The 144,179-nt window shown below is 43.5% G+C and overlaps 4 long non-coding RNA genes across 7 annotated transcripts; 1 reads left to right on the forward strand and 3 right to left on the reverse strand.

Moving 5' to 3' along the window:
- Positions 1–42,344: 42,344 nt before the first annotated feature.
- On the reverse strand, positions 42,345–43,322 carry LOC140687558 (uncharacterized). Its single transcript, XR_012061940.1, has 2 exons — positions 43,080–43,322; positions 42,345–42,566 (listed from the first exon to the last, which is right to left on the reverse strand). It is a non-coding gene; the product is annotated as an uncharacterized lncRNA (long non-coding RNA).
- Positions 43,323–43,666: 344 nt separating this feature from the next.
- On the reverse strand, positions 43,667–54,701 carry LOC140687557 (uncharacterized). The gene is made up of 4 exons (XR_012061939.1): positions 54,461–54,701; positions 47,009–47,168; positions 46,508–46,620; positions 43,667–43,848 (listed from the first exon to the last, which is right to left on the reverse strand). It is a non-coding gene; the product is annotated as an uncharacterized lncRNA (long non-coding RNA).
- Positions 54,702–54,757: 56 nt separating this feature from the next.
- LOC140687559 (uncharacterized) lies at positions 54,758–61,236 on the reverse strand. Of its 4 annotated transcripts, none has more exons than XR_012061942.1 (5): positions 61,025–61,236; positions 59,186–59,312; positions 58,768–58,821; positions 56,414–56,523; positions 54,758–55,017 (listed from the first exon to the last, which is right to left on the reverse strand). It is a non-coding gene; the product is annotated as an uncharacterized lncRNA (long non-coding RNA). The 4 variants fall into 4 exon arrangements; XR_012061944.1 differs by lacking the exon at positions 61,025–61,236 and adding an exon at positions 59,673–59,790 and having other exon boundaries at positions 54,780–55,029; XR_012061943.1 differs by lacking the exons at positions 58,768–58,821; positions 59,186–59,312; positions 61,025–61,236 and adding an exon at positions 58,297–58,417.
- A 10,677-nt stretch (positions 61,237–71,913) lies between these two features.
- Positions 71,914–76,340, forward strand: LOC140687656 (uncharacterized). Its single transcript, XR_012062059.1, has 4 exons — positions 71,914–72,088; positions 73,479–73,729; positions 73,877–74,084; positions 76,080–76,340. It is a non-coding gene; the product is annotated as an uncharacterized lncRNA (long non-coding RNA).
- The last annotated feature ends 67,839 nt before the right edge of the window (positions 76,341–144,179 follow it).

The raw sequence follows: 144,179 nt of genomic DNA on the forward strand, positions 1-144,179 counted from the left end.
TAAGAGCTTAAAAATTAAGTATTTTTAAAATAAAAACTGAACAAATTGACTTTCAGCATCATGTGAAACGGAAAATATTCAATATTAAGAAAATATTTGATATTGTTTAGTTTAAGTATGTTCTAATTAATATAGACATCTTTAAAGTCATCAATATTCTGTACAAGACCTTTACTATACCTAGGTTTAATGAAGGTCAAATAAGATCCTGTTATATCTGTTGCAGATTTGTCAAAAAAAAAAAACAGTAATGTGGTGTGGTAAAATTTTAAGTAAATTAAATGCAAATGAGATGAGAGCTTCGAGTAAATATTTAAAATATATTTTTTATATGTATGCTTAAGATAATCTCTAAATGTTTAGTATCTTTAAATTCTAGAGTTGTGCTAAATTAAGTTAAATGACAGGATTTTATTAAATAGCTATGCCATTTTCAGATAAAATAAGATTGAAATATGAATTACTTAACATATAACTTCCTCTTACAGTGAAACTAAAGGTGCTTAGAAATATTAACAAGTGGTTGGTGCCACACTGAAATAGTCTCTATTAGTAAGGGAATGATTTCAGTATCCTAGAAAAGTAATATAAATGTGTAAAGGAAGATATAAGAATGGAATTATATTTTTTTAATGAAAAATAGTGACTTTCTCCTGAAGCTGGTTACTTCTGAATGGAAGAGAAAATAAGGGACTCACTAAAATGAGTACAGAAAGCTGTGGAAGGCTTGTGGAAGAGGAACCCTGAGGAAAGAGTTTTCTATGTGGTCAGAATTGTCTAAGTTTAGAATCAAATTGGGCAACGTAAATGAATCTTAAAAGAAAACTGGTACAAGATTAGATTTGGTTTTCTCTCTGTTAAGAGGAAAAAATTTTCTTAAAATGTTAATCCCCTTTTAGTAACAGATTGTAAAACTTCTTATACCACTTAGCTGATCTGTTCTGCCTTTACATTTGACTTATTTTCTTGTTAATGAATTAGTACTACTTTACAGTGATCTATATGTTTATCTGACCTAGTGTTCTGAAATCTTTCAAAAAGCTCCCCAAATATCAATTTCTAATTGAAGCTTTTTAATCTCCAGTTAAGTTTGGGATGCTACAGGGGGCCCCTGAGACATCCCAAAGAGAGATTTTAAACTACTAAGTTTCATTTGGCATTTTAAATAACATGGTATTGTCAAATGAATCATAGAACTTCTAAGGTTATATTGAATGAGAAAATATTATTAATATAGATATTGTAGAAATTAAATGGACTCCCTAAAATTCTGGTATCTCTGAAATGTTACCAGTGATAATTATGGGTATAGTGAACAGGTTTCTTTATCGATTATAGTGTAACGGTGTTTAACCATGCTTTTAAATCTTTTGTCATTTATAGACAGTTAATTGTTTTCTTCTGATGGTTTTGCAAAATGCTTTCTCTTCAAGGAAATTTACTGATTTCTAATTAATTTCAAACTATAGCACTGAACTAAACTGGGTAAGAAATTTTAAAATTCTAATGAAAACTCTCATTAAAAGAATTAGTTACATGGGACTGAGTAAACTGGTGAATATGGTTATAATTTTTAATATTGTTTGAAATATTACTGGCCTTTAACCTGTTTCCCAGACATAAAGAACCTCTTCTCCTTAAGCTAGTTATGGTTCACAACATTTTGATAAATTATACCTATGTAATGAGACTTGGGACAGTTATCTTTTCTATCTGATCCCTCAAGAGACTAAAAACACCTAGGTCCCCAGTGGCTCTATCAGACAAATTAGGAAGATCATCTCCTAACAGATATAGGACTCTAAAGGTATTTTAAGGATTTTAAAGAGAAAAGAATTTACCTAAATCTGTAATGCAGAAACACATGAAAAGCCTTGACGTGGCTTTCTTGGCCTTAGCAAATCTTATTAACATTCTACACTGAGACTCCGTGTTAAAATTTCCAACACAGCCAATTTAAAAAAGCCTATATGATCAAATAATCAGACTTCACTTCTAAAGAAATTAATCTTCATTTGGCTTTATTTGAGAAAACTGAGGGTAACTTTAGAGAGAAAAAAGATTATATTTTAGTGGATATTAAATTCTAGTTTGGTTAATTGAGGTCCATATTTACTAAGAAACTTCCCAGAACATTCTTTGCTGTTATGTCATATTGCTATACAGTTTAATTGAATTATGAAAAGGATACTCTAGGTTTGTTTCTGAAGCTCAGTAATCTATCCTTGGGTAAAGATCCAATGCCCCATGACCTGCAGCCAGGGGATTATACATACTGGAACAGGCATGCCTTAAAGAACTGTCTCCAACCTGAACGGAAGGACCCTTTTTCAGGTACTCTTAACTAGACCATACACACCAAAGCTGAAGGAAACGGACTTTAATATTCATTTCCTATCAGAAACAGCCCCTGAAGTGCACTGGCCTATAGAGCACTGCTCACCTTAAAACAATGCCCAAATGGAGAAAAAGCTACCAGGCCAGGATGAGAAGAAGATGACATCTGAGCTAGACAGCTGACCCAAGACACCGGACCAGGCCTGTATACCAATTACTTTGATAATTTCTCCAACCTTTGATTATGAGCTACTCCAATTGTAAAGTTTATGATAAATTACCTATGTCTAGTACTTCTGTGTTACCTTGGTGGGTTTCCCTACTCCAAGGCTCTAACTAGATAGCCCTCAGAAACTTTATTCTCAAAAGAAATTTTAGTTCTGTTTAGGCCATTGTTGATCTTACAAGGTGGGAGACTTCACCTGGCCAATTAATACCTGTTCTGACCTTGACCATAAATACGAACTTTCTCATAAGATCAAACTCAATCAGAAACACAAGCAAAATTTTAACCCCAAAATACAACTTCTCGACTATTAAATTCTTACTCGTGACTTTATTAACGCTACTAGCTGTATTACTTATATCCTGTCTATTTTATAACATTGTTGTCTGTTACATTTCCCAATGTGTAACTAGGCCTACAAGATTGATGATGGCTAAACATCTTGAAGAAACATAAAATTTATAACCCTGAATAAAATAAATATAATAGTGTGATTCTAGGTATGGGAATGTGCAATGAAGGGGAAACACTTCCTGGATCATAATAGACTAGTAAGACAGGTGATCCAGAGAACTTTTAGTATCAACAGGGCCTGATAAAAAAACTAACACCTTGAATGGTAACTCAGAAGATTCTTCACCTGAACTAGGAATGAGCCATTCTAGCACCGTGGGACAAAATTGGTCATGAAATGTCTCTCAAAATATTGGTCGAATTTAGGACCAAGGGGGTGCAATGTGAATGAAGATACTACAATGTGAATGAAAATACTGCAACCATGTCAGTAAACAAAGAATGCTGAATCCAAGTCATCAGCAGCTGCTGCCAACCCCCAGTGAGGACATGCCTGCAGCCCGGCCTCTCAGCCACTCACATTGGTGCCCTCTGGGCGGACTCAGAGTAATAAAGGACAGGATACTGGCCCTATATTGCTAGGTGCTGGCCAAAGGAATGAAATCAATGACCCAAATGTTTGCTTCCCACCATACATAGAAAAGCACTAAATACTTGGACTTGAGATATCTGGTTTTCTTTTGATAACAAGCAATATTTTATTGTTCCAATTACCTGGCCTTTGTTTGTAAAGTTTCTATATATCCTAGCTCCTCTCCTACCTCTTGGGAGCAGTCCCTCAGAGTGATCTGAGAGGATGTCATCCCAGCTCGAGACCTCCAGCCAAATAAAACAAAGCCCTTAACATTTAGGCTGAACACTTATTTCATTGAAGTCCCAGAATAGACACAACTCATCAATTCTGAAATGGAACACTCTGAATCAGGAACCAAAAGAGTGTTTTAGTCCAGAAAATCTCCGGGTTCCTCTTTCTTCCTGTCATTATACAATCCCTCCAGAACTCATTATTTTGCTGTCTGCTCCTCTGGCAACCAAGCTCATAGAAGAGTCTACTCAGCAGAGCGCCGTGCTGGGGAGAACCCCCCGCAGCAGCACTGCAGGCCGCCTGCCCTCCCGCACGCTCTGCTGACCCTTGGTGTCCTCCGTGGAGACCAGGCCAACAGAGCTGTTCCCAACAGCTGTAAAGTCGCATACGTTAAATAAATCATTTTATTTTATACCATATGTTACGTATATACCCATTTATGAAAACAGCTTTGCCAGAAGCCCAAATCTTCAACATTAATCTGCAAAGGCAAATCTGGTCCCCAAGTGAAAACAAGACTTAAGACGATGCTAAGTCCTCCAAAGTCCTCTCAAGGACCATCAACCAAACTGCCTGCAGGTCTGCAGCTGCAGGCGGTTACATGTCTACTTTTCAAGCAACGCCTTCCTGCCCTCGGGCGCTACAATATCCCCCTACGCCCTCCCTTCTTAGGGTAAGAGTAGTCGCTGCAGAACCTTGCAGGGCAGCACTGACAGGACTGGACAGAGAGGATCAGAGCTAAACTAAGCCTTCTGATGACACGAGCTTGTCACTCTGTCACTTTACAGATGAAGATATATAGAGAGAGGTGGGGTGATATTACTCAAAGTCACACCGCTAATAAGTGGCAAAGTCTATATCTCTGTTCTTCCCTTCGGCGTGATGCCCCAGCTGGGAAGCCCACAGGGTTCTCTCGTGTCTGCCTGAACAGTCCTTTCCTGTCACTCATAATCCAATACAGGGTCTGACTCTAGCCTGTCTTTTCAGCATCTTTTCCCTACAGTCTCGCAGGAACAAGGAGGTTTGGGCCACTGTATGACTTCCAGCTCCAGAAACCTCAGTGCTTAGGCTGGTCTTGCCTGTGCATCTGGCCCCCTGCTCAGAGGCTCTTCCTCCCCTGCAGGAGGACGTTTCCACTCTCCACAGGGACACCCCCTCAGGGGAGCCCTCTTCTCGCCATCAGCACGGCAGGTGTCCCAGGCCACATCCCGAGATGCCACATTAGGACTGTGGGTGCCCAGGTCTGCTAATCAGACCAGCAGCCTCAGAGCCAGGGATTATGCCCGGGCCACCCTGCAAACCTACTGCACTCCTCACCGCCCCCAGCGAGCAGGTCACCTGGAAGTCACAGCAAGTGCCCCACCCAATCCAGAAGCCTCTTCATTTGCCAGCACAGCTGATGACTGGTTTCCAATATTTGGTCAGTTTTGCACAAAACAGCACATTCAACTGTGAAGCAGGAGGTTTTCGCTTCTGCTCCCCATCCTTAGTGGAAACGTCAAGGGAAACGAAGAGGCCTTTTCTCAACACTTTTCTGATGACACCCTCCCACCCACAATATTCATATGCTCAAGAGCTTTGGATCCACGTGATTTTGTTTCCCTTACGCTAAGTGGCTCAAAACACTGCGGGATTCTTTCTCTTTTGAGGGTATTTGTACTCAGTTTATCGGCTTTAATCAGTTTTTGTCTCTCTCTTCAGTATCCCTAGCAGTTGCCACTTCTTACTCCCTTCAGCAGCCTCCCTCCCAACATCTAGTCTAGGATATCAGCTGTGATGAGGGGCCCGGGGGCAGTCACAGAAGATGCAACTAAGGCACAGAGAGGCTACATAATTTGCCCGAGAAGATCAGCTTCAACCCCCAACAATGTGTGTCACGTCCCTGTGTTTAACTCTTATGCTAAGCAAGATAACTTTTTGTAGATTATGATTATAAACAAATGAGGTATCAAAATACATACAAGGACACACAACAACTCTAAGATGTTCATTAACTCTACTAGTTTGTTTCTATTTATTTCTATTAAAAACAATTAAGAACCTCTGCAGTCAGTATAGCAAAATGTAACTGGGCTTTAAATCCAGAATATAGAGGTGTTAAGTGTGTCATTACTCATACTTGTTTGTATGTTCACAAGACATAATGATTTGAAAGTCCCTCTCCCCTCCCCCTACTCACTACTGGCTCTCACCAGAGCTCCCAGACCACACATCGAACAGCCTTTCACTTTACCCACAGCTGAACTCATCAGTTTTCCCTCAGAACTCTCTCTGCAGCTTTCCCTATTCACAGCAAAGCAGGACCATCATTTACCTTATTAATCCACCCAGAAACCCTGGCCTTACTCCATCCTACATTCACAGACAGCATTCATCCTTTCCTTTTTACCTTCTAAATGTGCCTTCAATCTGTTCGCTTTTACTCACTGACCGTCCCACTGCTCAAGTGGAAGCCACCAATACTGCCCACCTGGACTCACGAGTCTCACAAGTGGCCCCACAGCCACTCACCCCTACTTGAGACAAATGGGATTGTGTCACTCCAGTGCTTTTTGACTCTTTTCAGACTCACTGTTCTTAGAAGAAACACCAAGTTCTTCACCTGGTGAAGGTCTTTGCCATGAAAGTGTCAGCTCAGGGAGGGCAGGACACGCCCTCTTACCTCGGACCCGCCCTCTGACAGTGCATCAGCTTGGGGGGACCTGCTGAGCTACACCAGCCTGTATTCTAAACCTGGTCTTGAGTTCTTAGCAAACTGCTTCACTTATCCATACAAATCAAAGGTAAATTAGAAAGATTTTAGATGTTGATCTAGACTATTGATTGGGATTTTGCACTAGCAACCTGCAAGGACATGTTCTAATGATTCTGTCTTCTTAAAACCACACCCAGGTTAAAGGAGTATTTGTGGAATGTTTTCGGAGTAAAAGGGACTGTACTTTTACAGACATTATGTTTTGTAACATGAACAACCCAGACAGGGTCACAAAAGGAACCGCCTCACAAGTGACAGAAGGCAGGTGAGAGGCATATAACAACAGGTCACAAAGATTGTAAGAGCAAAGTTGTTTCTCCAACCCCCGAAAAAATTCCACGAAGACCCGAAAACTCTGAATTTTGAAAGTAAAATACTATCATATAAAGAAAGATAATAAATAATCCTCTTCATCAGAGTTTCAAGATCTGACTGTGGAATTTTTAGCATGCCATACTGAATCCTAGCACAGAAAAATCAGATGGACTAGTGGTGAGTAAGTTCCAGGAAAACAGCAGTAATTCCTTCACTTGTAAGAGGACACACACTCACTTGTCGAAGGTGATTGTAAACCACATACTGCAGAAATTCACAAGATTCAGGCACCGATTCTAGATGGTGATGACACAGAAGGACGGCTTGGATGTATGCTTCTGAGTCACCGGCATTCTTACACTGCATGGGGAATAGGAGGCCCCCAGTCAAGAGCAGAAATGTTCCTGTCATGTCTCCCAGGCCGCGCCTCGGGGACTCAGTGTCCTGTATCCATCCAGCCCCAGGCAAGGACCCGCAGCGTGGCCCACCCAAGCAGGAGGGGCACTGTGCTTGAGAAATCCCATCCCCGATGGGGGCAAGAGGGGCTGGTGTGGTTGTGTGAACCTATAAATACTCATAGAAATACACCTGCATACATTCAAGTGATACAGTTAACAGTAGCAGGATATTTAACAAAATTTCAATTGTCAGTGTTAATTTTACCATTCCTTTCCGCTTGTCCCCTGCACTCTGAGACAGGCTTAAGCTCTCTCACACCTGCAGCTCTGTGCAATAGTTGTGAAATTATTTTACTTTGCTGCAAGTGTCTTCGCTCCCTGTGTCTCTGTGACTGTCGTCTCTTAACACAGTCAGATGTCTTCCTGGATCTCTCCCTGAGTTCCTTGCTTCTTCTTCTCAGATCCTGAGACAAAGAACAGGTGAAGGCACATGACTAGAAAGGCACTGTGGACTAGACCAAAGTCCTCAGTGACCCCTTAGGGGAGTGCTGCCGACCCCTTACCTTCGATTCTCAAGGTTCTGCCCAGGGTGACATCCAGACAGGAGAGAGTCTTGGGCCCAATTAAAAGCTGTGTGGCTTGGGTGCGGGCAAAGTTGCAGGAGCTGGTTCCGGAGCAGGGCCCCTCCCCACCTCTGCTCCTCTCTCTCCCAAGGCCCCGAAACCAAGCCTCCAGGCTCCCTGATCTTCTGTCCTTCTCTTCTACTCTACTCCAAGCCCTTTTCCTCTTCCTTTATTCCCTGATCATCCCCAGCTGGAGTGATTTTTCCATCACAGTATGTGAAAAAATTTCCTGCACCTGAAAAAGAGGTCTCCAGAAGTCAATGCCCATATGGTGGTTCCTGAAGAGAGCCCCTGTTTAGGGGGACCCTCACCAACAGTCACGGGGCATCAGACATGTTGCAGGCTCGACCACCCCCAACAAGAGTTTGCTGTGACCCCAAGGCACGCACAGCATCCCTGCTCACAAAAATGTAGTTGGCCTACTTATCCGTTATTAAGAAGCAAAAATAAAAAAATTGCTCATGTTTCTTAGTAAAATTATTTATGAGGTGGAAAAAGAAATTGAAATAGAAAAAAACAAATTTGAATCCATGTTAGATATTTTCGTTTGGCTTTAAACCTGTGCCCTGTTTTCTAGGCTCAGACTTGCTAGCTCTGCACCTTTTCTAAAAGAAAGTTGCATTTAGACTGATATATCCAGGAGAGCCTATTCTCCGGGCTCTGATCTTTAAGGATGTTAGCTCTTCCGCACTTATACAGAGATAGCAAGTTGTAAAATAGAGAATAGCCTTTGTGTTTTTTGGAGGTTTTACAGGGGCACCATGTTTTGACCCACATGGACAGCTGCAAGAACAAAGGATTCCAAAGACAGACAATTCATACAGCAAGAAGTTTGCAACAACCAACCACACCCCCACCACTTTTTAGTATACAAGGAGACTGAATTCTGACTTGGAGAAGAGAGTTCTGCAGGATATCAGTATGCCATCTTCTGGGTCTGCCAGCTTTTCAAATAAAGTCACTATTCCTTACTCCAACATCTCATCTCCCGATTTACTGGCCTGTCATGCAGGAAGCAGAACGAGTTTGGGCTTGGTAACAAAATGACTGCATTAGAGGTAGTAAGTCTCCACTGTTTCCTCATTTCCAGTATGTCAAAACCTATCAATTTTATATGCCACCAGAAAACCTCTCTTAGGGAATTGATTCTATGAAAATAAAGTTATTTCTACTCATTCAAAACATTTTTTGTTTTCTATTTTATTTTGTTTTGCTTATTGAAAAGAAAATAAAAGTCAAATCATTTTATTTCACGTATTCCTTATAGCTACATATTGTTACTACTACAAAGATATTTAAATTGCAATAAAAATTGTTCTTATATTCGTATAAAGATATATACACAATCAATGCAGATTAGGAAAGGAGTGGATATTTACTAAAAATCCACTGCACATGCAGTCTTTTACAAGCATATCCTGGAATATATGCTCTATTATCCAGGGGTCCCACACCCCCATTCTCACTGCCGAGTCCCTTAGTAATCAACTACCAAGGCACCAGCATAGAACCACGCGATCACTATTTTATATATAAATGAGTGAATTAGCTCATTGAATTCTAAAACAGAAACCTTACAATAAATACTGAACTCATTTACAGATAAAGAAAATTGGACACAGAAATGTAGTTTCTCCCACAAGTCACAAAGATAACAGGTAAAGGCAAGATTTGAACTCATCTGCCTGATTCTAAATACTAAGGTGGAAATCCCCTTCGACTGTGGAGGTCCAGCACCACAGCCTATCACCCTATCTTTGTTCACTTCTAGCTTTAGACAGCCTGAGACAACACCCCATTCCTATGGAAGTCGAGGGCAAACGATAACAATATGGATTTTATATTCAGCAGTTTCTTAGGTCTCATTTATATAAAGTGTCAGTAGGTCAGCAGAAAACTCTGGGAAATATGAGTGGGTCCAGAGCTTTTTCCTGATAAGAAACTCAATCTATCAGGACAGAGTGACCTTCACATGAGAGGCCCCATGGAAATAAACTAAAGGCAGCTGAGCAATGAAAACTGGCAAGACCATGGAACTCAAGCAAGAAGGATCCCTACCATCCCCTGCCCAGTTGCCTCTTCACCAACGTGGACAAGATGGCAGAAGACCCAGTTTTTTGTCCAAGTTACAACATCATGGATTCTCACCCATAAAAAGTTATGACTCCATAATGTCTTAAGTCCTTTCCAACTCAAATATGATGACACCAATATCTCAGCAGAATGTCTATGTCTCCACTTTCTCTCTTCAATAAGAAGACTACATCTATGGCCATAAAGCAGAAATCCAATTAAAAACACCATGCATGAAGCCTGGTGAAAGTCTGCGTAAGAGACGTTCTCACGCTCAGTGAATGAAAACTCAGAAAAAGTGTTCCTTCTCCCTCTGCAAGTGGGAGGTAGCCTGATTGTGTGAGTGTGTGTGCACGCGTTTTTGTGTGTGTAAATCAAATACAATGTATTCTGGGATGTGTACAGAATTTTTTTATGTTATTGTCATTTCATGAGGATGAGCCAATCTTTAAATTAATTTGAAACTAGTGTTCTGAGACAGTCTCAGGCTCTTTTGTTGGAGGATGGGAAAGGGGAAAGGAAAGGAGGAAAGAAGTAAATGAAGCAAAGGAGTACGAATACTGCTAGGGAAAGGCAAGACGTTAATTTTGTTCCTGCTTTCATCACACACAAATTAGGGACTGGCTTTCCCCTATCTCTTGTCACGCACTGAGTTGCAGAAGAACAGGCGACAGCCCATTTCTCACTGAGATTTTGACTGTACGTGGCATCTTATAGACACAAATTATTTACACTGATCAAACACTCTAGCAGCAGGCCGTAATTCTCCTATTTTGAGAGACAAGTAAACAGGAAATGAAAAAGGGTATATAGCTTGACAAAAGTCTGAGGACCAGTAAACTAAAGAGGACTAATTCAAACTCAGATCTGAATGCAGTCTGATCTTCCCACTCCCAGGGCTGGAAAATCCTTAACACACAGGCTTCCCAGCTCCACTGCATTGTTTCCGGCAGCAAGCATTTCCCATGGCGATGGTCTCCAGTTCTCAGACACAGCGCTCTGTGCAGCCAATAACCTCCATGCGACCTTGATCATCTACCAGCCTCGCCCACCAGGCTTCACCATACAGGCAGGAAAGATGGCTTTCAAGTGCATACAAAGCCACCCCTGGTCTGACCTGGGCTCTTCAGCGGCTTTTCCAGAATAAAGGCAGCCATGAAAGTGCTCACAGTTTGCATATGAACCACACTACCTCTCTCCATCTGTCTCCCCACCTATACTACTTAGCTATGACCATTTTGAGAATCTTGGAAACAAATTTTTAAAAACAGAAAAGAAAGGATTCTGGAACAAGTACTTAATACTTACAATTTTAAATGACAAGTTACAAAGTGAGTATTTACAAACTGAATCTGCCTTCCTTGATGTCAGTTTTAACATTTAAAACATATAGTAGCAAAAAATTCTCACATACAAAATTAACAAAAACATCAACAATAATCTGGAATAAACTCAAAAGCAACGCCCATGTTGTACATGGAGAAATTACAGGACTGTACTGCGAGGTAAAGTAAGAGGTGTGTATGTAGAGACATCAACATATTGCATGGAGGAAAGCAGTTTTGTAAAGATGTATGTTCTCCTAAAGATAATTCAAAACTTACTAAAAAAATCCCATGACATCTCTTATCTGTTTTTTTAACTTGAAAAAAGTATTTTAGAATTCTTCAGGAGTAATAAAGTCATAATACTAGCCAAGAAAATTAAGGATGGAAAAAAGAATCAAAAAAAAATGCACTGTCATATATTAAATAAATTTTTACAATACGTAAGATATAGCACTGGAGTAAGAAAGTAAGATTGACAGAAATAAACCATGAGCACAAAAAGAGACTCTAGTGTACATAAGTATTTTGTACAGGTGGGATTTCAAAGCAAAGAGCAAAGTATGAATTCAATAATTGTCTTGGGCCTGGAACAAACAAATTCTATTTCAGTCATAATGACCACAAGAAAAATTACAGATAGTGATGTAAATATCAGAAAGTACTAATAACAGGAAATACAACACTTTGCTCATATTAATTCAACTTCTCCTCAGTATAACAAGTACTATTATCATCTCCATCTTAGAGATTAAAAAACCTACAGAAGAGATTTATACCATTATAAGAAATTATTTCTAAAAATAATATCAAGGATAAAACCCAAAAAGTAGACATTTACTTTCTTAAGATTATTTTGGGCCACAACAAAGATAAAGCTACTGAACAAAATGAAAGGCAAGAAATGACAAGAAAAAGCTCTGTGATACATTTTGATGAAGACAAGTGGTTAACGTTCATAACATACAAAGAGTTGTCACAAAGCAACAAGAAGCTCCCTCACTTAAATGTATGCAAAGGTCAAAAGGGATAATTCACTTTTTAAAAGTCAGATGGCTAATGAGTGAGAAATGCTCAAAACCTCACTGGTCATCAAGTGCAAACTAAAACAATGAAAAAGCATTTTTGCTCATCATATTGGCAAATATTTTTAAAAGATAATCTAGCTAGTGTCTATTTTGAGAGAACAAATTGTGAGCGATCTTTTTGGAGGACGACATGTCAGTGGATATGTAAACCCTGAAAAACGTGTGTACACACAGACTGAACTCCACTTTTAGCAATCATTTCGTTAAGAATAAAAATCAGTTCAAACAGATGTATTCATCAGAGCATTTACACAGCACTGTTTGCAATGGTGGGAAGAAAAGCTGAAGTGAAATGATATTCAGCGATAGAGAATTGGTTACATAAGTTATTCTACATCTTTTCATTCCCCACAGGAGAAGGAATTTCTAGAGTCACTTGAAAGGAGCCTATGATGTATGTAATTGTCACATCCAGGGACTAAATTAACAGAAACCTTAACTAAAGGAATACTCATACAAGATCACAGGAATGTTTGTACAAGAAGAAGGCCAGTCAAACATCCTTTCTGACAGTGGAAAATGGAGAAAACTTAAGTGTCCACGATCAAGAAAATGATGCGGTAAATCAAGGCGAGCTGTGGGCACTAAGGGGCCGGCGTTTCAGCGTGGTCCAAGGCCTTGTCCACAGTACTCTCCCACGAAAGGTGTCCTTACACAAGAGAGCAAACCTGCACATCAGGAGACCCCTCTATCTGAAAGGACCGGATGAATCTGGAGGGGGTGGACGTCTATGATATACACCTGAGTGAATAAACCGAGCTGCAGAAAACATATAATATGGCCTTATTTTTCAATAAAGCATATATACACACACATATACGTAGATTTCTCATATACTTTTATGTATGTGTGTGTATATATATATGACATAGGCATAAATGTCATGAAATATATACACCATACTGTCAGCAGTTTTTACTCTCAGGAAAAATGAGAAGGAGTGTAGGGGCCTTTCGGTACCACCACAGTACTCTTTTCAATATTTCAGTAAACTATACTTGGAATTTAAAGGTTTATTTAAGTCCGAAGTAAAATGGACGATGCCTCCACAAGACAGAATGCTATACTGGTCATTAAAAATCATGCCAGGGGAGATAGAATATTGTAGAAAAACGTGAAATAAGCCGAATGGAAAATGGAGGTCTCCACACAGTAAAAAGGCACAGAGTGTTCACTGGTTTTTATGACAGAAGTAATACACACTGATGAAAAGAACAGAAAGTAGATGTTAACGTGTTACTTATTATCTCTGAGTAGTGGGATCAGGAAGATCCTTTTGCCCTTTTTTCAGACTTTTATATTAAATACACATTATTTTTCATCTGAAAAAAGCATTTTTATATGTCTAGTAAAACACATTGATAAACATGCACAAGTACTTACCAAAACAAATAACTAGGAGACACCGTAGCAGCGTCACACAATGTAGAACGAGCGATCCTGAATAACACCATGCAGTTATATAAGGACCCACAAAGTGAGAGCACCTGCTGTAACAGGGCGCGGCCCCCTTCTACTTGTCAGTTGTGTCTTCAGGGCTGAGGCAGTTCTGAGCACGGCCAGTGTCAGTGCTGGTGTCTGGATGGATGCCACTGGAGGTGAAGGCACCTGCAAGCCGAGAGGAAGAACAGAAATCATCCTCTGCTTTTTCTGTCTTGTTTCTTTGTTACTTTTAGAGACAGGCATAAATAAGATAAACTGAATCTTCCCTACTGAAATTTCAGTAATGAAACCGTTTTTAAAGTGTTCACAACTTATATTCTGCCTATAACTGTCTTTTCAACAAAGCGTCATATTTATTCAATGTTAATTATCTCAGTTAATTAACTACCTGTTGAAACCTAATAAAGAACATGAAATACACTACTTTAAACACCACGCCTGTAGTGACTACCTTAGCTGTCTTGATAGCAGTGCAGTGAGCCCCCACCATCCCGCGGCCATGAGCTCCTGATGCTGGTAAGAGAGCACGCTGATGCCTCAGATGGAGAGAAACAGTGAAAGCATTTTCTGGAATCTATAGCACTGACAAAACTTAAGTAACAAATCCAAGGCTCCTTTGAGGCTGTCGTTTTCTGTTTCTGGCCAACACCCGTCAAAGAGCGGAAGCACCCCATTCCCAAGCCATGGGACTCATGTGGGAAGCAGTTTTGGAGAAATTTCCAGGTATAGAATGTAACCAACTATACATAGAACTCTGAAAATAAAAGATGCAATACTCTGATTTTGGAAGACACTCAAATATTTCTCCTGAGCCTTAGTAGCTGGATAGGCTGACCTTCTCCTAAACCACTTATTTATTTCACAGACAGTGAGCATCTCCCACAAACCCTGCTTCCTTGTGTCTGCTGTGAGCCTCAGGCACACTCTTGCTGTCGATCTTATAAGTCACAGGGCAGACGCATGTGTCTTAAGCTTGCAAACCTCAAACAGGCTCGCCTCCTAGCCTCACTGTCTGAACTTGGCCTCATTTTCTCACCTGTTTATTTGATATCTGTTCTTCTGTAACCTGCCTGAAATGCATTTTGGAACATGTCAGAAGAATCAGTGGGTAGATAAATGGATAGATTGAGAGGTGAGAGATGGGCAGACAGACAGAGAGACTCCAAGAAAACTGGAAAAAATAAAATTTCCTATGCAAAACCCAATTCTAGTCAGGGAAGGAAACCACCACGGAGAAGTGTGAAGAGGCAGGTAGCTTAGGACTGTTACCTGGATTCCATGAAATGTCACACCAAGAGATGAGAGGGTAGAACTTTAAATAGTAAAAGAAAAAAGCACGCATATTGAAAAATATATCTACAATATGTACTTTCTAAAGAATAGATTCAAATCAACAGGGCCCAATAACACAATCCTTGGGTATTTACAAAAGTGAGAATCCCATCTTCAAACCACAACGCATCCCTTCGGAGCACTGAGAGTCTTCACGGGGCGGTCATAAAGCCGTCACTGCAAAAGCTATGCCATCCTGCACTTACGAGGAATGAGCAGCTGTGCTCGGGCTGCCCACGCGCGTCATTTACGCCCCATAGAACATCTACGGGGGGGGGACGCCTAGCGAGCCCCGTCTCTGCAGGACAGAAAACCAGTCCTGGAGAGGCTAAGCCGACCTACCAGTTCTCCCTCTCACAGGACTGGTCACTCCAGAGCAGGACTCGAACTCGGACCCACATTTGAAACCACGTTACTATCGTGCTTTGTGTGTTCTTTGTGTGTATAATACATTTGTTTCTAGCATGAGAGGATATTTAATAAATGAACGGTTGTCTTGTCTGTCTCATCAGCTCACAATAAATCTTTATACTGTTGAATTGTACTCTTTTCCCCTGGAGAAAGGAACGGAAAGAGCGGGGGTCAGAATGAGGTGGGGCTCCATTCTTTATCTGGTACCTCATCTCATCCAAGTCCCCAACCAGGGAGAAGGAGCCAGTGTTCTCTGCATCTTTTAAACAGAGGGCTCCAGTGATGGTGACTTACTCAATTCCAAAACCAAGGCTAGGGAATGGGCACATGCAGCAACTAGAGCAGTATCAGCTATAGGAAGGTGAAAAGAGCTCATGGGAGGGCTCAGGGGGCAACCTGATTGAATTTCAATCTATAAAACAATAACACACTCTAAAAATACTAGCATACAATGGATTTGCTCTTTCTTGATATCTAGCAAGTTTCCGCAGCCCACATGTAACATTTTCGTGAACCAGTGAAAGGAAGAGTCCACAGACAGGGAAAATCAATGCCACAGGTAGGCTGAAACCCAGGCTGGAGTATAGAAAGAGAAAGGGCATAGTTAAGAAGTGGGGAAAGGCTGGGGAAAAAGAATCATCACAATGACTCTCAAGCATCATCCAACAATCATATAATCATTCATTCAAGAAAGAGTTACTGAGGTCCTATTCTGTGCAAGATTGTACAGCGGGTGAAGCAAGAGCGCAGCGTCCATGGTGGCAGCAAGTTGCGGGGCTGAAATACTCTTCTGATCCCGGTACCTTGCACAGTTATCCTCAGTATGAAGGCAAAGAAAAGAAAAGTAAAATAATACTCTGTAAACTCAAAGCATTGTTAAAAAAAAAACGTTAAAGAAGACCTAAATACCAGGACAGACACCCCACGCACATTCCTCTGTCAAAAGACAGTGCTCTTGGAATGGCAGTTCTCCCCAGAGCGATCCGTATATTCAACGTGGTCTCGATCACAATCCCAGCGGGCTCCTCTGCAGAAACTGACTATCTGCTGCTACAATTCATATGGGAATTCGAGGATCTCAGTAACCAAAACGTACTTGAAAAAGAAGGACAATTTGAAAGGACATGTCATTCTCAATTTCAAACCTTACATCTGTATCTCCAGGTGAGATTAGAGGCCATTGTGAAGTTATTACTGTGTTTATCCTTATTTTCTAAATTCTCTACAATGAATATAACTGTTACAATAAGAAAAATAAAAAGTAAGTTATCCTTTAAAAAACGCACACTGATTCATTCACTGGGAAAAATTTTATCAAGAAAGAGATAAACAAATATGTAGTGAAAACGACTACTTAAAAACAAGAGCGCATTCACATTTTTCATAAATTGAAAACTGAAAAGCACAAACACGTCAAGTTTCTAGGGAGACCAATGCAACATATTAATAGTTATTTTCAGAAATTCTAATTTAACAATGAAAGCTCAGGAAAGGGAAAATCGTGATTGACAGCCAATTGCAAACACATGGAGAGCAAAGGCCTAGAAATCACAGTTCCTGTAACTCTGCTACTAACTCAATAGGAGAGGAAATTCCTCACTGAGGGGAGAATGGAATCCCACGCGTAAGACAGGATACACAGTACAAACTGCAGTAGTATCGGGGGTGATTTTCTTAGAAGAATTCTAAAGTTACAAAATTGCTGAGAAACTATTGAAACACTGACAGAAAGATTAAAACACACAGTCATATATATTATACAGAAACATATGAAGTCTGCGCCCATGTTGCATAGAAATACAAACAAATTTGCTCATTTATGGGCACTGATTACTTTATCCCAGGTAGAATATTTCAACTAAAACAAATAATCAATCTTACACTCCTCTTGTCAAATCTAGTTTATAATTTACTCTGCTATGTAAACATAATGTGTCTAAGATAGATCTAAAATTAGTGAAAAAAAATCTTTCTATGGCTTCTTGAACTATTCTCAAAATTCAAAGCTTAATTTTAAAACAGATCTGAGCAGTAATTCTATATTAACTTTTCCCTCGTGAAATGAACAACACAGTCTGTTGTCAAAATTCTGTCCTTACAATGATTCACGATCACCATATCCTCACAAAACTGCTGGACAGCAAGGCACTATCCAGACACTGTGACCCAACAAATGAAACACAAGGAAGACAGTGACCCTATTCTGCAGGGCTTATAGTCTGTGTCAACATCGGGGTTTCTATTTGATTGGTTTGATTGGGTAGCAAAATAAAATCAATAAAGTACTTTCTTCTTTGAGCATTCTGTAAGTCATGACTGTTTTTAGTGTCATGATCAGGAAAGACTTAAGCATGACTTGGTTAGGTCAACTAGCAACAATCATCACTGGAGAGTGAGTAATAAAGAAGTTAACTGATATCAATGCTTCTCCCTACATGAGACCTAAAATAAACCTACATTGAACTCTGTAAGGACAATGAGGAGATGAGGTCCCCAATGAGAAAAGAAACTAACAAGAAATCAAAAAAGAAAAGACGTTTTCATTAACGATTCCTGGAAAGAGTGGAGCATGGTGGTGAAGAGCTCAGATGCTAGCGAAAAACATGGGGGTCTGAATTCCCACAGCACTGGGTAGCTGTGACACTGATATGTGAGTGAAATTCTCTGCATCTCAGTCTCCGATCCATAGACTGGGGACAACAACAGTACCCTTCTCCTAGAATGGTCCTAAGAACTAAGTTGTTTTATATATACAAGTTTAAATAAAATACCTCAGAAATTAAATATTACCCCAAAAGCACAAGGAAAAATGAAAACAGAGATAAATTGGAGTTCATTAAAATTTAAAACTTTGCTTCAAACGACACCATCCAGAAAGTGAAGAAACAACACTCAGGAGAAAATATTTTCAAATCATTTATCTGATAAGGAATTTGTATCTCAAAAAAAAATATTCCACAGCTCAACAATAAAAAGGCAACTCAATTAAAAAATCAATAAAGGATCTGAAAAGATATTTTTCAAGGAAAATATACAAATGGTCAATAAGTACAATGAAACGATGTTCAATAACATTAGCTCTAAAGGAAATCAAGTCAAAACAACAAGAGAAACCGCTTCACACTCACTGCAATAGGTTATAATCAGAAAAAGAGTAACAAGCTCTAATGAGGACACAGAGGAAGCAGAGCGCGCAGCCCTTGCTGGTGAGGATGTAACACAGCGTGGCCACTTTGGAAAACAGCCTGCACGTCCTCAGAGAGTTGAACATTTGGTTTCTGAATGACCCAGCAATTCTGCTGTCCGGGCACACACGTAAGAGAACTGAAAACAAATGTCCACATAAAAACTCCTACAGGAATATTCATGGCGCCATTACTATTCAGAGCCAAAAAACAGAAACAACCCAAATGTCTATCACGTGATGAATGGGTAAACAGAGGGTTCCAGACATACAGTGCAATATTATTCAGCAATAGGAAAGCATAGAGTACTGACCCAGGCCACAACGTGGACAAACGTTGAAAGCGTTACTCAGTGTGAAAGAAGTCAGTCACAATAGACGGTTCCACTTACATGAAGTGATTCGATTTGCATGAAATGTTCAGCACAGGCAAATCCACAGAGAGAGAAGAGTGGCTCCCTGGGACTTGGGGAGGATGGGGAAGTTGATAATGTCAGCTTATGCGTACCGGTTTTCCTGTTGGGGGGATGAAAATGTTCTAAGATTGCCTGGGATGCACATTTCTGGGCATAGAGTAAAATCTGCCGTACATTTTAATGGGTGAATTGTATTAAAACTGTTAAGAACAAAAGCACCTCGGTCTAGTACCTTCCATAGTAAATGCAAATTGCTAACTTTTATTACAGGAAGAAGAAACAGCCCTCATCATGAAAGCAGGAGATCAGCAAATATCAGTTAACCGAAATTGGACAAGAGCATTTCACTTGAAACTGTTGCTGAGTGTACACGAAATATTCAGACATGACAAGGAAAATCAGTTTGACATCACGAAGAAGCATTCTGCTTCAAATGCAAATCCAGGATTCGGCAAGCCCAGCTGCTACAAATGACCAGAGAAGAAACCTGGTTCTTAAAACTAGCACCAGAGCCAACAAGGAAATGGTGGTGAGGAAAGCAGGCAGCCTAAAATGTGGAACAGTTTGCTGCAAATAATTTCTCCACTGAAAATTCAAAAATAAAATGAAAGTGATGTAATGCTGTGTTGACCTCAGGTGAATGGGCTTCCTCCGGTGCTCGACAGTTCTGTAACCCCAAATGAGAGACTCAGGAGAATCAGCATGACTCCTGGGAGTCCCCGAGTAACTGCCCACCAGCACACTGACCACCATCACATCTGCCAGGGTTGAATTGCAGAGAAGAGACCAACTTCTGAAAGGCGCAGGAAATGTTGACAAGGGAAGAAAAGATTGCGGTCAGTCCTGGGACAGAGGCCCTTTGAGCAGAGGCCAGAAGGCTGCAGGTGAACTGGATTGGCCCTGGGGCAGGAAGGGACCACAGGGGAGCATATCTCGATTATCTCCTCTCTCTCCCTCTGGTAGGAGAGATAAAGCCTGCATCCTTCTCACCTGGAACTGTGGGTTCTGGCTGGCAGAAGTCTTACCGACACGGAATGAATTACTCAAGACTGTGGAAAGAGGAAAGAAAGCAAAAGGGATGAGGGAGCCAACTCCACGAGTCTCTCAAATGCTCCCATATTTATTGTGTATAATCAAAGGAAAAAGTCATTAACAGTTGTGAGATAGTAGGCAGGAACTTGGGGAAAGAAGGGATGAGACAGAGATTGTAGAATCCACCATGAGTACAAAGGCTTAGTTTACTTTTAGGGAAGTCATGGGGTGAGGGGAACAAGATACATTCTTTAGACATGTTCATTACAAAGCAGACCACCAGACCAGCCAGGTCCCTGTTTTGGGGATAATAGACTATCTAACACCACGCAGGCCCGGCGTTTATAGCTGAGGGCCTGGGTCATTTCTGTACAATAAGCAGAGTGCTATCTAAAACCTCAAATATGCAAGCAAGGCATTGTCTCTGCTTGTTATGGTAAGGAGACAGGAGTGAGGATGCACAGGTGCTTGCTTAAAAGCACTTACTAAGCACATTTTTTCTTCTTTAAGTTGACAGGCGGCTGGGGTGTATTACAACTTGTTAACCCAATCATGGGCTCCCACATGGAACCATTACAGAGGACATCCTAGGATGACAAATCCTGGCTCTGGGTCTTTTCCTGCCAGGTTCGGCCACTCCAGCAGGGTCTAGACTCATCCCTGAATAACGATTCCACAGAACCACCTAAACTCTTAACTCCTGGCGCTTGAAACTTAATTTTAGCTCTGCACAACTTTACGTAGAAAAGTTTCAGAAATAAAAGATATAATATTCTTTTTATATCTCATCATAAGACTGATTTTTCTGATTGCTCTAAGCTGCTTCTACTTGGTAAAGCACCTAATTCTGCAGGTGAATTCAGTACTTTCCTTTGGGCATAACTAGACAGTCTGGGCTCTCTGACTTCTATTGGTCAAATATCGATGCACATAATTGATTTCTTTGTTCATCAATTTCAGCCTGGAGTTGAGGGAGTGTCACTATTTTCCTCAGCCCACCCTCTACTCTCTTCTCATCAGCATCTCAGGCCTCCTGAAAACAAAACAAAGCATTTGTTTCCCTTCATATACACTTTCCACAAAGGCAACAGGAATCATCATGCCTAGAGAATGAATTCAGCACAAATGTTAAAACAAAAATCTATAAACCTGAAGCAACTCCATCTCCGAATAATGATACACAATGACATGAAAGTAAGTGTGTCAGATACAAAGCATGCGTGAGTCTGACAACCTCATTTCTATTCTTCAAAGGAAGGAAGGTTTTCATATTTTTTCTTGTCATTCATTGTCATTGTTTCTGATTAAGCCAAAAAATAGTTTATGAAATAATTAAGCACTGCAATAACAGATTTTCGCTGTATCAATTGCAGAAGGCATACAGAGGGGATAGGAAATCCCACCTCTGTAAAAACTGCAAAATTTATTCCCCTGTTAAGAACACGTATACAAAATGCAACAGAGAATTCAAATTCTTGTGGAGAGGACACAAGCCACAGAATCAAAGCAAAGTCATTATTATGACTCAATTCAAAATTCACTGGACAAACATGCTCAATGCATTCAAATAATTTTTAAGGCACACTGCAAACCATTCACTTAATTATCTGCAGGCTAGAGGAAGAATTTCCCTCTTTAACAGACAACATAAATCAATCGGTTGACCCAACTAACGAGGACAAAACATCAGGTTTCAACAGTTCTGATAAATCAGCATGTTCTAAAGATCAAAATCCAGAAATTTTAAACATTCATTCACACCAGAATGAAACAAACACTTAAAAAAAAAAAACAAAGAAACTAAACACATTGATCACGTATCTGGATCAATGAGAAATTCTTATACAGTTGGAAAGAATAACAGGCTATAGCCTTTTACTTGAAAAATAAAACTACTTTTAAAGATAAATGCTAAAACACATTTCATCATTCATGTTGCCTTGAAAACTCTGAGGCACTTGTCTCTGATCAGAAAAGCAATTCTGAGTATTAGTATGTTACAATTCAGTGCCAGTTTGCTTTAGTAGAAAATAGAAAAGCTACTGTTTCTCATCCTGCACAAAGTGTAAAGAACCCCCCTGCCTATATCTCCTCCCATTTTCTAAGCTCATGCTCCCCAACCCTTCTGAATCAAGTATGAGAACCTCTTATTCCCACAAATATACCAAATGACAAAAGAGTATCAATTTATTTGTGTAAATATATACCTACACCTTGAAATGGAGGAGAAAGGTATCAGAAGGCTATATGGAACTTATTTCTACATTCCTGAAATCACACACATAAACGTTCACAGAGACACAGACATATACACACTGAATTACTGGGCACTTCACAAGCTGAGGACTTCCAACTTCTAGAAAATAACTTTGTAGGTAGTTTAAAATACAAAACTGTCAGCTGTTGAAAGACTTGAACATTGCTAAATCATCCAAATATCAATGAGACCCAATTAGCCTTCTCTGTTGAATGTAAGTTCCCATGATGGCAAAGCAGACCCTAAGAAGTAGTGGATCCAAGACTCGTGTTTATCACCAGCTATGATCGTTTTTAAACACGTAAACAGATTCAGAAGGGTATGTCCCTACGACATCTATTCTTATTGAAATAGCATATGTATTCAATTGTCTACGTAGAAAATGGGTCCCATGATGGTGTTTAAGAACTATTTTGTGTATTCAAATATTTATTTTTAAGTGCAAACAAGGAGGGTGGGTATTACTCCGTTATACAGCACGTTTAGCATTCACATATTCCTGACTTCAATCCCCAGTACCTTCATGAAAATAAATAAATACAAGTGCTTATTTAAAAATAAGAATAAATTTATAAAAAAAATTAATGCAGACCAAACACCACTGCAATCTAGGAGCAACAATTATAATGAAAACACGTGTTTCTATCAAATATTGACTATACGCCAATCACAGAGACAACCACAAATCACACCTGACCACCATCACGTGTGATTCTCAGCAACCCTACTAAGTAGACACGGATGAGGAACCCGGCTCTGCGGATGAGGAGACGGAGCTCGGAGGAGCCGGGGACGCTGACCGTCCTGCTCCCCGTGACACCGCGTCAGCCCAGGGCAAGCGCTGACGGACCTGTACTGAGGGGACACCCAGCTGCACGGAACCTTTGGGGACTGGGGAGTCCCACAAAACACTCAAAAGTGTTCAGTGAAAAACCAGCTCAAATATGTTACACTGTGCCCCATCCTCTAAACACGGAACATGACTGAGACCTTTTCGATGCCTCCGTGTCCTTTCTGCCATCATCAATTATTTGCCCTTTCAGCACACCCAGTCATGAACTGGACCCCTTATGAAGTGCACTCAGATGGCAGAGCTTTTAAAGCTGTTTAATGACGTTTGCAAGACTCTTGTCTATTCCTCACACAGGCGGTCATCCAGCACTTCTCACCGGTGCGGATGTACCACCTGAAATCACACCTTTCTGCTTTTTAAAATCCCTTCATGTAATACAGACTTTTAAACAGCAAAGAAGAAGCTCAACCACAGACAGAGGACAGCTTTTCACCAAAAGGACTCGAACAGCCCATCGGACTACCTGGAAGCCCTTTTCTTCTATTAAACTCATTTCCAGGTACTTCATCATTTTCTGATTGGTGGACTCGGCCTCTGACTGGCCTACTCAGAGAGCTCCCATCCTCACATCTGGGGGTGGGAGAGGACCCTGCTGTTGGGAGAAATCAGTGAGGAAGATGGATATCCTCCAGCCATGTCTGCATGGGTAGAAATGCCACAACGTGCTCAGAAGTTATACAGTCAACACACCTGTGCTCCCATGGACTGGTTTCACATTAACCAAACTTATGACACACTAATGCAAGAAAACCAGAAATTTAATTTATTAATGTAACAGGAGATGTGAAACTACAAACCAGACTGAAATATCAGAGTTTAACCATGAGTACAGATTCTCTTCAACGGCCCAATTAAGGACAGGCAGTCACATAGCAACCTTGGACAGAAATAGAGCAGGAAGGGTTTCTAGATTAACTCAATGGACTAAATTTCTGTTATAAGAACAAATCTGCTGCCCAGAAGACAATTAACGCCAATCACGGTGCACACTCCATGGACAGTGGCTGAGACATGACTATGAGCACCTGTATTACTCTCCTTTCCCTGTCCTTTCTGGTCTCACTGATGCACAGCAGTACAGAGATCCAGGGATGCAGATACCTCTAAACACCCAAAGCCCATCCCTGGGAGCCTGGAAACCAGACAGCCAGGGTTTAAATCCCAGCTTTGCCACTTACTAGCTCTGTGACCTTGGCCAACTTTCTTACCCTCTGTGTGTCTCAATTTCCACACTGTAAACCTAGGATAACAATCAAATCTTTCTTGCTCATTTGTTGAGAAGATTGAAGGATTCATTTCTGTAAAACTCTCAGAAAAGAATGTAGCACATTTTTGGTGCCCAACAAATGTCAATTTAATAAGAAAAGGATTTACATGTCTCCCATCTAATCATCTTCTGTGTTTCATGGCTAGTCTTAGTCCCAAAGGAAATCCTTATTTTCCCTCTTATAAACTCTTGGTGAGCACCCTTGTTTTCCAAGCCACCACCTCTTTAAACTGAGGGAGGGGATGCCTCCTCCCCACTCTTCTGGTCCATGGGAGACTGCTTCTCCCTTCACACCCCTGACGCCTGGCCCACGGCTAGCCCTCCTCACACTAACAGATTGAGGTGTGAGTCCTGGGAGACAAGAAGGGCATGAAACCTTTCCTTTCCCTTCAGTGTTGGCCACCCTTAGGAAGCACCCGGGATGCTCAGCTCCATGACAAGACAGTCCTGTGCATTGTGGGTCAGATCCTCTCAAGGGAAGGCTCGCTGTGGCCCAGAGTTACCTGGGACTGCATGAGTCTCTAATTCTGGGACATAGTATCATGATACCCACTCTTCCACAGGCCTGAATTTCATGGAGAATGTGACTTCATCAGTAATAAAGGAGACATTTATCGCCTGCCTGTTCGTCTTTGTCATCTCTCAGTTGGCTGCTGGAGACAATATGTGTATAAGTATTGGGTCCCCTTAGGCCCCAACATATATGAAGTAACAAAAAATTTTGTGGCTTAACATTGGTTCAGCGCAACTGTGTAATGGCCCTGACTCTGCTGATGCTAAATTATGGGTATAGGAACTATGGAACCTCCTCAAATATCTTTCATCATAAAACCAGCTTTTCTTATTTTCCTGTTTCTCAGTAATTGCCAAAGACTATCAAATGATGGCTTCACACCAAACAGCAGTTAAGTTTATGGGTCCTCTTGACATACCCACTGTGCTAAACACTTTACATAATTTCTAATTCTCACAATTGTACAAAGCAGAAATGAGTGTCCCCATCTCACAGACGAGGGAAAAACTCAGAACGAACTGACTCAGGCTCACGTGGCTCAGTGGCAGCGCGTGCACGCAAACCCAAGTCAAAGCACTTCACCCCTTCGTATATGTACTAAATCTCCTACCACCAATTGACACACAGCGGCGGGGTCAATACTTAGGGAACTCAGTACACTTTTCAGCTTTAAGGTGCTCCAGAGGCCGCTTCTAGCTCTTTTATAAAATCCCGGCTCACTGGTTTCTAACACTGCAAGAAAAGTCCGATGTTGCCATTGTTTGCACAGCAAGTCTGAAATGTTCACAGCGAGATGATAGAATAAAACTAAGACATAAGCAGAATAATAGTTCCAGGTAGTCAGGCATAATGGACATTGTGCTATCCTGAAGCACTAAGCAAAGGAATCAAAACAAAATAAGTTTGGTTAAACCTTCTTTTACAAACAGGAATATTAAGACTGTAAGAAGGTGTAACAGCGCCACCTATGGCTAAAAAGACCTTCCAGGTTGCCGCTAAAGTTGCAACACAAAAATTGCCTGTGGATCAGAAACAAGAATCAGATAACTAAAAGCTTATGCAGCACATACTGCACTTCGCTTAGTGAGAGGGAGGGGTATTCAGTATTTAATCTGGTATTGCTAATACTCCTGAATATATACAAAAGACACAGACTCATGGAAACTCATCTTTGAAGTGGAAAGAATCCAGTCCAGCCACTTCATTTTACAGGAGGGGAGACTGAGATCTGGGATCTGTCCTCCTGGCCATCAGCAGCAAAGCTCTCCTAGTCCTCATGTCTTGCACTGTAGCAAAAACCAACAAACCTGTACTAGGCCTATATTCATAAAAGTCACGTCTGTATTTTTCCAACAGTAGGTACTCTAATTATCTTGCAAAATACTTCTCATAGAGCCAGAAAATCATGCAAGTGTATTGAAATTCAAAAACATTTATTTACATATTAAAACAGAATGAGCTATTTTCTATTAAAAAAGCTGACATGTCAAATCAATGTTCAGATATTTTAAAACCTTTTAAGAATGCAGAAAAATAAATCAAAATTTTCTTTAACCACAAAAGAGAGAAGCTTATTCCCTGAAAATGATCAATGTGGATTTTTCTAAACTTAATGCTTCTGGTCAGATTCCTATGAATTTAAACGTCTGAGTGTATAGTTACACGGCAACATGAATACTGAGTTGTAACAATACACATTCTGTGTAAATAATCTTCAAGGTCGTCTGCTTAAGTCAATTTAACTAGTCCCTGTCTCAATAGAATGATACAGATTTCATTAAAACTTCATACTGCACGCACACACACACACACAAAACCCTGAATCCTTGTTACTTTAATCCATATTCATATATATCCATATTGAATATGCATCAGAAACAAGCCACCCTCTTTAGTATTCACAGTTGATCCTTCTAAACTATCTATCATTGTGAAAGCACATTTTTACTAAGCAGCTCATGGATGCTTTGTATACAAGGCGTCTACCTCTCACAGTCAGACACGGTAAACGGCATCACTCAAATTTCACAAATGAGGAAATATACTTAAGCCATGAAAACAACTTACATATTTATCATCAGGAAAGAAAAGAGTAAAGATTTTACTTTCAATATTCACTGACAAAGTTTTCCTCCATACTAAGACTACATAAAGCAAATTCAGTCATTGTAAATTATTCTGTCAATAAGCACCACAAAAGGAAAACAAGCAACATCATTAGCAATGGTTGGACTTTCAAAGCCCAATCCTATTTTGTACTATAATCATTTTTAATGTTTTGTTTTTAGTGCTTACATAGCACTAAAATAAAGAAAACATAGACTATTTAAGTCATTACCTGAGAATGCAACATTTGTGAAAATGTACAATTTTAATTTATGCCACTCTGTCTCACATTCTCACTGGTGTCTCTCCTTTGAAGGCCTCATCAGGCTGAGATTGCCAAAATCGATCATTTATGGACTCACAGGTGTTCGGGAAACCACCCAACGGGAGGCTGATCAGAGGAGCATTTGAGAATGCATTCTGTGCAGCGTGAGTTCCAGCACCGAGCTAGCCACCGCCAGCTGCGTGTGATTTGGGACAAGCTGTCCAGTTCTCAATCCCTCAGCAGCAAAAAAGGAGAGACAATGATACCTACCGTCAAACTCCTGCTTTGAACTAAAACATGAGAAAAACATTTTAGCCTTTGGTAGGTGTCCACTCACAGCAAGCTTGGTCATTATGATGATGAGGATTACTTTTAATAAGTTAAGCTAGACCAAAAATTAGAAATCACCATTAAGGAGAAACATTTTAACTCAATGAGCTTTTCCTTTTGAATGGATTGAAGAACGTTCTATTGATTTTTTTAATAGACCAAATTTTGTCCATTAATTATAGATTTACAGGTTCATGGACAAGTCTCCAGAAAAAGAATTAGAGGCCTCTAACTTCTGAATACTAAGAAAGTAAAGTTTAAAAAAAATTACGGGGGAGAGTGTAACTCAGTTGAGAGAGTATGTGCTCAGCATGCATGAGGCCCTCAGTTCAGTCCACAGTAACTCCATTTAAAAACTTTTTTTTTTAAATGGAGAATTAAAGCAAAAAGATAGAGGACTACAGAATTTTTTAAGAGACTCAACTCAGATTTAAGATGGGGAAAAAATATCCATTTCTCACAGGAAATCTTGAAAACTATGTAAACCGGATCTGAGTTGCCTAGTCTTTTAATATTATTCATGATTTCATATTACCAAGTCTTCAAACTACCTGATAACCCACAGTGGTTATACTGATCATGAAAGCTGCCATCGCAGATCGAGCTCCGGCTCGGACTGCTCTGTTCTGACATCTCTGCCCCTGAGGCCTCACCAGGCTGAGAGCACTAAATTCGGTCATACATGAGCATCTCATGAAAGTCTTCCATTTGTGCTTCTCACTCTCCCCTCACCAGCCCCTCTGAGGGAAGCACTGTTATCATCTTCCCCACCCGCAGATAAGGCCACTGAGACACAGAAACTAAACCTGCTCCAGGTCACATCGGCATTAAAGGACGTCTGTATTTCTGCTGTTTTGCGATTGACAAAGGAATCTGAGATATCAATTCAAGGGAGACTGTTAAATAATCAAGTCTGTCAGGTCTTCACCTCAAAGAGAAGATACTATAAATTCCTGACGTAGGATGAGGCTACCGCCACAAACTGACTCAGCTTGAAATTAATATCCAAGATGAAGCAGCGGATACACGTAAATATTCACGACTGTCAACTCCGCTCACGGGTCTGGGCCCTTCACTGCCTTAACGGGGGTGAAATCCCCACCCGTGTCTGGGAGGGAAGCGTGGCTCTTCCAGCTCTCACCCAGGCTTCACGGGCTGTTTCCCCCAACAGACTGTCCTAAACGATTAAAAAGCTCTCAAGATTTTTACACCAGGCAAAACTGAAAGACATTTCTGCAGATGGAGCACTTTCTGAGGCTTAAACCATCTTTGCCTACACTCAGCAAGGGGGAAAAAAGAAACATGACTCTGCAAAGTCTCTTAGCCTCACCTCTCACAGGAGTAGAATGGCCTCAGCACAAGATGACTCTTCACATTGCAGGATGAGCACAAAATAAAGCCGCCCCAACAACAGGTACTCCCAGACACAGAGCTCAGCTGTCTTCTGCACACTCACGGTTGTGCAGCCCTCACCACCATCTATTTCCAGAACACTTCATCACCCCCAAAAGAACACCCCTGTCACTAGCAGTCACTCCTCAAACCCCCTCCACCCAGCCCCTTGCAACCATCATCTGCTCTCTGCCTCTGCATGAGCCTATTCTGGGCATTTCAGATCACTGAAATCAACAATATGTGGCCGTTTGTGTCTGGTTCCTTTCACTTAACGTGCTTTTATCAAGGCTTGTCCATGTTGAATTGGTATCAGCATGTCTCTTTTTTTTTGAAAACATTAAACTTTATTAGAAGGTGGAAATACTATCAAAAAGAGTAGAGAGGATTATAAGGGGTGGGGTTTCAAAGGGTAAAGGCCAGGTTGAGCAGTCAGGGTGGACTTCCCAGAGCAGTTTGCTTTTTTCATATTCCCCATTATTTATTTTTTCTTTTTTATTCACTCTTATCTCTGAATAATGTTCCACTAAATGGAGATACTACATTTTGTTCATCCATTCAGCAGCTATATATGGACGAGGTCCAGAAGAATGAGTGTAAGTGGTGGCTTGCAGGGATGGCATTTAAGCAAAGGGCAAGATGTGCTTTCAAGAAAAAAAAGCGAACAATCAGAGGCACAACGGTATTCAGCACATTTCTGAGAAAGTGCATGGTTGCTTCAGTAGGACTGCCGTGCAGGGCTGTGGGGGAGAGTGACAGGAGACACAGTGAGGGAGTCACCTAAGAATATTCCCCACTGCAAGAAGCTCAGCCAATTCGCCTAACTCCTCCTGTATTTTAGAGCCATTTTTGCTAGCTTTTCTCTTATTTCAAGTAACAGTACTTAAGTTACACATCTGATCATCTGCATCAGACCACATTACCTCCAAGCCACAGAAAATCATTCACAGACCGGAGCAGCTCCAAGACATAACAGTGATGGACCAGGGAGTCCTTCAGCATCCCAGCCTGCAGGCACAAACCACACATGTTCCCTGGTGATGTCCGGAAAGTAAAATGCATGGAAATATCTCACTGCTGGTGCACGACATCTGCCTCCAATTTGCCCCAAAAATCATGCTGGCAAAGCACTACTCAACCCTCGCACTACCAAAAAAAAAAAAGGGAGGAGGAGGAGGAGGAGGGGGAGGGGGAGGGGAGGGGAGGGGGAGGAGGAGGAGGAGGAGGAGGAGGAGGAGAAAGCTAAGGATGCAAATTTAGGCTCTTCCATTGAAAACCAGCAACCATCACTGCCAGTATCTGAGCTGGAATGATCCTGAATTCAAAAACCACTGAACAGTTACTTTTCAAACATGACAGACATATATGTATTTCAAGTAGATGATATTAGAGTAGGATTTTTCTTTTCGAAATTTCCAGTTGCAACATTAGCACAAGAAAGTTTATGTTTGAGTTTTAAAAAAAATCAATTATCTTCCACTTTCATAATTTGAACCTATTATTGTTTTATAAAGGGAGTTATGCGGCAGATTTTAAAACAAACATTTGGCTTCTGCAAACAAGACCTATATGACTTCAGTATTTCAGAGCAAGCTTTAATGATGCTTTCAAAAGTGGGGTCTGGGGCGCTCACTAACAGCTCTTTAAATACTGACAAAAATGTGCTATTAACTAATGCAAAGGCTCTACCTACACATCAACTTAGAAAACAGAAGAAACTACACGAAAGCCTTAGTTTATCATTTTAAAATATTTCTATTATTTTGAATATTAAATTTCTTAAAGGAGATTTTTTTTTGAGAAAGACAACAGTTGTATTAAATTTCCTCTCACCAAGAAAGCAATCTTAATCAAGAATTAATACCCCTATGGAAATCCAAAAGACAGGACGTTTCTATCTAAGTGAACATGCAGATCTCAAAACAAGCCTAAATCCTATCAGATCTCACTCGAACGAGCTCAGCAATGTCCTGGGCTACTCGGGAACTCAGCCCTTCTGTTCCATATGTTGGCTGAGCTGAGATCATCACACAAGGCAGGGAAGGAGAGAAGAGGAAAGTCCACCTGGCGGCCTCCATCTGTTTTCTTCCAGCCACAAGTTGTCGCTAGAACAACCCCGCTAACAAGCCCTCCCCATAAGGAAATCCGGCATCCACACTGCCCCTGCCATCCCCAAGCAGCCTCGAGGCCCCTCTCCCACTGGTGGCCTCTGAGCCTGAATGAATGGTCTTCTAATGACCCTCCCAGTTGATGGCACCCTCTCCCACTTCCCCGCTACACACACACATACACACACACACAGAGCCAAGGCAGCCTTCCTAAAGCACAAATTTGATTACATCAGCCCCACTTCAAACCATTCAGAGGCTCCCTGGAAGAGTTCTAGCCCCACCCCCGACCCTGCTTGCCCAGCCTCACTTCAGTACCCAGGTCCCCAGTGACCTCAGGGGCCCCGTGACATGCTGCTAATTCCCACTTGCCTCCAGGCTCATTTTGACTGTTTGTCAAGGAAGCCTTCCTTTCCTCCAACCTCCGCACTTTGGGTTAGGTGCCCTGCTGTGTCCCTAGAACATTCTAAACTAAGTCAACTTCTGATACTGCTAAGCTCTCAAGAAGCAAGTACATTTTGCTTACTACTGTGGGTCCACCTCCTCTCCCCTAGACACTCAGTACTGCATGTGTTATGAATAAATGAATGAAGAGGTGGGGCTCAAAGGGACAGGCAGAGCTGCTCTCCTGAGAGTCACTTCCTGCTGACAACCTTCACTGCCTCCTCTGTGTCAGTTCTAGTAAAAACCAAGCTCCTCCAAAGCCCTCCACCCCTAGGCCCTCTCCAGTGTCCTTCCCAGCAGGGGCACCCACCACCCTGGACCACATAGGGCACTCTCCCCGTGTCCACACCCCACAAGCCTCCAGGCCTCTACCCAGGCTGCTCCTGCCACCTGAGTCACCCTCTTGATTCCTTCTCCTGGCTGACCCTTACTCTGTCCTCAGAACTGAATGTAGAGCCAATTTCTTCCAGGAAGTCCTCCCTGATGATGTCCTTTAGCTCTTGGCTGGGCTCCGTCTACAGCAGCACTGCTTGGCGACCAACAGGTATTTGTCCACCTGCTCCTCTTGGAGGCCACATGGGAAAAAGGAGTGAGGTGACAAGAGGGGTGGGAAGAGCAAAAAACAAAATCACAGCCCAAGTCCCAAATTCAAGGAATCTGTCTCAGAAAAAATGAATAAAATGTTTCATACGTGTGTCATTTGACTATGATTTTTGTGGCCCATGGAAATCAAGAGCTTGGTGTTCAAGTCTAAAATCCAAGTTTCATTCAAAGAAATGTATATATTCATATCCAAAGGAAACCAGAGCTGCTTAGCAACAGTTTGCAGTTAAAATCCAAGGGAAATTTGATATAGGCAATCTCCCTCTCTCTTTTCATTTTTATTTATTTTTTTGGTATCATATAGTTTTAGAACTATTTGTATAACTAAGTGATGGCTACAGCCTATGATTCTGCACTGGAGTGTTTGGGGCTAAGGAAGCCCAGATTACATGCACTGTGTAAATGCAATCACACCAACACTCTGACAGGCGACCTAGTGGCTGAGCTGAAGTTCCAAAGCAGACAACCTTACATTGGAAGACAGCTCTCGGTAGAAAGTAAGAAATGCAATGTTCTGTACTCAATTTCATTTGCTTTATGGGCCATTAACAGATAGTATATCTTGTCTAATGGAACCCAAAAATATATTGTCATCTTCGATTTTTTCCATCTGACTGTTTTATGCTAACTTTGGATATCAAACCCTCACTCCATATGGAAAGCTCAGGCTTACACTGCAGTAGGTTACATCCCGCGGAAGAAAGAGGATCAAGGGAGAACTGGAGTGTTTCCCTTCAGAAGCTGCTAAGTCTGGTTTTGCACCTGTACGTCATTTGCAACCACGTCATCATCAAAGGTGTAAGACCTTACATCTGTAGGGCATAAAGCACTGCGGTGCATCCGAACCATCAAAGAACACTGAGCTTTGTGAAACAGTCCTGAGGCACTTAAATCGTACTTTTTCTGAAAGGCTACGAAACTGACCCACTTCACCATTCCAGGCATAACGGGGAGGTACCAGAATTAGTAGAGAGAACATGCCCTTGAAGTCTGACAAGGCCCTGCTTGAATCCTGCTACAGCATTTACTAGCCGCTAAACGGACCAATTCCTTAACCCCTCTGAGAAGGCTTCACAATCTGCAAAAGGGGGCTGCCACCGCCAGCCTGGGAGGCATGGATGTGAATGCAACATCCAAGAAGGGCGGCCGAATGGTACCTGACACGGCTCCTGGCTAGTTTCACTCCGCTAATCTTCTCCCCCTTTAAACTTGCACTGTTCCCCCTGGTAAGGGTGAAGCCCCCGAAACAGACTGCCCGATTCTTCTGTGTATCCCCGGATACATGCCTTACCCTTAGGAGGCCAGAAAAAGAACTATCTCCTCCCCAGTCACTATCAATGTTCTTAAAAGTCTGGGTTTTTTTAACTCTAAGTTGCAGGGAGACGATTCCAGAATTGTTCAACCACCTTTTTCCAGGTTTGCTCCTCTCCCCACGCTCATCCCTTCTCACCTCAAATCTTCTGTCTGATTGCCTTTTGTTCATGGGAAAGAGAGTCCGCTAGGGTGCGGACTCCCTAGGCCTCCCTCCCTTCCCCACAGGAGAGTGTGACTACCATCTCCCCACTCCCCACCCCAACTCCAGCTTCTGAGGAGGATCCCCTCCAGGACCCTGCAGCCTCTGGATCTTCCCAAGATGCGCACACGTGGCCACAACCCTCCCTTCAGATTTCTTCCTGGGTGGCTCTGCTCACCCCCCAGAACCTTAAGGATAAATGCCATTGCTCTGAAAATCATAAACGCCACTGATTGACACACCAAGCTGCATGGTCTGGGCTTTCCTCCAAACCAGGCACAACCCTGCCCCCCCCTCAGCCACAGTTTGCACCTCTTGAGATGAGCTCATCCACTTGCACGGCTGTGAACACCACCTAAGAATGATGACTCCCAACGTGTATCTCTAGTCCGGCTCCTACACCTGAGCCCCAGGCTCACAGACCCAAGTGCCTCTTTGAAGTCCTAACTTGAATGACAAATGGCATCTTAAAAATGCTTTATGTCAAAAAAAAAAAAAGCCTTATGTCCACCATTTACTCTAGACTTCGATTCCTAGCCGGTACCTCCCAGGCTTCCCATTTTAGTAACAGCCCCAGCACCCACCTAGGTGTTTGAGGTCACATTCAATTTCCCTTGTTCCCTCTACCCGGCCCTGCCCTGGAATCAGTCTTGTCATTTCTGTCGCTAAGCCAGTCTCAAGACTGGTTCTGCAGGGACCATGGACGGAAACCCACAAGCTCACAGCAAGGTGCACTGAGTCACAGTCCTCCGAAGGGAGCTCCCTTGAGGGGGAGGCATCTCCTGCCGCCGGTCACCTCAGAAGGCACTGGATTCTCAAAAAGGAGGACCAGGAGAAGGGACTCAACTTTCTCCTGTAGTCTGAGCTTTGAAGGCCCCGAGGTCTGGGGGAGCTCCTAATAAGCTGACACTCCTGTCAGTTAGCAGATGAGGATGGGAGAACCCAGGTAAGGCTGTTCTCGCTCCGACCCCTTGTCTCTCGGGAGCCACGGGAAAGGCCTGTTTCCAGGGCACAGCCCGGCCATCACAGATCCCAGCCTGCATTGCCAACCCGGACAGCCTAGAATCCTACTTGCGGCTCTTACTTCTGTTCTGTTCCCCCCTCCCCCAGAATGTGATGCATTCTTTTAGAAAGTCTGGCCTGTCTCAAGCGAGACCAAGTCAGTGAAGGATGAAGTGTCCACATTTGGACCAGAGCATGAAAGGAGAAAAAAGGTCTCATGGCCAATATGACGGTGGTGGCCAAACACTTCCCCTGGGTGAGTTGAACCAGGGTGGGGGTGAAAATGCAAGGTCCCTTCACGGCTGACGGGGGTGTTGGAGACTCACTACCGCAAAATAACGACATGGCCGTCCGTGGTGGAATCAGTTGCAACAGACACAGATTCAGCTACTTACTGACAAAAAGGGGTAAAATTAAAGGCAGGTGCAGGGAGGCCTGCACGGCTGCTGAGGCAAACCGAGACCCGACTCTGAATGTCCACTGGCTGAAGCAGAGAGGAAGCTACGATCCTCTTTAGCGGTCCCTGTGTCCACCAGATCCAGGTGAGCCAGCTACTAAGGAGAAGGCCATGTTGTCCTGATACTCAGAGAAACCAGCCTCATAAAGGGAACAGAAGAGTGGCATGGATTTTAGACCCGCTCCTGCCCCTCTAAGAATGCAAAGTAAAGTAAATGGCACTGGGAATGTGAATGCAAAAATAAAACCAAAAACCAAAAAAACAAAAAACAAGTGACTGCTTCCTCCAACAGCATCCCCTGCAGCTGCTCAGCCCCGAGCCCACCACTTCCTCACCAGTGACTGCCGGCCAGGCAGCGCCGTGACGCCCATCACACAGCGACAGCCAGGAACCACGTGCCGAGCACGTTTGTGTAAAACACAGAATCAAGCAAGGTGCTGCAGATTTTGACTTTCCAAGTTTAAATACTCTATGAAAAAAATCCCTCAGCGGCCGCCTAAATCAATTCGCATCTCACTTCTTCAAAACAAATAAACAAAATTAGTAAGAGCACATTTGTCACCAAATATAAGGATTAACAAACAGGTTCCTCAAAGCAAGGAATTTAACAGATATCAAACTCCATTGGGCGATGGGCTAACAGAGCAAAAATTCCAAAAAACTAGAAAATAAAAAGATGACTAGGATAATATATGGATCAAGGCAACTATTAAGTTTTAGCTTTTTAAAGCCATGGAGACAGCACAGAGGGCGATCTGGCTATTTCCAATGCAGGGTGTGCACAGCCCACATTTTCAGACCCAACAACATGCTCACAGGGTGGTATAAGAGAAAAAGGAAAATAGAAAAAGGAAAAGAGGAACAGCAAAAATTAGAAACACACGAGAACAAAAATAACTGACAGCATTTACAAGAATTTGCGTGAGTGTGATGAGGACAGGGACGTGGGGACGGTGAGACCCACCCTCAACTCCTGATCCAGGGAAGGCAGGGGCCTGAGGGGAGCGGCGCTGCGGGAGACTCCAACGTGGTCAGCGCCCCAAACCAAAACTTCACCTAGATGCGTTTAGACAGCTTTTGAGATACAAAATGTGGTCACATTACAAGCTGGACAATTTTACTCACTGCCACCAAGAGAAACAGGGGAGATTTAGGCACTGCTCCTGCACCAAAGCATTGTTTTAAAAATTAATGACTGTGGAACAGTAAAAGCAACAATGGAGTAAAAGTGACTGGAAGAGAAAGTGCTTGACCCGAGCTCACTAGCCGCGTTACCTCACTGACGTTCAGATGCTGGCTGAGCCCTTATGGTACCAAAACAGACAGACCCACAAGGAGGTAGGTTTAATGCGCTGCTGTATTTTGATGCCTGGAGCCATGCCTGGTACACGAGGTTCTGGGTAAACAATGGTGACAGTGTCAACCGCTATGGGCTAAGCACACATCCAGCTACTCCGCCAAATCCCAAGGACAGACTTCAAAAGGGAAAAACAAGCTGGCATTCTCTGGAGGGTCTGCAGACTCAGAGCCAAACAGTTGCTGAGCAAAAATGTCACCAGTTCCTCCTATGACAAAAGAGGAGGCACTGGCCTGGGGGCTGGGGCAGGGATCCGGGCTTCCACTGCTCACTCACCAGTCTGCCCAGGGGGAGAAGGTGGTCCCTGCTTACGTTGCACCGATGCACCTACATTGACTAACGCCTGGGGGCTCAGCAGGAGCTGACAGGTGAGGTGAACAGAGCCAGTCTGGGAGTGGCCGGTGCTGGCAGCTGTGCCCTCAACTTTGCCCAGGCCACTAAACTTGCCAGCTCATCTACAAGGAGCAGAAGGGGAGTGCGGGCGCATAGACAACAGGGCCCTGTGAGGACAAGTACAGATCATGGACACGACATGCCTTGCCCCTTCCTTAAGCCACAGAGGCATGTCCGGGGAGGAAGTGAAAATTAATCCAGAGCCCGCCAGGCACCACACGCCGGTGGGACACGGATCCCCTGTGCCTGTCATTCACAGGACTGGTGTGGACTTTCTTTTTATCAATTCTCTGGCATTTTCTCCAACTTACCAACAAACAGAAAGTAAAATCTGACGTTAGAATCAGAGAATCACAGAGCACCTCCTCCACAGCGGGCCCGACAGCACGTGCGATATCCTCCGACCGTCACCTGTGGGACCGCCATGAGCACTCTCCAGACTCAAGGCCAGAGGCCGTAGGCCGGGGGGACACAGCTACCCTCAAACTCCCGAGTAAAGGGGGACCACCCATCGGCAAAGACATCTCACCCTCTTCTGCCCGAGGAACAACTTGAAAGATACACAGGGAAACATCGTAGAGGGTGAGGGGGTAGGCAGCCCAGAAGAGCTCGTCTGCACTTCCAAGGCAGAGTGGGGCCTTTGACCTAATCACAGGGAAAAAGTGAAGACGAATTTTTCCCTGCTCTGTCCCATTCTCCGTGACATCAATTTCCCTGCGTAAGGAGCTCATTCGGAAGCCCCTCGCAGTGTTTCTGATGTCCTAACTTGGCATGGCGGCCGTCAGGCAGGGTAGAGGGCCTGAGCTGTGCTGGTGCTGGTCCTGGGAGGCAGGAGACACCGGCTCCACCCCCAGCTCAACCAAATCCTCATTCTGCGTCTCAGAATTCAGAGTCTCATCTATAAGCAAAGGGATGAAACTGTCCAAGGACAGGCTGTCCAACAGGAATGAAATGAGAGTCATAAATAACGTTTCCCAGTTGCCACGTTTAAAAAGTAAAAAAAAGAGAAAAAAACTAGAAACTGATTTTAAGAACAGATCTTACTTATTCTACTGTATGTAAAATACTATCATTTTGACATGTAATCAATATAGAAAGTAACAAGACAGTTTATATTCTTTTTACTAGACAAGTTTCAGCGTCTGATGTGCATTTGACCTACAGCACATCTCAGCTCAGACCAGCCTCCTCCCCAGCGCTCCTAGCATCAGTGGCTGTGGCTACTCTATTGCACTGCAACTCCAGGGGTCCCACCAAGTGTTCTGGCTGAAAAGGGGGAGTAAGTGTCCACAATAACCCTAAAAGTATCTCTCTGAAACAAAGGCAGATTCACTTTTAAACGTCTGAAAACCAGCGGGCTGCACCTCCTTCCCGCCTTGTCTACAAGACAGCCCTCATTTTTGCTGATCCCATTCAGGACGTAGGGAAGTAACCTTTCACACAGCCAGGGTGACCCGGCCTTCAGGTTGACTTGCCTGCTGTCTGTGTCCAGTCCCACGAAGTCCTCCTTCTCAAACAGGATGTAGAGGAGGGGGTCTTCTCCCCAGAATTTTCGGGGGCCCCATCCAGCCACTTGGGCTTGGGCAAGATCAAGAGTTAGTCAGTGAAGTCCTCAATCCTCTTCTCCACCACCCTGCAGTCCTCGTACTTTGAAGGTCACGTCGGCGCACAGCTGCTTGGCCACTTCCCCATACAGCACAAAGACAAAGAGCTGAGAGTTGTACAGCGTGGTGCCATACAGCTCCTCTGTGCGTGGAGCTTCTAGAAGGCCTTGGCCAAGAGGCAGTCAGTAATGGTGACAAGGCCCACTACATTGCAGTGGGTCTGGAAGACACTCCATCCATTCTCAGGCCCATAGTGATACCTATAGTAGATACAGAGTGCCCACTGGGATCCTCACGGGCTGATCTGGCTCACCAAGGAGATTCCATTATAAATGAAAAAGAAATTCTCCTCTAAGATGATCCCCACGGGTTGGACCACAACGGGGAGAGTCTGGTGGTCCTCAGCACACTGCACGTAGTCAGGGGCGCTCATGTTGCAGGCCCTGCCGAGAGGGGAGAGTAAACCGATGTACATACTGTGCTGTGGGCTGCGGGCCTCACTGGGTTGAGGCGACCTGGTTTGCACCAGCCAGAAGGCAAGGGAAGCCCAAGCAAATCAGGTGTAAGTTTGCCCTCAGCGTCTGCACATGGATAATGTAGCTAAGATCACATTACCCAGCTTTTGGTCTAGGCTTCCATCCCCTGCAGAAAAGGGTCATTTCTTGTTTTCTGTTTCCAAGCACCTAGCCAGGCCCTGATGCAAAGTCAGTGCTCAAAACTGCTGAATAAAGGAATGAATAAAGGAACTGCTTCCCCACCTCTATGCAAAAAACCATAGTGGGATCAAAAGATCTGGATTTCAACTCCAATTTATTTGAACTCCGAAGGTGCAGAATAATGGGTATGAAAACTTGCTTTGGGGAGGAGGGTACAGTTCAGTGGTAGAGCACGTGCTTAGCATGTACGAGGACCTTGGCTCAATCCTCAGTACCTCATTTTAAAAAATGAAATGAATAAAGAAACCTTATTACCCCCCTCAAAAAATATTTTTTCAATTAAAAATTGAAAATAAAAACACCTTGCAATTGACACAACATTGTAAACTTGACTATAAAACAATTAAAAAAAATCCTTGCCTTACAAGAATACATCTGGATTATGGAAGTTTGCAATTGTAAAATGCCTAGAGTACCACCTGCATAAGAAGGAAATATACAAATGTGCTATCCCTCATTTAAGGGCTATTTTTCCTTTGGGGAGATCATAACCTCTCAGAGATATTTTTCTCATATTAAAAAAAAAAAAGAAAACATTACCTGATTCTCCATACTGCTGAAGAATCAGATAACCCTACGAAAGCATCTGAATCATACAGTTTATTCAATAAATGTTTGTTGAATGAATGAATAAACAAGTAAACTGAATGCTGCTTCCTGCCACAGGCCATCATAAAGGTACTGCCTGAAAATGCCAAGCCCACGTTCCACCCGACTCTACACTAACCACGTGGGTGACCTGGGCAGACCTGTGTGCTTCTCTAAACACCAGTTTATTCATAAATAGAAATGAGGGCAATAACACAAACATAAAAGCGTTAGTGAGTCACGAATGCATAGTACCCCAACTTTGCAAGATGGAACCATTAAAGAAAATTGGGCAAAGAGTCCATAGGCCCTCTCCATATTATCTCTTACAACTACATAAGAATCTACATTACATCTAAAGATAAAAAGTCTAATTTTTTAAAGAGGCTATTGAGGTTAAATGAGCTCACTGTCTCAAATAAGGAACAGACAGTACAAATAAGACAATGCGCAGCCCATGAGATACACTCAGTAAATATACCCACTGAACCCACTGGTCCCTCCAACTTCAGAGCATGAGGAAGGTTCCTCGTGGCCAGAGGCCACTGCACCTAAAGCTAACAAAGCTATTGGTCCCCACTTTCAATATCCCCTGCCGTCACCCTAGGTCTAATTTGTATTTGTAATTTTTTTCTTTTTATGAAATAGAAATCCCCAATTGCATAGCCTTCAGTTCACCAAAATCTGACCACACAGATCATGATGGCAACCCTCCTTGGTGAAACAATAAAACGAAAAGCCATTTCCACAAGACCTCTGTGTAAATCTACTAGGGAACTTCATCCTGGACTGATGAAGAGGACTGGGGAGGAGGGGGCAATCTGGGGCACACAGACCCCTCGGTCACCTGTCCCATGATGGACTTTAGACTCAACCCTCACCCTCCAGGAACTTCAAAATACACACAGACAAAGTGCTATTGACTATATATATATTTTTAAAGAAATCCCTGACTCTCTAGCAGGTCTTGTATCTACCGAGACACAAATGGCTTATGTGTATAATGTTTCACAAAAGCCTTAAAATATTATCACGCCAACTTGACACATTAAGAAACTAGGGAGAGAGGTTTATCACATTGTGCAAGATTAGAGAGAGGCCTCGTCAAACACCGTATTTAAACCCAAGCCTTTGCTCCAGTGCTCACACTGCAAAGTGTGACATACTGCCCCCTTCCTGCCCTCTCCCTGCAATAAATCTCTGAAGAGTCTTTTCTGTGCCACGTGGAATCACAATCATCAATTTACCACAAAGAGCTATGTCACTCCTTGGAGGACGTGTCAAAATCTAAAGGGTTGGAATGGGAGGAGAGATTTGCATTTTCTGTTTCTCAAAGGAAACATGGCTTTAAAAGAAACTGAAAAGCGCTTATCTAGTCTAAGCCCTCATTGTGCAGAGAAGGAAAAGGAGACTCAGAAGAGATGAGGAAAGGGACTTATTAACAAATATTGCCTCGGCACAGCACCAAGCTAGCCCTGGGCCCTTCTGGGGGAGGATCTGGGAGGCCCAAGAGAATGAGTGTTTGAGAAAGGAAAGAGAAGAAGCATACAAGGCCCTGTCTCTATACCACCATAGCATGAAGTTCCACCAAATTTTCCAGTATGGGTGCAGCCAACATTAAGGTGGACTAAACAGGTTATAGAAAGCTGGAAGTCTCAACCATAGTGGACATTCCAACATTTGCTTTTTTTTTCCAAGTTCAAGCATCAGTTCAGTGGGTGATGTGTACCAGGGACTACACGAGGCCTGGAGTTCTCCCAAATACAGATCTCTATTATCACGTGTGCAAACCACACACAGGCCCACCAGAAGAAAAACGCCCACACATAAGATGGAATTAATGAAACGGAAAGCAGCCAACCAACATATATTACTAGCAACAACGGTGCTGCTAGAAATAGACTCATGGACATAGAAAGCAAACTGTTGTTAGCAGGCAGGAAAGGGAGGATTAACAGATACACATTAATAAATATAAACTAAACGACAAGGACCTACTATATAGCACAGGGTACTATATTCAATTTCTTGTAATGAGTTGTACTAAAAACAGTCTGAAAGACATATATATACATATGCATATGCTTATAACTGAATCTCTGCTGTACATCTGAAGAAAACATTGTAAATTGACTACACTTCAATAAAAAATAATTTTATATAATAAGTAAAAATAAAAGCATCGCCATAAAAAAAAGTAAAAGAACACGGAAATCCCCTTAGCTGTAGGTGGTGGAGAACTCTGCAAGCACCAAGTCCACTCGAACACTCCAGCACTGGCTGTCACTCATTCCAAATATCAGAGAATCACTTGGCTTCTACGAGGTTACTTTTCTCTTCTGTGAAAGGCTTCAGTTGCATCTAACGATGTATTGAATCTCATCATTCACAAACCCAAGAATTAATGAGGATTTCCCATAGGCCTGGCTCTGGACAGATGAAAAGATAGGGTCCAAGATATATTCATGGGTAGAAGTTTATTCCATAAAGACATTAATTCTTCCTGCTTTGATAGACAGATTCATTGCAATTCTGATTAGAATTCCTCCCAGATACTTCATGGAATGTAACAAGTTAATTTATGGTCAGGAACAGCCAAGAAACTTCTTTAGAACCACCACTGGGTAGGGGTGGATAGGTCATGCATTTCCACTGGTCTTTCTGATGTGATGAAAACGTTCTGGAATAATAAAGGTTGCACAAATGTGAATATGCTAAAAGCTGCTGAATTGTAACATTTTAGTGGGTGGACTTCATGGTGTGTGAACAATATCACAATAAAGCTGTTATATGAAAAAATGCTTCTTGCCAATTATTTTTCCCTCTATACTACTAGTCTGTCCCACAATTTAAGAAAAAAAAAACCAAAAAAAACAAAACAAACCAGATTTTGCCAGGAGCTCTTTAGGACTGCAATGTCCCTGGAAGTCCAACGCCTCAGGTGGTGCTGTTCCTGTTAACACACACTAGCTGGGCTGGACTAGTTAGGGACTGTAAGTATCTTTTTAAGATCAATGGTCTCACGTTTCACCCTGGGAGAATGAAGGATGGAGGATGTCACAGCCTCATGCCTTCAGCTCATTTTTAACTGAACCAAGCCCTGCTTTCACCACTTTAATCCCTCTTACTATAAAAACACGTAACATCAACAAGCACCGCCATCATAACACCTGAAAGTGTTCAAGGTACTTACCTGGGGCAGAAATACTGAGCCAGGAGACAGAAGCTCCTTCAGCACTGGCGCTCCCTTTTCCCGACTCCACCAGGAGAAGCTGGGCATTACAGCCGGAGGCTCTCAGCCTGGAGAGCAGCGCCCACGCCGCTGATCTGGACCTCAGGGATCGGGAAAGGGAGAGGAGGGCAGCCCCGGGTTCGCGGGTCAGGGAAAGCGGGGGGTGGGGAACGCGGGCTGTAGCCCTTTTCGGAGGCCAGCCCCAGCCGCCGGCCCCTGTTCGGGTCCGCAGACCCCGCCCACCCAGGACACAGCCTACTCAGTGATGCGGACAGGTAGGCAGCCAAGGAGAGGAAGCCCGGGAGGAGAGGACTCGAGGGCTGGAGAGGGGACGCGGTCGCCATCCGCGGACTGAGGGGAGCCCGGCTGGGCCAAGAAGCGGCAGGGGCACACCTGGCCTTGGACAGCTGTGGCCGGGGCGCCGGGGCAGGTGGCGCGGGCAGAGGGGACTGGCCCGAGGAATTCAGCTGAAAACACGCTGACTGGCGCCCTGGGGGGCTGTGACACGCCGACCGCCCTCCCGCAGCCGCCTGAGCCCTTTCCCGAGATCCCCCCACCTTGCACTTCCACAGCCAGAATCACCGGCCCCAGGCAGGAGCCAAAGGCCTACAGGGCGACAGAGCTAAGAAGCCTTTGGGGCCGATCCCGGCTCGGAGCTGGAGCTTCCAACTCGCCGTCCAGCTGGCAGCGACTACTCATGCTCGGGAGGGCCAGCGATCCGCTCTGGGTCCTGAGAGAGAAGGTGGGGAACCGAGGGAGGGAAGATATGGGAGGGGGAGGGGAGGAGGGGAAAAGTGGAGGGAGACAGATGGACAGGAGGCACAGAGAGAAGGCAGGTATCTGGAGTTGGGAGGGGAGTAGCAGAGATGGGGAGAAAGCGTTTTACCTCTGGGGGCACCGCAAAGGAGGCAGCAGTCTTGCCTACGCACCCTTCTTAAACCCTCAATGTCCACAGCTCATATTTTACGTCCCTGGCCCAGCCCTCCAGCTAAGGTCTCTGCAGAACCCCTATGGGTATCACACTCGTTGCCCCCACAAGGAGCTGGGTTTACTGTTTCTCCAGGAACCAAGCACCCGCAGGTGTCGCTCATAACTACCTTGGGAAGTGTACATATTCCCCTTTTACACGCTGGGAAACAGGCAGGCACGATCTCTGCCGTAGCTCCACTGTCCCAAGTGTTGGGCTGGCAGGAAGCGGGAGGTAAAATGTCAGAGCCCCAGAAGGAGCCCACTGCCTGGCTCTTGGTGCATAGTCCCCATCCCTCCTGGGTAAACCACACCCCAACCTCGGGGAATGATCAAGGGCTCACAGTAGGCCCCTGTGTGTGGGAGAGCTGCCCTCATTTCCAGTGCCCAGCTTGATAGGTAGGTAGAAGTGTTACTGAGTCCAAATTCATTCTCCTCAGTGCAGGACAGGCCAATAAGTTGGGAGACCAAGTGTTGGGGCATGGAATAGCCAGTTTCTGTAGACCTAGATGGCAAACTAATGTCCTGGAAAACCATCTCCGCAAGTCAGAATTCAGGCTCCTTTCCTATGTGCTTGGTTGTTGCAAACTTCTTGGTGTAGGAATTCCTTCTTGTTAGAATCCTTTGTTCTTGCAGCTATCTCCCTGGGTCAGATCCCTGTAAACCTCCAACAAAACAAACGTTATTTCCTATTCTGCAACTTGTTATCTTTATATGATTGGAAAAGTTTAAAATACCCTTAAAGATCAGAGCCTTCATAATAGGCTCTCCTGTATATTTTAGGCTCTAGGCAACACTGTTTTACAATCAAGATGAAGCCTAGGAGAAAGAGCACAGCGTTAAATTCAAAGGAACAGATCTAATATGGAGTCAGATTTGTTCTTTTCTATTACCGTGGCAGAAGCCACTTGAGGATTTAAATCCCTTTATGTTAAAAATAAGTTAAACTTTAAAGGAATTTACATACATTGCTGGGAATGTGCATAGCATACCTGGAAAAGCACACAAAGGATTGTAAACAGTGGCATCTCCAGGGAGGTTTGTAAGAACAGAGGATGAGGGAAAACTTCTTTCACTTGAGTATTTTTTGCTCTGTTTGAATTTTTTAACCATATGCATATATTTCTTTTTCAGTTAAAATAAAAGTGTAATGGAGTAAAGAGTAACTAGCTCAGCAAATACAGCAGCCATGGAATCACTGAATCATCACTTTTGATTTAAGCCAGGAAGCATTGATTGTCTCTCTCCTATGTTCCCACTGCTGTTTTAAGACTTCTTTTATACATTTTTTTTAAATAATAACATGCTATCCCTCACCCCTGCCCAGGGCTGGTGGAAAACCAACTGAGTTTTTATTGAGTTGTTTTCCAAGAAGTAGAGATGAGTTATAAACAGAACACATCTTCAGGGCAAAACAGGCGGAGTGGTTTTCCAGCAGGCCAGATAGCGATGACGAGTTTTCAATAGAGGCGCCCAGAGGCTGAGAGAGAAAGCCTCCAGGACCCTACAGAAAGCTGCCCAAAGTGCTTTCCCCATGGCACTACTGAAATAGGAAAGAACAAATCTGACTCCATATTAGATCTGTTCCTTTGACTTTAACACTGTGCCCTGTTTCCTAGGCTTAGTCTTGTTTCTGCAGCTTTTGTGAAACAATGTTGCCTAGAGCCTGAAATATACAGGAGACTCTATTCTCAAGGCTCTGACTTTGAAGGATATTAACACTTTTCCATTTGTATAAAGATAACAAGATACAGAATAGAAAATAACATTTGTTTGTTGGAGATTTACACGGATCTGACCCAGGTGAAGAGCTGCAAGAACAAAGGATTCTGACAGCAAAGAATTCACACACCAAGTTTGCAACAACCAAGCATTCCCGCTACCCCTTTTTAATATAAGAAGCGCCTGAATTCTGACTTGGGTTGATGGTTCTCCAGGACATTGGTCTACCATCTTCTCAGCTGGCTTTCCAATTTAAAGTCGCTATTTCTTACCCCAAAACCTGGTCTCCTGATATGTTGGCCTGTAAAGCACGAGCAGAACAAGCCGGGACTCGGAAGCACAAACATATATTGAAAGTACGCATTTGGTATATTAAATGACCTGCTTCCACTAGTCTTCCTGACGTTTTCTTCTCTTGACCACTCCTGCTATGTTCATGAAAAACTTGTCATGTGGACACATTTCCATCACTAGCCACTACCCCTCCAGGTAAGAACTGATGCCAAGAATGCACTGGAAGTTGCTAGAAGGTATTACCAGCCCAAAAAAGAGCAGAAGTGGGTTCTGGCTGATATTCAGGAGCAGGCTGGGACACCGGACAAGATGTCATAAGTACGGATAGACAGCTGGGCACCAAAGGAGAAGCTTCTAAACTTTCATGAGGAACTTGTTGGATAGGAAGGAAAAGTCCCAGACTATACCTCTGATCCCACCACGAGCTTCCTGGGCAAGGCTGGGCAACTCATTTAAATTCTCTAGGCCCGTGCTGTCCAACATGGGAGCCACCAGCCACATGCAGGATTATGATGTTATTCTATAGCCAGACAGAAGTATAAATAAACATTTTATTGCAAAGGGTCAGCAGGTATAATATTTAAAAACATTATTGGTTATCTTGCCCTAACAAGTTATTTTTGTATCTCTAGCTCTCTGTGGTTTGTAATGCCTGCGACTAATGATCCCCATACAGTGAGGTATTTTGAAATTATATGTTACTGGACACAGTACCCTCATATCACAGTTGAGAAACACTGGCCCACATAAGCAAGGTGATCTGACTTAGTAGTTATGAGCAGGGGCTCTGGGGTCAGCCTGCGTGAGTATAAATTCTCACTCTCCTTCCAGGGGGTTCTGTGTGAATCTTGGACAAATTATTGTTGTTGTTGTTGTCGTTGTTATTATTTGTGCCTCTTTTTCCTTACCTTTTAAATAGCGAGGAATATGTAGACTCTATCCCCTACTGTGTTGGCAGGATTAAATGAGTAAACGTCTGTGCTGCCCACTTCCCTGGGTTTCAGCGTTCTCCAGGCAATCAGTGCCAAACTCAGCGGCATTCTCCACTGTCTTCGTCAGTCTGGGATGCTGTAACAAATTACCGTGGGTCGGGTGGCTTAAACAACCAGCATGTTCCTTACGGTTTGGAGGCTGAGGCTTTCAAGGTCAATGTATCTGGGAGAGGATTGCCAGCTCGAAGATGGCTGTCTTCCCACTATCTTCATGGGCCAGAGAGCAGAGAGAAGCAAGCACTCTAGGGTCCTGTATAAGAACACTAATACCATTCATGAGGGCTCTACTCTCATGACCTCATTTTATCCTACTAATCACCTCCCAAATGTCCCGCCTCCCTATACCTTCACCCTGGGAGATGGGGTTTGGTCATATGGATTTTGAGGAGATGCAAACATTCAGTCCACACATCGGCTAACTCTCCCCAACATGCAGTCATCAAACCTGTAGCTAATTTCAAAGTAGTATTTATATCTCTCTGCCCATTTCCATTCCTACATCCACTAACACTGAAGTCCTGTTACATTTTATTCCTTATTTTTCTGGTAGAGGTTTAATTGATTCCTCTAACTCCAATGCTCCCCTCGCTCCAGTCTGCTTTAGAGCCCTGCCAGGTAGGTCTTCCTTAAAACACCTTCCCACTTCACCTGGTTGTTTTTTAGGTGTAAATGTCAGAATTCTCTCCACACCCCATCCTAGACCTTTAATCCCTTACACTAAAGCTCACTATGTTATTTTCCTATTACCACTGTAGCAAATTTCCATAAGCTTAATAGCTTAAACTAGCACAGAATTATCAGCTTATGGCTGTGTAGTTCAGAGACCCAACACAGTTCTCATTGGGCTAAATTCAAGGTACCAGCAGGGTTCCTTCCTTCTAGAGGTTCTAGAAGAGATTTTCTCCTTGTTTTATTTTTTTTCCAGTTTACAGAGGTCACCCACCTTCCTTAGCTTGTGCCCCACAACTTCCTCCATTTTCATGGTCAGCAGCCTTTCTGAACATTGCTCCATGGCTACACCTCCCTCTGATTTTAAACTCAGCTGGGAAATATCCTCCAGTTTAAGGACCCCTGTGATTACATTCGGCCCACCTGGACAATCCAGGCTACTCACCCTATTGTCTCATCTCAGGATCCCCTTGCCCCATCCCACTCAGGCATTATGTATGTGGCTGTGACATTCACCTTGTGTAACATTTCCTCTCATGAGCAATTTATGGTTCAAGGCACTTATAAGTGACTTTTTGTTTTTCTTCCTTATCCTTTCTACATTCAGTATGTCTGGTGAGATTATATGAATCCTTTTTATTTGTGCCCATGCACTAATATTTAATAATGTATTATGGATTTAAAAGGCTAACTAATAGACAATTTAGGAGACAGAAATCCTCTAAGATTTTTGTCCTAAAATATCTGTTATCCCTTTTGCCATGTAGAGTAACATGTCACAGTTGGCTACCCTGTGGCCGGGGAGGGATATGATTCTGCCATCACACTCCCCTCATTCTCACCAATGTGCTGATCACCTAACCAAGGATCTATGCTCCCCGCTGTGCTCACTTCCTCCTCCTTTCCTTTGACTATCCTGTTCCCACTGCTTCCTTCATTCACCACATCAGGATTTCATGACCACATTCTTCTCTAAATGAAATGGGTATCTTGCATCTAATGTCTGACAGCTGTTCTTATTTTATATACACACACTGACCTACACATAACCCCGTCCATCTCTTTATTTTCCTAGAATCTTCCAGAGGAATCAGTTCCATGATGATGATGATGATGATACTGACAATGATGACAGGGGCCTCTCAAGGATTCTGTTAAAGAGGGAATCAATAAAGGGAGGGAATCATTGCAAAATTGCCCCAGAAACAGGCTTAAAGCTAAATAAATGCTATAGTGTTTAATGAAATTGACTAATATTAAACTATTTTTAAAACTTGATATCACTGAATTTAAAATTTTAAAGGGAATTTTCATTCACCACTAACCAAGATTCAACTCTAGGACCAAAATCTTAGGATTTCTGTCTTCTAAAAAATTGTCCACTAGCCTTTTAAACACGTGATCCTTTTAAAAAGTTTAGTGCTGGGCTGAAAATCAGCAGGATTCATATAATCTCACAAGACACAATGAATGTGGAAAGACTAAGGAAGAGAAACAAAAAGCCATTCATAACGTCTTGAACTTTACGTTGCTCACAGGAGAAAATGTTAGCCAAGGTGAGTGTCACATCAACATGATGACTGAGTGGGATGGGGAAGCTGATCTTCCTCATCAGATATTTATGCTGATTCGTTAGATGCAAAAACAGTCTCCTCAATGGATTTGTTCTAACAATTATGGAAGAATTTAGGTTCTACCAAAAGCAGGCTAAACATTTTCCCCTGCTGTCAGGTCTCTGGGCTGAATGTTCCCACAAGAAGGACATGATTATGTTTCATAGGGAAGACTTCCTGAGAAGCAACAGGCTTCTCTAGGGCAGAACTGCAGGGCCCCCCATGGAGGGCTGGAGGAGGGCTAGAGGGGACACTGGAAAAACAGCAGGAGTGAGTTCAGATACTGCTGCTCAGGTCGCCAAAGACAGCATTGCTATCTCTAAGGATATGACATTCTCCCAAAAGTTCCATGAGTGAAGGAGCCTGTGAACACTAAGCAGGTTGTTGAGACAAAGCAGCGCATAATTTGCATGACAACACAATGAGAGTATGATTTGATATTTGGAAAATAATTAGCCCATTGTTCTTTGAAACTGCAGCAGTAGCAATAGAAATAAAAAAGACTGAGCCTTCTTGGAGGCAACAATCAATAAACAATTCTAAATCTGCAGGATTCCTTGACAATATGCAAGCAATGAGCTAGATTTGTGCTGCAGATATCTCTTACTGCAGGGCTCCCTTCTGCAAAGCATAGAACTAGTTTCTCAGCAGACAGAGGGAACCAAGTCAAGATTCCTAATCTTTTGAGATTTACTATATGGCTGGAAAGATCAGACAAGTACATACAGCCAAATATGAATAAATGTAATCAAATATTATCAAAGGTGATTGGAGCACCGACGAAAGAGAAATTCCTTTCACCCAGAATCTAGAGAGACTTCTTCAGAAAATGTAGCTTTGGAGATGTCCAAAGACATGGGTGAAATTTTGGCAGAACAGGATGTAAGGAATTTAAAAACTGATTCTAAAATTCATATAAAAATTCAAAGGATCCCAAATATCCAAAACAATTTTGAACAAGAAAACAAACTTGGAAGACTTGCACAATCTGGTTTTCAGAATTTTTTTATAAAGCTACAGTAATCAGAAAGTATGGTGTTGGTGTAAAACAGGAAAATAGAATAATGGAACACAATAGAATGTTCAGAACTAAACCAACACTTATATAGACAATTGATTCTCAAAAAGGATGCAGTGGAGAAAGGATCTTTTCAACATGCAGTGCTGGAAAAATTAGATAGTGACACGCAAAAAAAAAAACATGCATTTTCATCCACACCTCACAAAATATACAAAATTTAACTCAAAATGGATCATCGATCTTAATAGGAAATCTAAAACTATAAAACAGCTAGGAGAAAAAGCATAGGCTTTAGCTTTATGTCCTTGGGTTTGGCAAATATTTCTTTGCTATGACACCAGAAGTATCATCTATTTTAAAAAGAAACTGTTAGAGTGAACTTTATCAACATGAAGACTCTTCAAAGCTCTTCTAAACACTGCTAAGCAAATGAAAAGACAAGCCATAGACAGAAGTTATTTGCAGATCATATATCTGATAAAGGTCTCTCTTTGTATCTGATCCAGAATAAAAAGGTCTCAAAATTCAATAATAATGCAAACACCTGAATGAATGAATGAGGCCAGGAAACACACTTCAGTAAAGATATCCAGATGGATAATAAGCATATGAAATGATGCTGATTAAAGATGCCATTAGTCATTAGAGAAATGCTTTTAAAAACCACAGTGAGATACTAGTTCACATACATACTAGAATGAATAGGATTAGAAAGACTGACCTTACAAAGTGCTGGCAAGGAAGTAGAGCAACCAGAACTGATACACACCACGAGGAATTTACAATAGTACAACCATTTTGGAAAAGTCTTTAACAGTTTCTTTAAAAAAGGTAAACACCTTTGTACCATATAACCCAGATATTCCTCATCTGGTGCTTTAGAAAAGAAAAACATATGTCCATACAAAGACTTGTAAACAAATATTCACTGCAATTTTATTTATAATAGCTCAAGTTGTAAATAACCCATGCATCCATCAAGAAGTAAATGCAGAAAGAAATGATGGTCTATTCAAACACTGGCCACAATAAACTATTCAGTAAAAACTCAGCACTGAACAATACTCTGCTATAAGACAAATAAGCTATTAATACAGCAACACAGATGACTCTCAAAATAATTACACTGAATGAAAGAAGTCAGACAACATAGAGTAGATACTGCATATATCCATTCATACAAGGATCTTGAAAATGCAAACCAATATGTTGTGAAAGAAAGCAGATCAATGGTTTCCAGGGGAAGAGATGGGGAGGGAGGGAGGGACAACGAAAGGCAGGAGAGAAGCTTTGTGGGTGATGGGTATGTTCACTGTCTTGAGTGTGGTCATGGTTTCTTGGGGATATACCTACGTCAAAACGTATTAAGCTGTACACTTTAAACGTGTGAAAATTGTTTTGCCAAGTATACCTCAAAGCTGTTTTAAGAAAAAAGGCACTTCAGGCCTGATCCAACTCAGCACCTGATTGGAGTGACATGATAAGTCCCTCACCCTGTCTGCCTAACGGGAAGGTAGAAAACCTTTCACGGATGATAATGTATGGATTTTTGATCTGCAGTGTCTGCCATGTAATAAAGAATTTCTAGACATGCAACATGTCAAGACTATATGACGGATAATATGAGAATAAGAAGCATTAGACAAAGGATGTAAACCCCCAGGTGATGTAGGCATCAGAGTTACCCCTAAAGGCTATAAAATACTTTTAATATATTCAAGAAAATAAGAAAATGATGGGAGAATAGATAACAGGGTAAAGACTTTCACCAGAGAAATATACTGGAATGTATTTTTAAGAAAAATCAAACAGATACTCTAAAACTGAAACTTTCAGCTCTGGAAACGTAAACAGAGTTAATTAGGATCTCTTTTAAGTAAAATTTTCAGTAATGCCGGGTAAAATACAACAACAAAAGTAACACAGAGCTAAACATGGAGAGAGAATATCCCAGGTGACAATACAAAGAGGACACTTAAAGCCCAGAGTGGTCATCTTGTGAGCTGATGCCACCGCAACCTGGAGGGAAGGGGTTTTAATCTGCACATAAATAGGGATACAATGTCCATTTAGGAAAAAGGGTCCATACCAGATGTAGAAGACTCTTTCTTTATATCTATATAAAGTCAGAGACAGTGATATAAAGTGCAGCAGCGGTCACAGTGCCACAGGGCCCTGTGCCAAGGAGTGTGAGCACCTCTGCAAGAGGGGAAAGGTAGGAAGATGAATCTCTCCCTAGAGCCTCGGTGTGGAACGTAGCCTTGGCCACACGTTGGTTTTAGCCCAGTGACATTGACTTTGCACTTCTGCACCCTAGAACAGTGAGAAGATGAATGTGTATTGCTTTAAGCCACTGAGTCTGTGGTCCTTTGTTACAACAGCAATAGGAAAGGAACTCAGGAACCAACATGAACATGAACCACTGGCTGCCTGCTGTGCTGGCAGGAAGTCCTTTGACTCTGATCCTGGGGGAGTCTCCTGTCTTCTGGCAGCATTCACAAACTACCTCATGCTAACTTGGCAGCTTGCAGAGGGTTAAAACTTAACCCTGCAGAGTTCTTGATATTTAGTTAATAAAAATGATGCTGTCATCATGGGTATTTTTCCATCTTTTAAATACCCTTCAGTCTTCTAATAACGCTACTTCTAATTAAGAGACAGTATAAATAGTCTTCAATGTTCATAATAAATAATTATGGTTTTATCTGGTTACTAAAATTATGAATAATAATATTCACATTTTTAAAAGTTATTAAAATCAACATTGTTTAATGAAAATATCATTTCTTTTTGCATGAACATGTATTAACTACAAGAAATGTTCCATTCTTTGTTCTATGATTTACTGTTAGAGTCTTAAAGAATAATATTTTCCTCAAGAGATATTATGGCAAAGGGATTTCTTTTGGTGGAACAGTTCCTACATCAAATCTGGTGCATGGCTCAGGCCACTGGGAACCTAGAGATGATAGAAATTAGGAGGCATTATAAACACAGTATCATTTTTAAAGGAATTAAACTGGATATGTGAAAACAGAGAATCAGAGAACATTCTGTTGAAATAAATGTATTTTTTAGCTTAAGCAAGACACGGGGTGAATAAATCTAAAATGAAAAAAAACACCCAGAGATTAGCAGCGAGTCATGCATGCAGTGTGACTGATCAAAATCAAGAAGCTTCCAAACCAGTGTGCAGGCTTGATGCCTTCATGAATCAAGTCTGTGTGGCACCAGAACACCTCGAATACATGTTGATGAGGTATTTATAAGCCCTCCAACATCCCAGCTCAAAGCCCACACACGAGCCACACCACTATCACCTACACATCTGCAAAACACACAGCATGGTGAATAGCACTTTTCTTGTTCAGTAGCCGGTGGCAGGGCACTGTGAGCAGACAGAGATACAGGGACACAGGGACACAGAGGCACCTCCCCTCACTCAGCTGATAACCGTCCGTGCATTCCTGGGTACAGGATTGTCATAAAATGCACGATGGATTGATCCTCCTCCTAGGAAAGGAATGGTAGGGCTGCCCTCAGGTTTGAGCAAAGGTGGCCGGAGGATTTCAGAAGAGTTGTTTCAACACAACCGATAGAAATGTCGGCCACCGTGACCACGAGAGACAAGTCTCCTGCCATCCTGGTAGGCAATTGGGCTCCTGACAAAAGCTGGGCTCAGTAAAGAGTTGAGTAGAAGGCACAGACCTGAGGGATGCCCCAGCAATAGGCAGGAGGTAGGGCCTGGTTTATACTGCTCTGGGTGTCTCCCAGCCTCATCCGAATACAAAATCAGAAATTTGCAAAACAGCAGAGCTGGGATGGATCACCTACTCCTGACTCCTCACCTTACAGTTAAAAGGGTGGCAACCCTGACAGGCAGAGCAACGTGCTAAAGGCAGAGCGTGGAAGTGGCAGCGCCAAATTAAACGCACCGTGCCAACCCCCGTTCAAGGACGCTGACACTGAGGACGGGGCCAAGATTTCCAACGAGGAGAATGAGACAGTGTAAATACTTTGTTCCCCCCAAAACCCCAAATGATTTTTAAAGGCACAAAAACTCACCTTAACAAGCTCTCTTCTGAGGGGGGCTCTCTTCTGTCTCTTCGTCTTTCTGTCTGCCTCCATTTCTCTCTCTCAGACAGAAACACGTACAATTTTGTGAAAGGGGAATTCCTGCCATACAAAGACAGACTTCACATCTTCAGAAAGACACTTGACAAAGCAGTTTCTCAATTCAAGTCTTTGTGTGAGGTCTGGGCAACTTCCTTATTTTCTAGAAAAATTGGTGGTTGCAAAATCAGGAGATCATCTTCCCCAGAGGAAGGGTTCTGGTCCGTGTTGATGAAGTTGGGGATGTCACATTTCGTGAGGCTGTTCGGCTCCTCCTCTGGCCACTTGCTGCATCTGATGGCTTCCTGGAGCCGAATATCATTGTCAAGGGCAATGGTTGAGATACCAGCTTTGGCCTTGTCCAAGTGGTCCACTTCACTGACGTAGCAGTGAAAGAGGGACCGAGATTCGTCATTGCCCTGCCAGAGAACACCTTGGGCAGCAGCGGTCTTCCAAAGTCTGACACAAATCTGTTCAGTCTGAACCTCTTCTCGGGAGAATCTGCATTGCTATAAAGAAAACTAAAATAAAAGGTCGCTCACACTCCAGCTCGGTGACATGAAGAATCATAGTTTTTGCCATCTACTGAGAGCAAATCCCTGCACAGAGCATGCTGACAAGCACTGGAAGTGAAAGACATCTCTTCTGAACACATACAAATAAACCCAAGGCAAAAGTCACAAGTGAGGGCCCTTGGACTACCCTGAAAAGACATCGCTCCCTGAGAATCCTAAATATTGGTGCCTCGCACACCAGTGTTTCTCAGAGGGACACTCAGATCATCTTCACCAGAATTAGTTAAAGTGTTTCTTAAAATGCAGAATTCTGGGGTGCACACCCTCAGAGTCTCCAGAGTTAGGGACCGGTAGTCTGTATTTTCATAGCCACCAAGATCACTAACCATGCTCAGGTTTAGCACCGCCATCTACATCGGGTCACCTGAGCATCGACAATGCTGTCTCACGGGGTGGGGGGTGCCATGTGTGTCAGGGTGCTGTCCTACCCACGTGTCTCCCCTGATTCTCAGAACTGACAGTGCAGCCCCATTGGGCAAGAAATACCACCATTTCACAATGCATACGCATGGCGCCTGACTGAGATACAATCAGTGATAGGACAGGGGACAAAGCTCAGGTTCCTGATCCCTTGTTTCACTTACTGTGGGAAAAATGAACAATTCAAGGATAATAAATCAGTGAGTGAGTGAATAACATGACTCTCGTTAGTCCCACGAGTGCCTGGAAGAGCGAGCCTGGGCACACTGAGGACCGAAACAGCCCATCTACTTAATTGCCATCCTCCTCAGATTTATGTAAAGGTTACTTCCACCCAGGCAGTGACTCCTGAAGGGCAAGAATCATGTCTGAACACACTCTCAAATCCAGAACAGAACCTGACAACAATTAGGCTCTGGAGTCTGTGTTTAGCGAGTGTGGAATCTCAGTGATTCCAGCTCTTACAACTTGCCTTCCCATCCCACCCCTCAAGATATGGCCCTTATGACCAGTTCTCCCGGGGCTGGGGCCATGGAACACTTTTACAGGACTGGAAGAATCTGATCATGTAAACCATCCCCCAGAATATCATCAAGAGTCACATGCATTTCAGGGATCAGTAATCCCAGAAGCTTTGCAGTTCAGGCAGCCGAGGGATTCTTATATCAGCTCTGTCTTCTACTGTGACTGCCTGGGTGACATCAGACAAGGAATTCTGAAAAGCCTGATCTTTTCCTTTCAGGAATAATCTACTTAAAAATTCTCGTTGACCACTCAACAAATGTGATGTGAGGATCAATGATTTACACAACAGTACAACATTCACTAGGTCGTGGATTTAGAATCAGAGAAAAATCATTTGAGAAAGATTGACAGAATGTAGCTTTAATGCAAATTTCAGTTTTCTTACCTTTCAGTAAATCATCTTCCCCTACTTATCACTTCACCCAAGTTTAAAAGATGTTTGAGAACAGGGATGAGTGTGCCAGCAATCTGTGACCCAATAACATAAAATGTCACCTAGGAAAAAGAGGGGAGTAACACATTTTTAAAAAGCATGGTGAGGATGGCGGGGGCCATCCCCCAACTCCAGGCTAAGAAGCTCTGAGTAATAGCTTTCGTGCCTGCCTGGGGCATCAGCTGATATTAAAACCCACCCAGAAACCTCACTGTCCAGCAGCTCTTCCGTAACACAGGCTACACTTTCTCAGGATTAAGAATTGGGTCCAGTAACCACTTCGCTGAAGAGTAAAGACAAAGGAGAAGAGAGTTCTGCCCCTCACCAGGGGAGAGCCCAGACCTTGGGCTGCATGTACTGTGCCCACCTCCCAGGAGAGGGATAAACTGGAGAAGGGCGTCCTGCGAAACTGGGCAGCAAAGTTTGAGATTGGAACAAATTGACCAGCTGGCCAGGGACAAACCCCTCCGTCGCTGTCTTGGCAGCTGCCTCTGCCCCCTCAGCACATCTTGCCCACCTCCGGTGGCTAAGCTGTCAGGGAAACTGTGCTTTGTGACCAGGGGCAAAAGAGGCTGCCACCCAGCCAAGCTGCGGGGGAGATGGGAGCTATACCACTAGCTCCCAAGCGGCAGGCTCCATACCCCCGCCAACACCCCGCCGCCCCCGCACCCTACCACACACCCGGGGCGATATGACCCGGAGAAGGGTGACCTGGGAACGAGGGGCAGAAGATGCCGTCCCCAGGTCAGGCCTCCAGAGAGATAGGAGCTTATCCTCCAGCTCACCAGGGGCAGCCCCCTCTCCTCTCCAACCCCTGATCTCACCGCGCCCACCTCCCAGGAGCAACCAGACCGGGTGTGGGGTGTCAGGTGAATCTTGCGCGGGAGAGGCCGTCCCCAGGCCAGGTCAGGGGAGAGGAGAAGAAGTGGCCCCATTAGGCGGGGCAGCCGGCCGTCGCAGCTGCCTCTGCCCCTCGACCGCATCGCGCCCGCCTCCCAGGAGCAAGCTGACATGGAGACGGGCATCCGGCTTCTTGGGCAGCAGAGGACGCCCCCAGGATTGGCCGCGGGGAAGAGGAGAGCAAATTGACAGGCTCCGCGCTGCAGGTCCTCTACCCCTGCCTATGCAACCCCGCACCTTAAAGGCACCGCCCAGGGCGCCCCTCCCCCAGCAGGCTGAATGAGACAGGTGTGTCTGGTGATCTGGGGCAGGAGAGGCCACTCCCACACCAGGCCATAGGGGAGATGGGAGCCAATCCACCCACTCCGCAAGGCCTCCCCATCCCCCCGCAGCAGCCACCATTTTTGCCCCCTGACCTCACGGTGGCCTCCTCTAAGGAGCAGGCTGACCTGGAGATGGACGTCCGGCGGACTTGGGACAACAGGGACCGCCCCCAGGGCAAACCATGGGGGGAAATGGGAGCAAATGGACTAGCTCCAAGGGAAAACCTGCCGCTGCTGCCACCACACCCAACGTACCACGCCTGCCTCACGGGGTCAGGCTGACTTGGATACACGTGTCCCGTAACCCAGGGCAACAGAGACCGCCCCCAGGACAAGCCGCGGGGAAGACGGGAGCAAATGGGCCCGCTCCCCCGCTGCAGGCCCCCGACTCCTGCCACCCCTGCAGCCTGACTTCCCTGCCTCCTGACCCCAGCAGGCAAAGTGGGACAGGGGTGTCCCGGTACCTGGCGCAGCAGAGGCCTCCTGCAGGCCACGCTGCAAAGACATGGGAGCTAATCCACAAGCTCCCCCGGGGCAGCCTCCCTATCCCCGTAGCCACCAAATTACCAGCCCCCTGACCGCACCGCACCCATCTCCCAGGAGCAAGCTCACCTGGAGTCGGACCTCAGGCAAATCTCCAGCGGCAGAGGTCGCCCCCAGGCCAGGCCGCGAGAGAGAGAAGAAATGGAGCAGCTCCCTGGAACGGATCCCCTCCCCCTGCTGCCGCTGCCCCGCCTCCCAGGAGCAAGCTCACCTGGAGACCGGCGTCCCGCCTCTAGGGCAGCGGAGGCCGCTCCCAGGCTCCGCCGCGGGAGAGAGCGGAGCGAATTGAGCGGCTTCCGCGCGGCAGCCCCCCTCCCCCCGTGGGCCTCTGACCTTAATGGCAACGCCCCCACTCCCCACTCAGCAAGCTGAGTGGGACAGGCGTGTCCGGCGACCTGGGGCAGCACAGGCCTCTCCCAGGCCCGGCAGCCGGGTCACGGCAGCTATTCCACCAGTTCGCCAGGGGCAGCCCCGCTCCGCCCCCCTGTCGCTGCCGCCGCCCCCTGACGTAACCGCCCCACCTCCCAGGAGCAAGCTTACCTGGAGTCCAACATCTGGCGAATCTCCAGCGGCCAAGCCACACCCCAGGCCAGGCTGCAGGGAAGAGAAGAAATCGACCGGCTTGCCCGGGCAGCCTCACCCGCCGCCGCCCCAAACCATTCCACCAGCCTCCCAGGGTCAGGCTGACTGCCAGGATGTGCACTTGCCTTCTGATCCTACCCAAGTGCCTGAGCACCTCCCTGCATCCCTACACTTCCTGCAATTCTGCACTCACGGCACTTCTGCACCCCTGAACCCCCGCATCCCCTGAACTGCCTGCGCCCTCCACAGCCCCTGAACCCCTGTCACCACTTACAGTTTTGCACTGCCTACTCTCCTGCACCCCTGCATGTCCCACACACCACCTCTTGGGCCTTTGGCAGAGTCTCTGCTGTTAGACCCATGCAAAGGGACTCACATCTTTGCCAGTATATGATGCATCAGTGGACGTCTGGGGTTGGCTGCAGGAAGGTACATGTTCCCGGTCACTAGCCTGGGCCACTAGAGTGATCTATGTGAGGTCATCCAGGATGGGCTCAGAGATGCTGTTTTCCAGAAAGAGAGGAGTTGAAACCCGTCCTGAGGGCAGAGCTGTGCTCACCAGGCCGTCCACGCTTCATGTATTACACAGGGCTTGAGGAAGTGAAATGGACCCGTCCAAGTAAGACCGGCCTTTTGTGCACCCACCTCAGTCCTGGGCTCTGAGGCAAACCGACTGACTCCCACCCTGAGGGCCCAATTTGGGCACCTGAATGGTCCTTTGGAGGCATCCCAGCAGTTCTCAGGAAGAAGTCTGGCTGCTTCCACCCCATGGCCCTCCCTCCTACTGTGCTGGCCTCAGGAAGGTTCCTTATTTGGGGAAGAAGGCAGCCCACCCCCTACCCCACCCCTCATCATGCTCTCACACAGGCTGGTGCTCTCTCTGCCTGTCAGAGTCTGGGAAGCCATCCCTCTTCAGTTATGTCCCTTCTGAGATGGACTTGCTGCCACTCAATTCTAGGCGAGAATGCACCATGGAATGCACTGGGTAAGAGAACCAAAATAAATAGTTTCTTCTGTGAGGTTGTCTGTTTATCTACTGGGACTGGGCTGTGTGTAGTTTGCTACAGCTATTGGTGTGAGAGGCTAAAACAGCCTGTGTGTCCTTGTTTTCATCTCCCCGCTGTCTTTGGGCTTTCCCTAGACACTCCTGAGACATTTACTTCTTTAGTTTTGTTCCTCTTATTACACAGAAGCCCTAATGTCATGGAGGTAAGGTGTTGGGGGAGCGGGCCAGATCAGGGCATCTGTAGTCCTGTGATTAGTTCTCATTGAGCCTGTGCCCTGAGCTGTGACCTCCACAAGTGTGTCTCTTTCCCCCCACCCCAATTTGGGTGAGACAGAAGGGATTTCCCTTCTCCCAGGCTGGTTAGGCTCTGGTAAAATAATTTCTCATTAAAAAAACAAACAGACAAAAAACAACTTCCCCCAATGAAACAGAATGTTCTGGGTGTATTTCAATAGAGTTATTTTCTCCTTTCCAGGCAGGAAGCATGAGGAGTTATCCTCTGACCTTCATTCTGAGAACAGGACACGGTTCTGGATGTAAAATGCATGAAAAAGAGCATGGGGCCCCTCTGACTGGCCCCCTGGAGTTGTCACACTGTGATTTCCCCAAGCTGAGCCTCCCGCTGGCTTCAGGGACCTGTTAAATCTGCCTGACCCCGGGGTTCTTACAAAAGCGGGTTCTGCCTTGGGAGCTGTGACTCTCCAAGCCTTCCCAGCTGCCTCTCTGGGTTGGGAGCAGCTTTTCCCCTCAGTTTTCTGGGATCTAAGAAGAGCAGTGGGTTTTCAGCTCCCTCAGCTCTGGTGTTGTTTTCAGGACAGGAGGAAGACCTTCTGAGCTCCTCACAATCTGGACCAGAGGCTGGAATCCTCCCTTCCTCTGCCTCCGTGCAATCTGTGGCTGTGGTTCTAGCCGAGTTTCTGAAGATGTGGATTTAAACACACACATCCCAGCCCCTACAGGAGCACACAGTCCCACAAATCCCCCCAGTTTCCACTGGTAACTATGGAGCCGATGGGGACACGGGTTTCGGGACCACAGAGGCCTGACTGCACGACTTGCTCCGTGGTCTATTAAAGTGGTTGCTCTGGGCCTTGTCTGAATTGGCTTGCTTACCACATCTGGTACGTGGGAAACACAAAATAAGTACTAGAACCTTCACTTTTTCTCCCTCCAGGGCCTTCAAACATAGAAATTAATAAGTGAACTCACACGGCCTGATCACCACAATGAGGTCCGTCCAGCCTGGCTCTCCTGAGTGATGGGCACTGACTTGCACCTTTACTCGAACAGTAGGAGAACCGCCTTCCTCTATCTGGGCATCTCTGCACAGCGGGCACGCCCTCAGCTGAGACGGGGCCAGCTCCTCCACTGAGGTGTGTGCTGGTGGCTTCAGTGTGACCTGGCCCTGCCGGGATGTGAACCTGCAGTGAGTGAGGTGGAGGGTCAGGTGGAGGGGAGTCCATTCTGGGGTGGCAGGGGGCCCGGTAGCACCCCGCCCAGCTTGGTGCCTGGGGCTCCCTAACACCTCCTACAGCTCCTGGGTTGGCTCCGGTCCTGGCCACTCCACACACCCTCCCAGTATCTTTTCATTAAGTCCCTTTTCTGCTTTTATGAGCGAGAAGTGGCTTCTGTTGCTTGTTCAGTGAAACAGTGCATCGGGAAACCAGACTACTTCTAACATCAGTAAAATACCAGCCACGGTCAGCTCGCCGGACAGACCGTGCAGCACAAAGGCCTGCACAGGGCTGTGTGAACGGCTTACGTGAAGGGTCCTCATCATCTGTCTTCAGAGATACAGAAGCTGGTGGTTCAGGTAAAACCTCAGGGAGGGATTGAGGAATCCAAAGCTGGTTGGTTTCAAAGGCTAACTTGTCAGACCAGACCCCTGAGCTGTGGTCAGAAGCCTGGCTCAACATCACAAAGACTCAGCGCCCTAAATGCCGGGTGGGGCCGGTGATGTTCCCTTTGCAGGCTTTCATTGGGGTTTCACTGTAGCCCCTTAAATGCAGCAGAGATTCCAGCCCCCTTAGCCCCCACCCTGAGTGTTCCATGACACAAATCCCGGGAGTGTTTAACTTGCATCTGTGTTTAGGAGGATGAAGGTGGGGCAAGAGGAGACATAAATTCACACTTAGTGACACCAAGTCACAGCCAGTACCTCCTCCACGGAGAGCTATGTGCTCCCACAGTGGTGGCTGGGGGCTGGGCAGAGACCCTCTGCTGGTCCCAGAGGGACTCGCTCCTCTGGCCACAACTGATGGGTTGGACAACAGATCCAGAGGGAGACAGAGCATCTTTCCTGAGAATTTGGATCTGACACAGAGAAATCAAGTTCACTCATCTGGGGATTGGTGGAGGGGAGGGGCGGTGGTTGGAAATCAAATGAAACCAGAGCATGAGAGAAAGTTAGAAGTGAAAGAGCGAGAGACAGAGAGACTGAGCTTGTGAGAGCAAATTGTCAGAAAGAAGCCAAACAATCAGGGGACAGAGGAATTCCACCTCCTGACTGTCTAGTCTGTCCCAGCCCATCAACGACCCCGCGGGATGCTTAATAACATTCCAGTTTTGCAGATTAGGAAACAGGCTGAAAGAGGTGTTGGCTGGGTTTGGGTGCACAGTTAATTCAAATGCCGCTGGACCCCTCACTTCCCATTGCCTGAAGGCACCCTAATACTCACTGGGACCCCTGTGGTCCCCTGACAGCCCAGCACCCTGATCAAAGGGCCCCTGTGGGAGTGGGAACCCCCCTGAGTGTGGAGAGTTCCCTGCCCCGAGATGCCATGCATCAGCAGGCTCCCGCTCACCCCAGGTTAACATCACCCCAGCTGTGCAGTCTCCTGACCCGCTTCCCTCCCTGCCAGGCACCCCCGTCCTTACCACCGAGTGTACTGTAGGAATTCAGGCACAGGGATGCCCAAAGCAACACTAGCCCACCGGCTATACAAACAGCAGACTCCCAGCCACACCTGGGTTGCAAGGGGACAGTAGGTGTCCTCAACTTTCATGTGTCTAAGACAACCTTCTTCTTCAGCTGGAGGTTATAGAGAAAAATAAAAGGTCCAAAACATAGTTTGGTGAGAAATTCCTCCAAGGACCTGACTCCAGAGTCTACAACCAGGTGTACCTACCACCCGGACTTGGGGTGAAGGTGGATTATTGATCAGCACAACCCCCGGTGGCCCAGCTCTTGGGCTTGGCTGCCCAGAGGGGGCTGGGGGAATGGATAAGGCCACGGCACTCTGGAAAAGCAGAGAGGACCTGACCTCTCCCCTCTGCACTCGTAAACACTTCCCCAAATCTCAAGGCATCGGACAGAGAGCCGCCACAATAATGAGATGCTCCCATCTCTTCACTCACTCCTGTCAGTTCACTTACATGCTGAGCATCCACTGGGTCCCAGGACATGACACATAGGATGGCTGATGGGACAGGCTTGTTCATTCCCCCTGGAACCTGTTCAATCTGATAAAAGAATGATCACTCATAAAGAGTTTCTCAAAATTATACAGAGACCAAAGACCAACTGCAGAGTGAACCAAATTTAAAAATATATATGAAGATCCCCCAGTCTCCCCGCCTAAGGTTAACGGCATAAAGCAAAAAATTCTTACCTTTGATCACCAAGGAAGTTATCATCCCCTCTCAGGTGGAAAGGAGAGTTATTCTTTGAGCATGACACAGAAGTGCTAAATCGGATTGGACCAGGGCATCTACATTCATTGAGCAAATGTGTATAAGCTCCTACTACGTATGGGAATCTTCTAATTAGACCCGTTCCCAAGGCTCTCGGGCTTTATCATTTAACAATATAGACATGACTCCCCATCACTGGGGACTCAGAATTTTAGCAGAGGAAACAGGCAGCATGTTGGGGGTAGCAAGAATTTGGAAAATTTTTTTAAAAAACTGATATGAGCAAACTCGGGTGATGGCGGTGAGGTGGGAGGCAGACAGGAAGGAATAAGGCAATCCTGGCAGATCTCATGGAGTAATGAACTTGAAGCAGAATAGATCCGGAGGAAGAAGGAAGAGTCGGAGCCAGAAGCCCCCAGAGTGAGGGGGAGAGTGTGGGCGGAGAGACAGAGCACGCTGGGTCCTGAGGCCTTTGTGACGACTTTGGCTCCCAATGACATGGTGACCCGTTTAGTGAGTTTTGAGGGGAGGGGTGATGTAGTCCAACTTATGCTTTTGTGTTTGTGTTTTTTGGGGGGAGGTAATTTATTTATTTTAATGAAGGTGCTGGGGATTGAACCCAGGATCTCATGCATGCTAAGCATGAGCCCTACCACTGAGCTACACCCACCACCCCCAATGTATGTTTTTACAGGCTCCCTTTGACTCTGTGTGGATGATAGATTGTAGGAAAGCAAAGATGGAAACAGGAGGCTATTGGTGTCCAGGAAGGGCTGAAGGTGGCTTTTAGGAGGGCGGGGAGCAGGGAGCAGGTGTTTAATGAAGACAGAGTATCCAGAATTTTCTAACAAGCTGGATTTGCTGTCTGTGAGTGTAAGAGAAAGAGAGAGAAAGGACATGGTTCCAACATCTGGACCTGGACGATGGGAGGGATGTCCTCTCCATCCACAGGGGATGGGACAAGGTGGGGCTGAGCAGGTGGAAAGGGGCTGGTATCAGCTCAGTTCTTCAATGTCATGGTTAAGGGGTGTATTACATATTGCCACAGAAGTGCCTAATAGGTAGAGGAATCTGTTTTCTTTTTCTTTTTAACATTTAAAAAATATAATTTAAATGTATTAATTGTATTATGTGAATGATTTGGGAATATGGTTTCATGCCAAGGTGTATGTTATATATAGCCAAATGGAAAATATATCAAAAAAGTGGAGAAATGAGGGCTTTCACATAAACTGACTGTCCATAACGTAGGTAAAATTTCAATAAAACCAGTCTTCAGGGCAAAAACCTCATCTCGGTGTTACATAAAAATAAATGAAAAATGACTATGTTGATGTATCATTATTTCATGTTACATAATATCCCCAAACTAACACAGTGTTTAACTATGAGGCTTGTAGAAATACTATTTGCTTTATTCACATAAATACAGAAATGCAGAAATGTTCTAAGGTAGAATTAGCATCTTAGTGGAAATAATACATATTTGAGCATTTTACATGATATATAAGTACTGATTCAAAATTTGGAAAAGTAATTACATAGTAGAACATATGTATGAATGTGAAAGCAAGATGAATGAAAGGAAAAGAATGTGGGTCTCAGGGATAAACGTCCAGATGGAAAGGGGAAATCAGGGAATTTTGGAGAAATCGAGAAATTGATGGCATGCCAATTTCCAAGGCTGGGTTGCTTCCACCAAAGGAATAGCAGAGAGAGAGAGGAGAGGCCCAGGAACTGACCCTGGGGCACACCCACAGTATATGTTTGGAAACAAGAGGAGACATTGGCAAGGGACCAGCCAGCAGGCCAAAAGCAGAAACAGACAGAGCGATGGGCTGGAGGTTGAATGAAGCAAGAACACGGGGTAGGAGGGATGGAAGAGCTGGGTCAAATGCTGCCGAGGGGCCACGCATTATGAGGAGTCAAAATTGACTAGTATATTTAGCAACATGGGGTCACTGATGACCTTGACAGGGCAGTTTTCATAGAGCGAGGGATCAGGCGAAAAGCCAGAGTGGGTGTAAAAGGGGATGGCTCAAGAGAAGATGCAGACAGTGAGTTTAAACAACTCCTTAAAGATTTGCTGCAAAGACACAGGGTGGCAATTGGTGGGGGTGAATTAGATTCAAGGAGTGCTGTTTGTTTAAGAGGATGGAGGTTTATATACTGATGGGTGCCAACTAGCAGGAGAACAAAATAGATGAGGCAGTGAAAGAGAGGATGGTTTTGGGAGTGACAACCCAGAGAAGATGGGAGGGATGGGGCCCCGGGGACTTTTGGAGGAACTGGCTTTCGATGCCACCTGTTATAAGCGGTGGGGCACCGAGAGTGAGGTCACAGACATCAGAAGGAGAGCGGATGTGCTGGGAGTTGCTTGTGAAATTTCTCTTCTGTTGGCTTGTTTGCTTGTTCAAAGTAGAAAAGAAACCTTACCAGCTGAGGAACGAGGAGGAAGAAAGAGTTACTGGAGCCATGAGCAGAAGATAAGAAAGAGACTTCCAGGGAGGATGGGACAGTGAAAAGGGCAGGGGGAGGCGGGGGAGGGCGCTCTCAGAAAGTTAACATTTTCTCTTTGACGTCCCCAAATGTGTGATGTTTGATTACCCTTCCTGCTGTCTACAAAATAAAAATTAATTATGGTTCAGAGGAAATGCTATTTCATTCTAAGAGGCAGCCTGTTTCTCAGGAATGGTCATCTTAAACTGCAAATATTACAAAAAATGTTGAAAAGATGAACCCTGTGTACCTAAAATCCCCTATTTTCTATTAATCTGATTACTACTTAGTTCCTTTATCAATAACACATAATAAATACTGCCATGATGGACGTACATCGATGCTTAAAAGGAAATGAGATCTGTATCCTTTTGCTAAATTCCATGGCTTCCTTAATAAGCAGTTCCCCTTGGAAGTTAGGAATGTCTGGTATAAGAAGTGAGAAACAGTTTGAGAACATCCCGGCTCAGAATTACACAGCACAACCACATCTCATAAGTATATACAGCCGTAAAAAAGTTTAAAAGCAAAACTCCGTAACTACTCTTAAAGACCTTTGCAAACCTGGGCCTGCCAAGATGTTTCCAAACTGGAAAGGAACTCCAATCACTTGCCTGGTACCGGACCAGAGGCTGGCCAGCCTTTACTGTAAAAGCGAGAGAGTAAATATTTTCAGTTTTGCAGATCATTTTGTTGTAACCATGCAGGTCTGCAAAAAGAAAGCTAAGAGCACTGGGAGACAGGAAACAAATGGGCATGCCCACACCCTCCCTTCCACTCAGGGCAGCTTCTCAGTGGTAGGGAGCCTTGCCACAGTCACTTGCTTCTTTGTTTCCATTGGTTTCTTTGATTCCACCTTACTGCTCAAGCTCAGAACTTCAGGTGGGCCTGGCCCTTCAGCTTCCATGCAGAGAGAAGGCTGAGAGGGGGTGGGAACCCCACCTGATGTAGAAGAGAGATTGCTGGGAGGGACATTGCGGAGGCCACCATGACACGAGACAATCACACCTTCCTGGGTGAAAGCGAACGAAGACAAGGGAAGGACACATCAGTGGGAAACCTAGGTCTCCTGCCAGGCTTGCTATCCCTCCACGGCCACCCTGGAAATGGGAGGTGTTGGGCTTCAGCTACGGTGATTAGGATGAAGGGACTCAATATAAAGGACCCTCCACCTCCTCACTAGTTTCCAAATGCAGCCCCTCTAAGTCCACCCTCTGAGTTTCTGGAACTCAGCTGGAAGAATACATGAGCAGGCCAGACCCAGAGCCCAAGCCAAACACGACAGGGGTCTCGTGGGGCTGTAACCCCGGGCTCAGTGGTCGGGGACTCCTTGCAAATCTGCAGAAATTCCTGTTCCACCTCATTCCTGGGAGAAACCCCAGATCTCCTCCGGCTCTGTCTGTTCTTCTCTTGAGGCTATTGTCCTGGAGGGATGCACAGTCCTTGAACCTGGCCCTCCAAATGTACATAAGCAGCCTGTTCAATAAAACAAATTATGCACTTTTTCACATTTGCCAGTCTTTTGATTCCAGATAGGCTGTGGGACTCATTCTCACAGTCTCCTGTGCCCCCACCACATGGTGGCCCTCTGCTCATGGAAACACGATTTCCCGCAACTGCACCCTGCCTCCCAGCTTGTCAGAAGGGAGTGTCCCACAAAGGCACAGGTGTTTGTGAGGATCCTGTCCCCAAGCAGAAAGCCTGCTCCTGGAGCCACGGACAGGGATCTGGCCTCCTTAGCCGCTTAGCTCTAATTCAAAGCCTAAACTGGGGGCCTCGAACATTGCTGAATGACTTTCTGAGTCACCTGGATAGGAGGGGACTGATTTTTCCTTCCAGGAATGGAGGTAGCGCAGCCTCCATTTTCAGGGCTGACATTGACGATGGATCTAGTTCCCCCGACTGCACCGCAGGAAGGAGAAGCCTTCCATCACACAGCTTGGAAACCCAGCCCAAGGGAGTACTGAAGCAGTGCATCGCTGCCAGGTCCAGCATCCCTGCAGAGTGGCCTCTGCCCCTGAATGAGCCCCTTCCCAGGGCCTTTCTTGTCCTGACACGACCACACCCCAGGCTTTGCCAGAGCTCTGGGGCTCTGCGTGTCCAGGGCACACAGGTGGGACCTGAGCCAGGTGTCCCCTGGGCCTCAAGGGGGAGAGGTCTGCTTCTGCATCAGGGGAAGGTGACCCCACAAGGATGGCAGCACACTCTCAATATGGACCTCCAGGAGTCCTGGGAGCTGTTTCCCTACAGGTGTTAAGAGCCATCATCTGGAGGGCAGGCCCCTCTTTGTGCAGACCATCCCGCAGTGCTGGGCCCATGTGCTGACCACAGAAATCTACATGCCCCAGGATATCCCAGGCAACCTCACAACTTCGTCACTTGGTGACCTGGGTACCACGAGTTCCTTAGCCATCCCATGAGGGTGGTCCATGCAGGCATGGTCTCCAGGTGCTCCCGTTGAGAAATCCCCCTGGGTTTCTGTGGTCACAGAGCACACACCAGAAGATTCTAGTCCTGCAGAGACCCCCACAGCAGTCAGCTCCTCTGTGCATGTCCAGGAACAAATGACAGCAATTTGTTGCCAGGAACCATGATGAACAAGGGGGTGGAATTCCATACTAAGTTCAGGATCCTGGTAACTCACTCTGCACCCCAAAAAGCTTCCATGAGAAATGCGTGTATTGGGATGTCTGTGCCCTTAGAAGAGCTGTTCCTGAGTGCTCCTGGGACCCTCCAGCCCCTCTCAAGATTCTCAGATCCTGGATGTAAATTTTTATCTGCCTCCTTTGGTGTACGGCCACCTGTGTCTCGTGGTCACGGGTCACTTTATTGCATGACTTGGCATGTTCTTAGTGCTCGTCCTCCACCCCTGCACTAGACTCCCAAGATGTTCCCACTGACCCTTGGCTCCCTGGGTGGGTCAGGGGGCCCTAAATCTGCACCCTTCACTCTCCTCCTCTACCCCCACCCCTTGGGCCTCCCCTAGGTGGACTGGGAGGTGTTTGTAAATAAGTCTTACACAAGGACATGCCTGGACAAAGCAGGACCCCACCCCCGGAAAGCACACCTGCTCCCTCCTCTGAAGAGGACCTCACAGCCCCACATTGCCTCCCAGGGGTCTACTCAGGACACAGTCCCCCAGTTCTGGGCAGGCGTCTCCATGGAATCCTTGCTTCCAGGAAGAGTCTCTCTGTCCTTCTGCAGAGTTTAGAGTTGTTCCCATGTCCCTGACCACCAAGATGCCCAGCACAGTCCCTTCAGTGACCTGGAGAGACAAGGAACTTATGTGGCCACAGGTCTCACAGGACACACCTGCTGGGACCCCAGGCCAAAGGGCCTTCCTTCTGCCTTCTCAGGTGTGGCTCCCGTGGTACATTTTTGCAGGGGGCCCAAAAGGGGAGTGTGGCCCAAAGCAGTTCATGGGGCTCTCTGGGCAGGGAATACTTGGGCCAGGTGGCCTTGCCTGGTTTTCCTGCTGGGCCACTCTGAAAACCCCCGCTCCTCAGGCTGTGGCTGGAGGCCCCCCCAGACCTCAGGGCGGGGCCCTTTCTCTCAGCCTCTACTGACTCCAAAGCCACGCTGGTGCTGGCGAAGGAAAAGAGCTTTCTTGCCTTCTTGTGGCCAATTTGCCACAGGTGGATGCTGCGGGGAGCTGGGGAACGAGGTAGCACTTGCTCAGATGTGAGTGGTTAAGCAATTTTACACCCTGTCAACTAGCCTTAAACATTGGAATGAGGACTTTCCCGGGAAAGCTGGAAGTTACTTTCAGTAATTTGTCTAAAGATTTCTTTTTTATTTCCCCTTTACGACTCATAAAACCTCTCCCAGATATGGGACCATTATCCAGGGATCAATCAGGAAATGCAGGAGAGGGGTGGGGGTGGGGGAGAGCGGAGGGTAGATCAGAGCCCACGGAGAGGAGATGCCCCTCCCAGGAGCCACACACTGGGCAGTGGCTGCTGGCATCCAGCTCTCCTGTTCTCAGGCCCATTTCACCTGCGGGGTTTTCCAAAAAAACAATGGTGGAAGGGCCATGGAGGACACCTAGACCTTCCAGAATAGACAGGGGAAGCAGAGTCACCATGCTGGCCCTGGGCTTGGAGACAGACCTGCAGTGGAGACCACAGGCTTCTGAGAAGCCAGTTTCGAAATAAAGGCAGTATGCGCTGGAATACCCGGTTCGAGAGAGTGCTTCATCATAGACATGTAATTTACATAGTTCTCACCATGAAACTCTGTGTTCCCAACACGCTACATGAATGACGGCTTCAACACACATTCATTTCTGAGATGTGAACAAGTGTAGAGCCGCTCTTTCATCCAGCATAATGAGCATGGTTACACCTAAGAACACTTACCAAGATTTCTCAGCAAGAGCCAATTTCGAAATAAAGGCAGTTTGCGCAGGAAAAGCCTGTTGGAGTGAGGGCTTCCCCATACACATGTAAGTTATATAGTTCCCCTCACCATGAAACGCTGTTCCCAACATGCTACATGCATGAAGGCTTCGACACACATTGAGTTCTAAGATGTTAGCATGTGGAGAGCCGCTCTTTCATTCAGCACAAAAGGCATGGTTACACCCAGGAAGATTTACCCAGATTTCTCAGCTGCTTCCTTCACCCAGATTCAAAATAAAGGCAGTTTGTGCTGGGAAAGCCTGTTGGAGAGTGTTCAGAGCTGTTTCAGGCTCTGTTCCAGCTGGAGGGTGCAAACCCCAACCTCCAGAAAGAGGGACCAGGACCCCACCCACCAGGTGGTGTTGTCTTTGTTGGGGAACAGTGATCTTTGGGTTAGATATTTTGCGGCTCTCTCTAAAAACTGCTTTGATTTAAGTTTGCATCCTAGTCACCAGTTCCAGGGCAACAGAAAAAGCATACCCTACATCCCTTTGCACTCAAATCTTTCCAAAAGAGCAAATATTTGCCCATGAAAATACCAGCTGCTCTTCTAAGGCCCCCTAAATACCCAGCAGTGTGGGCGGTGCACTGTTGATCAGGGACAGGAGGAGAGGGAACAGCGGTCCCGGCAGGCTTGGCTTGGTGTGACAGCTGCACTGTGGGTGCCTGGTGGGGAGGGCATACAGGGAATCCTGTTTGAGGGGCCTCTGTGCACGCCTGCATTATGATCTGAGGTTTCATACAAAGGCTCCAGGCATCCTAACTGGTCAAAAACAGCCCCCACCCTCGGGCTGGAACCACCAGGAGCTAAGTACCTGTAACAGGGACAGTGCCTGGTGTGGGGAGAGGTCATGGGACACTCCGGGGTCAGGGGCGGTGGTGCTGGGGAAGGCAGGGGATGCAGCGTAGGGTGGAGGGAGTCCTTTGCTTGGGGGTGCGAGTTCTTTGGGAAACCACAGAGCATGACACACATCATCCCCACCCCATACCCCAAATTCCTAGCCCGGCCAACACAGGGGCTGCTCTGCACCCTCTCACCATGGCTCTCCTTTAAGACGGCACCCAACCCGGCATCTGGCACCCTGCCCTACCTCCCTTCTTGGGACAGATCCCGTCTTCTTGGAAACTGCCTTGCAGCGCGTATTCAAGGCCGGGAGCGGGCCTGGCGAATCTGCACTTCAGGTGCCCTACCTGGCCAGGCGTGCATGCCTGGGCTCAGTCCACTATCTTGCCCATCGGCAGCCTGGGTCCACGTCCGGTGCAAGCGGAGGCCGCGGAGCCCAGGCTGAGTCCCGCACACAGACAGGTGAGGGTGCCCCCGCGCCGCTGTCCCGCTGGCCCGCTGCCCTTCTGGCCGGCGCCACCTGCAGGTCAGGACGTCCGCGCGGCCCCGCCCGCCGCGGCCCCGCCCAGCTGCCCCATAAGCCTCCCCTCATCCCCGTCCTGGCCGCGTCCTGGCTCCCATTGGCTCCGCAAGTTCGGCCCTCGCACGTCTAGCCTCGGGAGGACGCAGACGCAAGCGCTAGGGGAGGGCCCCGTGGCGTTGCCATGGCTACAGGTGCGGCGCTCCGTGCGGGCCGGCGTGCGCTTCTGGGGCGGGCAGCAGGCTCCAGAATTGTGCAGCTGCCTGGGACCATGGCGGTGCTTGCTGCTGGGGATGGCGGCTTGCTCGGCCGGGCGACTAGTTCTGGCCTCGTCAGTCGGCGGCCGACATCCTTTGTGGGGCGGCGTCCCACAGACGGTAAACGTACGGCCGCGCCGTCGGCGGGGCCAGTGGACATGGACCGGGGTGGGATCCGGGTTGCTGTGGCGGCCGGGGAGGGGCTGTGGTGCCGGGGAGCGGGTTGGGGCGGGGGGGACAGGGCTGGGGCACAGCCTCGGGCTTTCCTCCCCCTCGGGCGCTGGGGCTGGGACCGCGAGTCCGGGTAGCCCTGCGTGGCCGTGGCCTCCCAGAACCCCCGGGAAGGGCAGGTGGAGGACCCGTCTTTTATGAAGCGCGGCCTTACCCGGGTTTTGAAGAGCCCCAGAATCAGATGTTCGAATAAGGTGGTTTATCAGCCTTGTTTATCAGCAGGGAAATTTCAGTTCCCTCCAGATGTTGGCTCCTTCGATAAAATTCAGGAATAAGACAAGGGTCAGTGCCAATTAGCAGTTATCTAGGGCTTGACTCAAAGTAGACTGTACGGGGTGTAGAGATGGTAGATGGGCCCTCCTTCTCAAGGTTGGTAGTCTTCTGGGATTAGAGGCCCCAGTTGAGGATTACATCCTCATCTGCAGTAATGGAGGTTGTGGAAAACATTAACACAGAGAAGGGAGGGGTGTTGCTGCGGTAACCCATTAAAGAAGCCAGGACCCTTGCCTGGCTGTTGTGTAGGAGAGTCTCGCCTAGGGTAGGGCAGCAGTTATCAAAGTGAGTCCGAGGTCCCTGAGATGCAAGACTATTTTTGTAGAAACGCCGGGAAATCACCTGCCTTTTGCACACTCTTGCACTCCTGAGTTTCCTGTGGGGTTTTCCAGGGAAAACCTGGTCTGTGATATCACAAAAGAGGTAATGTAGAGGCAGATAGAATTCAGCTCTCACCAGTCCAAAGAGATTTGCAGAAATTAAAATCACTGCTATTCCTCTCATTAATGATTTTTGTTTAGAAAAATATACTTATTTTTTGCTTAAGAGTATTAATGGTATCATGTAGTAGGTTGTTATTATTTTTAAGTGAACTCATAAGCATTTTTTAAAGTTCTTATTTAACTTCTAACACAGGAACTATTGATAGATTTAACCCATTTAAGCAGGAGCCTTTTGGAGTCCTCAGTAATTAAGAGTGTACAGGGGTCTGTAGGCCAAGAAGTTTGAGAGCCCCTGGAGAACGGGTGCTCAGGTGATAGTCAGGTGCTTAGTGGTGTTAGACAGATGCCAAGATGTCTTCTGCATGTGATCCCGGACTTGAAATAATTGGCCACACGGAGATCGGTGGGCAGTGCCTCCACTATACAAACCAGAAGCTGCTGAACGTGTCTTGAGTCTAGGCCATGTGCTGTGCAGAGATTCCCGCTGTATCTTTTCTACCTAAGCCGGGATTCCTGTGCAGAGACCTGGCCCTGAAGACCCGCTCTCCTTTGCTCCCTGCCAGGTACCTTCTGTGTGATGTCAACCCTCTGGAGGGCTTCAGCCTCCGTAGGGGCGTCTGTATCCACATCACCTTCCTCCTGAAGACCCTGCTGAAAATGGAAGAGTCGGTGCTGGTGATACCCCCTTGGGGCTGCCTCTACCATTGGCAGAGCCTGGACATCCACCAGGTCCGGATTCCCTGGTCTGACTTTTTTGATCTCTCAAGTCTCAACAGAAACATCCCTGACACTTAGTACGAACAGTTCATTGCAGGTAAGATGGTGATCGTTTAACTGGGGCCAGACGGTTGTTGTTCTGGTTCCGATGTGACCATCGGGCTGTATTGCTTCGGGCTTGTCGGTCTGCTTAGGGGCCCTGCTCATGTTCCCCGCACTGCAGGTGAATTTGTTCTTTCCATAGTTTTTCTCAGGAAATATATCTGAAGTGTATGAGCTCTGTGTTCCCTCCCCTCTGAAAACCCTGGACTTCTGGTGAGATGGAGCGGTGACAAGGAGGCCACTGCCGCAGAGGCCTTGTCCCAGCAGGACTCGCTCCTTGGGCAGTAAGGGCCATTCTTACCTGAAGGAAAACACGATGTGTGTGTACCATGGGCCACGTGCTGGAGAAGGTATGTAACCTCTCATTCAGTATAATTTGGTCCTGCTCAAGCTTCCCATTTTACTTGTTGTAGGAGGTAAGAGTTGAAGATTTTCTTTGAATACAGCTATTTAGAGCTTATCTTTTATTTTAAATTGAAATGTGGTTGATTTACAATGTTTTGTTAGTTTCAGATATACAGCTGTTTTGTTATTTTCATGTATACAGCATAGTGATTCAGTTGTACATATACATAGTCTATTTTTTTCAGATTCTTTTCCATTATAGGTTGCAAGATACTGAACATTTTCCGCTGTGTTCTACAGTGAATCCTTGTTGTTTGTCTGTTTTACATATAGTAGTTTGTAATTGTTAATCCCAAACTCCTGTTTGTTTTCTAAGACTGTGAGTCTGTTTTTGTTTTGTAAATAAGTTTATTTGTATCATTTTTTAAAATTCCACATATAAGTGATATCATATGATACTTGTCTTTCTCTGTCTGAGTTATTTCACTTTAATGTGATAATCTCCAGGTCCATCCATGTTCCTGTAAATGGCATTATTTCCTTCTTTGTTACAGCTGAGTAATATTCTTTTATATCTAAATACTACATCTTTATACAGTCATCAGTCAGTGGGCGTTTAGGTTGCTTCTATGTCTTGGCCATTGTAAACAATGCTGCTGTGAACATTGGGGTGCAGGTACAATTTGGAATTAAGATTCCCTCTGGATATATGCCCAGGAGTGGGATTGCTGGATCAAATGATGTCTTTTTTTAGTCTTTTGAGGAATCTCCATACTGTTTTCCACATTGGCTTCACCAAACTACATTCCCAGCAATAATGTAGGAGGGTTCCCTTTTCTCCAAGCCTCTCCAGCATCTATGGTGAGTGGATGTTTGAATGGTGGCCATTCTGAGTAGTGTGAGATGATAACTTATTGTAGTTTTGATATGCATTTCTCTGATAATTAGCGATATTGTGCCTTTTTTCATATGCCTATTGGCCATTTGTATATCTTCATTGGAGAATTGCTTGTTTAGTTGTTCTGCCCATTTTTGGATTGGGTTGTTTATTTTTTTTCTTATTAAGTTGTATGAACTATTTTTATAGTCTAAAAGTTAAGCCATGTTCAGTCTCATCTTTTGCAAATATTTTCTCCCATTCCATAGATTGTCTTTTTGTTTTGCTTATGGTTTCTATTGCTGTTAAAAAGCTGATAGGTGTAACTAGGTCCCATTTGTTCATCTTGGCTTTTATTTCTGTTGCTTGGGTGGATTGCCCTAGGAAAACACGGCTGAGATGTATGTCAAATAATGTTTTGCCTATGTTTTCTTCTGAGAATTTTATAGCGTCTTGTCTAATGTTTAATTCTTTAAGCCATTTACAGTTTGTTTCTTTTTGGGGTTTTTTTTTCCAACTCTATTATATGCTTTCAATTTGTGGTTACCCTATTTTTCAAGTATATCAACCCATTACTATATCTATTTCCTTTAGACTGATAATCACGTAGGCTCCAACACATCCTAAGAATAATGAGAAAAAAGAAAAAGAAAGAGAAAAAAATCTATATTTTCTTGCTACCGTCTCCCTTTCCCACCTTTTTGTATTTTGATGTACTTTTTCTTTTTTACATCTACATGTTTATTGTCTTGTAACTCGTTATTTCATTTCTAACTATGGTTTTCCCATTTCTATAGCATCCTGCTTCCTTTCTGTTTAGAGTAGAACATTTAATGTCTCTGTTTGGTTCCATAATGCTGAATTATCACCCCAAACCCCTCCCCCCTGAGCTTCTCAATACTCAGTCCAGGGAAGCCAAACCATCCTAGACTTCATCGGTTCTGGAAAAGCAATCTTCAGAGTGAGAAGAAAAATCATTGAAAAATAATATTCTGTGTGTTGCTTCCTACCCTTGTCCAGAGAGTGAGAATCACCTCTGAAGGCGGAGGAAGAAAGATGGAGGCGCGGGGCACAAAGTCTTTTCTCCTTTTGTTACTGAAAATATGATTTCTTTTGTAATTAGTGATGATGCCCTTTAAATTGGTGAGACCGAGATTCCACAGCTTCAGCGCCTGTGAATAACCAGCTGGGAGAAAGCTCTCCAGGGCCCCTGCAGTGGGAAAGGCAGCCCCTCTGAGCACCTGTTGTTCTGTAGTCTTCCTGCCTCCACACTTGTTCGCTAGGCACCATGCAGGACGATGAAGTTCCCTGAGGTGGAGGACTGGGAGACCACTGCTGGGTGGCGAGCCACAGGAGCCCACACTTGAAGGACAAATTGAAGAGTAGTGGGCGGGTGTAGGAACAAAGGATGTTTGAGACCCAGGATAGTGTCCTGGAGTCCAGCAGGAGAGGCTGGCGGGGCAGATGGGGCCCTGGTGCATGGGCAGTCCTTGAGGGATCTGAAGTAAAGATATGAACCAAGAGACTGGTTTCGTGTGGGGGTACAGCGCCCCCTGGAGGCCGCGGGACAGTGCAGCGAGCCCAGGAGCGGGCACTTCCCCAAAGTTGGGTTGACAGGTCACAACCAACTCACTGGGAACCGAGAGGTACAGAGATATTGTTAACATTTTGTCCCTCTTCCTGGAAATAAAACTGCTTCCTGTTGAATAGCCTGTGCCGTTAGTGATAATTAAAGACATGAAGAAACATTTCCTCAAAAGTCATCCATTGTGTAGTTGTTAATAAGGGTCAAATGCAAACTTGAATAGATTAAATCAAACAGTCATCATCGTTTTTTAAAATCTTTAAAAAAAAATTCTTGCTGTCTTTGTTCTTCATTTCAGGGTTCACTTGGTGATAATAATAGTAACAAAGGCAACAGCAAACCTTTACAGAGCTCTGTCCTGCTGTTCCAAGAACTCTGTGTTCATGTCAATCCCATGAGGTGGCACTTTACAGGAAGGACAGTCATTAATCACACAGCTAGTAAATGGCAGAGCTGGGACTTGAAGCCAAGCTGTCTGGCCCCAGAGCCCACTCTCAGGCCCTTCAGTGCAGCTCATCACTTGGCATGCCCGACACAGGCCAGCATTAATAGCAGCATGACCTTGGCCAAGGCTGCTTAACCACTTGGTCTCTGTTTCCTCATCTGTGGAATGGGGGTGTGGGCAGTGAACTATGTGAGCTCAGTGGTCACTTCCTCCAGCTCTGCTATTCTACTGCTTTGAGTTAATTTAAGAAGTATCCGAGCCTCTGAATGGCCCACCCATAGGCTGGCGCTTTGCTAGGCCCTGGGTTACGGAGAAAAGTAAGATCAGCCTGCTTCTCCGATGAGCCTCTGTCCCTCCATGGCAAACAGCTGTCAGGCCCAGGCTCCCTCACTGGCGGTCGGGGGCTGGGCAGGAATGTCTGATAGAAGATGGAGGCAGAGCCCCTCCGGGAACAGTGGTGGCCACAGAGCTCTCAGGAGTGGGAGCGTCTGTCCAGGCTGCTGAGAGGGGGGCCCTCATGAGGCCAGTAGCCCCCCAAACTAAGCCCTCAGGACAAAGATCCAGCCACCCCTGCAGTGTCACAACAGAGCCAGTCCATCCTCATCACTGTACCCCTTTGCTCCTTTGTCCTGGGGCCTCTCTTCCCCCTACACCCAGAAGACTCTTCTCCCTCTCTTCTCTGAGTGTCCCCTCACTTCACCCGTGCTCCCTGCTTCCTGGGCCACCATCTGGAATTGACACTCTGCCCCCTCATACCCTCCGTTTGAACAGGAACCTGGGTTGACCTCCTTGTGCTCACTTTCCCCCATCAGGTGATTTCTCCTCCCCTCTTGGGATCACCTGGAAAACCCATTCAATTCCTAGCAGTGCCTGCCACCCCTGGCCTCCCTGCTTAACTGCCTCATTCAGGAGCAGCTGGACCACCAGCTCTGTATTGCCTCACCTCCTACCCTCAAGAATTCAAAGTTCATTCTCCCTCCACCACCCAGTATGGTCATAGTAGGGTTTTCTTCTCCGTCAGGCTGAGCCAGCCACCCCTATTCACCCTACCCCCGGGCTCATACCCAGGCGTGCCTCCACCCCAGGTCCAGCCTCTCTCCTCTATGTGCCCAACCCTAGCCATCCAGCTGCTTCTCCACCAGCCTCCTTGGCCCTCCTTCACCCTCACTGGGGCATCATGCACTGACTCCTCTGCTTTCCTGCCTGTCCACGTTCTTCTTACTTCCACTTCCCCACCTTCCAGCTCTGCATCCACAGTCAGCACTCTCTTTATGACAAACAAAACTCCCTTGACCCTTGATCTTTTCATTTCCTCACCAGGACGACTTCCATCTCGGTTCACCCAGCTCTATTTGTTCTGAGCCTGCAGGCAGCAGGCTCTCCCAGCACAGATTTCTAGGACTACAAATCAATGCCCACCATGTTGCCACTGCCAGGCAATCCTCCAGGATTTCTCTGGTGAGCACATTTCCCCACTTACCACTCAGTGGTGTCAACATTCTCTGCTCTCTGCACACCTCTAACTTTTCCTCTGTCTCTTCCCTGACTCCCAGCAGATGGCCTTGCCTCCTGCTTCAGAGAGAATGACATGTTACTGGAAAGGAACTCGCTCACCTGCAGCAAATCTGCTCACCTCACCTTTTATCTGTCTCTCTCCCACCTGGACTCTAGCTGTAATTGTTCTTAATTTAGTGAGTTTAGTTGACATATATATACACAGTTAAAAGCATAACACACTATAGGCTACCTTCTAGGTCTTACCTTTTCAATTTAACATAGAGTGTATGATGCATCCACTTCGTTGCATGTACCTGCAGTTCATTTGTTTTAACTGATCTTAAAAGTTGTGTGTGTGAAAGTAACACAAGGCAAGTGTAAGCCGGGATTCAGGATGCTGGTTACTTCCTGTGAGAAGAGGCCAAGGGCACAATAGGGCACAGTATGTCAATAATCCTGTTCTGATGCTGGGTGATAGGTTCACAATTGTTTCTTATAATATTAATTTTAATACATAAATACTTCTGACAGGCACGGTGCTCCAGGTCAGAGCCGGGTGTGCTGAGCTACCCGTCAGCCCCGGGCAGGTCCCTGGGGAGAGCCCTGGGTGATGTCTGGGTCAGAGGCTTGCCCCACTAATTTGTGGGCAATGGTGGCGGGGACCCCTCCATATCCAGACCCACCTGGAGCCTGCGCTGGCCCTCAGAAGAGTGGCACACCAGCCCTTCACTTGGGGAAGGGGCTTTGGTGTTCTTATTCATCAGCTTCTGTTCAATATGTGGTATCTGGCTCTGCAATGACAGTGACCAGCAGCTAACCCGGCCTGGAAGTCTCAGAGCCCTGCCCGGCCAGGAAAACTCCTGATTCTGTCCACTCGGCCCTCTGCTGCAAGATCAGACTGGGACTCTGTTCAGCTCAGACACCCGGGAGGGAAGACATACCCAGAACGCATGGGCTCCACCTCGGGCAGCAAGACCATTCCCCAGCTCTCCACATCCCAGCCAGCCAGGTTTGACCTGGGCTGTGGATGTGACCGGCCCCCCAGGCCTCTGACCTGCTCTTGTTTGAGGCAGAAACCCATCCCCAACATGACTGCTCCACCTCCACCAGCCAGGACTGGGTCATAGGGCTACCTGGGTGGGATCTGAGTGGTGGCCTGGCCTGGGCGGGCCTGCCCTGGGCCTCCCTGTGTTACCTTTGGGTCTCTCTGACCAAAAGGCCAGAGTCGCCTTGGGTGAGACCTGACCCAGCGCCGGCAGCGTTGGTACAGCCCCTCGCTGCGGGTTTTCCGGGGGCTGCGGCCTCGGGATATTGGGATGCAGCAGAACATGCCTCTGTCTCCAACCAAGTAAGCTTAGTAGGGACTTCTCTACAGAGTGGGTGCCTGGTGACTTCGGTTCCAAGTTCTGTTGGGCTCTATTGCCAGGGAAGTGAGGTCACTTCCTGGGATCAACTTACCAAGGCTTCCTCCTGACACAAAGCTCCCCAAGGTCCTTTCAGGGCTGCCCATCCCTCATTTCTCATTCCACGCCATGTCCACACACAGTGACACCAACTCAGCCCCCCCATAGTCCTGGGGCTGCCTGGATGCAGCCAGTGTCGCAGCTCTGAAGACACAGCTGGGTTCAGACATGGCTCCCCCCACTTAGCAGCGCTATCACCCTGGACAAGTCACATGCCTCTCATGGCCTCCCCAATACCCCTTCAGCACAGTGAGGATCATTCTGGCCCCTGTTTCCTAGAGAAGCCATCCTGTCTCTAGACCTAGAAACACCTCCTGCATCTGTCACCCCCATGGGCTGGCATCACAGGGAGCTTGTGCACAGACTCAGCAAAGGAAGGACCCCACAGTGGGCTGGTGGAGCGCAGAGCACATGCCACACAGGCCGGGGTCTGCCCTGGGGTCTGGAGAAAGTCACTTTCCTTGCTTCTTGCTTCCCAGCTCCCAGTCATGAGACTGAAATTAAATACAACTTTGACATCGTCCGCTCTAGCATACAACCTCCTAGGTCATTCTGTCATGTTGACATACAGGCCCAGTGTTCCATCTCGGCCTCTGTGGTGGGCTGCCCCACAATGGCTTCCTATTTATTGCCTTCTGTTCCCACGCCCTTGTGTGATCTCCACACCCTTCCCTGGAGGGTGGATGTAATTTGAGACCAGGTGCTTACATGCAGACTGACTTGTGAAAATGTGCGTGAGTTCCACTCATTACCAGCTCCAGAGTTCCTTCTCTCTGTCTCTGTCTCTCAGTGCCTCTCTCTCTGTCTTTTCTCTCTCTCTGTTTCTCTGTCTCCCCTGCTTCTCTGTGTTTCAGTCTGTCTCTTTTCCTGTATGTATGTGTATATATATATATTTATGTGCATATGTGTGTATTTATGTGTGTGTATTGTTCGGGCCCAGGGCAGGTCACTTCTGAAAATCCCTTGATGACATATTGATTATTTTGAATTCATATTACTGAAGAAAGGTTATCTTTGAAAATTGTGCAAGCACTTTGGTGGGATCTTCTCTAAGGATCAGCACTGCTAGGGAAGGGATGCACCTGTGGCAGTTTGATGTATCCTGCACCTTGTTCTGCTGGAGAGGAGCGTCCATTTGCTCTTCCCTCCAGGGGACCTCCTGGGGCCTCTGCCTGCTCACGTTGTCAACAGGGCTGGTTGTCCCCGGGCTAAAGACCTACCAGTGTGATGTGGCCAATGCTGTCTCTGCAGTCTGTCCGTCTGCCAGTGTCCTCACCTTACAGGTCGAGCATCTCTAGCACACACCGGCCACCTGCACTGCCTCTCATTGGAACTGCCTGTGTGTGTTTTGTTTCTTTTCAGAACACTGGGCGTCAAGAGGTTTTTGGACCACAGGGATGTAAAGCTTTTCTCTGAGCTTGGGTCATGAGGAAAGGTTTTTCCAGGCTGTGGTTTGTCTTTCCAGCTGTCTTTCTTGGCCTTTGTTTTCTGCTTTAGCTTGGTTTTATTTTGCCACAAGAAGAGCTAAGCATCTCCCTTCTGGCTCTGGTTTCACACTTAGAACAGCAGTGCCTACCACGAGATTATGCACAGAGTTACTAAAAGGGCTTCATTTGGTACGTCTCATCTTTAATACATCTGGATTTTCCTCTCAAAATACAAAAATGCTAATTCACGTGGAAACAAACAAAAAATTCACCCATCCCTACTTAAGATATGTGGGCAGAGAGAAAAAAAGATCCACCTTTTATATGATTTCATTGATAGGGAACCTCAAGGATAGGTAAAGACATAGAGAGAGAAAGGGGATTAGGGCTTCTCATGGGATAGGGGTGGTAGGATGTGGGGTGTGCTTTGTATACAAGCTTTTAGTTTGAGGAAGGCAATTGCCTAAACCAGTGGTGTTGGTCTCACAGCATTGTGAATGCAGTTAATGCTCCTTGAAATTGCACAATTTAAAATGGGAAAAGGCTAAACTTTATTCTTATAAACTTAAAACAAAAATAGAATATAGTATAATAGAAAAGAAAAAATCTGACTCCATAGAAGATCTGTTCTTTTGGGTTTAGCCCTGTGCCCTCTTTTCTAGGCTTAGTCTTGCTAGCTCTGCACTTTTGTAAAACAATGTTGCCTTTAGCCTGAAATATAAAGGAGAGCCTATTTTCAAGGCTCTGATCTTTAAGGATATTAGCACTTTTGCACTTATATAAAGACAACAAGTTGCAGAATAGAAAATAACTTGTTTTGTTAAAGGTATTACAGAGGCACTATGACCTGGTCTACGTAGACAGCCTCAGACCAAGATAATGGCAGACTAATATCTTGGAGAACCATCTTCCCTATGTCAGATTTCAGGCTCCTTTTCTAGTAAATAGTGGAGGGGCTGTGGTTGGTTGTTGCAAACTTCTTGGTGTAGGATTTCTTTGTTCTTGGAATCCTTTGCAGCTGTCCACGTGGGTCAGATAATGGTGTTCCTGTAAAACCTGCAACAAAACAAACTTTTTCTATTCTGCAACTTGTTATCTTTATAGGAGTGCAAAAGTGTTAATATCCTTAAATGTCAGAGTGTTGAGAATAGGCTCTCCTGTTTATTTCAGACTAAAGGCAACATTGTTTTACAAAAGGTGCAGAGCTAGCAAGACTAAGACTAGAAAACATGGCAGAGGGTTAAAGGAAAAGGAACAGATCCAATATGGAGTCAGATTTGTTCTTCTCTATTACAGTGCCTTTTGGTGAGAGCTAAGGGGATGATTCCTGGGTGGGTCTTCTACTGTCCCAGGCTCCAGTTCTGGCAGGATCCCTGCCAGATTCACCATGACTTTGGACCTGTTCTCCCACAGAGAAAGTGATAATTATTGTATTAAAATTACCTGTCAAAATCCCTTCAGTTGCCTGTAAACTATATCACAGCAGGGGATGTCTCATTGGCCAGTCAACTGCCAGTCTCCCCTGATGCAAGGGACCAGCGTCGCGGCGGGCTCCCTGGTGGCTAGGCCAGTGCACCTTCCTACTATGCTCTCCAGCCTTGGCTTCCTAACTTTGACGCTTTAAAACTCCCGTTCCTCTTCCCTCTGGCCTGGTGTGAATGAACAAGATCCCTGCACCCACCTGGGCTGAGGCCAGGGCACGCACACAGCCCCATGCACACAGTCCACCATCTGCTGTCTACCCCTGGGCTCAAGTGCACCCTCTGAACTACCCCACTTCAAAGGTCCGTGTGCCCAGTGCCTCCGCCCTAAGGGTCCAGAACACCATCAGGACCATCAAGCACCCAAGGCCCACAGGCCAGTGGCTGGCAGCCTGGGATCACCCTGACCCATCGGGTCAGTTGAGGCACAGGGTGCGGGGATCAGGGTGCCAGGGCGGGAACTGGAACCACTTTCAACCCAGCCTGCCACGCCCTGTAGCCTCAGACATTAACTATGAATGTGCACACTAGGCTGGATCCCCCACTGGTGGCAGTAGTCATCATTACTGGAGCCCAGATATCCCCACCCCAACCACAGGGTGAGGGTTGATGGAGTCAGCTCAGGGTAGGGGTGCACTCAGAGTGAAGGGGATCCCATGGTGAGGGGGTACAGGTTGTGGGGTGTGGGGCCCGCTTAGAATGGGACTGACCTGGCTGAGAGGTGAGGGGGACAATTTCAGGATGTTGGGTGTCCTGTGCTGAGGAATGAGGGGTAAGCTTGTGGGTGTAGGGGCCATAGATTAGAACCTAGCAGGTTCGAGTGTCAGGGCAGGGACCTCGGTGTGAGGAGGAGCCCTGTCTTCAAGGTCTGGTGGGAGACTGGGCCTGGCCAGGGGTGGGAGGGTAGTAACAGGGAGGGGAAGTTGAGCAGGGGAAGTGGGGCTGGCGGGGTGTGGCCTGGCCCAGGGCAGTCGTGGTTCTAGTTCAGTGCCAGGACCCAGTCGGTGGCAGGGTGAAGGCTCTGGAGATGGAGACCCGGTGGGACGAGCAGGAGGGGCCCCAACTGGCTCCTCCCGGCCCCAGTGGCCAGGTCCGATAAAGCAGGAGACCCACCCGAGCAGTTTGCGCTGCGGACGGGAGGAGGAGGGCCGCGCACGCGTAGACGGACAGACACGCGGACGTCGGAACCCGCCGAGAATGCGTGGAAGCTGGCGGCAGCCGGTTGCTCCTGGACCAGCTCCTGGAAGAGGAACACGGCCTGGGGTCTGGGCCGCCGCTTGCCCGCGGCTCGCCTGCCGCTGCCGGGCAGTTATGGGGGCGCTGGTGGGGGCGCGCTGCTCGGGGAGCCAGCGGGTGACGCCTGAGCTGTGCGGCTGGGGAGGCGCCCAGTGAGCGGTGCGGAGGTGAGATCCCGGCCGTGCGGCCCGTTAGGACCCTGAGGCGGGTCCCAGCCGCCGCTGTGGTTCGTGGTAACCCCGCTATTTGTAGTTCCTGAACCCCCCGTTTTTGCCGCCGCTTATACCCGGGTTTAGGAGAGCAGGTACAGCCCCGGGAGGTGGGAGGGCGCCGGAAGGCTCCGGAGCATCTCCGACTGGCCCTCAGACCATGGCCTGCTCCTGGGAGGCGGGTGCGGTGCGGTCGCGGGGCCTCGGATGGAATGCGGGCTACCCCATGGGAGCCCCTGGATTTGCTCCCATCTTCCCAGCAGCCTGTCTTTGGGGGCGGCCTCTAAATCCTCAGGTTCTTGTGACTCAGGTTACAGGTCAGGCTGCTCCTGGGAGGTGGGCGCGGTGCAATCAGTGTGCTGGGATGGCTGCAGCAGCAGCGGGAAATGGTCGCAACCCCCGCGCTCTGACAAGGCAGCCCCAGTCCCGCCATCGCAGCCGCCGCCTTTCCCTGACAGCACAGCACCCGCCTTCCAGGAGCAGGCTGACCTGTAACCTGAGTTCCACGAACCTGGGGCAGCAGAGGCCAAGCTCAGGCCATGCGCTGGGGAGTTTGAAGCAAATCCACAGGCACCCATGGGCAGACCACATAACCAGCCACTGCCTTCGACCACACAGCGCCCTCCTCCTGGGAGCAGGCTGACCTGAGGACAGTGCCTGGAGCAGCAGAGGCAGAGCCCTGGACAGGCCGTGGGGGAGATGGGGGCAAATCGACCAGCTTGCCAGGTTGCTGCCCATCTCCCTGCCGCTGCCCCAGGTTCGTGGATCACTTGTTTTCAAGTCAGTGGTTTCCTGAGAGGCAGGCGCGGCGCAGTCGGGAGGCAGGGGCTGCGGGGAGGGGTGCTGCCCCAAGGGGAGCAGGTGGACTTGCTCCCATCTTCCCCAGGTCCAGACATGAGGACGGCCTCTGCTGCCCCACGTTTGCAGGACACATGTCATGTCAGCCTGTCCCTGGGAGGAGGGCTCAGTGTACTCGGGGCAGCCTCAGTGGCTGACAAGGAATTTAGAAGTGGGCTCTAGCCCAGCATAACTAACTCTCCTTTCTTCTCTTGCTTCCTAAGTTGGTGACTGTATCGGCGTTTTCATTATAGGTTATTGCTGGTTAATGAACATAGGTTTCTGTGCTATACAGAAGAAACTTTGTTTAAAATCTATTTTTATATATAGTGGTTAACATTTGTGAATCTCCCAGGTTTATCCCTTCCCATCCCCTTTCCCTGGTAACCTTAAGATTGTTTACTAAGTCTGCAAGTCTGTTTCTGTTTTGTAGATGAGTTCACAGTGTCTTTTTCTCTTTTTTTAGATTGCACATATGAGTCTGTATCATTTGGTATTTTTCTCTTTCTGGCTGCTTCCACTTAGAATGACGATCTCTAGCTCCATCCATGTTGCTGCAAATGGTTTTATTTTGTCCTTTTCATGGTAGAGTAGTATTCCAGTGTACAAATATACCACAACTTCTTTATCCAGTCATCTGTTGCTACATTTAGCTTGCCTCCATGTCTCGGCTATTCTGTACAATGGTGCTATGAATACTGGGGTGCAGGTATCTTTTCACATTGAAGTTCCTTCCAGTTATATACCGAGAAGAGAGATTGCCGGGTCACAAGATAAGTCTACTTTTAGTTTTTTGAGGGATTTCCATGCTTTCCGTAATGACTACACCAAACTGGATTCCCACCAGCAGTGTAAGAGGGTACCCTTCCCTCTACAGCCTCTCTAGCATTTATCATTCATGAATTTCTGAGCGATGGCCATTCTGACTGGTGTGAGTTGATACTTCATTGCAGTTTTGATTTGCATTTCTCTGTTTATTAGTGATATTGAGCATTTTTTCATGTGCCTATTGGCCTTTTGTGTCTTTATTGGGGAAATGCTTGTTTAGGTCTTCTGCTTATTTTGGATTGAGTTGTTTGTTTTTTTGTTATTAAGTTTCATGAGCTGTTTATATATTTTGAAAATTAAGCCTTTGTTAGTTGTATAATTTGCAAATATTTTCTCCCATTTGTAGGTTGTTCTTTTGTTTTACTTTTGGTTGCCTTTGCTTTGAAGAATCTTATGAGTTTAATTACGTCCCATTTGTTTATTTTTTCCTCTTATTTCCATTTCCTGGGTAGATTTCCCTATCTACCCAGGAGAGAACGTTGCTAAGATTTATGTCAGATAATGTTTTGCCTATGTTTTCTTTTAGGAGATTTATCATGTCTTGTCCATCTGCATCTTAAGCCTGTACTCTAGATCTGTGCTTCAGTTTTGAATTTTGAGCTTCGTAGAGAACACCTACTCTTAGCTCATAGGTCAGATTCAACATGTCTAAAGCTGATTTCATCATTTTTTCTTGCAGCGTCTCCACTTATTCAGTGGGATAATCATTCTTCCGGTCTTGAATACCCAAAGGCTTCGAATGGTCTTTGATTTATCTTTCTCTCACCACCCTCCACATTTTGTCAGCTTCTGGAACTGTATGTATTTGGTTTTAAGTGTCTTTTGTGATTGCTGACACTCGGATGAAGAGCTTTCATCCCTGATACATGAATTTTTCCTTCTGTTGAATTCTTGGATATTCTCTTCCCCCCTTTCATTCAACCTACAGTTTTGACCCTCCAACATCTAGAGTCAAGTCAAAGACGTACCACAAGCAGATCTCAGCCAGGTAGTCTCGACCCTCCATCATTTTCGTCTTACCTTATGTGTTCCAATCATTATGTGACTTCGCCTCCTACGGTAACCTGTGCCTTATTAAAAACCAGGAGTCACCAGCCTTTTCCTATCCAATCCTCAGTTAAAACAGCTTAGAATTGCCCTAAGAAGTAGTTGGATCCCCATCCCCTTCATAGTGTCTTCCCTATTTACTCCAAATACTTCTAGCTCCTCTTTGTATTCCTGCACTGTTTAAGATTGTTAGCCTTTAATCTTGGCTTTGAGTACTGATTTGATACCATTCCCGGGTGGTTTCCAATGTGTCTCCTCACTTAGCTCGTAACTGGAGAAGACTCCCATGTTCAGTCTCCTTTATACCCCTCACACTGTTTAGCATGGAGCAATAGAAGGCATCCAGGGATTGCTTACCTACTTTATTTATTCGCAGGGGTGGTGGTGTGGAATAAAGCTAATAACTATTAATTCAGAGTTGCAATTAAAAAAGAAAGCCAAGAAAATCCATAAAATTTTATCTCCATGTTCAGTTTCGCGCTATAACTCAACTGTTTTCTTAACACTGTGTTTACATTCACATAGTGTTCAGTGCTTGTACAGTTCCGTGAGGCAAGCAGGTGAGATGTCATTATGTTTGACTTTCACGTTACATTTCATATTGGATATATTTCCGCAATGACAAAACCTTCTTTTATAAGTAAACAGCCGGAAGCCCAGAGAAACTAAGAGCCTAAACCAGGGTCACCTGGTTAGTGTTTGGCACAGGCCAGGACCGCAGTTCACATCTTCCAGCTGATCCTCTTCCAGTGCCTTTTCATTCCAGTGCTGCGAAATGTAGCCCCATCAGCCAAACGGCCAAGTCACATTCCTGCACCTTTACCTGCCAGTGATGGCAGTGCTACAAAAAGTGGAAAAGGAAAGGTCAGAAATAGGAGTGATAAAAGACATGGAAGTGCTGGAAATGGATCCTCAGCCTCCTCCTCCCTATTTGAGGGCCTCACAAGTGTCCCACTCTGATAGTGCTGTTCATTGTTTATAACAAAGTCCTTAAATTAAGACTGATCTTTTATACGACATGCTTTTATCCTGGTCCACTTCCTGCTAGTAGTCACCGTCATGGGCAGAAAGTGCCTGACTTGCTCTTTTTGTCACGTAGGTGTGAGGGAAAGTGGGAGAGGGAGCTGGTTGAACTGAAGCCGAGCATTTTACAGCTCTGTTGTTCTAGGACCAGAGCAGTTCCACTATTGCTTTCATCACCTCTCCACCTCCAAGTCCCAGCCTCCCACTCCTGCCTGCTTCCCCATATGCCATGTCCTGTGGGAGGAGAGGTTGGTGGGCAATGCCCCCTCCACCCTCCGCTTTGGGAGGTGAAGAAGTCTGCTTTAACTTTTGAGCTGTCTTGGTAATTCGGCTTTTCAGCTTTTCTATACATCTCCTTTCCAGCTCTGAGAAATTGGAGATGTAACTTAACCATAAATAGACTCTACTAATGTATTCAGTGGCATTAATGTGATGTTGTCTGTAAGGTGTTCTGTGACTTGATAGGAGGTTTTTTATGTCACAGGATGCTTCACATCCAATTCTAAAGGCCTACAGGATGCAGGTGTAATTCAAGTTCTTACATGTCTGTAAGGCAGATATGAACATTATTTGGTAATATGACCATATGTTCATAGATTACGGTTAGTCCGCCGGCTCTGTATCTAATAAAAGTTTAAATTTCAAAGGCTTGAAGAAAATTTGTGGAACATGTCTTTTTGCCTGTAACTAGTTGCAAAAACTGAAATCACAACTATACACAAGCCACAGTGTTTTCCAGTAGAGAAAGCCCGCCACTTTTACAACCTCTAAGTAATGTGGTTCTTTGGGTGAGATGAGGGATGCCAGAGTATTTTGTTGGGAAACTAGAGTGGCATGACAAGTATTCTGGGACTGGTTACAGTTGAATCTCTACCTCCTATATCCTGGAATGATTACAGAGGCAATGTTAGTGCGGTAACCAGCTCCTGAATGCAAGTGTATCTAGGAAGACAACAGAGAAAATAGAAGGGAAATAAAGTAATGGAGGGACTTCAGAGCAGTACAAATGTTGACTTTGACACCACCAGCTGCTGACGTGATCTTGGCAGGAATTTGTGAGAAGTGTTGGTTGTCATTGCAAGCAGGAGAGTCCTGCAGCTTTTGGGGTGGACAGGCAAAGGGGAGAGCAGATATGGTGGTCACCCGGGGGTTGAGTGTTTGTGTCCTGAATGTGAAAATGTCTGGTCCCCTGTTCAATTTTGCAGCCACAACTTCACATGACTCAGGGCATTATTTCCACCAGAAAACCATAAAAACATAAACAACCTCTGTTTCCCAAAGTGTTTGTTCTCGATCTGAGGTGATTGTCCTCTGGTGGGAGGTAAGTGGGAGATGGGGCCTATTACATCACCCCATTTCACTAAAAGTCTACCTCGCCGCTTTTCACCCTACTCCTAGAATTGCTGTCATTCTGTTACACCTAGGCCTGTAAGACGGGCTTGCCTGAATCCTCACGTGAAGAGGGATGGTTATGTGTAGTTTTAAAAAATTGCTTGGGTCATGTGGTCCTTCGTTCCCTCCATTGGAAATCACTATTCCAGGGCAAATAGTATGCATCTATAGAAACTGTATTGTTTGTAAGATGTCTTTAGAGGTTTTGCAGTGGGTTTAAATATTTGCTTGGTGATGGCATCTTGATTGATTGAAGGAGGCAACCCTCACTAGGGGCATTGTGTGCTTTCTGTCTGAGAGTTCCTTTACTGGCAGCAGAGTGTTCGTAGGCAGAGTTAGAAAGTTACCTGATCTGAGAAGCCGAATTTGCCCACAGCTGGGAATTGGCGGAAGAGTCTGTTATGGAAGGAAAGCTTTAGGATTATCTGGTAGCAGAGTTCTGGGATCCAAACCCTGGGAAACCTCAGCTTTTGTAGAGTATGTTCTGTAGCAATAGGCTATTGGAAAATTTTAACACTTGTTAGTGGATGTAGAGTTGGGGAAATACTTAAAAGTGAAAGAACCTTAAAAAAGGATCTCCGAATATTTTTAAAGAAGACATTTTTCAGAATGAGAGGTTTCCTGGAAAAGACTAGTTCTTCACTACACAGGGAAAGCAGGGAGCAGGTGTAACTGCACTTACGGTAACTTAAAAGGTAAACCTTACCCTCCCACTTAGCTGTTTCCTGGTGCAAGTTCATCTTCCACATCTGTAGTTTTAGACATGATGTGTCATTTTCTGGTGCTCCATCTGCTTCTGAGTGAGAGACTTACACAAAGCCACATAGCAATTGAAAAATTGCGCAAAGGACTTTATTGTTAAAAACGTAGACCTGTGTCAGGGTGCTGCGTTTGCAAGTGACTTTCAGTACAGAGAACACTGAAAAGAATGCAGTGTTATTTCTTTTTTTATTCCTTTAAGCCTTTGAATAGAAGGTTTTCTTTGCAGAGTGTCTGGAGTACATCAGTACAAGCAGGAACTAAAAATAGCTTTAAGAAAGCTCCAGTATAGACGTTGCTTATAGTGTGGTATCTGTCTTAATGTTAATTCTTTAAAGCAGGAAGTTGTAACTCTCAATTTCTTAAGCAAATATAAAATTCTTGACTCTTATTGACATTCTTTGTGGGGTGAAGCTGCTTTTGCTTCCATTCTGAGCATTGAAAGGCCTTCTATTATACTTTTACCAGTCCTCAGTATTTTATTTTCCCTCTGTTGTGAACTTGTTTTTAAACTTGAAGCAGATATAAATATCATTAACTTGCTACATATGTAGATATTCAGTGTTACATAGTCAGAAAGTTTGTGTACATCACACGTATCTACATAATTCCCCCCTTTCCAACTGTGTTCCTGATGAAAGGATGGTGGGAAATGGTATTATGGGTATATGTCTTACAGTACACAGTGTTTCCCCTGTTCCCTTTACCATTTCTGGATGTTCTTTCATCTTTCAGCTTCTAGACTTTCTAGCCCTTTTTCTTAAGCCAGGTGTATCTCATCCCCCTGCACGCACACACATGTGTACACACACACACACACACACACACATTCTACCGTAGGGAGTAGCGTGCACCATCCAATTCTCCCACTCCAGCTCTGGACTCACACATTGGAGGCAGTGTCTTGCACGAATTCATTTGTAAGTTGCTTTTTAAAACTTGAGTGGTCAGGAAATAGGACTGATATCCACACCTAGTAGGCAGGCCCTCAAGGACAACTTCTATGGTTAATGCCAGGTTATCTTAATGTTTGAGTACCTGGGTTTCATGTCTTCCTGTGCCACCTGTGTGACCCATGATTCCCACATTTCTGTCTCCTGCTAGACTTTTTCTCTCCAACTCTGGACTCTTACAATCTTCTGCTGATTTGACATCTTCACTTGAAACTCTGATATCTTAAAAGCAATATGTGTAAAAACTGAGCTCTTAGTTCTCCTACCCCCCAAACTGGTTCTTCCTGCAACCTCCCCCATGCAGTTAGTGGAAACTTAATCCATCCAGCTGCTTGGGTCCAAAAACTTGGAGTTATTTTGACTTTCACTGACATACCACATGAATTCTGTCAATAGATCTGGTTTAACACTGCCTTTAAAACATATCCAGAACCCAGCCACTTCTCACCATGGCTCCTGCCTCCACTGCTGCTTCCCTGCCCTGAGCCACTGTCCTCTCCTCCTGCACAGCCCTTCTCAGAGGCTTCCCACCTTTCATCTCTGACCCGTTTCGACTATTCTCAACCGGCAGTCAAGTGAGCCTCGAAAACCTAAGTTAGATTGTGTCGTCCTTCTGCAGTGCCTCCCCATTTCACTCTGGGTAAAAGCCACAGTCCTTACAACGTCCTCCAAGGACATACAGGACCTGCACTGACCCTTCTCCGCAGCTCCAGCCGTGCCCCCGTTCAGGAACATGCGAGGTGCGCGCTGCCCTTGGTGATGGTTATTCCGTCCACCTGGGACTTCTCACCTCCTAGTCTTAGTTCTAACCTCAGTCCTCAGTGTGGCCTGTTCTGTTATTTAATACAACATCACCCTCATCCCATACCCTCAACTCTCTTTACCTTGCCCTTTTTTCATTTTTCCATGGTTCCTCTTTCCTAACATGCCACCTCCTCTGCTGCTCTGTTGTGTGAATTGTCATCTCCACCCCCATCCCAGCTAGACTCCAAACAAGCTCCGTGATGACAGGACTTTTGTTTTGTTTATTGATCTATTCCAAGTGCCTAGACTAGTCCTGGGTACATAGTAGGCAGTCAAAAATTATTTGATGAATAAATTAAAAGACTATTTTAAAAATGAATCATCCTTTCAGGAACGGGTGAGGATAGGAAGCTGCATGAAGGAAAATGGTGCAGTAAATAATGATATTTGCCTGTTGTTCTTTGTGTGATGTATATATGTGTTTTAGTCTTAATTTGGTATCCCAGTTTCTTAATTTAATAGCTGTATTAAGGTGTAATTTACAGGCCATGAAATTCACACATTATAATTGTACAAGTCAGCCATTTTATCTATTTCTAGATTTGTGCAACTTTGTCCTCATAAAGTCCCCTTGTGTCCATCCATATGCAGTTTGCCATCCCCTCAGTGGCACCCTGATTTTATTTATTTATTTATTTATTTTGGCAATCATATCTCAAAAGGATAATTTACACAGCAGTACTAATATAGCTTTGCACTTTTAGAAATGACACACTTAAATATGAAATTTGCGGTCATTGCTGAATGTAGGTAGCAGTATCTGACATTGGTGAGAAGAATGGATTTGAGTGTCAGACTGGCTGCAGTCTTACTCAGCTCCACCATTTACCAAGTTACCCAAATTATTTTCTGCCTCAAGCTCTTTATCTGTTATATGGGGGTAATAATAGAATCTTACAGAGTTGTTGTGAGGATTAAGCAAACAGGGAAACAAAATTTAGTAGAGTGGCCTGCTTATGTTATTACCTAAGAAATAGCCTTGCAGGTAGAGAGCAAAATTCAAATCAATTTCTAAAGTATATGTAAAATATAATCCAGTTCCTGCCTGGTTTGTAAACACTAATGCCTACTGAAGAATGTAAAAGCAGGCTAATTTCCAACAGAAAAGATCATTTCTCAGCATTTCTTTCAAAGATAGCTGCAAAATCACTTTTACTAAATGTTCCATGCCCAACTCTGACAGAAATTTAACACCAGGGACGTAATTATCTACATTTTTGTTAAAATGATGCTGACCATCAGGAAGTGTTCTCAATTATATTTTAGCCTTTATGTTGAGAAATACTGTGAGACTTCTTCTAAATTAATGGGTGGGGGCATTCATTGTAGCTCTTGTAGCCTGATAAGCCAGCACTAAATTATCTTTTTTTAAATTTTAATTAAAGTAATAAATTAATTTTTTGCTGGGGGTGGTAATTAGGTTTTTATTTATTTATTTTATTTTTAGAAGAATTACTGGGGATTGAACCCAGGCCCTTGTGCATGCTAAGAACATGATCTTCCACTTGAGCTATACCCTCCCCCCTAAATTATCTTTAATAAGGTCTTTTTCTTTGTTTTGTTACTTTATGTACAGATGCACAAAGCAGGGTCGTCAGAAGCCTCTCAATCACAAAGATGATAATAGTGAAAAACATTGTGCAGTGACAGTGAATCCTTGGCGTATGAAGAAAGATTGTAAAGTCCTGAATGAATTAAGAAGGTATTGTTACATTAACATACATATAAGCATGGCTCTCTTACCTTTATTTTTCACTTTATAATGAAGATAATCCCCACCCGTCAAGGTTGCTTTGTTTGATAGAGGGAATATCTGAACCCTTTTCTGCAAGTTTTTTAAATATGTAAGAACAGTTAATTTATCAGAAGTGTGAATGGTGTAATCTGGTCTGTCTAGTATGATAGCCACCAGCCACATGTGGCTATTGTGAATTGAGATGTTCTATAAGTGGAAAATACATAATAGATTTTCAAGACTTTGTACAACAAAAATAATGTAAAATATTTATTAATATGTTTTAAAAGTGTCAATCACACTTTTGAAATGATAGTGTATTGGATATTTTGGGATAAATGTAATTATTACTGGAATTAATTTCACTTGTTACTTTTTATTTTCTAAATGGGATTACTGGAAAATTGTGACTTGCACTATGTTTCTATTGACAGTGCTGGCTTCTAAATTATTGTAAATAATATGAAAAGAAAATTTTGATTAAAAATTTTGTAATTGAGTAGTTGATTTACATCATATTAGTTTCAGGTGTACAAAAGAGAGGCTCAACATTTTTATAGATTATATTCCATTTAAAGTCACCATAAAATAATGGCTATATTTCCCTGTGCTGTATGATACAGCCCTGTAACCTATCCATTTTATACGTAGTACTTTTTACCTCTCAATCCCCTACCCCCTTCCTGCCTCCCCTCTTCTCCTTCTCCCCATTGGTAACCACCAGTCTGCTCTGTGTACCTGTGAGACTATTTCTGTTTTATTATAGTCATTAATTTGTTTTATTTTTAGATATACATATGAGTTAATACATAGAATATTTGTTTTTCTTTCTCTGACTTATTTCACTTAGCATAATACCCTGTAGGTCCATCCATGTTATTGCAAATGACATTATTTTATTTTTTAATGGCTGAACAGTATTCCATTTGTGTGTGTGTTCATGTGTATATATGCGTGTGTATATATATGCATACATGTATATATACATATATATATATATAATATATCACAACTTCTTTATCCAGTCATCTGTCAGTGAACATTTGGGTTGCTTCAGTGTCTTGGCTATTTTAAATAGTGTTGCTGTGAACATTGGGGTGCATGTGTCTTTTTGAATTAAATTTTTCTCCAAACATATACCCATGAATGGGATTGCTGGATCACACAGAAGTCTATTTTCATTTTTTTATGGAACCTCTCTTCTGTCCTCCATAGAGGCTGCACCAATTTACATTCCCACCAACCGAGTAGGAGGGTTCCTTTTTCCTTAAAAGGTAAAAAATTCTCTACATTTACCTACTTTCCTTTCAGTTTAGGACACAGTTTGTCAAAAGCCAGATAGAATTTAATAGGAGTAAATACAGTATTTATTTTGAATGTCCATGCATTATGGATAGATATGTTATTGATGAGTTGGTTCCCTATTTTTGTACATGCAGATGTTTTTATAGCTTCACAGACATTTCAGTCTTGCAGAGAGAAAAATTTCTTTGTATTTTGCTGAACTTGTCCGGGTGTCTTTATCGGATTTGGTCCAGGCCTGCAGAGGTGAATACACATCCAAATCTGAACCATTTGAATGTCTGCAAGATTTTAAGAGTCTAGAATATCAGATCTGGACTGTAACTCTGGTAAATGACATCAGTGACTGGACTCAAGAAAACTTCATTTGAGGGCAAAACCTTTCATAAGCCAAAAAGGCTTTGAAATTGTGGCAAAGCCAGAGACTTATGTGTGCCACATATGGCCTCAAACCCATGGGGACAACCACAGGCCTTCTGGAGTGCCAAGGGAATTCCATGTGAGGAGTCCAGCACTCACAGGAATCCAACAAGTCCCTGTCTGCCAGAGAACCTTCATTGCTACTGTGCTGTTTTGAGTAAATGTCTTTTCATCAGGTTCAAATTGGTTTGTTGTTATTTTTTTTGCATAAAAAAACAACTTCTTGTTCCCTGGTGAAAGTAAAAGCCTAACATTTTCTGATTTCTTTTGACAGAGAATACATGAGCCTGTGGATCTAACCTCATCTGTGATGGTCTGCAGCTGGGAGCAACCAGATCAGTGTCAGTCCCCTTGCAGCCATTGGCTGGGAGCCTGCATGTTGCTTGGAATGGTATTTGAAACATGTCACACTAGCCATGCCTTTGCTGTGGGCTGGGAGGCGAGTCAGTCAGAATCTGTATTATGGAATGTATGTTTCAGATCCACAGTTAGGAGATCTTTTTAAATAGCCAGAGAATATAGTCATAAATATATCTATTAATATATTTATGCAAGAACCTTTTTAAAGATTTTTTTATTATAAAAAGTTACCCCCAAAATTGAAAATGAAAGAACAGTGGAATTAAAAATCATCTGTACCTTAATTATACATAAAGAATCATAAAATCCTTCTAAACATTTTTGTTCAAATGAAGATATTTTTCCCTTCCTAAAAGGAAAATTATTATTTCACATTTCTTTGCTTTCTCCTTTTATTATATATTCCATATGAATAAATATAAATCTTTTAAATCCCTTTTAATGGCTGTTTAACACATTATTGAACAGATATGTAAATAGTCCTAGGTTTCAGAAATTTAAAAAATTGTCATTACAATACCACAATATTTTGGTGTTTCTGTTTTTTGTTACTAATTTGGACTAAAAATTAACAAGTTTGCTTTTCTTCATCTAAAACATTGGTTATATTATGAAGGAACTGTAAGGATTTTAAATAACTTTTCAGTAATTTCAACAAAGAAATTATCTTTAAGGCAAAAATTTATGATGGTTTGCAAATCTATTTTTATTATATCTTCACTTTTACCAGTGTGACATGTGTGTGTGTTTGCACAAGTGCTTTAACTACCAGCAACGTAAGAAAAATCTGTATACTAAAAATGTGAAAATAGTTTCATTGTTTGTGTTTTCAATCTCCCAATATAGGTTTTGGATGACAAGCTTGTATTTGCAAAAGTACACCCCCTGTGGGAGGTGTTCTGTACATACGCTGAGATACTGCACATAATATTGCCTCTGAAGCCCAATGATCTGAAAACCGGTCCTCAGCCTTTGGTAACTTCAGCTGTTTGATGAAAGTCCTCCAAGTGGATGAAAGTATCAACAACCGGAACAAGAGCTTTTCATTGCCCTATTTGAGAAGAGCTCCGTGAATGACTTTTATATTCAAGATAGAGATACATTCTTCAATCCAGTCACCAGAAGCCGCATTGTAAGTCTAAACTGAGTTTAGCTGCTGTCTTCGGGATGATTTAGAACCTGCTGTTGAATTATCAGTGATTTGGTTTGGTTGGCTTGATTTGGTTTTTAAAAGCTGCCCATAAAAAGGAAAAAAGAGAAAGAAAAGAAATATGCCTACAGATTCCTGTTAGGATAGTAAACAGTGGCTGGTTAGTTACCTTGTATAAACCACAAGCTCTCTTAGAACATTTTTAGGTTTACTTCATCCTTTCTCAGATCAAGTATCAAGTAAGGGACAGTGTTAAAAAAAATTCAGGATTAACAGGTTTGTAAGCTCCAGGATCTGAAAGGCAGCTTTCCCACCCCATGGTGTAAGTCAAATGGCAGAATTGAAATAAAGCACCTCATGTCTCCTCCGGTGTTAACAGGAAAAAGCTAATCTTCTTGACCTTGTTTCTTCCTGGGTAAAATGAAGATAATATATCAGGAGGTGACAAGATCATTTAAGGCAGGAAGCATGTTGTCTTGTTCACTGCTGAATCCCAGGCACCGGGAAGGCTGAGTTTAACGAGTGAATGAATGAACTGTAGTTCCCCCAGAGTTACCATGTGGGACAGTGAAGATTAGCAGCTAAGAGCATAGACTCTAGAGGGGAGGGTACAGCTCAAGTGATGGGGCGCATGCTTAGCAAGTATAAGGTCCTTGGTTCAGCCCCCATCACGTCCTCTAAAATAGACAAATAACCTTAATTACCTCCCCACCCCCCACCAGAATTACCTTCTTATCTTTCCACCACCAAAAAAAAAAAAAAAAAGAGAAGTGGCCAAGAGCATAGACTCAAGCTGGAACACCTGTGTTGGTTTCTCGCTGTCGACCTTGTGTCTATCAAGTTCCTCACAAATAAAATGGGGATAATTGTAGTACCCACCTCGTAGAGATGCTATGGGGATTAATGAATCTGTGTCAGTGATACAACAGCCCTGGCTTATATTAAGTAATATACATCTGTCAGCTCTTTTCATAATTACTGACAGATGTTATTATCGACAAAAGACGTATTAGTTCTTTGAAAGGGAAATGCATGTTAGACCATTTATTTATCACTTTCTGTAATTCAGGCTTTTCCCTCTGAAATACCATTTTATGTCTGTGCACTAGAAAGCCACAGGGCTTTCCAATATTCATCTGTCTGGGTTCTTGTCATGATGGCAATACTGCAGAGTGCTGACATTTTTTAGGGACTCCGTCTGAGATGACAGCAACCCCTCAAATTCAGGAGCGCTTCTCTAACTGATAACATCCCGCTAGAAATGAAGTTTTTATAATGTAACAGCTTCAGATGCTTAATGATGCCATAAATGCAAGGATGTTATATCTAAGCTCTTTAAATAAATCCTGTCATTGAAATAAAGGAAATACTATATTATAGCGCTCTATGACTTTGTTATCTTTAATATCCATTTATCTGACTCTCTAAGAGAAAAGAAAGCAAATACTAAGATTGATCATTACTACTGTGTGGTAGTAGTATCAAGACAATATTGAAATGCACTGTTTAAGATATTAAAATGGACAGTAAACAGCTTCTTGATGCACATGCATGAACAGAACAGGGAGCTGGGTGCTGGGAGCAGACAGTGAGCTTTCTGGATTACAGACCCAGTTTAGCAGTCCAGCCCAGCAGTCCACATGTTTCATATTTATGTCCCAGCAAAATTAGCAGTGAGAGTCTTAAATGAACTTTGGGGACACTTGCAAACAGCTGTCATGATTACTAACGTGGGACACCAGGATTCTACAGTAAATGTTTAGTTGGCATCTGTGCATAACCAGTTCTTTTCCACTAAAGCTTCTTGTAATTGCTGGTCCCAAATCCAGGCTGAGGAATCATCTCATGTGGTGTTTGGGAGGGAGGTAAGTGGAGTCAGGACCCATGTTAAGGCTGGGTGGGTAATAATCTGGTGCTAGTACAGGAGAAAGGAAAGTAGGTCAGGTGGGAAGGAGAATGACTGGATTTAAATTTTGTTTCTTGAGTAAGCTAAATATATAACATCATGTCAAGTTACTTTGTTGTTTATATTCCATGTGCTGTCACCGAATAACTACTGAATTTTGGGGACAAAAATGCCTGGGTTTTAGAATTGATGCTGCCCCTAACCTGCCAGAGTCCAGGTTCCTCTGGGTGTCCAAAGAGGGGGCTGAACCGTCAGATGTCCCTCCACTGCAGCAGTTTGGGCACTTGGGTGGCCTAGATTTTTGCTGTGGAAGACTGGCCGGTTGTAGGACATTAAGCATCTGCAAGGATCTCACCATGTACCCACGGTGGTCCCAGGACTGTAACATCCAAGCGTTCCTTTCCACCCACGTTTGCAAATGACCCTTAAGGGGTTAATATTAATCCTGGGTGAGAATTATGAAAAATTATATGGTACCTCCATCCCTCCTGGCAAGTGAGGGCCCCTTATTTACAAATGACCACAAAGTGTTAGCATCAAATTTTATCAACAGAACATGTGAACACGTGACAGTGACGCTCACCTGTTTGCTTCTGATTCCCAGTGCCACTTCAGCCTCCGTCAGAGGACCTCAGCTGCCCCAGCGAACAGGGCCTTCTGTACAGGGAATGGGCTCCTCCTTGAAGCACAGACAAGCAGCAGCCCTTAGGTCTCATCAGGTGAGCTGTTGTGGAGAGCACTCCAGTGGGAAGGGCTCAGGGTTGTCCTCATGGCATCTGAGTGTGACAGTCCTCCAAGAGTGTTACCAACCAGGAAGCTCACAGGAGCTATGAGCTTCGTTGCCCCAAGTTTTTACTGCAGGCTTTATTACAAAGCCATGATTTATTGGGTCACTACCGACATGGCTAACCCATACCCTAACTGTAAGTCAAACCATTCCTTAGCCCTAAACTTTGAGCCCCTTCCTCTCCTGGTGGCCACTCACTTGTCACAAAGCTCAAAGCCCCACTCCTCTAATCACATGGTTGGTGTCTCTGGCTGGCCAGTCCCCATCCTGAGTCATCTCATGGACACAAGCCATCCAAGGTTCCACCATGAATAGCAAAGACACTCCTATCTTGGGAAATTTCGAGGATTTAGTGGTTGCTGCCTAGGAACTGGGAACAAAGACCTACCAAATTCTTCATTAAACAGGAGTAAATGTTATATTTCATTTAAATTATAAAATAAGAGAGAAATTCTCACTGCTTTGCTGTATCTGCTGTTCGACACCGTTTCACTACACCACATGACTGTAATGTCGTGCTCAGCATGTGTCATCTCAGAGCACCAGCGCCGGATGCTCCCCGGGAGCTTATGCTGTTTGGGCAAGGCTGCTGGGGGGAGGGAGGCCAAGGACAACCGAGAAAACAAAAATAATCGGGCGAATAAAGAAACAATGTCAGATTGAAATGAAGAAATAACACAGTGTTGAGATGGGAGATTTGGGAGGAAGTGAGTCAAGAAAGCTATCTTTGAGTAGGTTACATGTGAGCTGAGATGGCGATAAGGAGGCTGGACTTTGAGAATCTGGGAAAAGTCACCCATGGAATAGAGGCAGCTTGTTCATTGGCCCCGAGGCACAAATGTGCTCAGCAGGTTTGAGGAGATACTGAAGACAGCGCTGGTGAGAGTGATGAGACGCGAGGTTTAGAAGGGCATCAGGAGCACGGAAAGGAGTGTAGACTCTAAGTGCAGTGAGAAGCAGTCATGATATTTTAAGCACTAAAGTAATTTTCTCTCACTCATATTTTGCAAAGATAATGTGGAGAATGAATGGCAGGGACCCAGGAAGCAGGGAGGCCGGGTAGGAGGCTCTTGGATTGGGCCAGATGAGAGATGGTGGGAGCCAATGAGGAATGCGTTTGGGGAGTGGGGCTGACGGGATGCACTTATGGGCTGGCTGTGGATGGTTAGGAGAAGAGGAGGGTCAAGGTAGCCCCAGGTCGGTCTGGAGCCAGGTGTCTGTTCTTTCTTTTCTCAGTGCCCCATGCAGGTGCCCACCTACTTGGGCATACCTCTTAACCTTCATAGTGAGGGTTTTAAAACACTGAAGTCTATTTGTTGTTTCACATTTTATGGAAAGATTCAAACATGTACAGAAATAGAACAGTACAGCCAGCCTGCCTGTATCAGTCACCCAGCTCCAGAATTATAAACTCAGAGTCACTGTTGTTGCATCTTTCATCTCCATCTCCTCCCCTCCCCCACTATGGGGTCATTTTGAAGACAATCCTACATAGCTTAACCTTTCATTAGTGAAATGACAAGGTCTCTTTCAAATAAAATTGGAATATTCCTTTTTTTGAGGGTTACAAAATAATTCCCTGCTTGTCACAAAAATACACTTTTAAGTAGTTTTGGGGTTGAAATCAAGATCCAGACAAGATTCAGACATTGCAGCTAGCATATCTCTCAAGTGTGTTCTAATCTATAAGTTTCCTGTTTCTCATTTTCCTTGAAATTCCTGAGGGGTTTCTCTATTTCCTGTTTGGCTGATTTCATTCTCCCTTATGGTGTTAGACTTCTTTCTCCATCCTATGTATTGGCTTTAGCTAAGTGATTTGATCCTCCCCTAAAAGCTTGATCTGATTGAGGTTCAACTTTGTGCAAAAATAATTGTTATGTGAAGTTTTGTACTCCTGTCATAAGGTACATAATGTACAGTTGACTCTCTTTTCTGTGATGACAGCAGCCAATAATGATTGTCACCTGGGATCATTATTTCATAAGGAATTTTATTTCATGTGGTCATACTCTAATTTCCTCCCTCAATTATCAGCAGGATCACAGTCATGAAGAGGCACTTTCTCCTTAACCCAGGTTATCCTTTAGAACACAGTTTTAAAGGAGGATATATGTTAATATGCAAATATTTAAAATTGATAAATTTTTTTCTTATTAATTTTTTTTTCTAATGGAGGTACTGAAGATTGAATCTAGGACCTTATGCATGCTGAGCATACACTCTGCCACTGAGTGTACCCCATCCCCCTTGAGATTCATATTTATATGTTATTTTCCTTCTGTTATTTTTGTTTTATGTTATACAGAATTTGAAGGCAGGGCAATGGGTTTGACCGCTCTTTAATCATTCTTTATGGGCTTTTGGGGTTTGTGTGTGTGTTTGTGTTTGTAAAGAAAACAATTTTCCCACTATTTTAAGTATGTATTGCTAAGGCAATTATGTTGATCTTTTCCCTGCTCCTGGTCCATGTATTCCCTTGTTACTTCCCACTAGTGGCCCCTTGAGCTCTGTGGCAAGACTAGCATGTCGTTAATCCATGTGGAAGGAGATCTGAAGAGATTTATTCAAGGAGATGAAATTTGTAGACAATGTATTGGAAAGTATTGTGAAAGTTGTTTGTTAAGATAAGGTCTGAGGTTGAATTGTTAAGTGCACAGAAATCTAAGCTATGAACCACCAAGACAATTATTAACTCCAGGAAAACGAAGTAGGGAAGAAAAGGTAAGACTAGCGGAAAATGCTACAGCTTTGAATAGTCTGTACAGAGTAATAATAATTTAACGCAAGGATACTGAGCTGATGAAAATTATAATGCAATTGTATCAAAAGGTTGGAAGAATTAAGGTTTGGGTGTGTAGATGAGATGGGGTTTGAAAGAGAGCTTAAATCTCATTTTCCAAAATAGAATGTTAAATAGGTGATACATAAAGCTGAAAAAGTCAGTAGGCTGTGTTACAAGGATATTAGTCAGAGAAAGGGAGTAATTATTCCAAGAGTCAGCAGTAGGAGCTGAACGTGGTTGTTTCTGGCCAGGAAATGGGGCGGTTGTTGGGAACTGCTTCTTTTTACAATTGGTGTTCGAGAACTGTTGACTCTTTATTGAATGTATGGCATTAGTTTGATAAAAAGAAATCAAAGCTGAATTTTGAAAAATTTATGTTAAGAATTGGGGTGTTTTTGACAGAGAGAGAACAATCAGACAAAACTACATTTGAAGGGATCCTCATTATTCCTTGCATTTCAGCAAGGACTAGGAGGCAGACATCTGTTTAAGGATCAAAAATTCTGTCTGACCTTCTTGCCGACTTGTAACCTGTGGAAGTAATGAACTCCCCGTCACTGTAAATATCCAGGCAGAGGCTGCCTGACCAGCTATCTAACTGTAGCAGTGTGTGTTTACCATTGGCCAGTTGGAGCAGGCAACTTCTAACATTCTTTCAGTTTTGAACTTGGCATTTCAGGATGGATAGTTGATAAGGATGTATTACAAAAAGCTTAACAAGAAAGAGTCCAAGACATCTCAAACCCATTGACAGAGTTTTCTCTGCCAGACACTATCCTGAGCCTGCCACCCGTGAGCCAGGCCACAAAGCCCTAGTCACATGAGAATGAACACACTTTGTCCCTCCTATCTGATTTGGCATCGGGCTCAGCCCTTTTCCCCATCGAATGGTCCAAACCCAGGTCTCTGATGATGGAGTTGGTCTCACAGCAGCCCTGTGAGCACTGGTCCAGCCCAAGGGGTTCCTGCGTGAAGTTTTCCAGGATTCCAGGCTATTCTCAGAGCTGAGTCCCCCATAGGCTAAGCCCATGGGACTCATCTCAGCTCCAGACTGAGCCGGAAGCCTCAGAGAGAACTCAGAGCTGAGGAAATCCACAGGTTTTACCCAGCACTGCTGAGTCAGCAGTGAGCCAGTTGAGGGAAGGTTCAGCAACAGCAAGACACACCTGAGCCGCCGTCTCATTGTTCTGCCTCATCCCTAAACTCTCTGTGTCTGCCTGTCTGTGTCTGTCTCCCTTTCAGGACCAGCCTGGCACCACTTCATGCCCTGCCTCCTTTCTTCTAATCTTGCCTCCCTGGCCTGTTCCATCTACTCCAGATTAACTGAGAAACACTGAAGAATCTTTAAAACCTAGGAACAACAGACGTGCTAGACACAAAGAATACAGGGCAGTGCCTTCCTCAGTCACTGTCCTGCCCTCTCCCATTCCCACAATGAGTTTTATAAATATTTTGTCAGAGAGACATTGACTCTGAGTTGTTATCATTATCAGACATTTCCTTATTATCTGTGGTTTACAATGCATTTGCTCCAGGGACATTCCCGAGATAAGGCAGGAGCAGATGACTGAGCCAGTTGTTGCTGTCCACTTGTGTAAAGCCTGTTAAGAATGATTTTTGGGGGATTTGTTGAATGTGTCCAGTGAGTGGTGATGATCCCCTGCATCTGCTCTGGAGTTGGCCTCGTCCCCTCCTTTGCTCTGTTCTCATTTATCTCTCTTCAGCAGATGAACCAGTGATCTGTACTTCTATGGTACATAAAATGCTTCTTATTTCACAGTAGAATTTGGGGGCTGCTATGAAAACGCATATGTTTTAAGAGTGAATTGAGTCAGAGGTTTAAACTTAAAGCCCCCTTGATTTAGAATCAGAAATTAATATGATGGAGGGAGGGTATAGCTCAGTGGTAGAGTGTATGTCTAGCATGCATGAGGTCCTGGGTTCAATCCCCAATGCCTCCATTTAAAAACAAATAAATAAACCTAATTATGCCCCCCCAAAAAGAAAAAATAAATTAACATGAGGATGAAGCTACAGAGTGATTATTTGTGTCTTCTGAAACTTCCTTCTGTCTTTCTGCAGGAAATTCTACGGAGAGAAGGTCGGAATCTACTTTGCTTGGCTGGGCTATTACACTCAGATGCTCCTCCTGGCAGCAGTCGTGGGGGTGACTTGATTTCTGTGTGGATATTTTAATCAAAATAACTGTACCTGTGGGTAATTTGTCTTTATTCCTTGTTACCGTGCTTACTTAACTTAGAATGACTTTCTCCAGGAGCATCCACGTTGCTGCAAATGGCCCTATATTGTCAGTTTTATGGCCGAGTAGTATTCCATTGTATAAATATACCACTTCTTTAGCCAGCATCCGCTGATGGACATTTAGGCTGTTTCCATGTTTTGGCTACTGTAAATAGTGCTGCTATGAACATTGGGATGCAGGTGTCATCCTGAAGTAGGGTTCCTTCAGGATACATGCCCAGGAGCAGGATTCCTGAGTCATATGGCAAGTCTATTCCTAGATATTTGAGGGAACTCAATACTGTTTTCCACAGTGACTGCACCAAACTGCATTCCCACCAGAAGTGTAGGAGGTTCCCCTTTATCCACAGCCTCTCCAGCATTTGACATTTGTGGATTTTGGAATGATGGCCATTATGACTGGTTTGAGGTGATACCTCATTGTAGTTTTGATTTGCATTTCTCTGATAATTAGTAATACTGAGCATTTTTTCATGTGCCCATTGATCATTTGTATGTCTTCCTTGGAGAATTGCTTGTTTAGGTCTTCTGCCCATTTTTGGTTTTGGTTATTTGGTTGTTTCTTATTAAGTCATTTGAGCTGCTTATATATTCTGGAGATCAAGCCTTTGTCAGTTTCATTTGCAAAAATATTCTCCCATTCTGTAGGTTGTCTTTTTTTTTTTTTTTTACTTATGGTGTCCTTTGCTGTGCAGAAGCTTGTAAGTTTCTTTAGGTCCCATTTGTTTATTCATGCTTTTATTTCTATTGCTTGGGTAGACTGCCCTAGGGGAACATTTCTGAGATGTATGTCAGATATTTTGCCTGTATTTTCTTCTAGGAGGTTTAGTGTATCTTGTCTTATGTTTATCTTGCTGAAGAGACTGTCTTTATTCCATTATATATTCTTGCCTCCTTTGTCGAAGATTAGTTGACCAAAAGTTTGTGGGTTCATTTCTGGGCTCTCTATTCTGTTCCATTGGTCTATATGTATGTTTTTGTACCAATACCATGCTGTCTTGATGCCTGTAACTCTATAGTATTGTCTGAAGTCTGGGAGAGTTATTCCTCCAGGCTCTTTCTTTTTTTTCTTCAGTAATACCCTGGAATTTCTATGTCTTTGATGGTTCCATATAAATTTTATTGTGATTTGTTCTAGTTCTATGAAATATGTCTGGGGTAATTTTACAGGGATTGCATTAAATCTGTATATTGCCTTGGGCAGTGTGACCATTTTAACAATATTGATTCTTGCAATCCAATAGCATGGGATACCTTTCCATTTTTTAAAGTCTTCTTCAATTACCTTCACCAATGGTTTATAGTTTTCTGTGTATAATTCTCTCACCTCTGTGGTTAGATTTATTCCTAGAAATTTTATTACTTTGGGTGCTATTTTAAAGTGTTTTATTTCTTTACTTCCTATTTCTGTTGATTCATCATTAGCCTAAAGAAATGCAACTGATTTTTGAACATTAATCTTGTAACCTGCTACCTTGCTAAATTCTTCGATCAGCTCTAGTAGTTTTGGTGTGGACCTTTTAGGGTTTTCTATATATAGTGTTGTGTCATCTGCATGTAGTGACACTTTTACCTCTTCTTTTCCAATTTAGACCCCTTTTACTTCTCTTACTTACCTGATTGCTATGGTCAGGATTTCCAAGACTATGTTGAATAGGAGTGGTGATAGTGGCATCCTTGTCTTGTCCCAGAATTTAGTGAGAAGCTTTTGAGGTTTTCACCGTTTAGTGCTATGCTGGCTGTAGGTTTGTCATATATAGCTTTCATGATGTTGAGTTATGTTCCCTCAATACCCACTTTGGTGAGAATTTTTATCATAAATGGGTGTTGAATTTTATCAAAAGCTTTTATGCATCTATTGAGATGATCATGTGATTTTAGTCCTTTCTCTTGTTGATGTGAAGTATTACATTGATTGATTTGCATATGTTGAACCACCTTTGTGTCCCTGAGATGAAACCCATTTGAGCATGTTGTATAATCTTTTTCATGTGCTGTAGGATTCTATTTGCTAGTATTTTGGTAAGGACTTTTTTGCATCTGTGTTCATCAGTGATATTGGTCTGTAATTCTCTTTTTTGGTGGTGTCTTTGCCTGGTTTTGGTGTCAGGGTGATTGTGGCTTCATAGAATGAGTTTGGGAATATTCCTTCTTTTCAATCTTCTGGAAGAGTTTGAGAAGGACTGGTATGAGTACTTCTTTGTATGTGTGGTAGAATTCCCTGGTGAAGCTGTCCACTTCTGGACTTTTATTTGTAGGGATTTTTTTTTTATTGTTAATTCGATTTCATTCCTAGTGATTGGTTTGTTCAAGTTGTCAGTTTCTTCTTGATTCAGTCTTAGTGAACTGTATGTTTCCAGAAACTTGTCCATCTCCTCTAGGTTATCCCTTTTTTTATGTAGTTTTTCATGATATTCTCATATGATATTCTATATTTCTATGTTATTTTTTTGTAATTTCTCCATTTTCCTTTCTTATTTTGCAAATTTGTGCTCTCACATTTTTCTTCTTTGTGAGTTTGGCCAGATGTTCTCGATTTTATTTACTCTTTCAAAAAATTGCTTTTGGTTTGATTGATTATTTTCTCTATTTCTTTTAATCTCTATTATATTTATTTCCTCCCAGATCTTAACTATTTCCTTCCTTCTGCTGACTTTTGGGTGTTTTTGCTCTTCTGTTTCTAGTTCTTTTAACTGGTGGGTTAGATTGTTTATTTGATATTGTTCTTTTTTGAGGAAGGCCTGTATCGCCCTAAACTTTCCTCTTAGCACTGCTTTTGCTTTGTCCCATGAGTTTTTTGTGGTTGTTTTCATTTTCATTTGTCTCAAGGTATTCCTTAATTTCAACTTTGATTACATCATTGACCCATTTTTTTTAATAGCATGTTGTTTAATCTCTATGCTTTCCTTTTTTTTATGCTTTGTTTCTCTGAAGTTGATTTCTAGTTTCAATGGCATTGTGGTCAGTAAGGATGCTTGAGATAATTTCTATCTTCTTAAAATTGTTGAGGCTTCTTTTGTGACCAAGTACATGATGAATCCTAGAAAATGTTCCACTCACACTTGAAAAGAATGTATACCCTATTTTGGGGGGTTGGAATGCTCTGAAAATATCCACTAAATCTAATTTTTCTATTGTATCATTTAATTTCTCTGTTGCCTTATTTATTTTTTGTGTGGAAAATCTGTCTAGTGATGTTAATGTGGTGTTAAAACTTCTGACAATGATTGTAATCCCATCAATTTCCCCATTTATCTCTGTTAGTAGTTGTTTTATGTACTTAGGTGCTCATGTTGGATGCATATATATTAATGATTGTAATATCCTCATCTTGTATTGCTCCTTTAATCATTATAAAATGCCTTTATTTATCTTTCTTTATGGCCCTTCTTTTAAAGTCTACTTTGTCTGAAATCAGAACTGCTACACCTGCTTTTTTGGAGTTTCCATTTGCATGGAATATCATTTTCCGTCCACTCACTCTCAATCTATATGTGTCCTTCTCCCTAAAGTGTGTCTCTTGTATGCAGTTTATTGAAGTTTCTTGCTTTATTATCCAGTCTGCCACTCTGTCTTTTGACTGGAGCATTTAGTCCATTATCATTAATAGTAATTAATGATAAATGAGTATTTATTGCTATATTGAACTTATATTTGCAGTTGATTTCTTATTTCTTCTTTGTTCCTTTCTTCTTCCTTTTGTGGCATGGTAATTTTCCTTTGTGTTATCTTGGATTGTATTTAGTTTTAGTTACTCTCTTGTAAGTTTTTGGTTTGTGGTTACACTTTTTTGTAAGTCTGTTAACCAATTACTGTAACTGTGTGTACTAAACAGATAGTAATGTAATCTCAAACCCATCCTACCGAGAACAAAATATTTAAGAAAATAGAAGAAGGAAAAAATACTCTATATTTTCTTGCTTCCCTCTCCCACTCAATGATTTAGATGTCTTCTTTCACAATTTCATGTTTATTCTATTTGTAATTCATGGTAGTTATCACCTTTCCAATTATGAGCTCTCATTTCTGTATCATCCTGCTTCTTTTTTATTTAGAGTATATCTTACAATATTTCTTTTAGCATGGGTTTAGTGTTGCTAAAGTCTTTTAGTTTTTCTTCTCTGTGAAATTCATTACCTCTCCTACTATTCTAAAGGATAGCCTTGCTGCAGAAACTATCCTAGGCTGCATCTGTTTTTTCATTCAGGACTTTGAATATATCTTTCCACTCCCTTCTGGCCTGTAGTGTTTCTGTAGAGAAATCAACTGAGAGCCTTATCTTGAAACTCACTGTTTGTTTTTCTCTTGCTGCCTTTAGGATCATTTCTTTATCCTTCAGTCTGGCCATCTTGAATTTGATATGTCTTGGTGTGAGTCTCTTTTGCTCTTCCTTTTTGGGAACCTCTGAGCCTCCTGTACTTGGGTGTCTGATTCTTTCTTTATGTTTGGGAATTTTTCAGTCATGATTTCTTTAAATACCTTTTCCATCCCCTTTGTTCTTTCTTCCCCTTCTGGAACTCTTATGATGCATAGATTGGCATGCTTTATATTATCTCATAGGTTCCTTATATTGTTTTCATTGTTTTTTATTTTTTTCTTTCAACTATTCTGATTGTGTGCTTTCTGTTGTCCTGTCTTCTAGGTCACTTATTCGTTCCTCTGCATTATCTAGCCTGCTTTGTACAGCCTTTAGGTCAGATCTCATTTCAGCCAATGAATTTACCAATTCTACTTGGCTGTTCTTTATAGCTACTATTTTGTTTTTGACATATTTTATGTCTCTAAACACTATCTCTTTTAGTTCCTTCAGTAATTCGATCACTTCTTTTTAGAAATCTTGATCTAACAGGCCATTAATATCTATTTCATTGATCGTTCTTTCAGGGGATTTCTCTTTCTCTTTTAATTGGGAATACTTCCTCTGCTTCTTCAACTGCTCATATCTCTCTGGCACTGTGGCTTAAGGAGTATCAGTTATCTTTTGTGGCCCTTAAAGGGGTTTATTTCTTTATCTATCTAAGGCCTATGCTGGAATAAAACTTAAAAATGAGAGAGAGAAAGAGAATTTTGAAAGAATGGAGGAAAAGAAGGTTTGAAAACAGTGTATAATCAATAATAGAAGAGCAAGTTGAAGAAGAATAGGAATCGAGTTGAGATGTCTTTTTAAAACCTTAATAAAAAGAAGAAAAAAATCAAAACACAATATTTAAAACCTGTGAATCATCAATAACAGATCAAATCCAAGAGAATTAAAAATGAAATGAGAATTGTAAACGTATAGAACTGTTTAAAAAGTAAAGATTAAAAAGCTAATAGAAAATAAAACAGGTATAAAAAGATTTAAAAAACAAAGATGTGTTCTCCTAGAGACTGAACGCTCTTAATGGTTTTATTGAGAGATCTTTGTGTCTTCGCCCTGTTTCATGAACTCAGCTTGCTCTGTTGGCCCTCTCATCTGTGCTGCTTACAGTGTCCATTGGCAAGAAGATTGCGCCCCTCCAACACTGGGTCAGGTGCTGCTCTCCTTCGCGGTGGGTGGGTGGGTCACTCCCCGTCCAGATGCCACAGTCAGTGCTGTGTCAGTTGCTCCATAGGTGGGCTCAACTTCAAGAATAATAGGTTTATGGAGATATAATTCACATACCATAAAACGCAGCCTTTGAAAGTATGCATTAGGGTTTTATGTACATTTCAGGGTTGTGTAGCCATCACCCCCAAAAGGAACCAGTACCCTTTAGTAAGTCAGTCCCTAACCTTCCTTTCCCTTAGCCCTCAGCAGCCACCACTCTACTTTCTGCCTCTATGGGTTTGCCTGTTCTAGGCATTTCATATAAGTAGAATCATACAGTATGCTGCCTTTTGTGATTATCATCTTTCATTTAGTGTGACGTTGTCAAGGCTCATCCATCGTGTAGCATATATCAATACCCAAATTCCTTTTTGTATTCAAATAATATGCCATAGTTATAAATACACCACATTGCTTATCCATCCATCAGGTGATGATGAATAATTCTGCTGTAAATGCTCATGGACAAGTTTTTGTGTGAACACATATTTTCACTTCTCTTCAGGATATATCAAAAAATGGAATTGCTGGGATGTATTCTACTTTTAACATTTTTAGGAATTGCTAATATAGCTTTTAAAGTGACTGAAGCATTGTATATTTCCAGAAGTAATGTATGAGGAGTCCAGGTTCTCCACATCCTCATCTACACTTTTTATTACTGGGTTTATAGATTCATATTTATATATCATATATCATATATATTTGTCATCCTAGTTGGTATGAAGTGGTATGTCATTGTGATTTTGATTTCTGTTTCCCTAATGCCTACTGATGTTGAACATCTTTTTATGTGCTTAGTTCCCATTCTTATGTCTTCTTTGGAGAAACATCTATTCAAATTCTTTGCCCATTTTAATTATATTTGTCTTTTTATTGTGATGTTTTAAGTCTTCTTTATCTATTCTGGATAAAAGTCCCTTATCATGGAAAATTTTGGAAATATTTTCATCCATCCTGTGGATTGTCTTACTTTCTTGATGAAGTCCTTTGAAGCACAGAAGTTTTTAATTTTACTGAATTCCAGCTTACTTGATTTTTTTTCTTTTGTTGTTTGTGCTTTTGGTGTCATATATTACAAATATTTGTAATCCAAAGTCCTGAAGATTTTCTCATTGTTCATTTTCTAAATGTTTTATACTTTCAAGTCTGTGATTTATTTTGAGTTAATTTTCATAAATGGTGTTAAGATAAAAGTTCAGTTTTCTTTCTTTCCAGGTGTATGTACAGGTGTCCCAGCATCATTTTTGTAAAGATTATTTTTTCCCCATTGGATTGTCATGGCACCTTTGTCAAAAATTAAATGGCTGCGTGTAAGACTTTGTTTATGGTCTCTTAGTTCTTTTCTCTCAATCTATTTTTCTGTCCTTTCTGCAAGTACCACACTGTATGGATCACAGTTTTGTTAGTGAGTTTTGAATTTGGAAACTTCAAAACTTTGTTCTTTTTCAAGATTGTTTTGACTATTTTGGGTATCTTGCATTTCCATATTAGTTTTAGGATCAGCTTGTTCATTTCTGCCAAAAAGCCAGAGCTGCATTGAATGTATAGGTCATTTTGAGGACAATGGCCATCCTAACAATAATAAGGCTTCTGATCCATGAACACAGAAGAGCTTTCCATTTATTTTAGGTCATTTTTAACTTCTATCAGTAGTATTTTAGTTTTCAATATACAAGTTTCAGATATTTTTCTCAGTATTCCACATATTTTTCTTAATATTACTAATTATTTTATTCTTTTTGATGCTATTGTAAATGAAAAGGTTTCCTTCATTTTATTTTTAGATTATTCACTGCTGTTGAATAGAAACATAATTACTTTTTATATATTGATTTGTGTCTTACAATTTTGGTCAGACTGGGTTATTAATTCTAAGAGGATGTTTTTCTATTCTATTTTTCCTCTGTGGATTCCTTGTGATTTCAATATATAATATCATGTCATCTGGAATCAAAACAGTTTTATTTCTTTCTTTCTAATCTAGAGGCTTTATTTTCTTTGTCTGATTGCTTTGACTAGAACCTCTACTACAATGTTGATTTTGGAAGGGAATAATTCAGTGCTTCTGCATTATGTATGATCTTTGCTTCAGGTTTTTCATAGATGTTCTCTGTCAAGTTGAGGAAGTTCTCTTCTATTCCTAGTTTTATCCATTATTCTATTAAAATGTTGTATTACATGAATTGACTTCTGTATGTTGTACTGCCTTTGCATACCTGGATACATCTCACTTAATGGTGGTCTATTTTATATGTTACTGTTTTGGATTTGCTTGTATTCTGTTGAGGATTTTTGCATTTATATTCATAAGAGATAGTCTTTAGTTTTCTTGTGATGCCTTTGTCTGGTTTTCGTATTAGTGTGATACTAGTCTCATTGAATGAATTGGGAAGTGTGCCCACCTCTTTATTTTCAGACGAATTTGTGAAGCATTTTTTGTTTGTTTTTGTTTTTTCATTAAGTAGTTGATGGAATTCACCAGCAAAGCCAGACGGGCCTAGCATTTATTTGTGTGAATGTTTTGGATTGCTATTTCAGTCACTACTTACTGTAGGATTATTTGAGTTTTCTATTTCTCCTTGAATTAGCTTCAATCATTTATGTCCTTCTAGGAATTTATCCATTTCATCTAGATTATCTCATTTATTGGCTATATAATTATTTATGGTATTCCCTTATATTCCTTGTTATTTTTGTAAGGGCAGTAGTGACATCCTTCCTTTCATTTCTCATTTTAGTAATTTGAATCTTCTCTCTTTTTCTTTTTCAGTACTAGATAAAATTTGTCAATTTTATTGATCTTTTCAAAGAACCAACTATTCCTTTTGTTGATTATTCTCTGTTGTTTATCTATTGTCTATTCCATTTATTTCTGCCTTTAGTATTTTGATTAGAATGTTTAATTCATTTACATTAATGTAATTTCTTATCAGGTTGAAGTTACATCTGCTGTCTAATTTCTATATGTCTTTTTTTCCCATTCCTCTATTACTACACATTTTTGTACAAAGTAAGCATTTTCAAGTGTACCATTTTAATTTGTTTATTTTATCTTTTTCTTCTCCTCCTCCTCCTTCTCTTCCATTGCCCTGGAGATTATAATTAACATCTTGTTTTAAAGCAATCTAGTTCACATGAATACCAACTTAATTTCAACAGTACACAAAAACTTTGGTATCAGTCTTTTCCCTCCCCCTCCTCATGCTGTCACTGTCATACAAATTGCACCTTTATGCATTTATAAGCGCATCTACACAGTTTCATAAGTATTGTTTTATGCAGTTGTCCTTTACATCAAATAGAACAAAATATTTACATGTAATACTCTATTTATACTGTTTTATTTTTTAACTCATGTAGTAGTGCTCTTTATTTTTCAGGCGAGTGTCCTTTCATTTACACCTGCTGGACTATCCTTAGTATTTCTTGTAGGGCAGGCCTGCTAGCAATGGATTCTTTCAGATTTTGTTTTTGTAGGAGTGTCTTAATTTCTCCTTTAATTTTTTTAAAGAATCATTTTGCTGGCTATAAAATACTTGGTGACAGTCTTTTCCTTTTATCTCTTTGATGATACCATCCACTGCCTTCTGGTCTCCATGGTTTTTGATGAGAAATCAACTCTCTTACTGAGAAGCCTTTCTATATGTTGAGCCACTTTTCTCTTTTGGCTGTCAAGATACTTTTTTCTTGTGTTTTGACACACTGAATCTGATGTGCCTATTTTAGATGTCTTTAAGTTTATACCACGTGGAGTTTGTTGAGCTGCTGGGATGTACAAATTAATGTTTTCATCAAATTTGGGAAGTTTTCAGCCATTATTTCTTTATATATTCTTTCTGCCCCTTTTTTTCTCTCCCTCCTTCTGGCACTCCCATTATGTGTGTATTGGTATTGTTGATGTTGTCCCCCTTATCTCTGACACAGTGTTCATTTTTTTTTATTCCTTTTTCTTTCTGTTCCACAGACTGTATAATCTCAGTAATTTTAATTTAACTGACATTTTCTTCAACAAGTTCATATCTACAGAGAAACCTCTTATTGAAGTTTTTATTTTAGTCATTATATTTGTATCTCTTGAATTTCTAGTTGGTTTTTATTATAAATTTTTTATTGATATTCTCTGTACAATGAGATGTGCACATAATTTAATCCTTTAGGCATGGTTTCTGTTAGTATTTTGAACATATGTGTAATTGCTTATTTATGTCTTTGTCTAGTAAGTCCAGTGTCTGGGCTACCTCAGGGAGTTTCTATTGACTACTTTTTCCCCATCTGTTATGGCAAAACTTTTCTGTTTCTTTGTACATCTTTTAATTTTCTGTTGAAAACTGGACATTTTAAATATTACAATGTGGCAGATCTGAAAGCCTGATTTTCCTCATCTCCAGGGTTTATCGTTGCTTTCATTGTCATTGCTGCTGCTGTTATTTATTTAGTTACTTTCCTGAACAAATTCTGTAAAGTCTGTATTCTTTATCATGCATGACCATGAGATCAGTGTGTGTACAGTAAGCCTAGTTGTCATCACTGTAATAATGATTGGACAGTGATTTCTTTCAATGCCTGGAGCCATTCGTTTGAGATGTTGCCAGGTGGCTGTGTGTCTGCATGCTGAGGGATGCCCTCAGCACCGGCATGCAGTCTGCAGCTCTTCCGTAGCCTTTAGTTTTTGCTTCTGCAGAACCTCAAGTTCAGCCAGAGTTGAAGGCTTAGGATTTTCTCAGATCTTTCCTTGCCATGTGCCACACATGTATATTGCCTTCTACAATTCTCAGAATTTTTTTGGACCTTTTTAACCCTACCTTCACCCCCAGAACGTCTCATTACTCAATTTTGCCCTCTAAGTTTCCTTGTCAGCATCTAGTTAGCCTCTACTGGTCCCACTGCCTCAGGCAGTTGTAATGTTAAATACTCACTGCTGATTGTTTTCCACACACACTCTGGGGACAGGCTGTTTGCACAGCATGAGTTTGTGATAGGTCACATAGTGACAGCTCTCTGGGGGCGGAATTTTTGGGTAACTTTAAATCACTTCTGCCCCTACCTTGATTGTGAGACTACTGCTTTTAAAGGTCACGATTTAGGTGAGGATACAGGGATGGGTTAGATCAAGTTACAATGCAACATAACTCACTATCTTTATGAAGATTTTGTTGTTTTTTTTTCTCAAATAAAGACTCCCCGTATAGCTGGAAGCCTTGGTTAAATTTCCAGAGTTCTACAGAGGTTAATTTTGACAAATTTTGCCATTGTCATTGCTTCATAGAGGAGTAAGTTTTCCAAGATGTTTACTGAGATATTCTAGAAGTGTATCCCATTTGCATTTGTTTTTAACTGAGTTTCTTGCAAGACTAACTAATTCTACAGCTCTAGCCCCATTCACATAAGAGTCCATCTGCATGGATTCTCCTACAGGGAGCAGTGTGCAACCTGTTGTCAGTTTGTTGTTTTTCTTTTTAAAGTGTAGGGGTTTTTAAAAATAAGCTCATGAATAGCCCTTTGTCATTTTTACACGTTACAAAACTTCCACTAGTCTGTGGCTATTTTTTTCCCTCTCTTTTCGTTGCTTTAATGAAGATCTCACTTTTAAGGATTTTCAGTATAGCAATATGTGGATGGTGATCACACGGGTGAGGCATTTAACTACTGTCTAAACCTCAGTCTTTGCTCTGATTCACTGTCTAGAATATCTGAACACATCTACTGAACCCCGTATACCAAAAGATGCTGACAGCCCTAATTTAAAAAATGCTTTTTAAGTAAAGCAAAAAATATTAACTTTGACACTGGAAAAGACAAATCTCAAATTTCCTAACTGATCTTGCTTTCTGTGATCATTAGCTACATCATGTTTATTGAGCTGACAGGCATATTGAGCTACTGATTTTATTTCATCGGGTTTTAGAATGCAGAACACATTTCAGGCCCACTTATAGCACCATATGTGTATCTTTAAGGATATATACATATGATGATGTCTTTATTATAAGTACCTTATTTTATTTTAAGTACCAACTGCTGTTAACCTCATTAAGGAAATCTTGGAACTGCAGAACTGAAATTTTTCATACCACCATCATCCCGTAGCATCTCTTTTGCACTTAGATGTTGTGTGGCAGAGTATTTTTCTGTTCCCTAGAAATGATCAATGTTGAAGGGGAAAAACCCTCCTCTAATAAATATAGTCCAAATCACACACTTATCTGAACAATGGCCACCATTTTAGTCCACACCAATCCATCTACTCATACTGACTCAGAGTCCTCAACACAGACAATCCGCCACTGAAGTCACGGTACACGTTCTGTCCCCTCCCCATTCCTTGTTGATTCTGACCTACTTTTGTCCAACGCATCCTGCCAGGCTCTTCGCTGCCTGACTGCAGTTTTTAATTTTTACCTTTGAGTTCCAGGGTGCGCCTAGTGATTTCCAGAGAAACGCCAGACACCTGGCTCATCAGGAGGGGTGGGGAGGATTTCAGGAAGCAGATCAGTTAGTGGCTATTGTGAGCATTCCTTCTAGATATCTGACATGCCAGCTGCATCCACCCCAGCAAAATAACGTAGCTCCTCCAACAACCTCTGCCTCCATTCGTCTGGCTTTCTGCTTTCAGTGACACTCAGATGCTGCTGATGGGCATTATATTTATATTTTTTTTAATTGAAGTATAGTCAGTTACAATGTGTCAATTTCTGATGCACAGCACAATGTTCCAGTCATTCATATACACATTTATATGTATGAATTCCTTTTCATATTCTTTTTCATTAAAGGTTATTACAAGATATTAAATATAGTTCCCTGTGCTATACAGAAGAAATTTAGTTTTTTTAGCTATTTTTATATATAGTAGTTAATATTTGCAAATCTCAATCTCTGATGGGCATTTTTGAAGCCACATCTGGAACCCTTGCTGCAGAAGAGTCTGAGAAATATGTTTTCAAACTCATAGCCTTTTGGTTAGGAAGTTGGAATAAAGGCTGAGCTGGCTCACCTAACTTGTGTGCCTTTGTGAGTAAAGAGGTCTGGAGTTTCAAGGAAGAATGAAATGTCCCAGCCCTTCAATAGCAAACTTAAAGCAACCAAAATGCTCCCATCTACCAGAGCATGACTTGTCCTTACACACTGCTGGACATAACCGCCAATGCTCTCTAAGGCATCATCTTCATCTGGCGCACACATTCTTTAGATATGTAATATGCTGATTAACAGGACAAGCTGGTTTGGATTCCCAAGCTCACAGGCAGCCTTCTGCCTGATTTTGGTGTATATATGTTCATTGAAGGGGCCTCTCTCAGATCATCTAGAGCTGCCTATTGGGTGGTTTGCCAGAGAATGTGGGTGCAGTGCTCCCCACCAGAGTCCTACCAGTTGTTTTATTGCAGGAAGAGAGAGAGCAAAAGAGACAGAACAGGAAGTTCTTGTTCAGCCTCAAACACAGTCACCCCCGCCCAGGGCTCTTGCTCTGGGACACACAGAAGTGCAGGTCAGCAACGATGTGGCCTCGGTGTACTCCAAAACATGGCGTGGTTGTACTGGGCTTTGTCTTTCACGGACCCTGCAAAATTCTCGGCGTTGTGAAATGGGGAACTAAGGAACTCCCACCCATGCCTGTAGCTCCCAGGGTTTGCACCCTTACGTGTTTTGAGGATTTGCTGGCAACTCATTCTTTTTCACCAGGTCATTTCTCTGTTACACGGCAGTTCTGTGACTTCCTTATCAGAACTGCTCCTTAAGTTCGGGGTTTAGTGAAAGATGTCATTTTACCCTGTAAGTTCACGTTCAGGGAGGAGGAGGAAGACAGCACAGATCAGAATTGCTGTTTTGCTTTTTGTTGTTGTTTTCATAAGCCGTCTCCTGTTGTCAAATAGACACGGAGCAAATGAATGACTGTTACACTCCCATTTGAAGGATGAGGAAAGTGACACTCAGGGAGAGGAGGCAAATTTCCTGAGTTCCCAAAGACCAAAAGGGATGAGTACAGAATAAGATCCCTGCAAATTTCTTGGCTGTCGTCAGCCTTTAGGTCAGTGACAGAGTGCCGTGTGTAGTAGTACAGTTGTAGCGTGCTTTTAGAAGGGGGCAGGTGTTCTTGTTTTTGTTGATACAATCACACTGTTTTGTCTGGGACTCTGAAAAAGAGAAATGGGTATGAAAATGTTGGTTTCTCGTCCTTGGTCCTTCCTCCCCCTCACAGATATGGACCCTTCCATCTGTAGCAGGAATAAAACAGCCCCAGCCTTCCCGTCTCATGAGATCAGTACTCAATCATTTCATTCCTGCCCACCTGTAGGCGATAAAGCACAGTGTGATTTTCATGTTCTGCTTCACTGATTCTTGTGAAATTAAGTGTTTGAAGATAGAAACTCATGAAAGGAAGCTCCTTTTTTTTATATAAAGTGCAGTCGTTTTCTTAGCAGAGAAGGAAATTGAGGATTTTCTTCATTGAAAATCAATAGAGATTTCAAGAACATCTGTATTTCTGATGCATAGATTAAAATGACAAAATTTAGCGGGATTACAGAAACACAAGGAAGATACCAGAAGTGTTTTTAAAGAGCTTTTCTAAGACTGGGCTTGTGAAGAGACTGTTAGTTGACAGAGACCCTCTTCTCACCCATAGTCCCTCTCCTTAGGTTGGAAAGGGCCAGCGTTTCCCCTGTGTGCAGTCCTGGTGCTTCAAGTGAGTTGAGGCATAGGGCGGTGCACATGGTGCTGCCTTCAGTTTGTCCATCCTAAGTAACCCCTGGCAGTCAGAGGGCGAGTGTGTTGCAACCTCATGAACCATCCGCCATGCTCTCCGGGGTGTGTGATCATCGCAGCTCATCCCGGCTCAGGTGATGGCAGAGCAGAGAATGGTGGCAAGAGGTCAGTCATGAGTAGCAGGGAGCAACTGGAGTCAGCTGGGGCCCAACTGGCTAGGAGTTCCAGGTGGAAATCCCAGGACTTCCCACAGCTCATTCATTCAGCTAACACTTCTCCAGCACCTGTTATGTGCTGGTGCTTCCGTTGTGAACAGAACCAAATCCCTGTCCTCATGAAGGTGACATTCTAGTGGACATAAAAAATGATACATGCAGAAGCAGATCCAGGTCAGGACACATGAGTGTTGTCTATTTTGGAGTGCACAAGGTGAGATCTTTTGGGAAGGAATGTATGATACAGGAAAATGTTGGGGAGAGGACGGCCGTATCCCAGGTCTTACTTGGGTCCCTGGGATGTACCTCGCGAAGTGTTGGTCCTTGGTTTGCCCAGGAACGAAATCAAGAGAGAGCCAGAGTTCAGTAAAAGTAGATTTATTCAGAGAGATATATACTCCACAGAGTGGGCTGTTTCAGAAGGCAAGAGAAAGGTCATGAGGCGTGGGGGTTGGGTGCTCCAGTTTAAAGTAAAAGTAGATACACACTCCACAGACAGAGTGTGGGCTGTTTCCCTCAGCAGAGAGAGCAGCCATGAGGTGGGGGTTGTTAGTTCTATGCACTCAGTATCTTCATATGCTAATAAGTGGTAGGAATATTCTAACCGCTTTGGGGAAGGTGTTGGGATTCCCAGAAATTGGGCCACTACTCATCCTTTGACCTTTTATGGTCAGACTTGAACCTGTCCTAGCACCTGTGCGAGTGCCATTTAGCATCCTACGGTATTTCGGAGAGTGTGTATTGAAGCTCAAGTTCTACTGGGAGTTGACTTTTCCACCGTCTCAGTGCTAATGGCTCTGCCATCCTTTTAATGGCTGGGCCCTGCCCCCTTCCCTCCTGTCTCATGGAGGAGCTTTGGTCTGACTGCACAATTGCAGAGCAGGGGACAGAGTGGAAAGAACTTCATAAGTGGAAAGTGGAAGGCAGTGTTGGCAGTAGAATTCTCAAGTCAATTGTAAAGTAAGGGTCTTCTGTTTGTTTGCTGGGGGTACCTGGTGTCACATTAGGGAGCTGTGAGCCTTGGGGACTTCAGTGAGTGGGTGGCTCACTGTGTATATTGTGTTGCTTCTTAGGCATCCCGAGGACAGTTGGCTTATAGGTGACCCATTCACTCAAGCAGGCGTCTCTTTGGGGATTTTCTGCATGTGAGGCTAACATGGGTCACATGGGGGACAGGACCGGCCAGTCACAGCTTGGTCCACAGTCACCTAGTGCCCTCAAGGCTTTCATCCCATGGATGCGTCACCTCCCCCTGGATGGGGACAAGGGAGCAAGTGGTGCGGCAGCTTCTCAGAGGTGGAGGCATTGCTCTCCATACCCAACGCTCAACAGCATGGACCCCTGGTTTTGGCCACAGTCTTGGCTTGATGAGGCTGTTGGGTAGCTGAGCTCATGAGATGTGGGTGCCATGCTTCCATTCTCACCAAGAGCTCTATTTTGAAGATTCCGGTCAGAGAGCCACAAATACTCCCTAGCCCATAAACAAAGAACAGTCTCTTTCCCTCGGGGAAGGGCACACAGAAGGAGAACGGATCATCCCGAGAGCAGGAGAGGCCAAATCAGTCCTGCCATCAGGGTTCTGACAGACGAGCCAGCTCAGTTCTTCTTATTAGTTGTTTACTTGGAGGATCTGGTGTATTTGGGTGACCTGCAAGTATCAGGAAATAGTACACGAGGGCTTTGTAATTTTTCTGGTCCGGTGTTAACTCACCCCATTGTAGCTGTCGTGCAAGGAAACAAAACTTGGTGGACAAAGGGCCATGGCCTCTGCTCCCTGGTGGGGCCAGGAGGTTACAATGTTAAGTACAATTGCGGGGGTATAATTTCTATGTTAAGAGGCCAGAAAGCCTTACATATCTCTCATGCTGGATGTCAAAGTTGCAGAGGAAAACTGCATTCCATCCAGCTCTCCAGCCAAGGAAGAGACCAGAAGTGGCCTCCCCCACCAACTGTGAGTTCTTTGCCTCCACTGACAGCAGCAGCTATAGCAAAAAGCTGGGCTGCCCCCCGCGTTTCCGTGTAAACATCCGAGTAGCCACAGCAATGGCCTCGTGAGGGTTGGTGTGCCCAAAGAAGCGCTGTGTGGGACGTAGGGAGGAGTGCCGGGGTCAGACACCGGGCCGGCAGGCAGGCAGTGAGGACATCTGTGCAGCGCAGGAGCCATGGAACTGAACCAAAGGGTGGCGGGTTTTGCAGCAGGGAGCCTGGGCAGTGACGTGTTGCTCGTAAGAAGATCCTGGGTTCTGGATCCATGAAGTCTTTGGCTTGATTCCTGACCCAAACCCTCATCTTCGGCAAATGTTTGAAGCTTTCTGTGCCTCTGTTTCTTGGTGTCCCAAATGAGGACAATAGTAGCAATAACGTCTGAGAGTCAGGAGGGCCTTTATAGGTGTCATTGCATTACGCTCACAGCAGCCCACAAGCACGGTTCTATGTCCCCCATTTTACACGTGGCAGACGGGTAACCTTTTAATCAGTAATCACGCAGCTAAGAATGATCAGTACCAGCATTTGAATTTGATATCTGTGTCCAGATAATTTCTATTCTCACTCAGTATTACTGGAAAACTAGTAAAGTCAGAACAAACACTGCTGGGAAGTGGGTGTTTGAAACATGTTTTTTGTCTTCGCCATTGGGGAGTGTTGGGTTCACGTTCCTCACAGCCCGTCCGAGGCCACCTGCGTCTCCGGCTGCCCCTGGTGGGGTCTGCAGGGCTCCGGGCAGCTTCTCCTTGATCTCTATCCCAAGGCTCTCTGCTCTCTACAGGTTGATTCTCAGCCCTGACTGATCAGTAGAGCTAATGTCTAAAAACAAAAAAGGTGGGGTGCATACGCGTCAGTGGTAGAGCACGTCCTTAGCATGCAAGAGGTCCTGGGTTCAATTCCCAGTACCTCCATTAAAATAAATAAAGCTAAATACCCCCCCAAAAAGGAAAGAAGTATTTAAAAAACAATAAAGAGTACAAAGACCCCACTCCAGGCTGGGGAACATTATATTTTAAAGGCTCCCAGATGCTTCCCATGTGCAGGAGGGTGAGAGCTACCCCTCTACACCTCTTCTCGTGAGCTTGTCCACTCACACCCATTAGCCTCTTGAAACAGGAAAACTACTTTGCTCCGCCTAGAACTTCCTCACGATTTCTAGACTTTTATTTGCTTACTGGACATCTCTCCTGGAGCCCACAGGCACCCAGCCAGAACTGAATCAGTTGTCTCCTCTCATGACTTGCCCCTCTTCCTGCCTTTTTTATTTCAGGGAATGGCACTATAATTTAGGACACTGCCAAAGCCAGAAAGCTGGCTGGCAGCTTTCACCTCTTCCTGCCCTTCCATCACACCTGTGGCCAATCTGTCCACCTGCTGAAATGTTTTCTCTCTCCTCCTGGTGGGGCCTCAGCAGGCCTTCACAAGAACCTGCCAATATGTCTCCCTGCCTCTATCTTGTCTCTTTCTAGATCACTTTGCATGTCTCCTCTACCTTGGAGGCACACAGAGTCCTGTGTGGTGTGCACCTGTGATCTCTCCACCTGGTTGCCTCACCTGCCTCCCACACCCTGTGCTCGCTTCTAGACTATTTGCAGTTCCTGGAAGGGACCTGGCTCTCTTTGGCCTCCCTCCTTTGCATGCGAAGCTCCCCAGGGAGAAATGGCCTTAACATTATACCTTCACCTGGTCACTTCTAGGGCATCTCAGAACTCAGCATAGTGTTTCCCTCCTCTGGAAGAGCCTTGGCTACAGTTCCAGCTCTCTGCCCCGAGCACCCTCTGCTGACTGTTATCCAAGCCCTCTTAAAACACCTTCTCAGCCATCATTGCACGATGACTCCTGTGCACCTAGGAGCTCCCGGAAGCAGAGACTGTGCCTTTTTTCCCTTTATTCTGAGAGCATGGTAGAGACTCGGGTATAATGGTGGAGGGAACAGTGGTTATTCTGGAATTTCTCTAGAGTTGGGGCCTAGGGGTAACAGTCTGGTTGGAAGAAGGGCTTAGGGGATTTACCCTGAAGCCACATTTTCAATTAACATGTCATGTTGTTTTTGTTTACTATTTGAAGTTACGAGTCTTAAAACAGAATGACGAATTCTAAAAATTTCTTTACCAAAGATCGAGGAAAATGGCAGTTTTCCATATTTAAGAATATTATTTTAAATTTGTGTGACTGGGGTGGTGGAAAATAGAAAAGCAGGGGCTACTAAAGCATTCTCATCCCCTTCCCCACCCTCAGGCCCTTCAGACAGAAGAGAAAGAAGGATGTGAGGAGAAGACTTGGACGGTGGACCATGCACTGCTTTTAAATCATGACAGTTACTTGTGCTTATTTTTAACTTTCTTTTTTAATGGAGGTACTGGGGCTTGAACCCAGGACCTTGTACATGCTAAGCACGTGCTGTACCACTGAGCTATACCCATCCTTCCCCCGATATTTGTATTTTTAGTGGGCATAATGTGCTGGTAGCAGGTACTTTAGTGTGAGACACAGTCACCTGCCTCTGACCATCACGTTAATACCTTTCCCCTGAGCTAGAGAGCTAGATAGTCTGTTTCCAAAAGTTCAATAAATTATCTACATTTTCTTTTTTCTTAAGGCATTAACTCATGTTTCTCTTTAGTATCACGTATAAATAAAATTTGAGTTTATTAACCATTTACCAAAGTTTTAAGGGTAATAAATATTAAGTACAGATTTCTGAAACATCAGTCACCACTGAAGATCCACATCTGCTATTCTCTCTCTCTGTTAGTCACCTTACTTCTGGAGTTCTGGAAGCGGCTCCAGGCAGAACTTGAGTACGAATGGGACACGGTTGAGCAGGAAGAACAAGTCCAGCCAGAATAGGAGGCTCAGTGTCCCCACGTGGAGATAGATGTGATTACCCAGAAAAAACGGGCGCTGTTTAGATGCACTTTAGTCTGTTTACTTCTGGACTTGTCAGCCTTGGCTGCATGTTGGAATCACCAGGGGAACTTAAAAAATGTTGGTGCCTGGATTCCATCACTGCAAACTCTGATGGTACTTAGTAGCCTGGGGTGCATTCTGGCATAAGGAAGTTTTTAAAGCTCCTCTGGTTATTCTAATGTGCAGCCAAGGTGAAGGAGCACTGCCTGGAATGGTGGACACAGAAGAGACGTGTGGTCCTTCCTTCACAATAACAGTAAAAATGGAAAAAAGAAAAAAAGACTGGTATAAGTGTATAAGAAAAGAGGCATTGATTTGTATCCTTTCATAACATCAATAAAACAATCCAAAAAAAATTGGCCGCTATGACATGGATGTACAAGGAAAGACACATTGGTTTTTATAGTTGACTCCCATTTTTTCACATGTGCCTTCATTATTGCTGCCTCCTTTTCATCGTAGACTAGGTGCCCCTTTGTCTTCAACTAAGCCCCACTCACTGCTCCCCTTTCCGGTTGGGATGTGCACAAAGCAGCATGGCTCTCCTCCTAAAGTCAGAGAAAGTGTAGAAGAAGCAGGGAAACATTTGTTGCGGTGCCATCAGTATTTGAGGAGTGTTTGAGCTAGGCATTTTACATAATTGGAAATGTAAATTTATTGCTGCCACTCCTGCAGCAAAAGTAAAAAAATAAAACTATATATCTTTGTATCAACATTTCAGAGCTATGAAAAGATAATTTTTGGGTCATCTGTATTATTGCTTCTTTCCATCAGCTGAGATAATTTAGAGCTAATGGTGCTTGCAGTCAGCAGCAGCAGGAAAGTAGGTTGAGAATGAATAACCCTTGGAAAGAAAATACTTTTACTAGGAGCATCTGAAAATATCTCCAACTATAGATTTTATAAATTGAATCTGACCTACAGAATTTTTGCACTGAAAACGTCTGGAGGGAGCAGGTCAAACTCCTCTTTTTATAAATGGAAAAAAATAAGGTTCAGCTAACAGTAGAAAGTGACATTTGTCTTTTACAATGTAATACGCTTCTAATAATCCCCATTATGAATAGTTCCCATTGTTTACAACTGAAGATGGGGGTCAAAGCGTATGTTGGTGAAAGACTGTACATTCAGAGATGAAAGCTGAAACTTAGACAAAATTAGATGTTCATAATGTTTTTGAGTCCTGAGAAACAAAAGCGTATCATATTGGTAGCATACAAAAAATACTGAAGAAAAGTTTTTGGTCACTTAAACTGACAATTTTAAATTTAAAATTGCCAACTAATAAGTGTAAATTTTCATTGGAACATTCTTGTTGAAAAATTGAAAATGAAGACTCATTTCACTTTATCATTCTTCCTTATTTAAAATTGTTTTATTTGTTTTTTAGTTTTTTAATTGAAGCATTTAACTTTTATTGCAAATGCATGCTCCATTGTTCAGAGAGGCCAGCGTTGTGGTAGTGAGACCTTGGGAATGAAGTTGCCGTAATCCATATTTGAACACAGCAGCTTGCTTCCTGAGTGATCTTGGACAACTTAAATTCTCTGTGCTGTAGTTTCTTATAAAATAAGAATAAGAGGGTTGATTCCTCATGACTCTGGTAAGGATGGGTCGAATTAATGTACAGAATCTACTTGGAAGAATTCCTGGCACAGAGGAAGGGCCATGTGCTTAGTGACAGCTATTATTATACTATATCTGCTTTTATAATCCAGGTAAACCTTGAGTCTTACTGATATCATCTCTAAAGAAAAAATCTAAATATAAACTCTAAAATGGAAACTCTAATAGTTCATAGTTATAGCTAATTAATACATAAAGCTCAATGAAGAAACACACAGTGGAGACCAGTTAGCTGCAGACACCTGTGAAACTTTCTGTCCGGCACGGACTCTCAGCTGTCAATACCATCACTTCTGAAATCCAAGACAAGCTCAGGAGTAGAGCTTTACACCTTGGCCTCGTCAGGTACCCAGACCCCTAAGCTCAGACCATGGCAGGGGAACAGTTTGCTGTTCACATGTGTATTTTCAAAAAATAGTATTAAAATGGACACTATACTTATTTTGTTGTATGCTTTACATCGTTAACAGAAAAGAAAAAAAACCTAAAAAGGAAAAAAACCCATGCAGCAACAAATAAGGAGACTATTTCTGAAAATTATTATTTTTTTTAAATTATGTTTAGGATTTAGTGACCAGTTAGGAGAAAAATCATTTCATTGGTGTAATCCCTTGATTGACTAAACTTGTCTTTTAATTAAGAAGAAGAGTGTGTTCCTTTTAGCACCTGGAGAAAATGTATACATATAACCATTTGTGCAAGTGCTCTTTTTCTGGGTAAGAACCTGCCACAGACTTTTTAAAATATAATGTGAAATGCTGAGAAAACTGAAAGTCAAGCTGGGAACTATGTAGTCTCATAGAGAAAACTTTTTCCAGAGAACATCTGAGCCAAAGCAGGGTGCCACTCTGGAGGTTCCACAGTCTCTTCTGCTCACAGTGTTTCCCCCAATTCTTTTCACCTCATTTATTCAAATCAGATCAGTGGTTTAGGATTCTCCAGGGTTTGATTAAGAGACCAGATGGAGGCATGAAGAATTCTAAAATTTTCCAAAAGTAACAGCCAAGGTAAAATGTCTAAGAATAGCCTAACAAAAGGATAGTAGGAACTATCAAATATATAAAAGTTAAATCTACTGAAAGATATAAAAGATGCTTCAATCACATGATTCTAGATTAAAAGATCATATCTCCAAAATATTAGAAGTTATAAAATTGATTTGGGGTTTATTGTGAATAAAATCATATTAGTAATATAATAATAAATAAGATAATGAGAGGTTTACAAGTTCAAGAATAGCCAGAGTAGAAAATAGGACAGGAAGTCCAGATATGGACTCTCATACCAATAATAAATTAATATAAGTAATGGAAGGCATTACAAATATGGAGACAAATAAAGGTTATTCAGTAAATGGAACACGTTATCTACTTGGGGGGAAAAGAAAAGATTGAAATCATACAGTGAACCATATATTGTGATAAATTCCAGAAAGATTTAAAAAAGTAACACAATTAGAAAAAAACTAGAAATAAATATGGATGAATACACAACCTCTAGATGAGCAGTAAGTTTCAGAGGAAAATATATACAGATTTCCATGCATCAGAAGCATCCTAATTTTAAACAAAACACCAGAGGATGTTATTTGTTTACAAATCCGACAAGGGACTAATTCCATCAATACATAGAGAGTTCAGATCACTTCAAAGGTAACATCCAAAAATCTCAGGAGCGTAGAAGGCAGAAAAGATGAACACACCTTCACAAAGGAAAAAATAGATGTCACACTCCAATGGTAATTCAGTCATTTCACATCAGAATGAAATAATTTTCCACCTCTCAACTGACACAGCTCTGTTTATGAGGATGAAGTGCCAGTGATCACCAATCCCAAGCCTAGGTTACTGGACATTTTTTGTGAAGTATGGTTGATTTACAATGCTGTGTTAATTTCTGGTGTACTCTTCCAGCCTTCTTAGAAAGCAGTCTGGCATTTCATATCAAGATTCAAAAATATTCATATGCTTTAATCCACTAATTCTACTTTGAAAAACTTTTAATCAGGAAGTATTTCAAAATTGCAGGGAAAAGTCAGTATGGATGCAAGTCACAGACATACTTTTCTATGTATATATATATAAAATCTCAGCCAAAATATTCTTCCAACACTTCACATAGTAGAATATTATGCAGCCATGAAAAAGTGTGTCCAGGAAAATATTTTATGACAAGTCAAAGTGTTATGCTTATGATAAGCTTGAGAATAAAATTAATATATAAAATGATTTGTAATATACAAACAATGCACAGTTCTGAAGGGATTATGTCAACAGGTAGAAGCATTTTTCTTATTTTATTTTTTATTCATTTTCAGAGTTGGAGTCTTTTGATTGTAGGTGACAAAATCAATCTCCAATGTGCTTAAACAACAACCAAAAAATGGGGATGCATGGGATTTGTTGGTTCCTGTAAATGAAAACCTCAGGTCTGAGGTCTGGCTTCAGTCAAGGGGAGATACTGTAGCCCAGATGATGTCAAGGGCTGCTTTTGTCCTGTCTTTATTCTGTGTCCAAGGATGTCTCAGCATGCTGCTTCTAGGCACTCAGCATTCCAGATCATCCATCCAAACCAAGAGAGGTCTATTTTGGCAGCTTCCTCTCTTGATAGGGGAAGCTTATCATTCACATGGGCACCAGCATGTATCTCCTCACATAATAGTGGCTCTTAATGGGTTATTTGCCAATTCCCAAATCATGTGTGAGGCCAGTAGAATGGGGGGTATTATTAGTCTTAAGCCAACTGAGATCTACCTCTGGTGCTTCAGAAAGAGTGGGTCATTCGAGCTTAAATCACAGGACTAAAAACAGAAGGGAGGTTATTTATCCTAAAGCTAAATCTGGGTCCTCTTCTAAGACTGGGGACAGATCCAGGACAGTAGTTCTGTCCACTACTGAGTACTTTCAAATTTTCTTTAATGAGCAAATATTAAAGTTATGATCAGAAAAGATGATAAGTAGGAAGGAACTTGAGGAAGGAGAATGGAAAGCTTTCCTGTTTCTTAAGTAATATTCAACCCATTAAGTGCTTGGAAGGAAAATGGAAATGTGTCAAGTTTGTAAAAGTTCTGAAATGAATTAGAATTGATTCCACAGACAATGTAGGAGACAGTGCTATACAGTTAGTGTGTCTTTGGGCTCTTTGAGTATTTCAGTTCTTTCACTTAATAGTTGCTTCATTTGGGGCAAATTGCATCATCTCCACATGGTTCTATTTCCTCATCTGTAAAAGAGATATAATATTACCTTCCTCACAAGGTGATTGTGAGGATTTAGAAAAATAGATGTGTTCTGAAGCAATAGTAAGCATTTAAAGAATCTTAACTATTATGATTACTTAATACATAATTAAAAAAGTATTATGCAGACTTTTTAAAAATTCATACTTTTTAAATGGCCTATATGTGCTGTACAAGAGAGGAAAGCTTAATATACCTTCTATAATACACTTTTCTCAGCCTTAACTAATTTTCACATTTAATCACACACACACCAAACAGTTATTCCTTTCACAAGCATGAAGCCTTAACTGTGAACAAAAGGATGATGAAAGAGCATAGAGGAGGAAATAAAATGCTTTCTCTACAAACTGATGGCTTAAAAACTAAGAAAAACAACTTTTTAAGACTTTGGTCACCATATTCAATGCTAATACATAGGTAGAGATTTTCACATGCCTGTGGTTAATGTTCTAATTGTTTTCACAATTAGTAAACAATTGACTCATCACAGTAGTCCAATAAATTTTTATTATTATCCCCCCATTATGTGGGTGAGGAGATTTAAGCCCCTAGAGGTTAAGAAATTTGCACAAGGCCCAACAGCTAGCATCGGAGCTGGGATCCAGATGAAGCAGTGTGGCTCCAGGAGGGGCTTGTAAACACTCCCTCTGCTCTCCCCTGCAGGTGCAAGCCAGCCGCCTGCTGTTACTGTAAATAACATGATGTGGTTCACTTAGTCTTGAAATTCACATTCGTTGAAACTTTCTCTCTGGGCAGCCAGCAAGTGCAGCCAGGGACACTGAGTACATGCTTCTGGACAATGACCAAGAAGGTAGATGGAAGGAAAACAGTTTAAAAATGGGATCTTTAATGTGCATTTTTCAATGGCCAGAAAAAAACCTGCCTAATGAGGAGCTGAAACCCTATCAGCCACATGCAAATTATGCTTCAGACACCCCCGCTGCCCTTGGGTCCACACAGTCAGAACTACAATGGATCAGGGACATGAATCTTGTGCAAATGCAGGGAGTATGAATACCTGGCATTTTAAGATCTCAAGGAGTATGAAAAACATGTGAAGCTTCCATTAGCAGAGACCTGCTGTCACTTCCACTCTTTCCCTCATGGCATGTCCACAGCTTCACTGGTCCTATTCAGAATGAAGACGACAGCTAGCACTTGCTGACCCCTGAATCAGTGATAGGTTCTCCCTTGAAAGGAAGCGTATCCCCTTCATGGGTTACAACTAGTTCATATTTTAAGTAATTCTATAGACGTAGAAGGGCTATTTTCATTGGTTGTGCTATCACAGACTTGTCTCCAAGAGAACATGCCGCCAGTTACTCCATTTTCACCCATTTAAAGATATAATTAACAGGCTTCCTTCTTTAGTGCAGTTTTAGGTTTACAGAAAAATTCACAGAAAGTGGAGTTCCCATATATTCCCTATGCCCTGCACACAGCTGCTCCTGCTGTCAGCATGTTACATTAGTGGATGCACTCATTCTTTTTGACATCCTTCATTCTTCCTCCCCTAAAGTTTAACATGCCTGATATTCACGTTTCTTGTGGCATTTATGTGCGATTTACATCTCTTCTCACATTTATGTGAGGTTTACAGCACATGAATGTTGTCTGTTTAAGCGTGGGTTGGGGGCAAATTTTCTGTGTAAGAATACGATCGTTAGTGAGTCTCATGCTGCTGGGTTCTTGGGTTGTCAGGTCCTGTTGACCATTGCTTCAGTTATTGGGATCACTGTCTACGGACTTTCAGTGTTCATTTTATTTTCTGCAAAACTTCCCAAGAACCTGAATGGAAGAGACCCAATCCAGAAGTACCTGACTGTGCAGGTGGGCCACGCCCATCACTGCTTCCCTCATCAGTTTTATCATCATCGTGACCCTGAGCACCATATATGAGAAAGTGGCAATCATGATGACTGACTGTGGTAAGCTCCTCCTGCAGCTTAGGTCATTTCTACACCAGCTTTAGAACCAGGTCAAAACAGAGACTGTATCTTTAGGCACTTCAATTCCAGTACATTACAGTCTTTAGAAAACTTCCAGTGTAAGCATGTTTTCTCTAGCCTATGGGAGAAGTGAATTAGCTCCAGCTTTGCATTAGTGAAAGGGGCAAAGGAAGCATTAGAATATCCAAGCTCTGTGTAAACAGGTCAGTGCTTAATAATAATTTCAATCACATTAGATCATGTACCCTATTGTTGAAATTAAATAATCTTGTTTTGCAAATAAGTGGAAGAGGGTCGTGGTTCCAGTGGCAGATTTGCTTGTGCGTTACGGAGAGGACAGGTAATCACAGTTTTATGTGTCTTCCCCCCATGCTGTTCATGTTAGTGTAGCTCCATTCTCATCAGCTGTGGCTTCTATAATAAATGTTTTTTCTCTCTGGCTTGTATCCCAGCCAGCGGCTTAGCGGCCAAATTGCTTCCCACACGCTTCATGTGTCAGGGTCTTTCTCCCAGTGGTCTGTTAAGGGGTCATCTTCTGAAAACACTAAGACCAATTCAAATTCTGAACTAGGAGGATGACCCGTTTTATGTTCCCCAAATGCTTCTAGCAAGTTGCCCCGTGTTTTGTTTGTTTTCTTCAATAGTCCTACCTTACTGCCGTTCCGGGAGACAAGAGAATATCATTTAGCAGGATGTTTAAAAGTAGTTTTCTGTCAACTTACACCTGACAGAGGACAGCTCTTGCCCATTTGATACTTTTGTGCTTATAAATTTTAAGGAATGGCTGACCTTTTTTTTTTTTTTGCCTTGTGGGTTATTGCGTTCATAGTGGGAGAAACTCTTACAACAGTGTTTACACTTGGAATTAACATAGTAGCTATGTTAAGGAATTCAAAACAGCTTAAATGAAAACAGTGTGAATTGTGTATATATGTATATACATACATACATATTTAGCGTGTTAACTAATGTGTCCGTGGCTTTGATTAGGGTCTCAAAGCCGTTCACAGTTTTGCAGACTTAACTTTCCTTTATTCTAGCTGCAGAGCTCCCAAGGACCAGACTGACTATGGGAACAACCTAGCCATGAAGGTGTTCTTCTTCCAGTTTGTCAACTACTATGCCTCGTGTTCCTACATCACATTATTTAAGGGCAGATTTGTGACTTATCCGGGAGATCTGGTGTATTGGCTGTGAAAATACAGAAATGAAGAGGTGTGAATACAGCTTTGTGTTCTGACATTATAACCTGTTTCATGTTTTCTCTTAGTTCCCCAATGAAGAGTGTCTTTACTCTCTGTTCCTTAGATATTTTAGTCATAAAATAATGACTTTATTTCATGTTAGAGCTATCTAAAATTTAATGAGATTTCTTTCTAATACCCCAGTGTGACCCAGGAGGCTGTTTCCTTGAACTGATGGCACAGCTGACTATAATCATGGGAGGACAGTCCATCTGGAATAACATACAAGAGGTGTTACTTCCGTGAGTACTCAGTCATGTGATCTTGGGGTGAGAACGGCCCACCCATCCACGTCATTTTTCTGCATGCCCATCTCTAAAACTGGGGAGACTCTCTGCTTAGTAATGTTCTCCAGATAAGATGATCCAGCCAACAGTGTAAACGTACCTGCTGTTTAATAATTATGCTTAAATACCTTCCTTTTTATGTTTAACTTAAATCCCCATGTGCTATAGTTTCTGCTTATTAGCCCATCACTGGGGACAGACTGATCAGAGCCCTTTGAGAGATGGCCCTTTTTGGGGCCGTGAACAAAGTTTTCCCACAAGTTCCCACAACTTTCTCGTCCTTTTATGCATGCATTCAAAAATCCATAACAGGAATTTGTTGAGTGCCTAGTATGTGCTAGTCACTGTATTATATGTTGTACATATATGTGTGTGTGCGTGTGTGTGTGTGTGTGTGTGTACAATTTAATCACCCAAACAATCCTTATTCTTATCTTCCTTTTGCAAATGAAGTTCCTGTGGCTTAAAGAGGGTAAATGATTTGCCCAAGTTCTCATTGCCGATAAGAGACCACTGTAGGACTCAGATGTAAGACCCTATCTCTCTGAATCCATGTTCTTCTAAGAACAGAGACTCTCTTGTGTTCCTAAGGCACAGGGTTACATAATGTTTTAAGAGACACTTGTCTAAAATAATAAATACAGAGTTTTTGACTTACTGTTCTCTTCCTAAAAATGAGAAAAGCATGTGTTAGTGAAGGTCACACTGTCCTTTTGATTTTCACATAAGCCCAATCGTATATCAAAGTGGACAGTCCAGTGTTATCTGCAATTTCTGAACATTTCAAGGAGCTTACTGTATTCGCTTTCTATTGCTATTGTAACAAGTATCCCCAAACGTCATGATAGTAGGAATTAAAAAGAAAAAGTCTCCACTAAACAACACAAATTTAACCTTGAAGTGTTCTTGAATGCAGAAGCCTGCTGAAGTCAAAGTATTGGCAGGGCTGTTTCTGAAGGCCTCAGGGGAACCTGTAACTTTGACTTTTCTGGCTGCCAGAGGCCACCAGCATCTCTTGGCCTGTGATCTCTTTTCTCTCTCTAAAGGTCAGCATGGTTATGTGTCTCTGACTCTGATCCTGTGGTCACATGTCCTCTCCTGTCTCTCCTCTTCTACCTCCTTCGTCCTCCTTTAATGACCCTGGTGATTACACTGGGCCCACATCTATAATCCAGCTCATCTCTCTTAGAGTCGGCTGGTTAGCAACCTGACCGCATCTGCAACCATAGGCCCCCTTTGCCAGGGAACCTGAACTCTTCATATATTCTGGGGAATAGGACATAGACATCTTGGGGAGGGATCATTTTTCTGCCTACCACAATAACGTTTTTAAGATAATTTCTGGCTTTGAGTTTCTGTTCTCATGAAACTCTTGATCTCTCTTCTGTGTTGCCTTCCACACCAGCATTCTACTCCTGGCCAACCTAACTGCAGAGCTCACCCCTCTCTGTGGTGTCCCCCAAAACCACTTACACAAGCAGGCCATTCTGTTTTTTGGAGCATGGAGGAGAAACTCAAGCAACTTGAACTTTGAAATAAGAAACATCCATCATTTTAAAATCTTCCATGCCACTATAAAAAAATTTATTTTTTAACATAACTTTTAATTTTTAAACTATTTTAAACTTTGTTACTTTTTTTAAACTTTACTTTTTTTCTTATCATCCTTCATTGTAGGCTCCAGAAACCTGCTATTCTGACCACCGCATCCAAGTTCCCTTTCATTGTTTCTCCTCCCTTCCCTAACCTTCCTTCTCTCTCCCTTATTACCAAGTTTCTGTCCATTCTCTTTATAGGGCACTTAAATTATTTTTTCTTTCTTTCTTTCTGTTTTTGCAGAGTGAACGCCTTTGGGTGTCAGTGTGTCCTTCCACATTTCTCCACAAGGGCTTCATCCTCCAGCTTCAGTATGGATTCCTGGGGTCTGTCTCGAAACAAAGGCATTTCCCTTGTCCCCCAGCTCACCACGCCCCTCAAGAAAAACAAGATTCTGATCTTTGCTGTGAAATGAATCTTTCTTTTTCCCTAATGTGTAGTAGACAACTCTTATCCTGATCTCACAGTCAGATTTTTCCACAGGAGTAAAAGTAGCTCATGTGCAAATAATACTATTTTTCTCTGTGAAAAGAAATAGATCAGATAGAGGAAATACTTAAATCACATTACTCAAAAGCATTTCCTGAAGGAAATAGGTTAATTATTTAACAATAAATTTTGTTGAATCTGGTTATCAGTGAGCTATTTTTACCAATCAAGGAGAAGGATATATTCCCTAAATTGTTACTGAGCAATTCATGTGAAATGAAACTTGCTCATATGAACTAGTTTAAAGTAAAGGATGCATTATAGTATCTGTGGTCTGTTTATACCTTCGCTTAAGTAAGCACATTGTTGTAGGTTCCAGTGAACTGAACTTTGCCTCCATGTATTTCTACTATGGGCTAAAATATTTAGGGAATATGTTTTGAATTATGTTTCCCTTGTTTGAAAACCAGGAATGCTGAATGGTAGCCAAGTTCGCGGGTGGCTTGTGTTTTCCTCACTGCCTCTTCTCTTTGTATAAGGTGCCAGTTTCCTTCTTAATTTTCCATATAAAATCCTAACATACCAAAGATCTATCAGTTACTCTTGCTGCACCAAAACTAAACCCATCCTGAAAAATACATACGAAGGGAAAAGAAAACTTGTTAAAGTTAGCGACTATTTTCATGCTATTTAAATATGTCTAAAGGAACATAATGAAGTGAATTTCACCATAACTCACCTGCCTCCACCCCCCAATTCCATGTGGGTTTCTTGAGTAGGATTCTGAGAGCAAATGGAGAAGGACAGTGATGCTGTAATCCAGGCTCCCCCTGGGGTATCCCCAGCACTTGGATCGGCACCTGGTATAAAGTAGGTCTCAGTCCGAGCCAGCTGAGTGAGTGACTCACAGGCATCAAATGTGTGACATCAGTGAATTAATAGCATTCTTTGTAGGACTCAGAGAATAAGCTGAGAGCCCTGTAGCCTTCCCAGCCTCACATACTATTTTTATATTGGGGTCATTTGTGGGAAAGTTATTCTGTACTTGACAAAATGCTAGTACAATTCCAGGGCTAAGCAACTTGCCCTAGGGAAATTTTATGATAAAATATTAAGAAAATAGTTAAATGCCCAAAATAGCATAGCATTCTCCTTGGGTGTTTAGATAATGTATGGCTATATTTTTCTTACTTTATATGTTTTCTACATTTTCCACCGTGTGTATGCACTACTATATAATAAGAAAAAGCAAATGTTTAAAAGAGAAAATCTCTCTTCTCCAGATATGATTTGGTTAGAGGATGAGTCAGATACATATAATAAGAGAATCTTAAATACATGTGTCCATAATTCACTCTTTAAATTCAGGAACAGGAAACTCAGGAATGAAATAGATTAAGAGAATCAAAGATACTTGTATTCAAGATTAACAAGTGGGAGTGTCCTCAACAGAAATGGTGATAATCTATAATGCAGGGATTAGATGTGATAATGAAGGTACAAAGACAACATGAAGTAGAAAATGCCACATGGCAAACACTGAGTAAAGGGCAATTTACTATGATTATGCCAATATGTGTGGTCAATTCCCAAGCAAATGATTGTGTAACCCCTGCTAGATGGAGAAATCTTCCAGCCTTGGCTGGAAAGGGGGGCGGATCCAGTGTCGATATTTTTTAAAATGTCTACAGGTTCTTCTCATGTGGAGATTGATATCCCTGCACGAGAACCATAAACCAACAGAAAACCTAAAAGACCGAGGACAATGATGGGTAGACGGCAGCCCAAGCTTTTCTGCCACAGATGAGTGGTTCCACTCAGGAAGAATGAGCAAGAGGCTCAGAGTCTTAGCTAAGGACAAGCAAGTCGGGACTTCTATTATGACCTAATGCCACCGACAGGGGAGGGCAGTTCAGCACAAGAAGGAAGCGCCAGGTGAGTTAACATGGAAGCTTCATCCTGGATCCACACCGTGATGGATTTGGGTCCAGGGGGTAAAGGCCCTGCTTCCCTGGGGCATGGACCGGATTCCACAAGAGGCTGAGACAGGAAGCATGAGGCAGAGAAAAATTCCCCCAGGAGACTCCCGAGTCTGGGTGCCAGGGAGGGTGATGGACGAGTGCAGTCCCAGCGCCACCCGCACCGCGGGCCACCGAGGGGCTGTGGAGCTGGGCGCCCCCGGCCGGACCTCAGACCTGCCTGCAGCGCTCCAGGCTGCGGCCTGGGTATCGGCTTCAGCAGCAGGCTGACCCCGTCATTCTCGTAGGAGCTGCAGTGACCCCCAAACCTGTGGCCAAGGTGATCCCAAGCCAAGGGTCTAAGTGCCTTCAACCCTATTTACAGGTGACCACAGCCGGTTAGCCTGTGCTGCTCAAAAGGAAGATCCCACATGGGGCTTTGATGTGTCAGGGTGGATGCTACTACCTGGCCTGCTGTGAATCGTTTCATCCTGACAGCAGCCTGGGCAGTGGAAGTTTCATCTCCCAATTTTATTTCAACTTTTTTTGTTGAAAGTATAGTTGGTTTACAATATTGTGTTAATTCTTGGTGTACAGCATAGTGATTCAGTTATACATACATATATACATATTCCTTGTCATATTCTTTTTCACTATAGGCTATTAAAAGTTATTGAATGCAGTTCCCTGTGCTATACAGTAGGACCTTGTTGTTTGATGCAAAAATTACTAAACAAAGTATTTGCAGACTAAACCTAGCCATGTATGACAGAGTTGAGTTTATCTCAGGATTTATATGTAGTTTTGATCTCCAGGATCTCTTTATCAGCTTATCATATGTAAAGAGCCTGTGGACCACTTCTCAGAAAAATGTTTTAAAATCATAAGATTTAGAGAATGAAGAAGGAAGATAATTATACTGAAAAGCAGATACCAAAATATAGAAATGGGCATTTGTGATACAGTAATATCTGAATTATTGGAAGAACGTGTTGATTAAGAGGATCCAGTGATGGGTCTTCTAACCGCAACATTCTGCCATAGCAGTGAGTGTAAATCATCTTCTGAGATCTGCAACAGTTGCATTTGGAATGAAATAAAGTTAAATAACAAATAAGCCATGAAGTGTGGATTCAGATTCAGAGGTATCTCGAGTCCATATCCCCACCACTTCCCAGAGCTCCCTGCTCGTCCCCTAATGTTATTGAAAAGGGTGTGGAAAGTTTGTGAAGCGAAGGGCATGTTCCATTGCAAAGAAATCTCATAGCAAATCTGGGAGCATGGCCAGTGAAAGGTTAATGCTGAGATCAGAGGCAGTGGGAAACCTAGCAGGGACAGCTCTTTACATGTCACATCATGTACACTGTGTGTGTCCGTGTGTGTGCATACAGACATGTGGGCATGCATGTTGTATATATCTGCCTTTCGTGTGAAGCCGCCTCACTGTCCAAATTTCAAATCCATCCAAACGTGCAGTGCAGTCAGCCGAAGCTCAGCCAGACGCTAAGTTGTCTGTTGTTGCTCTGTCTCTTCTGCTGAACTCCACGGGTAAACAACACGCCAGCTGTTGCTTTCAGGGACAACAGCTCTGTAGGCTTCAGGCCCATGCCTTGTTTCACTGCCAACTCCGATTTCATTTCAGGACAAATTGCCATTTGAAAAAGGGGAAGTATTCAGTTGGCCCACACACCTCTGAGTGAGGAAAAAGATAAACTTTTAAGACAGCATCCAGGAGGGGGCAGAGCACTGGGCTGCAAGTCGAAGCTGTGTTTCTTTCAAGCTCTGCACTGACTTTGAGGCAGCATGTCACTTCTTTGGCCCTTGATTTTTTCAGCTTAAATTAGGGTCTTGGACCTGTTTGATCCAACGTTAGAGTATCACTTTTCTACTTGGTGTCCCTCCATGGCTCAGCAATTCCTTCAGAGGGAAAAATGCCCACATCCTCACAGCAGTCTCTTAGGCTCCACCCCCAAAACCACCACTTATTTCCTATTCACTGTGGCCCACACCAGTCTCCATGCTGTCTTTCCAGCGTAAGGGACCTCCAGGCCTGTGATCACTGTTCCCTTTGCCCCTCCTCTGCCCACCCCTTTGCCTCTGTCTTTGCCTTATTCAAAGGTCACTGCCCCAGCCCCACTCCTCCCTACCACACATTCCTCGCCCTCCTTTATTTTCCTCCGCAGCACTTATTACCAGCTCACAGACCCTGTATAAGTTGCTTTTACTTATTTTCTCTGACGATTTTCAGACTGGAAGGGCCATGGTGGATAATAGCAGAGAAATGGGGGGAAAAAGATAAATGAGGGAAGATATCTTCTAAAAGCTAAAATGCCCACCTGAAAAGGAGGTAGGAGATAAAGTAGTAGTAGTCGTTACAATTTTGGAAAACCCAAGGTACGTGGTCAGGACTAGTTTTCACAGTATTTGGGGGTAGGGAGGCAGCAATAAAAAGAAATTTATCCTGAAACAAGAAATTAAATTCTTGGGAAGATGATGTGTTCAGCTTGAAATGTCAGTTATACTTTAATGACCTTGGTCTAATAATATCCTGCCTTATAATTTGATATGTTTGGCAGCTGGGTCATGAATCTAATGGTACCACAGTTTCGGGAGCAGAACAGACCACCCCACAATGGGAACGGGACAACCATCTGTATCCCATGGGCAAACTGGGGTTATTTTATGAATACCTTGAAATGAGCAAGTCATCAGTGGAGATTTCGGTATTGTTGATTATACTAGAGTATGTTTTGGGTCTCAGAAGCATCGGTTACCGAGCCAAACAATGACCTAGCATACCGAAACGGAGCCCACTTTTCTCCATTAGATGCAATTATGCAGTCAGTCTTTCAAATAGGGTGCCTGTGTGTATCTTTGTCAATATTTATGTTGTAGAAAGCTGAAGATTTACCGCCAAGACATGAAATGGAATGAATACTCAGGTACGTCTCCACCATTGATTCTCAGATCTTTCTGGTCATGTCATCTAAAGATGAACTCAGAACCGTTATTAGATGTGACTCAGCTCAGGCTGTAGCCCGTGTGGCACAGCTGTTGGCTGATATCCTTCTAAACAGTCATGTGAGCCAGCCAATCTGTGCAGAAAGCCCGCAAGAGCATCCTGCCTCATGGCAGCAAGGTTCACAGGGTCATCCCTTCCACATCTCACACCTACCTTTGACATTGTTGCTATTTCTTCTGGCCGATGGTTTCTGCCTGGTTCCTTGAGTGACCTCATGGCAAATCACTGGATTGAATTCAGGATGAGTTTGCTGATATGGAGTATAGGTTGAACACAGATCCCCTCCTTCTCCAATACCTTTGTCCATTTCTGCACATTTGCTTGGTTGGCTTCTGTTACTCTTTGGTTGAACTTGGTTTTGAGATCACGGTTGCCTTTAAATGTTTGCATCTCAAAATAGATTTCCATACGAAATGTCATCTTTTCTATTATGCATGACACACTTTTATCTACTAGAAGGCTGATGATGTGAACTTTTTTTTCTGAGCACTTTCAGCTCACCACTACCTTAAATTATTTAGTTTTTTTTTAAGCTTAGGAGACAGGAAAGGATTTTGATCAATAGGCTTTGCATTTATGCATGCGGGTTCATGTCTGCAAAGACACCCCTTTGTGATTCCTGTTTATAAGTCTACAGATGGAGTTTTTTTTCCTAAATTACATTCTATATATAAAATAATTGCTTTAAAAATATACATTATACATGGAAACGCATCTAGTTACCTCGGTGAGTGAAAGCTCATCTTGTGGCATCTTCAGTCACCTATGCTTTGTGGCCTGGTGTCTGATTTGAGTTTCATCTTTGCTTTTGTTGTGTTTCGTGACCAGGTGCCATTAAGGGTGCAGCTGCAGTCTCTGCTGTAGAAGTTATGTTTGTTTATTCTGCTTATTTTCAAAAGGACTATAAGCCAATGACCTGTTATTCCAAAATGAGTCATAATGGTAAATATGTCTTATTGGGGCTATTATCAGCATTAATAATGACAACAACAATCTGGGGGCAGCACATCATTTGGTATTTTAACACACACGAAAAAAGCCTTGGAAAAAATTTATTGTTCTAATTAAGTAAAATAAAGTTCATTGAAAGGAAAAGTTGTACGCTTTTGGAGAAATTGATAGGACATTTAGAACTTTATAGTCTCATTAAAATACCAATTAAATAATTCAGCCTCCCCCTACCCTGCAAAACGGGATGGAGTAACAGCTACTCTAGAGAGATTTTTCAGATTTATTCATTTTCCTATTATCTATATAATCCCTAATGAATTAGAAAATTCAATCCATTTCTGAGAGTAGGCAGTCTGTTTTTCTGTATTCAACACTGGAGTGAAACTTATTTATCTGTTCTTTTTGTTCAAGGGAGATAAAATTTCCAAGTGTCTTTTGAATTCTTTTTGTTCCTCTAAAATTAAGTGCCTTTGGTGGTGATCTCCTGACCTCAGTTTTCTCCTCCCAGTTTTCCCCATTATCATTAATGACATCCCACCTGCCTTTTTAGTTATGCCTCTTAGCTGCTGAAGGGGAACAGCTTCTGACAGATGACCCTGGAGCCCTCCACCCGTGCCTTGTTAGGCCTCGCACCCAGCCACCAACCCTAGTCTCCTTCGCCTGAAGTACCTTTCTCTGCTTTTCTGCCTGGGAGGACTCTTGCCAAGCCTTGGCAGGGACCCCTCCACTTTTTAGAGATTTTCTGCTCTCCTTTCTAGGCATGAATTGCACTTGATTCCTGTCTTGATGGTGCGTGATCGTGTCCGTGTCCTTTGTGCTCCCCGGCTGGACTGATCTTGTCGGAGGCAGTAGTCAGGCTTTTCATCTTCCCGTCCATGTCTGGAGCACCACAGCCTGGACCCTGGGCCTCATACGTGTTTAAGTGACTTGAGCTTGTAGTTTTAACACACTCACATACAACTGTTAGATGAGGTGGCGGTAACATTGCCCCCAATGCCCCCACAAGGTTCTATATGGCATATGTCTTTTTCTGAGTGAAATTTCTCTTTTGTTTGTTTTCGTGAATTCCCCACTGTCCTTTGAGATTATTAGAGTAACCCTGAGTTGTTAACCACAATAGCTCTCCCCCAACAAGCCAATGATGCTGCTGCCTGAGAACTCAGACATGGGACGTAAGAGAAATAATCTATCAGTCTTAAAATCTGGAAGCCATAAGATACCGTTTTGTACTTAGAGCACCCACAGCACAAACACCAGTCTCTCAAGAATTTGGCGCTGCCTTCCCAGAGTGCAGGTGCCGTAAATGAAAGGCTGTGAGGGATGAAGTGAGAGCTCTTCATCTCTGGTACTGCCTTTTCCACCCTTGCTGTGTTAACTTGATCTTCCCTTCATATATTATGTTCTCCATTTAATTTGGTGCATTTAATATCAGTTGTTCTTCAACATCTCCTTGCACCCGCCCCCTCCATTCCCTCACTCTCCATTGCTATCCCACCCACGCCTCTCCTGCTCTCTCCAGGACCAGGCCTGTCTCCCCCACGCCCTCACCTCTGTTCTGTCTGCCCACCAACTGCACTGACATTTCCTTAACTCTGCAGAATGAACTTTCCAAAATGGCAGCTGAGTAACAGGGGGTGATTGTAGACCTCTTATCTCTTTACTGATTCATTTATTTATCCAACCAACAAATATTGAGCACTGCTATGCCAAACACTGTATCAACTGCTGGGGAGACCAAGACAAGTAAGACTTGGTGTCTGCACTCCCCAGGCCAGGCGAGGCATGGCGAGTAGTTGATGGATTGCTAAGCAGGTGAACACAAATTGGACTTCCTAGAGCTGGAAATATTTGAACTGAATCTTGAAAGGTGAAAGGAAGTTAGCTCTCTATTTTGTGGTAGAGGGAGTGGACATTTCATGCACAGAGGTAGAGACATATAAGAGTACACGGCATGAAGCGGCTTGGCCAGACTGAAGAACAACAAGTAGGGCTAGAACAAAGGATCCATAGGTGGGAATATCAGGTGCACAAGGCCTCTGTCATGATGGGCCTTGTGTGCTTAGACTTCAATGTATCCTTAAGGAAGCAGGAATATATTGGGATATTTGTAAGTAAGAGAATTGCATAATGTTATGTTGAAGAATATCTGGTTATTCTGGCAGCAGAATGGAAGATTCTATTTTTGGGGGGAGGCCCACATTTTGGGGGGAAAGGATATTTCGGGGACCAGCCCAGGTAACCCAGACAACAAGTAGCACACGCCTGCAGAGAGGCCCTGGGCAGAAGGAGAGAGACATGGGCGGCAGAAGTGGTGACTGCTGCAGAGGGGACTGCAGGGCCGTGGCGGCGGGCCGCAGAGCTGCTGAGGTGACTTTCCAGTGACCCATCTGGAGAGCGGATCGGCAGGGGGAGTGTAAGGGGAGGAGCTGGTTTCGAGGAGATGGTTCTGTGTGTGTCATTTTGAGTGCGAAGTGTCAATGGGACATCTAAGGGGTGATGTCCATTGTTAAGCTGGATTCACCAGTCAGGAGCTCAGAGGAGCTGTGGGTGAGGCCGTGCGGGTGATTCAGTCCTGCCAGGCGGAGGCCTGAAGATGAGGCCCTGGGGAAAAGGGCCATGTACATGGCAAATGGGAGAAGAGAGGTCCACCAAGAGAAAGAAGAATAGCAGAGCAGTTGAGAGAAAACTATTTGAGGCAACACAGAGAAGGCTGTAACCTGGCTTAAGAGGAATTTGAACAATGACTAAAAGGAGCATAGTGAGAAAGGGGGGTGTGTGGGGCAAAAAAGCAAGGGCTAAAGCCCACCTTTAATTGTCTAAACTGAGGAAAAGGCGGAGGAGGACTATACTTAGGTAGCCTTTAAAAAACAGATCTGTGTGTGTTTGTGTGTGTGCATATGTGCACACAAATTTTCTGCCTGGGCTTTTAAAATTTATTTAAGTAAAACAAAAACTAAGGGGGGAAAACATTCCACTGAGAGGAAAATATTTGTCCACGGCAAAAGCTACCTGGTAATCAAATAAACAGGAGCTGAAAATGCCCGCTGGTTTGAAACACGCAGCCACCGGCAGTGCAACTCCTGTCTCAGTGCCGCGGTGAGGGCCGTGGGGGCTGCAGGGCTCTGAGCCCTGGAGGAGTCATCAGCGCAGGCACTTCTCCAAGAAACTGGACTTTAAAGGGAAGAAGAAAGTATAGAAAGTGTCAGAGAGCAATACAGGGCCGTGAGAGAGGGTTGGGCGAGGGTCAGTTTTGTTTTACAGGGGGCGTTTCTGGCCTTGCTTTGTTGCTAGGCCTTTGCTCTTGTTGGTCTTTGTTCCAAAAGCTTTTTAGAAAGTTCTTCTCGCTAGAATATCTGAACAGATTAAATCATGTTGGGTTATTTCTAGTGTTTTATTTTTTAATTAAAAAATTATCTGGAATTTATTTTAGTGTCAAAAGTGAGGACAATGTACCAGGTCTTCTAATGATTTAGCTAGTTACACCAGTACTTGAATCCACTGATCTTAAGTGTCAGTTTTATAATATTACTAAAATCTCTTAAATATCCATGTCTATTCTTGAAATGTATACTATTTCATTCATACTGTTTCCATGACCATAGATTAATACCTCGTACAGTTGGTCCTATTTTATACTTTTCGAGAATGTCCCTAATACTACAAATTCAAACATCCCTCCTCATTATTTTATTTGTATATTTGTGTATATTTCTGGAAGAAATTTAGGATTACCTTTCAGAATTTTTTCTTAAATACATTCGGGATTATTAACTAAATTTGCATTCAGATACTAAATTTATTTTGGAGAAAAAATGTTCTATGTCCCGCAAATTTGAGTCTGCCC

This window comes from Vicugna pacos, chromosome 20, assembly GCF_048564905.1.
Source record: "Vicugna pacos chromosome 20, VicPac4, whole genome shotgun sequence".
In the NCBI taxonomy this organism is placed as follows: domain Eukaryota; kingdom Metazoa; phylum Chordata; class Mammalia; order Artiodactyla; family Camelidae; genus Vicugna; species Vicugna pacos.